The sequence below is a fragment of the Arvicanthis niloticus genome, chromosome 7 (assembly GCF_011762505.2).
Source record: "Arvicanthis niloticus isolate mArvNil1 chromosome 7, mArvNil1.pat.X, whole genome shotgun sequence".
In the NCBI taxonomy this organism is placed as follows: domain Eukaryota; kingdom Metazoa; phylum Chordata; class Mammalia; order Rodentia; family Muridae; genus Arvicanthis; species Arvicanthis niloticus.
This window is the reverse complement of record NC_047664.1, coordinates 35,582,342-35,711,473: the sequence shown is the minus strand read 5'-3', so window position 1 is coordinate 35,711,473 and position 129,132 is coordinate 35,582,342. Positions and strand designations below refer to the sequence as shown.

Below are 129,132 nucleotides of genomic sequence, written 5' to 3'. Positions count from 1 at the left end.
CCTGACTGTGGTCCCCTCCCTTCATTCTGCCTACCGTGACCTGCTGGTGTCCCTGCCACCTTCCTGCTGTTGGTGTCAAGGCCTCCCCAATTGTGTCCCCTTCCATCCAAGAAAGGGATTATTGTTTCATTTGAGCTTCCTTTTTCGTGCCACCTTGAAGCAGCAGGAATGGCTGCTGTGGACAGGAGAGGGCTGGGCAGTGTCGCATGTGTTCCCAGGAAGAGGACTCACAAGAGGCTAAAACAATTCGCCCAAGGAACATGAACTACTTAGAGGAAGTTATACTACCCAAGAACAGTACCACCTCAGCACTGTTAACCTCTTACTGCCCTTGGGGAGGGGAAGTCTCTTCTTGCTGCCTGCTTCCATGAGGTAATTAATGTTAGTGGATTCAACTTTGTGATGGTCTGTGTAATTAATCACAGCTACTCTGGGTTCAGCGCAGTAATGGTCAGTCATATCATGCCTGAACAGGGTTCCATAGTAACTCACCCCTTTCTTCAGCTCTTAAAAGTTCTCTCTGTCTCCTCTTTGGGGATGAGCACTGTGCTAGTAGGCGCAACAGTCGTCACTTATTCTCAGTACTTCTGCAATTATGAATCTCTATAGTAAGCACTGCTCACTGCTAAAAGAAGCTTCCCTAATCAAGGCCTACAGCGACAGTAATCTCAACAGCAGTAACATACCCACTAGGGGCTAGGACTTCACCAGCCACACATTTTTGTCTTCTAATAAATGAGGCTTCCTGCAGTGGAATCCAGAAAGCAATTGACTGAGCTCATAGCACGTGTACCACTCACTCAGCACATCTCGCTTAGCAGGCTGATGTTAACGTGCTGCCTGTATACATGGTTGAGACGCACGCACCATTGGCAGCAATTTGTCAGAAGCCTGCATAGCTCCTGGTGCTAAGAAAGCAGGAAGACCCTTCCAGACAGCTCTTGCCAGATGTTTCCATGCCCTACAGCATAGGATATGGCATCTTCAGCAATAAGGACTTACCATCCAGTTCTAATGTGCAATCAATAACAATGAGAATTGCTTTTGTGATTGGTAAGGCTTCAGGGATCTCCCTGGCCACCAACTTGTAGAAAGATAACATCCCTGGCCACTGGGACTTTCATCCAAAACCATTCTGAATGAGCCTTGTCCTGCCACATAGCACCTTCATCATTTAAACTCATATTATAGGGTTTTCTGTCACCTTCTTGGGTATTATCTGTGCCTTAGCCATAAAACTTCCAAGAAATGCAGCAGTGCCAAGACCCTACACCCTGGATAAGCTTATTTTTCATCCTAGCAAAGTTATTTCAGGTGTTTCTCTAAATTTGTAAGAGACTCAGAGGTTGCCATTATATAAGGAAAAAGTTTGAGGGCTAGAGGACAAGGCATTGGAATACTGATAGTTCTTTTCATACAATATATTCTGACCATGGTTTCCCCTCATCTCCCAGTCTCTCCCCACCCATCCATCTCCATGCAGTCTTTCTCTCTACAGAAAACAAGCACAGAAGAAGTACACACTCATGCAGAAAACAAATTAGAAATATGGGCTGGGTGGTGGTGGTGGTGATGGCACACACCTTTAATCCCAGCACTCAGGAGGCAGAGGCAGATGGATCTCTGGAGTTCAAGGCCAGCCCAGTCTACAAAGTGAGTTCCAGGGCAACCAGGGCTACAGAGGAACCCTGTCTTGAAAAACAAAATTTCAAAAATACCATTGACTTCATTTTCAGTTAGCTGTCTACTGCTAGATATAGGCCTGCCCTTAAGTGTGGTTTGTATACCCTGAGATGCCACTGGAGAAAACTAATTTTTTTTTCCTTTGCAAGCTATTGTCAAATGGAGATAGCTTCTTGATTAAGGATGGGAGATCATGGCCACTTCCTCCTCTGGCTTAGACCTGTGCAGGCCCTGTGCATGTTTCTACAGTCTGAGTTTATATATGTGTAACTACAGTTATGCATAGAAGGCATTGTTTCCTTGGTATCTTCCATCCCCACTGGCTCTTTTTTTTTTTTTTTTTTTTTTTTTTTTTTTTTTTTTTGAGACAGGGTTTCTCTGTGTATCTCTGGCTGTCCTGGAACTCACTCTGTAGACCAGGCTGGCCTCGAACTCAGAAATCCACCTGTCTCTGCCTCCCAAGTGCTGGGATTAAAGGCGTGCGCCACCACTGCCCGGCCCCCACTGGCTCTTAAATCTTTCCTGCCGCTTTTACAAAGTTCCTTGGGCCCTGAGCAGAGGGATTTGATGGAGACATCCTGCTTAGGACTGAGTGTTCCAAGGTCTCTCACTGTGCACAATGTCTAGCTGTGAGTTTCTGTATTTGTCCCCATCTGCTGCAGGAGGAAGCTTCTCTAATGGTGGCTGAGCAAAACACTGATCTATGACTATAGCAGAATGTGTTAGAAGTCATTTTATTGCTACATCTTTTAGCAGAACAGTAGTATTTGCTTCCCCCTAGGTCCTTGAGCTATCTAGTCCCAGCTTCTTGGCCACCCTGTCAGTGTCATGCATGGGTTTCATCTCATGGAATGAGCCCTAAATCCAATAGACAGTAGTAATTGGTTACTCCCACAGCTTTTGTGCATTTATTGTACCAGGATATCATATAAGCAGGTCACCATTATAGGCACAATAGTTTATAGCTGGGTTGGTGCTTACCTTTCTCTGATAGCATGCAGAGTACCTTCCAGCACCATGAACACTGGTTAGTAGGGGTGAAGACTCTAGTTAGGCACCAGCTCAACTTCCCTAAAACTAGACAGTGAGATAGCTAAGTGTTGTCTTCGACAGTGTGACCTTATCGTTGGTTTGTGGAGAGCGGCCAACAGCATTGGCCAAAGCCTGAGGTCGCTTGGGTTTCCATGTGGCCCCTTTTGTGGGGAGCCAACAGAAGGCGGCTATCATCCTTGCAGCCATCTTGAGCCATATACCCTGACAAGAGACTTGTTTTCAACAGCCTACAATAGCTGAGCACACTCTGATAACATCTTGTTTTAGATTCCCAGGATTTTCCCTTGGGTGTGTGAGACTTAAAGGTGTGAGACTTAAGGGCATGACTTGAAGGTGTGATTTAGAGACAAGACTTACAGGAGTGACTTAGAAGTGAGACATATAAAAAGGCGAGAGGCAGACAGAAGACAAGCGCTTGGAAAAGGAACTCGGAAGGAGTAACTTGGAACTGAGAAAGAGACTAGCAACCTGGAACTAGGGAGAAGGACTTGAGACTTATTACAGATGGAACTAGGATTAGGACTTGAGACTTGGTGCTAGGAACTAGGGACTGGGAACTAGGGACTTGGAGAGAAGAAGAGAGACTGAAGAATAAACGGGATTGAATCATACTCTGGTCTCCATTCTTTGCATCCGTCCTCACTCTCTCTCTTGCTGAACCCCAACCTGCAGACCGGAGCAGCTTGGGGCAGTATGGGCTCTAACAATTTAGCCCCCAAGGCTTTTGGCAGTGCGGGTTCCAACATTGATAGAGCGGTCGGCGACACCCTTTGACCAACAACTCAATCATACATAACCCATTCTGGCATTGGAGGCTTCATTTAGTGGCAAGACATGTCTGGTTTCCCCATTATTTTGTTTCCCCATTATTTGGTACTTTCAGTTAGGCTTCTATGTATGTATGTATGTATGTATGTATGTATGTATGTATGCATGTACATACATGTATAATCTGTAGTAGGTTTCTATGTACCATCTCAAGTGGCCCTTAGTTGCTTTATCTGTCCCTCCTTTATTCTCTCTTGTAACCCCTTCTTCCCCATTTAATGCTCCTGTTCTAGACCCCACCCCCATCTCTCCATAAGTATATATTCTATCTCCCCCCCTCCTTGGGAGATCCTTCCCTTCACCCTAGTCCTTTACCTGTAGACCTAACTTCTAAAGTTATACAGACTGTGGTATGCCTATTGAAGGCTTAAAAACTAACATCCACATATAAGCAAATATATACCATGTTTGTCTTTGCTTGGGATGATTTTTTTCTAGCTCCATTTACCTGCAAATTTCATTGGTTTAAACAGTTGGGTAATACTCCATTGTGTAAATGTACCACATTTTCCTGATTCATTCATCTATGATGAAAATCTGGGCTATTTCCAATTTCTGGCTATTATGAATAAATCAGCAATGAACATGGTTGAGCAAATGTGTCTGTAGTAGGATGTAGAGCTGTTTGGGTATACACCTAAATCTTGAGGTAGATCTATTCCCATCTTTCTGAGAAATCACTACACTGATTTCCACAGTGGCTGTACAAGTTTGTGTTCCCACTAACAGTAAACGAGTGTTCCCCTTACTCCACATCGTTGCCAGTATGAACTTTCAATTTGCTTTATTGATCTTGGTCATTCGGACTAGTGTTAAGGTGAAATATCAAAGTAGCTTTGATTGGCATTTTCTTGATGACTGAAGATGTCGAACATTTCTCTAAGTGTTTCTCAGCCATTTGTGTTTCAACTTTTGAGAATTCTGTTTAGCTCTGTACCCCATTTCTTAATTGGGTTTTCTTGATGTCGAGTTTTTTGTTGTTTTCTAGTTCTTTATGTATTGTAGATAATAGCTCTCTACAAGATATATAATTGGAAGAGATCTTTCCCACTCTGTAGCCTGCCACATTGTCCAAATAATGGTATCTTTTGCAGTACAGGAACTTTTCAGTTTCATGAGGTCCTGTTTATTGATTTATTGACAGGGTTTCTGTGTATATTCCTGGCTGTAACCAGACAGGAACTTTTCAGTTTCATTAGGTCCCATTGATTGACTGATTGATTGATTGATTGACAGGGTTTCTGTGTATATCTCTGGCTGTCACTGAACAGAAACTTTTCAGTTTCATGAGGTTCCATCCATCTATTATCTATCAGCAGGGTTCCTCTCTGTATCCCTGGCTGTCCTGGAACTCACTCTGTAGACCATGCTGGCCTTGAACTTGAAGACCAAAGGTGTGTGCTGCTACCACTGCTATCTCCAATCTTGATTTTTCTCAAATAAAAATTCTTTGCTTATTGATTTTTTTTAAATTGATTTTAGCTGAGTTTATTTCTTCCCATCTACTCCATTGGGGTGCCTTTCTTTTCCCCTAGAGCTTTCTGGTGTGCTGTTAGGTTGCTAGTATAAAATCTCTCCAATTTTTTATCAGCACTTAGTGCTAAGAACTTGCTTCTTAGAACCACCTTCAATGTGTCCCATAGGTTTGGGATGTTGTATTTTCATTTTCATTCAGTTCTAACGTTTTGTATTTCCTTTTAAATTTGTCTTGACCAATTCTGTATTCGGTAGTGAGTTGTTCAGTTTCCATGAATTTGTCATCTTTCTGTGGTTGATACTCAGCTTTACTCCTAGGTGGTCAGATAGGATGCAGACTGTTGTTTTAATTTCTTCTGTCTACTGAGGATTTCTCTGTGTCTAACTATGTGGTCATTTTTTGGAGAAAGTTCTGTGAGCTCTATTCTTTTTTTTGTTTGTTTGTTTGGGTGAAATTTTTTATATCTGGTAGATCCCTTTGGTTTATGACGTGTTTAGTTTTTACCTGGATGAGTAGAAGTCTCCCTATAGCACTGTGTGAGGGTCAGTATTGATTTAAGCCATAGTGTGTTTGATGAGCTAGCTTGGGTATGCTTGTGTTTGGTGCATAAATGTTTAGTATTGCAGTATCCTCTTGTTGGAGTTTTTCCTTTGATGAGTATGCCAGAATTATCTCTTCAGGTTAGTCTTGAAGTTATTTTGTCAGGTATTAAAATGGTTATACCTGCTTGCTTCTTGGGTCCATTTGCTTAGAATATCCTTTTTCATCCTTTTACCCTCAGGTAATATATACCTTGATATTAAGGTATGGATCCTGTTTTCATATCTAATGTGTCTTTTTATTGGGAAACTGAGACCACTAATACAGTTATCACTAAGCAGAGTTTATTGATTTTCGGCTGTTTTGTTGCTATTGTGTAGATTTATTTCTCCTCTCGTGATTTGCTGGCCTGTGATGATTTATTCCTTGTGTTTCCTTGGGTGTGGTTATCCCTCTTCAGATCGAAGTTTTTCCTTCTAGCACCTTCTGTTGATTTGGATTTGTAGACAGATTCTGCTTAAATTTAGTTTTATTGTAGAATATTTTGTGATTGAAAGTTTTGTTGGGTAAGTAGTCTTGGCTGACATCTGTGGTCTCAGTTTGTAGACATCGCTCAGGCTTTTCTGGCTTTACCGTCTCCATTGAGAAGTCAATGCTGTTTTCATAGGTCTACCTTTATACGCGTTTTCCCTTATAGCTCTTAATATTTTTCTGTGTTGCGATATTACTGTTTTGATTATTATGTGTCATGGAAATTTTCTTTTCTGGCTCTGTTTGGTGTTCTGTATGCTTCTTGATAGGCAACTCCTTTAGGTTGGTGACATTTTCTTCTATGATTTTCTATGATGTTTTCTGTCTCTTGACCTGGGTCTCTTCTCTTATATTCCTAGTATTTGTAAATTAGGTCTTTTCATAATGTCTCAGATTTTCTGGATATTTTGTACCTGGATATTTTTAGATTTAACTTTTTTTGACTGAGGTATCCATTTCTTCCATCTTGTCTTCAGAACCTGAGATTCTCTTTCATCCCCTGTATCCTGTTGGTAGGGCTTGCCTCTGAGGTGTCTGACTTCCAGTTTGAGCTCAGCTTGGCTTTTCATTGATGACTGTCTCCGCTTCTGCGTCGGTTCTCCCATTCCACTGTCTGTGGCTCACAGACTTTATTAAGGCATTTTAAGTCCTTGAACACCCTCATAATTGCCGTTTTGAAGTCGTTGTCTCTTATTCTTTAGCGTTATTGCATTTCTCAGGGCCTGTAGTAGGGTTGCTGTTAGCGTTATTGCATTTCTCAGGGCCTGTAGTAGGGTTGCTGGGTTCTGGTGGAGACTGTCAATGATTGTGTTTCGCACTGGTGTCCAGGAGTTTGCCTCCGGGCCGGGCTGACTGTGAGTCAGGTGTTAGTATCTGCTGTTGAACTATTGTGTGGGTGTTTCATCTCCCTTGGTTTCTGCTGCTTTCTCTGAATCTTAGAGGTGGGGTGGCTCTGGGTTGTCTTTCAGGAGTGTTTCTATGGGCTGGTGGGAAGTAGGGAAGCATAGAGGAGCCTGCTTCCCATGTCAGTATGATCTGTGAAACCTTTGCTCACACAGGGTGGCCAGGGTCTCTGACTGGGTCACCATCCGTCATAAGCAAGTGCTACTTGGTCTTGGGATTCACTAAGAGGCTACTTGGAGAAGGAAGGATCACTGTCCGGTGCATGTGAGACAATCCCATTGCTTAAGCATGGCAGCAGGGCTGGGATGGTTCCTTAGATCTTTATCATCCATATGATTCTTCATGAGCCTTCCCTGGCTCCTCATCCTGGGGTGTCCCTGGGGGTGCATATTTCTCTACCCCTCAGGGCTTTGCAGGCTCAGTTTATGTTTCTGGTTCTACCTAGGACCAAGAGCAAGGGAGGCTGTAGTTTCATTTTACCTCCAAGTGGCTGCTGCCACCTCAGTGGTCACAGCTAGCTACTGAAAGGGCCCTGGTGGGTTGTGGTGAACAGTCTCCAACCTGAGTATCCTTCCTTCCAAAACGGAAGTGTACACAGCTTCCTGTCTCGTCAGTTTTTCATCCTAGATATTCATGGAAAGCTCAGCTGGCAATAACTAAGTAAACCTAGTGGCTTATATGGGCCAGTCCTTCAGGGACTGATCTCCCTCCAGTACATACCTCAGACCATACACAGCCTTTGTCTTGAACCTTTTTCCATATCGATTACTCTGCATCCCCATATCCCGTGGCCTCATAAGGCAGACAGTAAGAGGTTCTCCCATTTCTTACCTTAAAAGTTCCCAGCAAGTGGAAGCAGGAGGATCTGGAGTTCTAGGCAAGCCTCAGCTACATAGCAAGTTGGAGGCCAACCTGGACTACCTGAAACCCTTTATCAGAAAAATAAACTGGGCTGGGAGAGATGGCTTAACAGTTAAGAACACTGGCTGTTCTTTCAGAAGAACCAGGTTTGATTCCCAGCATCCACAGAGCAGCTCACAACTGTAATTCCAGTCCCAGAAGCTATGATCTCCCTCTTCTGGTTTCTATGTGCACCAGGCAAGAATGAAATGCACAGATATACATGCAGACAAAGCATCCATACATAAAAAATACATTTTTAGAAAATTCAAAGTAAATAAAAACAGGTTAAAGAGATAGCTTAGTGGTTGAGACTGCTGCTATTTTTGCATAGGACTCAACTTTGTTTCTCAGCAGCTCACAGCTCCAGAGGACGTGGCACCTTCAGGACTCGGTGGGCCCCTGTATTCATGTGCATGTTCCTACACACCCTAATTTTTCCTTTTTTAAAATATTTATTCACTTTACATCCTAACCATTGCTCCTACTCCCAGTCCCTCTTCTACAATCCCTCCTCCCAGTCCCCTCCCCTTCTCTGAAAGGGTGGAGGCCGGCCCTCCTGGTTCCCACCACCCTGGCACATCAAGTCTCTTCAGGGCTAGGCCCATCCTCTCCCACTGAGGACAGACCAGGTAGTCCAGCTAGAAGAATGGATTCCACAGACAGGAAACAGCTTTGGGGACAATCCCTGCCCCAGTTGTTGAGCACCCACATGAGGACCAAGCTGCACATCTGCTACATAGGTGTGAGGGGCATGGTGCCAGGTCCAGCGTGTATGCTCTTTGGTTCAGGCTCTGAAGCCATCAAGGGTCCAGGTTAGTTGACTCTGTTGGTCCTCCTGTGGAGTTCCAATCCCCTTTGGGGCCCTCAATTAGCACCTAATTTTTTAAAAAGATTTAAATAAAAACAACTGGACTGGAGAGATAGAGATGGCTCAGTAGTTAAGAGCACTGACCCTCTTCCAGAGGTTCTGAGTTCAATTCCCAGCAACCACATGGTGGCTCACAACCATCTGTGATGAGATCCCATGCCCACTTCTGGTGTGTCTGAAGACAACTACCGTGTACTCAATTAAAGTAAGTGCATCTTTAAAAAAATAAATAAATAATAAAAACAACCAACAAAAACTTTGCAGCTCACAGAGTTCCAAGGCAACTTCACTTCTAGAGCGTATACTTTATAGCGCCTTCTTGAGGCTTCCAGCGACATACTGAATCATGGGATTATTACTTCTGGATTAAAAGCCAGCCCTAGTGAGACTCTGTCTATCCCACCTCTCCTCCGTCTGATTATTCCGGTGGATTCTGAGTTTTTGAATCTATGCTTTTAAGCACAGATTTAATTCAAGCCACAGCCTCCCTACATGCACACACCATAAGAACTGACAAACCCACACTCCCATCTCCTCTTGTCCCCTCCTCCTTTCCGGTTAATTTTGGTAGCCTTGTGAGGACAGCATTTTCATTGTCATTCGGCCCTCAACACAGGCAAGCCCTTTCTGAGCAGAGAGCTGAATCTCCACTGGGCGTCTTGTCAACCACTGCAAAGGCCACACAGGAGCCATTACAGCCTGGTTGCAGTCCCATCTCATATGTGTGACTTTCAACATCCCTGAATCAATGTGGCAGACCCCATCATGGAAGAGGTATACCAAACCAAAGAGGACAGCACCCTAGAGAGCTCCCTCCATGGACACTCTGTCTGAAAGTGCAGCAGCTTCAGTATCCCATATCACCCCAGCAGGGACAATGTAGCTACCTCTTCAAACTTATCTTTGGTCATGTTCCTGTTTAGTTAAGTGTCTTGTGGCTTCCTGGGAAAGTGTGAACAATAAGCATTCACCCTGATAGAGCACCAACAACAGAAATACAAAGATTTGCCAGGCGGTAGTGGCACACGCCTTTAATCCCAGCACTTGGGAGGCAGAGGCAGGCGGATTTCTGAGTTCGAGGCCAGCCTGGTCTACAGAGTGAGTTCCAGGACAGCCAGAGCTACACAGAGAAACCCTGTCTTGAAAAACAAAACAAAACAAAAACAAACAAACAAACAAAACAAAACAAAAAAAAAAAAACAAAAACAAAAACAAAAAAAAAAAAAAGAAAGAAAGAAATACAAAGATTCTCCCCAAGCCTAGTGTGGTGAAGCAATGGATTTTAGTAGGGTTCCTTACAGGCACAAGAACCATCTACAGGCAGCTACACACCAGCTCTGAGGAAGTCATCCCTCCCCCAACAAATGATAACCATCTCTACCATGCATATTGCTGGGCTCAGTTGTGAGCCCTCCACTCCTCCCACAGGGAAGTCTTATGAGGGTCTCCTGCAGGCAATCACACCTTCTGGACTTTAAGGGGACAGTACCTGAGAGAAGAGTTCCACAGCGCTGCCCACCACCAAGACCTGCCACGTGGTCCCAAACGTCACACTAGCCTGATTCCCTGGAGAGGACAGCCAGACCAGGTAGGGCTCAGAAGCTCTTCTGCCAAGGTTTACCTTCCAGCCCCAGAGGCTTTAGGCAAGTGCCCCATCAGCCTTGTCTCCTGCCCACTTCAGACACTGCTGCCCGCTGACCTAACTGCTGAAAAGGAGAGAAAGTGCTTCTCCATTGCTCCAGCTCAACCCTGAGATGTCAGCCGAGCTGCTCTAGAGATGCTCCAGCATCCAGAGGCAACCAAGGCTCTTGATTACACACGCACCTCAGTCTTAGTTGAAGGTCTGGGCATGGAAAGCCCCAGGTCTGAGTCTCTGACTTGCCAGGTAAAGTACCAGAGTGCTACCTGTTACCTTCTCCCCTGACCCAGCTTCCTGAGTGCACCCCTGGGGAGCAGCTTCAGAGACCCCACCCCTGCAGCCTGCATGCTTATGCTTCCTAGAGCCTTGAAGGCCTCTTTGTCTCCACCCCTTCTCTGCTGAAGCCAGTGGAGTGTAGACACAGGATGGCTGTCTCCATGGAGGACAGTGAACCAGAGAAAGGAACGCTGATGAGAAAGCTGGCCTGTTTGTTACCAGCCTCATCCTTGGGTTGCTCACCCGCATCAGTCTGCCTACACCTCAGGTGCGGGTAAGCCTTCCCACATTTCTACTCCACCCTCCCACCACACTCAGTAAGAATGGTGGCAGTGTGGGCGAGGAGAGGCCTGCAGGGAGCAGAGAAACACATGGACTATGAAAGCAGAGGGAGGGAATGCTAGGGCGGCAGGGATGGTGGCAGGGATGGTGGCAGGAGTAGTGGCAGGGATGGTGGCAGGGGTGGTGGCAGGGGTGGTGGCAGGGGTGGTGGCAGGGATGGTGGGGTAAAGGAGAGGGGCTGGAGAGAGGGCTCAGCAGTTGAGAGCACTTACTGCTCTTTCAGAGAAGCCAGGTTTGGTTCTCACCACCCACATACTGGCTCACAACCACCCATAACTCGAGTTTCAGGGGTCCAATGCCTCTTCTGACATATACAGGCTCGTGCACACAAGTGGTGCATATATATATATATATATATATATATATATATATATATTCAAGTGGTGCATATATATATATATATATTCAAAGACATAATAAATTTTAAGATGATAAAAAAGGGAAGGAGAAAGGGAGGTTAGAGAGAGGGTTAACCAAAACTAAGGCTGCATAAGGAAACCAGAAGAAAGACCAGGCCTGGTGGCACACCCTTTAATCCCAACACTTGGGAGGCAAAGGCAGGCAGGTTTGAGTTCAAGGCTATCCTGGTCTACATAGCAAGTTCCTGACCAGCCATAGCTACATAGTGAGAAGGAGAAGTGGGGGGGAGGAGGAAGAGGAGAGGAGAAGGGGAAGAAGGGAGAAGGAAGAAGGGGGAAGGAGAGGAGGACAATAATGAGGAAGAGGAACGAGAAGGCACTACCATATGGAAACCTATTGGATGAGCTAATTTTTTAAAGATGTATGTATGTATGTATGAATGTATGTATATGAGCACTCTGTAGCTGTCCTCAGACATACCAGAAGAGGGCATCAGGTCCCTTTGCAGATGGTCGTGAGCCACCATGTGGTTGCTGGGAATTGAACTCAGGACCTCAGGAAGAGCAGTCATCTGAGTTCTGAGCCATCTCTCCAGCCCCAGATAAGCTACTTTAACCCCCCCTCCATTGGCTGCCCTCCCCTCCCCCACTATTGGCTGCCCACCATACCCCCCCCTGCTGTTGGCCACCCACCCCATTGCTGAGGACAGCCCACGCCTTGGCTACAGGACACAGATACTGAACTGGAGCTGAGCTGGAAGCTTTCTCCTGCTGGAGAGCTTCTGCAGTGCCAGATTGTGTCATCCAGGGAGTCACCCATCTCTGTCACACTCTCTGCACTGTGCAGAAGCACCAGGATTGTTTCGGAGGTAACCAGTTGCTTTCAGTTTGATCAGAGATCTGCTCCACAGGTGGCGTTTGTATGTGGCACTGTGGACCTGGTCCAAATTTATGGCTGGAGAAGTATCCGCCTGGGCAGTGAGCCTACTACACTTGTGTTGCTAAGGGGGTCCACTGTGCAAACTAACACCTAAATACTTATGCTGTACCCACAGACATGGAGAGCTCTCAGCCTTGATCAGAGAAGCTTCTTTTTATAGCAAACAGCAACTAATGCAGACTCATGGCTGCTCGAGGTACTGAGAGTAAATGACTGTCTAGGACTCAGCCCTAACTGGGACATCTGTATTACCCACAAGGCTCGGGGAACATCAAAGAAGATGGAGCAGAAAGAATGGAGCGCTGGATGGTGAGGGCTGGAGAAATGGCTCAGGAGCTAAGAACACTTGGTGCTGCTTGTACTGGCTGGTTTTGTATGTCAACTTGACACAGGCTAGAGTCATCAGAGAGGAAGGAACCTCAGCTGAGGAAATGCCTCCATGAGATCCAGCTGTGAGGCATTTTCTCCATTAGACATCAATGGGGGAGGGCCCAGCCCATTGTGGGTGGTGCCATCACTGGGCTGGTGGTCCTGGGTTCTATAAGAAAGCAGGCTGAGCAAGCCAGTAAGCAGCTCCTTTCCATGGCTTCTGCATCAGCTCCTGCCTCCAGGTTCCTTCCCTGCTGGAGTTCCTGTCCTGACTTCAGCCAACCATGAATTATGATATGGAAGTGTAAGACACTGAGTAAAAACCTCCCCAACTTGCTCTTTGGCCATGGTGTTTCATCGAAGCAATAGAAACTGTGACCAAGACACTGCTCTTCCTAAGGACCTTAGTTCAGTTTCTAAAACCCTTGTGAAAAGATTCACAGTTCTCTGTAACTCCAGCCCCAGGGGCCTCTTCTGGACTCCCTGAGTACCGGCACTCAAATGCACATCGCACATACTGACACATACACACACAGTTTTAAAAACCTTTTTTAAAATGCTGGATGATAAAGATGAGAGCCAGAAAATTCTATGTTCTGGACATGACAGGACGCTACAGTCATAAACCCACTGCAGCTGAGATTGCCTACACTGTGTCTACACAAGACTGGGCCTGGGAACATCTGGTCAGGAACAAAGTAGGGGCTCACAGGGCCCTATGGTCCCCAGGGAGCTACAGGCTGTTAAGGGGGAGGGGCAGGCACCCCCTTCAGTACTGTATCAGGTGAGTTGCTCTCCACCCACACAGGTGACCTCCTTAATCACAAGACAGAAAGCCATGAAAGCTGGGGGGGTGGGGGGTATTAGATTGTATCATATGCGTGTAGTATACAATAATTAAAGAGAGCAGGGGCTGCAGGGGTGGCACGTGGGTTAGGAGCACTTCCTGCTCTGCTGGAAGACCACAGTTCGGTTAGAAGCACTCACAGGGTTTCTTACAATCATCTGTAACTCCAGTCCCAAGGGATTTACCAGCCTCTTCTGGCCTCCGCAGCACCACATACAGATGCTGGGCTAACAGATGCAAGCAAAAACACCCATACAATAAAATTAAAAAAAAAAATAATTGGAAAAATATTTAAAATAACCAAGAGAAGGAGGAGGAGGAAGAAGAGGGGGAAAGGCCTCAGCATATGTGGTATGGCAAAGGCGTAACACATTACAAGGAGAAACTGAGGCAGAGGACTCAGCCCTCCAAGCCTGTGATGGACATGAGCATTGTCTTATCCCTGCCCCAGGAAGCAGACGCCCACTGCTGTGTGAGGCCCTAGCTTCCTAGGAGATAAAATGTGGCTGTTATTTTTAGTTGTTTGTTTGACGGCTTGTTTGCTTTTTGAAACAGAGTTTCATTATGTAGCCCCTGCTAGCCTAGATCTGTAGCCCAGGCTGGCCTGGGATATGCAGCAGTCCTGAGTTTATAGCCTGTGCCACAATGCCCAGTAAGACTTGAGTTTCTTCCAGGAGTAGAATACTCATGTCTCCAAGCAAACCCTCAAGAACCCTCTAACAAGTGGCCACATCTGAGCACGCTAGCACCTTGTCACCACGATTTTCCTTCGGTTTCTCATGCTGGGATTTTAAGTCAGGGCCTCTTGTGTTAGGCTAGGCCCACACCTCTCCTCTGAGGAAATCATCTCTACTGTTACTAACTGGATAGTAATATCTGGAGCTCGTTCACTATGCATGCACGTTGACCCACCTCAGGATTTCAAGGCCAGTCCCTGTCTGTGGATGAACATGAGGGATGGGCTTGTCTTCTGAATCCCAGTGAAGCTGCAGCTGCAGCCTCTCCCTGTCACACACTCTTATGGCCACTGGGACAGTGCAGTTATGGCCTCTCACTCCAGGTGCCTGCAATAAAGGGAGGATGGGGTTTACATCTGAGCTTATGGTTGGGGGAGGCTAAACAGACTAGTGCACTGGGATGCACCGACCTGGGTTTCATACAGGTCTAAAAAAAAAAAAAAAAAAAAAAAAGAAAGATACTCTCTCCAATGGAAGGAGCCAATATGGTATACTAGATACCTAGTATCTAATATTTTCCTTTTTTTTTTTTTTTTTTTTTTTTTTTTTTTTATACAGGGTTTCTCTGTGTATCCCTGGCTGTCCTGGAACTCAAGTTGTAGACCAGGCTGGCCTCGAACTCAGAAATCTGCCTGTCTCTGCCTCCCAAGTGCTGGGTAATATTTTCCTTCCTTCCTTCCTTCCTTTCTTCCTTCCTTTCTTTCCTCCTTCCTTCCTTCTTTTGTTTTGTTTTTGTTTTGATACAGGGTCTCACTGTGTAGTCCTGGAACTCATTATGTAGACCAGGCTGTCCTGAAACTCAAGACCACACCTGGCTTTTTTTTTTTTTTTTTTTTTTTTTGAGAGAGAGAGTCTTACTGAGTATCCCTGGATATAGACCAGACTGACCTTGAACTCACAGAGATTGCCTGTCTTCCAAATGCTAGAATTAAAGGAATGCTCCACCACAAGGTTTAATTTTTCTGTTTTGCATACGAATGGTGTTGCTAAAGTTCCCTGGGCAAAGGAAAGAACATCTATTATCCTGTCTCCGAAGGTCCCAAGACAAACCAAGTGAGTCACAATTCCACCTAAATTCAATCTGGGTAACCAATAAATGCAATTACTGTGTTAATTTACAGAGCATAGGTGATGGATTACCTACAGGGGTGCAGGGTGCTCCTCCTCCAAAGCCACACTGCAGGTCTCTTTCCCACATTGCAGGCAAGGCTGCATCCCCTGATGCTCCCCCACCTATATACGCTAGCCCCTCCCCGTGCAATTAAGGAGATGCAAACAACTAATGGTCTACAGCAGCTGAATGCTCCTGCAGGTGCTAACCCTCCCTTCCCTCTGGGAGGGATGGAGACAGCACAGCTGGGATGATTCTTTCGCAAGGTCGCAGCTGACCTCCCCAGGTGGAGGTTGATTGGCTCAGGACAGTCATGTACAACAAATGTGCACTATTCCACGCTGTCCTAAACCTGGCTTCCCATTAGTGATACATTACAGAGGCTTCTCCAGATGGACAGCGAAGTACTCCACTCGAGAAGAGACCAGTTAGCACCAGTGTCACCAGTACAACTGTATTAGGATTTTCTAGAGAAACACTTGTTAGAATTAATACATATTAAAAGGATTTAGAGCCAGGCATGATGGCATATGCCTTAGTCCCAACACTTGGTAGTTCGAGGCCAGCCTGGTCTACAAGGGATTTAGGGATGGGACTGGAGAGATGGCTCGTGGTTAAGGGCACTGGCTGCTCTTCAGAGGATCCAGCTCACATCTATATGTAACTCCAGTTCTAGGGGACCTGACACCTTCACACCGACATGAATGCAGATAAAACACTAATGCACATAAAATCAAATTTAAAAAGTGATGTTAAAAAAAAAAGGATTTAAGGGCTGGAGAGATGGCTCAGTTAAGAGCATTGGCTGATCTTGCAGAGGACCTGAGTTTGGTTCCCAGCACCCACATGACAGCACGCAACAGTCTGTGAGTATAGTTCCAGGGGACCTGATGCCCTCCTGACCTCTGTGGCACCAGTCACTAATGTGGTGCACAGACGAAACACATAAACAATGCTGAGCAGCCCACCGTGGTGCTACAGGCCCAGAGAGTTCCTGGAGAGTCACTAGCTGCTCTTCAGTCCACCTCAGAAAGCCAGAAAAATGGGTTCTGACAGTGGCTGGCCGAGGGTGGCTGCCTCAGTGCTCACCAGCTAGAACCGAGCTAGGAGAAGGCAAGCAGGCAAAACTCCCATCCCAGCCTCTGTGTAGCTCAGCACTGCCGGGAGGTGCTGCCCACGTTTAGGGTAGACCGTCTCAATTCAGCCGCTTTAATCAAGAAAACCCTCACAGCTGTGCCCAGAGGCGTGCCTCTCAGTTGATTCCAGATCCAGTCAAACTGGCATCTCTGCAGAGAGCCCCCACAGGTAGATAAAACTCCGAGGAAAGGAACTGCTGGGCCTAAGGACTTTCCACATCCCCGCAACAGTGTATTACAAACTGGCAGGTGAAGAATGTCATCTTGCTGTGTTTTCATTTAATTACTTAAATTATTTAAATTAATTATTACATTTGTGTGTTGTGGCAGGAGCTGCTTCTCCTCATCCACACACACGGGAGGACTCAGGTCTTCAAGCTCAGAGCTCATGCCTTTACCTTTGACCTGAGCACCAGTCCCTCATCCACCCCACCCCAACCCTGGTCAGGGAGACAGGGTCTCATATAGTCAGTCTAGCATCAAAGTCACTATGTAGCTGAGGATATACCTGAACTTTTGATCCTCCTGCCTCCACATGCTGAGTACTAAGACTCTGGGTACATGCTACCAGAACCAGCAATACTGTGTTTAAAAACATTTTCAGACTTACTCATTTTACTTCATGTTACAAGTGTTTTGCTTGCATGGGTGTATGTGCACCATGTGGGTACTGTGGAGGCCGGAAGAGATTGCCGGGAGTTACAGATGGTTGTGAGGCACCGTGTGGGTGCTGGAAACTGAACCTGGATCCTCTGCGAGAGCACCAAGCACTCTTAACCCCTGAGCCTCAGCACTATATTTTAAACGGGCCTGTATTCCAGTGTTTCTGGGCAACTGCTCTTCTCCGGGAGCTATCTTTATACTTTTTACCTACTTTTCTTTATGTTATCGGTTACTTTCTAGTCATTTGTCTTCATTTCTCCTCATTTTGTAACTTCTTTCCTCTTCCATGTCAGTATGTGTTTTCTTTCTTCCTTTTTCTTTCTTTGTGTGCATGTGCCGGTGCAGTGCGCTTGCTCCGAAAGGCCAGGGGAAGGCGCTGGATTAGTTCACTGTAACTGGAGGTCCAGCTGCTCCTGAGCTGCCAGTGGGTGCTGGGAACGGTGTTTGAACGCTCTGCAAGAGCAGCCAGTGCCCTCAGGCATCTCCGGGGTTTTACGTAACTTTCCTGTATCTCTTTCTAGTATTTGTCTGCTGTGAGCCTTTGCATTTCACTCCGGCTCCATCTGGCTGTGTGTAGGAATGAAGAAGGAATCCAGCTTTCCCTCCTGCTCATGGCTCCCCAGGCGCCGCTACACCACATACTGAGAACCCATCCTTCCTCACAGATCTGACATGCGTTTTCATCCTGTATGAACTTCCGCATACACTCGGATGTCTCGGCACCAGGAAACTTCACCACTTGTCAGCATTCAGGAGGCGGAGCCAGGCAAATCTTTGAGTTCCAGATCAGCCTGGTCTACAGAGCCTGGTCCAGGACAGCCAGGGGCACACAGAGAAACCCTGTCTCAAAAAAAACAAACAAACAAACAAAACAAAAAAGCAACAACATTCAAACACATTAAAACCCCACACAGATACACAAAAATGGCACCCTCTATTGTCTTACATGAAGTTCAGAGTTAGTTAATGTTTTGAGGAATAAGTGTTTTTATCTGGATTTCATCAGCTGTATCTATTGTTTGGAGGCTTGGCTCCCTTCTAATGTCTAATGATCCCAATTAACACCAAGGGGCTGAGTGGTAGGGCCTTACCTAGCCTTGCAAGCCCCACCTCCCACCTCCCCCACCCGCACGCACTTAATCTTGGTTTTTGTTTTTTAGGCAAGGTCTCTGTAGACCAGGCTGACCAGGAACTCACAGAGATCCACCTTCCTCTGCCTCCCAAGAGCTGGGACTAAAGGAGTGTCCACCATGTTTGGTTGCACACATAATTTTTTTTTAATTAAATTATTTTTAAAAAGAACCACTTAGAAAATGGTAGAGGGATATCCAACGTCCTCCTCTGGATGACATCACGCACATGTAGGATGCCCACACAGCACACACGTGTGCACATACAGTACTAATACAACACATACACATAAATAGTGAGTAAATAAACAAATAAGTATAAATGTGCTTGGTAAAGGCCGGATGTAGTGCCACGTGCTGCTTACTCCAGTATTCAGATGGCAAGATGATCCCACAAGTTCAAGGCTAGCCTGGTCTACATAGTAAGTCCAAAGTTATACAATGAGACTGTCTCAAAAAGGGAGAAAAAAGTGCTTCTTAGACATGCTGACACATGCATTTAATTCCAGCTTCAGGAGGCTGAGACAAGAGGATCATGAGTTTGAGTTTGAGTTTGAGTTTGAGGGCTAGATGACAGTTGGGCTCAAATAAACCAACAAAATAACACATAAATAAAATACACTCATTCGTTTCCTCCAAACTGGGGATTAAACAGGAAACTTGTGTCTACCCTAATTCTCCTTCCTTCCTGTGTTCCTTCCCCTCCCCCTCCTTTCTGAGCCGGCTTTCTCCACAGAGCCAGGCTGGGCAGGAACTGGAATTCCTCTTCCTTCTGCTTCCTCAGTGCAGGGGTCATGCCCAGCTTCCTTCTGAGTTTTTCTTTCTCTTTCCAGATCTAGGGACACAGCAAGGCCCTTGCCAGGCAAGTGCTGTTGACCAAGCTGTCCCCCGAGCCGTCCGTCATTTTTATCAGTTTGGACTTAGGGATCAGTTTTGTTCTTGTTTTGGTTGTGTGTATGCATGTACATGTTCATGTGTGTGTGTGCACATGTGTGGGTGACCGTGCACTTTACTGACTCAGCCATCTTCTTGGTGGCCCTTGTTTTGTTGTTACTTTGGAGACAAGGTCTTACTACAGCTTCAATCTCATGGCCTGCCTCAGCCTGCTGTGTGTGGGGTTACAGCTCATCCCAGTCCCTATAACCTGAGCAAGTCTCGGCTATTGTGTCAGTGCTGAGGCTGGGCTGGCTCAAGCGTGTCCGTCCTACCGTCGTCCTTCTGACCAGACATCCTTGTGCTAATTTATTTGTTTTGGCATTTCCCTTTTGTCCTGGCTGCCTAGGCTATTCTGAGTTGTGTTTGTCCTGTCCCAACCTTACAGCTGGCCATTTCTCAAAGAGCCTGGTTCCTGTCATTGAACACAGAGTCCCAAACCAAGACCTAGATCTGAACGTGCTTGTTACTATTCAGGGGTCACTGGTCCTCACAGCCAACAGAGCAAGAACACGTGTGTTTGCCTGCTTACTATGTACACATGCATACCCACTGTCCTGTCCCCACATTTACATATAAAATGGAATTCTTTTCTCTGTACAGATTTTCTTTCCCAGGCCTCAATGTTTTCCTCTTTGTGTTATCCCTGTGAGGTCCAGACTATTATTTAATAACTCATTTTCTCATGTGTTTATTTTGAGGCGAGGCCTTGCTCTGTAGTCCTTCATCTTCTGGGGTCCCTGCTGCCCCCATCAGGCTGGTTACTGTCTCTTTTAGTGGAAACCAAGGCAATTCCCATAGATGACATAGCTCTGGTTCCAGCCTCCAAGGCCTCACTTCAGTGCCTGCTGACATGAAATTCCATTTTCCCTGCAGGAAGCTGACTGGCCACCACGGATATAGTTGTAATGATGACAACCTTGTGCTAGGTGTCTGAGCTGTAGAGGACTCCCATTTAGACCTCAGGGAGGTGACTAAGTGCTGGGACAACTGGTGTCATGATTACAGGTAGCACAGTGATGTGGCTTCAGGGAGCTCAGGGCAGAAAACCCTCTACAGCTGCCGCAGTGCTGAGCCCCAGGACTGCCAGACCAGCCAGGAAGAAGCTATGCTGGTGCAGGTCAGTAGGCTAGATCTGCAATATGTCATTTTATGAAGATGGAGAATGACCTTCACCTTGCTGCCTGAGAGGCAAGGGCAGGAAGAGCCTGCTCGGGAGCCTGAACGCTGCCTCTGGCCCACTCGTCTGGAGCTCAGGGCTCAGCTTAGGTGACATGACATAACAGTGTCCCAGACCCTTCTCCAGTCCCTTAGTTTCAGCTTACTAGGGCCTCCCTCTGTCCTTTGATGCTCCCCAACCTCCTGCTGGAAGCATCCTAGGACTCCAGCATGTCCTTCTGCTCCTTGAGTTTGTTTCCTCAAAGGGCCCTCGGCAGCAGTAGCCTGATGGACACTCAGACAAAATCATTGCATCTGCAGCATCCAGATGGGCAGGTGGCCCAGCTCTGGGCTCGACTACACCAGCCTGGATAAGTGGGAACTGCTGTTGGTAACTCTGGTGTGCAAGTTTCCCAGGAAAGTGCAGGGATCTGTGGAACCCTGGGGGAGTGGGGTGTCTCAGGGATGGCACCTTCCACAACATGTGAGAGCCAGGCATACAGTTGCACACATGTAATCCCAGCACTCCAAAGACTAGCACAGGAGGATTAAAACTTTGAGGCCAGCCAGGCATACAAAATGAGACTGTTCAAAAACAATGCAGAAGCTCAGAGTCGCAGTAGGGCCCAGAGATGCCTCACCTACGATGCTGCTTGCAACTCCCAAGAAAGCCCATGGGCACTCAGCTAAGAAAGGAAACCGCAGAGAACTCTGGAGCTGGGCCTAAGAGTGCAGGCAGCCCCAGTGAAAGACCAGCCAGGCAGGTGTCTGCCTTGCTTCCTGCTGTGAGATAAGAGGAAGGGGCTGAGTTTATCTACTCCCTTCTGTTTCTGGAAGTAAAAAGCAGCTCACAAACCTCAGAAGCCTGGGAAAGAAGTCATTCTAGAGGAAGCTCAGCAAGAGGAGGAAGGGAAAAAAAAAAAAAAAAAAAAAAAAAAGCCAGCTGTCGATACTCTTGAATTTAACGACCTAAAATATCCCCAGTGGCTTAAGGGGGTGAAATCAGACCAGGCCCTAAGTCCACCTTGGGGAGAGGAAGAGAACCCAGTGTTATGGAATACCCTCCAGCTGCGGTCACCTGTTCCCGGACGAAGGGTGCACCTCCTCCTTCCCCTTCACAGTCTAGTTTCTCCTGCATTTTCTTCCACTTAATTCCTAGTCAGGCAGACATATTGTCAATGCCTTTAGAGGCCTGGATCTAAGTATTTCCTAGAGCCGTCTCTCCTTTTTTTTTGTTTTGTTTTGTTTTGTTTCGTTTTTTTTCCGAGACAGGATTTCTCTGTGTAGTCCTGGCTGTCCTGGAACTCACTCTGTAGACCAGGCTGGCCTCGAACTCAGAAATCCACCTGCCTCTGCCTCCCAAGTGCTGGGATTAAAGGCGTGCACCACCACCGCCCGGCTAGCCTTCTCTCCTAAGGGAGAGGAGACATTTCTTCTTTTTCCTTTTGAATCTGTGTCAGCATTCTGGCCACCGTTAGACGTGTTAGTATTTGTTGAATAAGTGAGAGTCCTGTTCAATGCCAGGTGTCTGCATTCTCAGTACCTGGGTGGAGGGTGGAGGGTGGAGGCGGGGGTGGGGTGGGGAGGTGGGGGGGAGGTCCTCCAGTGTGTGGGGACTGGAGAGCGGATGGAGGCGGGGCAAACGCAGACTTTCCAAACTGTCAGAGGAGCTTCCAAACTTGTCCAGGGAGGAGGGCATGATGCACCTCTGTGACAGACTCTATGCAGTGACCCGTGGATCTGTTTCTTCACCTCCAACCTGTTGAGGCAGTGATTGGTGGCTGAGCTGCTGAGCAGATTTCTGTGCTGGGCCCAAACCCTTCTGTCTCCACCCCCACATCCCCTCCAGGCTGGTCCTTAGAAACAGTGTTCTTCTGACCATTTGTCCTTGTGGGTGTAATGAAAGTGGCCCGAAGGCCCGGACCAGAGTCCCACTGTCCTTCGCACTTTGAGATACCTCCCCCTGGCCTCAGTTTCCTCCTCCTTAAACCAAGAATACCCAGGTTAAGGCTGCTGCTCAAAGATGACGCAGGGGAAAGCCCAGAACAGGATTTGGTGCCTAGGGTCTCACGAAACAGGAGTAAGCCTTGACGCCGTCGGCCTTTTGTGGACACCGGGATGCAGACACAAAGCCCAATGCAACGATCGGCCCAAGGTCGTTCAGCCGAGGACTGGGTCTGACCCCAGGTGGCCTGATTCTAAGAGTCTGGGCTTGGTCAACAGCCAGGTTGCAGCCAGCGGTGTTGGAGGAGCAGGGAGGTGGTGTCCAGAGGCTTCTGTTTTGGAGCGGTTGAGGGGAGCAGGCTGCCACCTGGGGGACTAAGCTCTAGCAAGGCGACCCGCCCCGCAGTCACTGAGCCGCGACCCTCCCAGGGAGGGGCGGGGCAGGCAGTTACCTCATCGCCGCCTCCGGGAGGCTCAGCTCGCTTGCTCGCCCGCACGGCCGACTGGGGCGGCGGCTCCCGGCGCCGGAGAGAGAAGGGGACGGAGCTGCGGGCGGGGGCGGGTCTGCACCGAGCCGGGTGTGCTCTCCCAGCGGAGCTGCGGGTGCTTCTGCCGGCTCGATCCTCGGGCCGGGCCTCTTGTGGCTCAGGTGCTGTAGGCGGCGCGATGCGGGTATCCCGGGCCGAGCAAGAAAGGCGCAGTACGGGCTCATGAAGCTCCCCGGTGCCGGGCGCTGGAGCGCAGGTCAGCCATGGGCGGCAGTCTGAGGGTGGCTGTTCTGGGTGCTCCGGGAGTGGGCAAGACCGCCATCATCCGCCAGTTCTTGTTTGGTGACTATCCTGAGCGCCACCGACCCACGGACGGTCCCCGCCTCTACCGGCCCGCGGTGCTGCTCGACGGCGCGGTCTACGACCTGAGTATCCGCGATGGTGACGTCGCTGGACCCGGCTCGAGCCCCAGAAGTCTTGAGGTAGCGGTTCGAGGGGGCCAGGGGTGTGTGTACACTTGGTGCCCACGTGCGTGTCCACGTGTACTGACCTAGGGCGCCGGAGCGGGTTCTGGGATTGAAGAGGAGTGTGTGTTTAGGTATTTTGCATGTGAGCTTCCTGCGCTGGCCTGGGGGCGCCCTGTGGTTGTTTCTCGTCTTCCTTGCCTGCCTAGGCTGGTGTCTGGGTCAGTGTGGCACAGCACTGCCTGAGCCGCGCCGAACCGCGCCGCTGTGACAGACTGGAGCAGACACAGGAGTATCCTTTCTAGAGGGGGCCACTGCATCCCAGACTCCCAGTCTTTGGCGCTGGATGCCTTTCAAGGCTTCCCACGGGGGCTGGCATTTGAGAAGCACCTGGGAGGCTAAGCGAAGTTTTGGTAAAAGACTCTGTAAGACTTCTTGCAGGGGAAAGAGCAGCAGGAGCTTAGGCCAGAGGCTTCACCTGTACCGGGACAGTCAGTTACCATGTCAGCCGGTGGACGGCAGATCCCGGGGTCTGCGCCTGAAAGTTAGAGGCAATAGGAGCATGCGTTGGGAAGATAGTAGTTTGACGAGAGGCCCAGGAGGTAGGAGGTTTGTTAAGAACTGACAAGATCCAGGCGGGGCTGGAAAATCTGGCCTGTGGGAGGGTGCGTCCAGAGTGCTGTTGGGAGGTGATGGGGAATGAGGATGAATTGGAGGGTCTGCTGTAAACCCCAGCCTCTACCCCCAGGAGTGGCCGGACCCTAAAGACTGGAGCTTGCAGGACACGGACGCCTTTGTGCTGGTCTACGACATCTGCAGCCCCGACAGTTTCGATTATGTGAAGGCCCTGAGACAGCGCATAGCAGAAAACAGGTGAGGGCTTGCCTGGAGGTGGATGTCTTGATAGGAGGGCGGGTAGATATGGTCTGGGCACTTCTGGATCATAGCTTGTGCCCACCTTGAGGGTCTCTTGCTGTATGAGGTATGTATCACACCGGGGGGTGGGGGTGGGGCTCTGGCCGTAGAAGGAGACCCGCCTTCATTTGTATACATGGGGTGGGTTCTTCTGGCCTTGGAGTCTCCAGCACTGCTCCCATCTCCATCGGGCCTCCAGGCCGGCGGGTGCGCCAGAGGCACCCATCCTGGTGGTAGGCAACAAGCGGGACCGTCAGCGGCTGCGCTTCGGACCTCGTCGTGCACTGGCCACGCTAGTTCGCAGGGGCTGGCGCTGTGGCTACCTCGAGTGCTCAGCCAAATACAATTGGCACGTGCTGCGTCTCTTCCGAGAGCTTCTGCGTTGTGCTTTGGTGCGCACACGTCCTGCACATCCAGCTCTGCGCCTGCAGGGGGCGCTGCACCCAGCGCGCTGCAGCCTCATGTAATCAGATTGGACAGGGAAATCTCATGAAAGCAGGCTCCCACCCAGACTCCTGGCCATCGGGCTTTTCTCTGACCTTGATTGGACCCAGCCAACTCCCAATCATTGAACAAGATCAGTTTTATCTGAGACCTTATTGGGTCATAGTAACAGATGGAAAGGACTTGAATATGAATGTGATCAGAAGCATTCGTACAGCTTCTGATTCGTAGCGCTCGTACGGGACTACATAGATCCACCTGCCTCTACCTCTCCACCGCTGGACTGGCTACTGGAGACACCTTTAAAGTCATGCCTTACCAGGCAATAAAAACAAAAGCAAAAACCGTAAGTGCACAATTTAAGGGTTTCTTGTTCTGGAGTAGGCAGGTCAGAGCATTGAGGCCTGGCCTCTAGGCAGTTAACTCTAGAATCCCAACATATAATGAAGGCTCGGTCCCCCAAAACCAGGAGCTGGAGCAATACTTTACTGTCAAGAGGTTCTGCTTACTGGACCACAGGTCCTCTGGACACCGGGCTGGCCCGGTCTCCTCTAAGGCATTCAATAATATTAGTAATTAAATAGCAATGCTTATCCCCCAAACCGGAATGTACAACAGGTGTCCCATTGTGCCATGTGGTCCCGTGGGGTCTGGTCCCATGAGGTCTGGTGCTCAAGAGATGGAAGGGGGGTCCCTGATGCAAAGGGTGGGTTAAGGCCACAAAGAAAATGGAATGGGGTGTGGGTGCAGCTGAGCCGGTCCATCACATTGAGGAATCTGGCTCGGTCCTTGGGGTGACCGAATGCAGGGCATGCCAAGCCCCGAGGTCTGTAGGTCCCGATGGGCGGCGGGGTCCCCGAGGTGTGGGTATGCGTGAGGGTTTACGGTCTGGTTGTGTGTCCATCCGCCCCCTTGCCCAAGTCAGTGAGGGTTCTGGGCCAGCCAAAGAGCTCCTGGCTGTATCCAGTGGCCCTCCTACAGCAAGGCAGGGGCTGCCCTCATCGGAAGAGCTGGACAGAGCTTGGCTGCGGGGCCCAGGCAGCCCATTGGCTGTGCGGCCAGACTCCCCGGGTTGGCCACATTTGCCACCCAGGACACTGAGTGATGAAGATGAGGAACTGGATGAGCAGTAAGCGGAGTCCGGAGCTGGAGGATCAGGAGCAGATCCCATGGGGGTATGGCTGGCAGCAGCCTCCAAGGCGCGGGCATTGGCCAAGAATTCCTCTTCCAGGCGCCTGAACAGTTGCTGCTCCTGCTGTGGGTCAAGCTGCAGGGGTGTGCGGAAGATGCTGGCGGGTGTGGCAGCCAGCTCTGGGCCTGGGCTGGGGCCCCTGGAAGGCCGGGGTGCTGCAGGACTGCGAGCACGCGGAGTCTGAGGGGTACTCCTTCCAGAACCCCCTGGTCCCCCACCACCCTTGCCCCGGGCCACCCACGAGTGCTGGCCGTCTCGGTCCCTGCGCACCACCAGCACCGCCTGTTCGTCGCGGCTCTGGCTGCGGGTGCGCCGTGCTGGGCTGGAGGCCGGCAGCTGAGCGCCTCGGCCTCCTGGGGCCATGTGGGGCCGTCCCCGATCCAGCCGGTCTCGAGACTGGCTGCGAGGGGCGGCCGGCCGTCTCGGGGAGGCCGGAAGACCGGAGGTCGGCCGGTGGCTGGGCCGCTCCCTCCGGGAGCCAGTGGCTGAATCGTCGCTGCGGGAACCCATGGGGCCACTCTGGGCTGAGGAGGCTGAGGAGTCACTGTCCCCGGAGTAGCGGCGGGAGCGGGGAAGGGGGGGCAGCTGATCGCGGGGCCTGAGGTGGGGTGCGAGAGAGGTGTGTTATCACTGGCGCGGGTGGAGCGAGCTGGTGAGGCTTGGGCTCTGCCAGGGGACTTCCAGGCGCAAGTGAGCGTCCAGGCTGAGGCCACGACTTCCCGCCCTTGGCTTCCGAAGCCTGGGTTGGACCAGCCACCGCCCAGAACCCGCCCAGCTGTGTTGTTGGTTTGTCTGGGTTGCCATGGAGATGGAAAGCCAGTCCCGCCCCCACGCACGGGAACTTTTCCCAGGGTGTGAGTCATCGAGCCCAGGCAGACTCCCCACCCCCACCAGGCCTAGTAGCTCCTGAGGTGTTTCTCCAACGGCTCACCTGAGTGGGGTCTCAGGCCCCTCCTTTGTGCTTCGCAGGCTGATGGGGGTTACTTCAGGCCGGGAGCTGCGGCGCTCACTCCCAGGGACTGGGCTACCGGGGCGGGGGCTGGGGGTGGGTGATCCCCTCTGCGGGGAGAAAGTCCCGGCCCTCTGCTGGGGCAGACGGTGGGCTGTGGGAATGGATACAGCAAGTGAGGGGCAATACCTTAGAAACCGGACCCTCTCTGCTGCTGGCGGCCCACACTCCCACCAGGCACTTACTAGTGGAAGAGCAGCGGCAAGGGTCATGCTTGTCTAGGTAGTGCTCCAGTGTGTCCCAGCCGCCACCCACTCGCACCATCACATGGCTCCTCAGCACCTGCAGGCCGGAGACAGGGCAGGTCACTGTGGGCCTACTAGCCCATCCCCGAGGGGCTGGACTGGGCTTTTCCTCCCCCACTTACCCTCACAAAGATGAGCAAGCTGGAGTCTCCCACTCGGTACTTCCCCTCGGAGACCTTGATCATGGGAAACTGGTCTGGGCAGGTGCACCTGCCCAGGATCTCCCTTACCTGAAGTCAGAGAAGGCAAGGCTGAAGGTCAAGGATCAAGCCCTCCTGGGATTTAACAAGCAGTTGTGGGGCAGGAGGAAGTGCCTATTCCCTCCTACACAGGACCTTTAACCTGATCGCAGTGGAGGCTCAGAGCTCTGAGAGTCAACCCGAATGAAAGGAGAAGCCAAGGACTGTCTCCTAGAAGAAACATTCTGAAAGGCCTTAAGCCCACTAGAGCCCTGGAACCATCCATAACATCTTCACACTGGTGAGGTCCACAGCCTGGACAGGCAGGTCCAGGACGAGTGCAGGGGCCATACTCCCAGCTGAACATCTCAATCAGAGGGTACCATGTAGGACACACACACCAACAGGTACAATGTCCCCGCCCCCCCAGCACACTACTGCATACACGTCAATGGAGGCAGGAGATGCCAGGCTGGCTGTGGGAAGCCTACCCTCCTCCCTACCCACGGCGGCGAGGACCTTGGGAGATCCAGACCCAGGCTGGGGGCGGGTGGACACTGGGCCACCATTCTGCCCACAATCGTCAGGCGCCTGACTCCTGGGCAGGAACAGCATAGTCCTAAGCTCCTGATAAGAAAGAAACTCTTGGCCCAGTTGCGGGGGTGGCAGGGACACCTAGGTCTTGGGAGAGGCAGGGGGAGCTGGAGGCTCTGTCCCAAGAGCACTTCCTGTTCCCAGGAGCAGTGGTAGTGGGGCTAGGTTTTCTCTCTCAGGGCAGCAGGGTTGATGTCTTCCCAGACTCTCACTGTGTACCAGACTTCTTACCGAGGGCTTCCTACAAGTAGCTCAACCCGGGGTGGCGGCCATTCAGCCCCAGGTCTGAGGTTGCCAATGCATCTGTCTAGCACCTGTGTGCCAAAAGGTCCCCAAGGCACAGTCTTCCAGACGGAGGGATGCACTGAACTTTGTTGCTGCTCCTTTAATACTAAAAGCTGAGCTCATGCCAGAAGCTCGGGTCTTCTCTGCCTCAGACCCGCCTGAGCTGCATGGCCTCACTCAGCAGTCAACACTCCACGTGCGCTACCCTTTCTGTGGAGCAGGCTGCAGAGCGGGCTTAGGGTCAGGGTGGGTATTAGCTCTGCTGTCTGGCCCCCTGATGGGGGAGTGGGCAGGGGTCACCCAATGTGGTCATCAGAAGACTCACCAGCTCGTCAAGGTTTCGAAGGTCATTGGGCGTCATGCGGGGTGTGCGGGTGGGAGCCCCTGGTGCAGTAGCAATTTCAGTGACATCCTCTTCAGCAGCAGGGATGCTGGAGACCTGAGGGGTAGCCCGAAGCTCCCGCTCGATCTCCTGCTCAAACTGTACCAGCCTCGGGGCAAGCAGGCCGAGGCGAGCCCCGCGTCGGGCGACCTCCAGCAGGCACAGGACCACGCTCTTCTCGTTCTTGCGCAGCACCAGGTCCTCTGTCTCAAACATGAGCACTTCAGGTACGCCCAGCTCAGCCCTGCACCAGCCGATGAAAGAGGCCACGTTGTCTCGGGCCATGAAGGAGCCAGGCGCCACACTGTGTGCCTGGAAGGCCACACCTCGGGTTGGACGGGCAGCAGCCAGAGCCCGGGCAGCCTCGGTGACAGCGTTGGCATGTTGGCACAGGGTTGTGCCTGTGGCCAGCCCTGTGAGGAAGCCATCACCACTGCCGGGTAGACCTAGACTGTACAAAGCATTGAGCCAATCGGCCAGGTCTTCCTTCATGGCTTCCACGTAGGCCTCACTGGATCTGAAGGGTCGCACACTCTTGGCGGCTGAGCCTGCGATGCCCGCCACTGGGTCCGCCATGCCCAGGGCCGGTGGAGTCACTGTGGGGACATAGGTCAGGATCGCTGTGAAGACTCACTGTGGGGACACAGGTCAGGATTGCGGCGAAGACTCGCAAGGGTTCAGAAAAGTCCACCTCTACCATCCCGCCACTCGGGGAAACGCTAACTCTTAAGTGCAGGCTGTGAGCAAGCGGAGTACCTCATTGTTCTCACAGTGCCGTGACCTGCTTTAAAAGACCCAATAGCATTTACACCACCTTAGTGTTTATGTTTGCTGTCTGGCTGGTCGGGAGAGGGTGGCTGGGGACAGGCTGGCACCCACGAGGAAGACATGCCATTTAAAAACATGAAGACATGTGGGCAGGGAGGGACAGGAGGGGCCTCGCCCAGAACCACAGAGGGACTGTTTCCATTGCTCAGCCCATAACCTGCACGAAATCCCCGTCTTTCCTTCTCCCCGCCGCTAATGGCCGCGCCACTGGCTGAGCGGCGACCATATCTCCATTCTACAGATGAGGAAACTGAGGCGCAGTAAGGGCAAGCATTTGCTGAAGGTCGCAGAGCAGTGGGTGGAGGAATAGGGTCGCCCAGCCAGGCCGGGTTCCTACTGCGAAAAGCCGCGGAGCTGGTGCCTGTAAGGCCGGGACTCCGAATGGCCCCCGCGAGCCTCCGCAGTGCTCGCGGCCTGGTCCAGAGAGGGTGCGTGCCCAGTCAAGGTCACACAGCCCTGGGAAGCAGAGACCCCGCACCGCCCGGCCCACCTCCGGACACTCTGGCTAGGGGTCCTGGGGGTCCCCGCGCTCACCTGGCTCACCCCGCCGCCCCGGGGAGCATCGCCCCGGCGGGGCCGGAGCCGGGCCGCGCCGCCGCACACAGGCGCCGCCCGAGCTCGCTGCTTCCAGGCGTCCGCTCCGCCCCGCCCCCCTGGAATTTGGATCCGGCCAGGAAGGGGCGGGGCCGCGCTCTTAAAGGGGCCGTGCCTTTCTTAGGCCTCAGTCCCCAAGGCGTCGCCCCAACCCGCCACCCCGACCTATAACTCGATGTCTGGGTCTTCCCAGGAGGGGTTCAGACCCTTTCAGTTGTTCTTCCTCCGTGACAGTGGCCTTCCCGGAAGCGATAGGGGCTGGGGACTGCAGAGTCACCTCCGTCCCGGGTAGACCTCTGCAGGCCAGATAACTGGGTGCTCTTCCTGCAGGACCGCCCAGGGACAGTCGTTTAAGGTACAAGGACGTTGAGGCTCAGGGATAGGAAGGTGGCTGCGGGTTAGGTTAAAAGAGGGGGCGTGGCAGGGGCAACTGCACGCCTTGGAGGAGCGCGGAAGATCTGGGGAATCCTGCCCCCTACTGTCACCCGACCAGCCAAGAGAGGACGGAGATGCTGAAGACAGACTGGGATCTGTCGGGGTGTGTGTGGAAAGACTCAATTTTAACTCAGATCAAGGAAGGAGGCGACAAAGGAAGCTGGGAGAGATCTAGAGGGAAAGTTTTTCACACTGAGGAAGCCTATCTCAAAAAAAGAAGGAAAGAAAGGAAGAAGGAAAGAAAAGTGGGTAGGTTTGCAAGGCTGGAGTGGTAGAAACATTAAGGCCTTGTGGACTATACTTTTCAAAGATCGTGGGAGCTATAGAGAGGCTTGTTTCTTAATCATTATTAAATTATTATTGTTGGATTTTGTTGTGGTTTTGAGGCAGGATCTCACAATGTAGCCTTGGCTGACTGGAACTCCCTATGTAGACCAGGCTTGCCTCAAAAATCATAGAGATTTGCCTGTTTCTGCCTCCTCCTGAGTGCTGGGATTAAAGGCATGCTCCACCATGCCTTTACTTTGACAGAGTTCTGCTATGTAGCCTGGGCTGGCTTTGAACTCACCATCCCTCTCTGCTGGGATTACAGGCTTCTCTAAGGAGAAATTTAGAGCAGGAGAGGCTGACTTAACTGCCATAAGGGCCCCTGTAACTGCTGTTGTGAGTGGGGCAGGGGCAGAGAGCCCCTTGACTGAGGAAGTCAAGTGGTTTTGGAATGGTGAGAACGGATGCTGGATTTTGATTGCCTGTTGAGAACTGATGATGTATGTTAGTGAGGTGTGAGTATAGATGAGAGAGAAATCCCAGGTTTAGGGGTGAGCACTGTGGGCATGGAGTTACTAAATAACCCCCAGCAGGGAGTGAGGGCTTGGAGAATTGACTATGGAGACTGAATGCTAAGCGAAGGAGTTGAGAAATGACCTGTCCTGAAACAAGCAGTAATCACACTAAGCAATCATCTTCAAAATAATCCAACACACTGATTATTACATTTAGCAACTCTCTCTTTCTCTCTTTCTCTCTCCCTCTCCCTCTCTCTCTGTCTCTCTCTCCTGTGTGTGTGTGTGTCTATGCCAAGGTATGTAGGCAAGGCAGAATTTTAGGAGTTTGTTCTTTCACCATGTGGGATCCTGGGTATTGTAGTGTGGTGGCAAGTTCGCTTATCTTATGAGCCCTTTTGTCAGCCCCATCTGATAGTTTTGTAGATCTAGGGAAGCTGAGGACTGGGGAGGTTGAGGTACCATTGCCACCAGCAGCTCTGCAGGAATTTGACCCCTACCTATAGCCCCCTCTCTGTGCTTCAGGGTTCTGGACATAGAAAAGATAAGGTTGAATCCAGGGTTTGTTTGTCACTAGTGTTCTCTGATAAACTTTTCCTGGGAGAGATGCCATACACAAGTCTGTTCACTCCTGATAGGGAACCCACAACGGACCAAAGTACTGATACCACAAAGGTCCAATTTTTTTGGGGGGGGGTGGGTGGGGGGCTACTTACAGGAGTAGACATGTCTCAAACAGCAGCATCACCAAAGGCCCATCCGAGCATGAGTGACAGCTCCTAACGCTGGGAACCTGATCACAGCCTGCAGGCAGCTCAACAGGTTCATGAGTGTCCTTTCTAGGTGCCTCAGTTGGCCTAAATCTCTCTTCCAGGCAGTGTGACTGGTTTCTGTTTCTTCCAGGCAGCTGCTCTAGTCTCAAGAGTCTCCTTTCAAAACTTAGCTTGTCTGAGAGTTTTCTTTGCAGCTTGGCTCTGCTTTATCCTGGCAAGTTGGGGCCTAGTGAATCTGGTCTGTTCCAGGGACTTCTTGAAGCCATTTTGAGTTGTTTTTCTTTTTAAAGAGCTTCCATGCAGGATGGGGTGGAATGTTTCAATCTTGAAACTCTTACACAAAATCTAGGTACCATGCTTAAGCTCCCCAAGCCTCAGTGACTTCATTTGTAAAATGGGACTGTACGTATCACATAATTGTCAAATAGTACTATTAGTTCAACTCAGTGTGGCCTGGTGATGAACACATGTCTACACTCTTCTGAAGGGAAGAGCAACAAAGACAAGTCTTCTAGTCCCTTGATCTGGGGCCTGTTTGAGTCTTGTCCCATACTGTAGCCTCTAACATTGGGATTTCCTGGCATGGCAACAGTGATGCAGACCTCACTGATGTGACTAGAATCCTGGAGGACCATGACCAAGGTAGCCCAGGGCCACCATGTAACCTTGGGTTACTTGCAGATCAAGATAAATAGCAGAGACAACTATTTGTATGTGAGCTGAGCCAATCCAGGACCTAGCAAAAATGCACAAGTTTCAGACTGCTGTTAGCTGTGGACAGATGACTGGTATCATCCAGTGCCCTGCAAGAGAACAAAACAAAGAAAGCTCAACACAGTCCACTTGAGTGTTGCCCCTACAAAGCAGAATGAGATGGCTGCTGCCCTGGGCCCTGATTGTACTGAGGTAAAGAGGGGCACTAAGCCTCTTCCCACGTATGACGCCAGTTTTGTCAAGGCCTGTGCCCATGGAGCCACAAAGCTATGCTTTAGATTTGCTGTCTTGCTTTGCCTCCCTGGAGGCATCCACCAGCCTTAGGATGGATTCTACACTGCCTTGGTGGTCAGTACTGTTGCACTTTTAGCCAAGTGCTCCAGTTCTCAGTGTTTGGGAGTCTCACTGTGACCTTACTTTTGCAATCCTATTTGCAGCCTGGAAATCATGTGTATACCACCACACTTGAGTAAATGTGAAGTTCTTTGACCTCTCTCCAATTGGTGTTTGGAGTTAACATGTAAAGACATATGGCATAGCATCTGGTAAAAGCCTGGTGGCAGCCACTTTAGGCCCCACAACTGTGTATAGATGGCACTGTCCTATGGGGCTTGGTTGCAGTGATAAGAGTAGGGTGTGTGGGGAGACAATAGTTGAGATCAGAGGTATTGAGGGAGTTCACCCAAGCATGCTGGGGAACTACTGAAGTTCTTGTGCCCTATGTCCTTAAGGTGCTCTGGCCTCTGAAAACACGGCAAGGCTAGAAAAAGGGAGTTGAGTTCATTTATGGGTGGTCATAGTCTTGTAATGCCTAGGAATGGACAGACTAAAAACTAGGCTAGGGTGGGGTACTCACTTGCTGCAACAGAAGCCCTACTTCCTGTTAGACTGAAGCAGAGGCAGCTCTTGGAAGGTTATCAGCTGAGTTAAAAGCACAGGGTAGTAGTAACCCACTGTTAATCCCTCCACTCTGCGAGGCCAACTTGATCTACAGAGCAAGTTCCAGGACAACAGACTACATAGAAAAGCCCTCTTTTGTTTTGTTTTGTTTTTTCGAGACAGGCTCAAAAAAACAAACAGCTAGAAAAGCCCTCTTAAAAAAACAAGATAAGCTGGGCAGTGGTGGCACATGCCTTTAATCCCAGCAACTTGGGAGGCAGAGGCAGGCAGATTTCTGAGTTCAAGGCCAGCCTGGTCTACAGATCGAGCTAGCTCCAGGACAGCCAGGGCTACAGAGAAACCCTGTCTTGAAAAAACAAAAACCAACCAACCAACCAACCAAAAAACAACAAAAAACCCCCCAAAGATAAATAAAACACAGAATGGGAGATCAGCTGGGTAAGGAAGCCCTATTTTGATGTCAGGAAGGCAGCAGCAAAGAAGTAGGAATGACCATTTGGCATAGCAGAGGTCACAGTTGCATCTAGTGTCCCAAAGGTAAAGGATGATCCTGTGGATTCAGATAGTGGAAGTTGGAATCATGAAAGCTGCCTCAGAGAATCCCAGAAGTTCAGGAAGCAAATGACCCAGTAAAGCCAAGAGCTGGGGATGAGAGCACAGTTTCCAGGGGGCAACTCAGTGCCTAAGGTGGAAACACATGGCCAGTGTGCATCTTCAAGGGCATCACAAGTCCCTGCTCCCATCCAGTGAGGGCTGGAAAGAACTGGACATGAGATTGCAGAACAGAAGAGAAGGATGACAGTTTATAAACATTTGGAATTTTATTTAGAAAAAAAATCACAACCATGAACATTGTTACAATTAGAGGCCCTCTTGGTTCTCCACAATGATACTGAGCATGCTCACAAGGGGTTCCCATTGTTAAGTCTTAAAACAACCATCTTAAAAAGGAAAATAAACTAAAATTAAAAAAAAAAACCAATAAAACAAAAAAAAAAACTCAGCACACTACTATTTAACTTGTTTTAATGTTTCTTCACAAATGGTGAAAATACTAAAGTACAGACAAGGAATAATCATAATGTTGTCGCCAACATTATAAATATGGAATTATAAATTTAAAACATTTTCTGGTTTAAAAAATAAATCTGGTCGTCAATGCAGCTCTGCAGGTCTCTAGTAGGGCCGGTCTCTGCGTTCCTGACGGTGCTCGCCTCTGCAAAGCAAAGGGACCGTTTGGTCAGAATGAGAAAGGGCAAAAAACCCTGTCAGGGCCCCCAGGTGTCCCAGGACTCACTGCAGCAGAGGCTGGGAAGGGGCAGAGCTCTCCCACCACATACTTATCCATTTTCCCAGGTCCTCCACGTCCGCCTCTTCTTCCTCCCATCTGTTCCATTAAAGGTCCAGGAGGCCCCCCAGGACCACCTCGTCTTCCTCCACCAAAGCCACCTCGGTCCATGCCACGGCCACCTCGAAAGCCTCCTCTGTCTCCACCTCTGCCACCTCTGAACATTCCTCCAGGACCACCACGGTCCATGAGTCCTCCTCTTCCTCCTCGCATGCCACCAGGGCCACCTCTGCCACGATCACCACCTAAGGCAGGGACAAGAGTGACAGAGGAGTCAGAGGAGTAAAAGCCGAAACTCTGAGGACACGCTGTGGTAGATCTGCTAATCCTTCTCCTAGAGCAGACACTATTCAATCACCAGGAAGCTGAAAGCTCCAGAAAACCTGTACCTACCCGGAGGTGGAAAGGGTGGCGGGAGGAAGCCCTCAGGCTTAGGGGCCTTACACTGGTTGCATTCTGTTCTCCAAGCGAAGTTCTGGTTTCCACAGCCCCTGAATAAAGTTGTATCACAACAGAAATCACCAATAGAACTGAGAAAGGTGAAGAGATTCAAACCACACTCTGCACAATTATGGGGTTTCAGACATAAAGCACAAGGATCTGCAGACAATCAATCTCAGGTAGTACTGAACCTCTAGAAGCAACCAGAGTGCTGAGTCCTGCCTCAGCCCCACCCCCAGTCCTGTCCCAGAGTGGAAATAGGGTGTCATCACTAGCACTCTATCAATCTTCTTGGGGAAGTACATACGGATTGGGACACTGCCAATCTCCAGCTCTGTGCTGGACATTTCCTCCTCCAGAGGGGTTCCCTCTGGAGCCTCGGGGCCCTCTTGGAGGGAAGCCTCCTCTGTCTCCTCCACGGCCTCCCATGCGACCCATGGGTCCTCCAGGACCTCCTGGGCCACCAGGACCTGCAATAACAAACAGTCAATCACCTCTCTATAGCAACTTTGCTATGGCACACTCTCCCATAAGCTCACAGTGCTGTCCACGCATATTGTTCTTCCTGTGTCATTCCATGTAGCTCTAACTATGGCATTTTCACATATTGAAATTGACATCCAGGCAGATGTTCCCTGAATTTCCACTCCAAGCAGTTAACCCATACTATTAATGCAATGCTGTCTTTCAATGGTCTAGTATCAATTTTATATATCCTTTGTTTATTATTCAACTAAGTTTCTCAAGGGCAAATATTACTGGGAAAACCAAACCAAACCAACCCAACCCAACCCCACCCCACCCCACCCCATTTAACATAACACCAAAGTAGCTAAAACAAAGTGCCTAATACCTCCACGGAGTGGTGGTGGCATCCCTCTGCCCTCACGAGGTGGCATGCCACCCCGCATGCTGTTCATTGGAGGCTTCTTTCGGGCAAGAGAAACTTTAAGTTTGCTTCCTTGAAAATCTTTCCCTGGAAAAAGATTACAGAACGTCAGTGAGGCTCACACTCCACTCTTCCCTCCAAGCAGCTGCTCTTCAACAGACTCCACCTGACTGAACTTGACTCGTCCTGAAGCAGGAAACGTGCCCTCTCACGACCTTCAGGCTCTTTCCTGCTATGACTGGAAACCTATCACAGTTGGTAGGGCTTGCTAAACATGCCCAAAGGCTTGGGTTCAATCCCCATCACTCTGTAAAACTGGGCCTGGCAGCCAATTACCCTAGAAGCTAAAATCTCAACATCTGGGAGGCAGAGGTAGACTGGAAGATCCGGAAGCTCAAAGAAGGTTACTACTAGCTACATATGGAATTTGAGACCAGCCTGGACTATTTGAGATTCTGTCTCAAAACAAGCAGAAAGAAAATGAGACAAAAAAAAACAAAACAAAACGACACCCAACAACTTCACTGCTGAGGTCAGAGGAAAAAAAAAAACAACCGTAATTTATATTCCTGTAATTTTAGAATTCTGGCCGGGCCGTGGTGGCGCACGCCTTTAATCCCAGCACTTGGGAGGCAGAGGCAGGTGGATTTCTGAGTTCGAGGTCAGCCTGGTCTACAGAGTGAGTTCCAGGACAGCCAGGGCTACACAGAGAAACCCTGTCTCGAAAAACCAAAAAAACTGTCCTGACCCAGGGCGAGTGGCTGTGTGCTTTAACAACAAAAGGGCACACAGTGAGCAACTTCCTTCTGGAGTGTATCTTGCTGTTTCAGCTCTCAAACTCCCCCACCTTCATCAGGAAAAGGGATAGTACATGCCTCCTGTTTCTAGACTCCAGAGAAATGGTGTTTTAGCATGATTCTTTCTTGGAAGGTGACACCTGAAACTGCACTAAGTTCTTTCTTAAACGTATCTGAGCGAGCCAATTCCGGGTGACAAAGAACACATCCTACCATCAAACCATTCCACAGCAGCCTTGGCAGTTGGTGGATCTTCATAGGACACTGTGGCGTCACCTTTAGGTTTTCCTGTTTCCTTATCCAGGTAGATATGGATCATGGGTTGTCCAGTTCTCTTGTTCATCTACACATAAAGCAACAATTAAGATGTGACTCTAACATGTGATTAAGTTTACAGCAGTTCCCAAGTACCCCAACTGTCAAAAGGCAGTCAGTCACAGAGTGTGGTGGTCCATGCCTTTATCCCAATGCTTTAAAAGGGAGATCTATCCCTAGGCCAAGCAAGGCCAATACAGTGAGAATCCCCCAAATGGCAGTCTCATGCCACAGTTTATTAAAGGTCAAGTCTTCCTCAGGATATGATCAGAACTGTGAGTGACTTAGTTCCCTCAGCTTCTACAACAAATAGGTATTTAGGTAAACTTCACACCTCAGACATGTTCATTAAAGAATCAAAAGGAAGCCACGTAGGCCCCATTCCTGGTCTTGGTCCCAGCGCAGTAGTCCCACATTATGCACCCAAAGAGACACCCACGTCAAGGTAGGAGCCATAACTCTTCTAGACAAAGTCCCCCCAGGGATGCACTTGACTGCAAAAGCACATGTCTAGCATGACCAGGATCAGAGTCTGATCCCATCTCTCTAAAAACAGAATAGAAAAACAAAAACCCAAATCAAAACAAAACAAAAAGCCCCTTCCTTCCCTTCCTTCGGCTGTGAATACACTACACAAACTCTTGATTCCCTCCAAGAGTTGGAAAGATGGCTTGTTTGTAGTTGGCCTGAATTTAGAAACCACACTGTCCAACAAGCATGCACGTGGACAATGTCCACTCTGTACAGGCTTATGTGTGTATCTAGTCATAGTTGAGCGCTCTTTCTAGGGCTCAAAAGTATTGTAAAAAAGTGACCAAAATGCTCATAGCCATAAAATAATACTGTTGTTAAGCTTGGTGCAACACTTATCTTATTGAGCATTAAGACTTAAAAACAAAAAAACTATGGGACTGTTTAAGAACCTTCAGAGATCAAGATGCCTGATCCCCTGGAACTTGAGTCACCACTGTGGGCTACCATAAAGAGCAGCAAGTGCTCTTCACCACTGAGCCACCTCTCCAGCCCTACTACATGGAGGCAAGCTGGGCAGACTTGCTCATGCCTGGAATGCCAGCACTCAGAAGGGTGAGGTAGAAGATCATCACTGGTTCCAGGACTGACTGGGCCACAGGGAGTGAACTACCATCTCAAAAAACCTAAAATTATACATGTATCTATCAATCAATAGCATTAAAAAATTATGACAGGAAAGAATATGGCAATTTAGTCATACAAATAAGAAAATACCTTTTAAAAATATTTATGTATGTGGATGTTTTATCTGCAAGTACATATATTTGTACACAAGAGGGTCATCTGGTCCCATAAGACTACAATTACAGACAGTTGTGGAGCCACCAAAGGGTGCTGGGACTTGAACTCAGGACTAATGAAAGAACAGTGCTCAATGGATGAGCCAACATAACCGCCAAGAAAAATACCTTTTTAAGAAATACTTTTGTGTTTATGAATGCTTGTATGCATGTATGTGCACATGTATGCAATTATCAACAGAAGCCAGAGGAGGGCATCAGATTCCTCAGAAATGCAGTTGTAGAAAGTTGTACTGAGACCCGAACTTGGGTCCTTGAGAAGAGCAAGTGTTTTATAACTGTTGAACCATCTATCCGGCCCCATATGAATGAGGACATGCATCTTTAAAATCTCTATTAATTTTTTGTTAACAAGCATTCTGCCAACATGTGTGTCTAAACACCATTATGTGTTGGATCTCTTGGAACTTGAGTTACTGACAATTGTGAGCTGTCATGTAGTACTGGGAACTGAATCCAAGTCCTTTGAAAAAGCAACCAATGCCCTTAACGCCTATGCAACCTCTCCAGTCCCACAAATCTTTATTAAAAAACAGGTAAACAAAAAAGCACCTGATGGCAAATTCTGACTTAACCAGAGTATACTCCAAATTGATACTAGAATTGTATGTGCACGCATGAGTCTGTCTCTCTCTCTCTCATCTCACCTCTACGCACACACCCCAAAATGAAACAAAGTAAAAGCAAATGGCTGGGTGATGTTGGGACATATTTTTAATCCCAGCACTCAGAAGGTAGAGGCAAGGAGAATCTGAGTTTCAAGATAGTAGGGCCACAGAGAGAAATCCTGTCTTAAAAAACCAAGCAAGGGCTGGAGAAACAGATCAGAAGTTAAGAGTACTGGTTCCTTTTCCAGAGGTCTCAAGTTCAATTCCCAGCAACCACATGAAGGCTCATAACCATCTACAATGAGATCTGCAGCTCTCTTCTGATCTGCAGGCAGGCATGTAGGCAGAGCACTATATACAGAATAAATGACTTAAATCTGAATCCCCAGCAGGAAGGAAATGGTAACTCAAGCACAGAACCCAGAATTTGGATGTAGAAGCAGAAAGAGTAATTTTAGTTCAAGGCCATGATGAGAAGAGAGTAAATTTAAGGTCAGCCTACGTTACAAGGCCTTGCTAAAACACAAAGAAGCTAACAAAATGGCCCAGCAGATAAGGGTACATGTTGCCAAGCCTGCAACCTGAGTTCCAGCTCCAACATAGTGGAACTGAATGATTTGCAAGTTGTTCCTTGATGTCCATATATGCATGAAGATACACTTTTTCTAAATGTTGTAAACTGAACAAAAACAATCACCCGCCCCCTCCAAGGATTTCCCTGTGCGGCCCTGACTTGTCCTGGAACTTTCTTTTTATATAGACCAGGCTGCCCTCAACTCAGAGATCTACTTGCCTCTGTCTCCTGAGTACTGGGATTAAAGGCATGTACACCATACCCAGGCAATATCAGTTTTTTTTTTTTTTTTGGTTTTTCGAGACAGGGTTTCTCTGTGTAGCCCTGGCTGTCCTGGAACTCACTCGGTAGACCAGGCTGGCCTCGAACTCAGAAATCCACCTGCCTCTGCCTCCCAAGTGCTGGGATTAAAGGTATGCGCCACCACCGCCCGGCTCAACATCTTAAATATAAAATACAAGCATAGGAATTTGGGGTTTCTCTTTCCCCCAGAGTGGGTAAGGCTACAGAAAATCATTTAATAGCATATGGTGAATTGTGTGTATACACAAACAGGCAGAGAAAAATCTTATAGAACACTTGGTATTCTAGCAGAGGACTGAGGTCAGACTTTACAACAAGCTCCAGCTTCATGACATCTGACAGCCTTTTCTGGTCTTCTTGGGTACCTACACCCATGTGGTACAGAAATAAACTCAGAGACATCTAAACATAAGTCAACTGTACACCTTTAAGGCTTTAATATCAGAAAATATTATTTATTCTCAAATTGCATTATAGACTCTGTTAACCTGTATTGCAAAGGGTGGACAGGAGGTTTGCAAAGAGGCTTGGTCAGACACCTGCCACGTACACCAATGCATGGATCCCACTCTGGGGAAGACCAGATTCTCACAAGTTGCCCTCTGACCTCCAGAGATACTCTGAATCATGCCTGGACCCTTCTGTGGATCATGTACAGAACCTCCCACATGTTCACACAAACATATGGAATTAAAAAAATAATAATTATAAAGAGAAAAAGCAGAAGAACCAGACTTCCTGGGTATAGAGACTCAGGTAAAGTTTTCAACAAAATGTCACAACAGGCCTGTAAACAGGAAAAAAGAAAACAAGGCAACAACAGATATGTTATCAAACCAAGAATAGCCAGGTGTGGTACCAATATGCAGAAGCAGAACAAAGAAGCAGGTGATCTCTAAGTTCCAAGCCAGCTAGAGCTACATAATGAGACCCTTTCTCAAGCAAAACTCCTCAAGCTGCACTTCTTTCCCTTTTCATTCCCTCCCTCACTGTTGGCATCAAAGGCATACACCACCAACCCTGGCAAAGCCTCAGCCCTTATGCTGGGAAATAAATCTATAAGGATTTAAATGCCCCTCTCTCTACATTACATAATGTATTTTAGTGGCTTTGTAAGCATTTAAAACAAGTGATAATTTGGAAAAAAGTTTCCAAGTTATTAAGCATTCAGGGGAATATTAAAAAGACCAGTTTATTTATAAAGAGAATAGCAGACTTAGTAACAGAATCATCAGCTGCTTAGCAGTTTTCATCTACAAAAACTGGCTAAGGTTGGGTGTGGTAGAACGAGACTGTAAACTGAGCGTTTGGGAGCTCGAGTGTGTGTATGTGTATCAGGTAATCCTCTGCTTTACAGTGAGTCAAGCCAGAATGCATGAGATGTTGTCTCAAAAAATAAACAACAAAAACAACCCAACTAACAAAGGGGGAGTTATTTATTTTTGTAGCCTTAATACCCTTATGCATACTAGGCAAGTGCTCCATCACTGGGCTATCTATCTTCCAGCCCTCAAGACACAGGGTCTTGAGTTAGTGTTTTAAGGAGTAAACATAAGATGTCAACAAAGTAGTCAAGGCACAATTCTCAGCACCGTCCAAGCACCTCAAATATGTTCTGTGGGCTCAGTCTGTTAGATCACTTCATCATTACCACTCACCTTGACAACCCCACACTGCTTAAAGAAGTCTGCCAGATCATCCAGGGTCACATTGTCATTTAATCCTTGCACATAAATTGCACTGTTGTCAGAGTCTTCATCGGGATCTATAGGAAGGCCTTCCAGAGAAAATTGGATAAAACAGAATTACTGCCCTGAATTAATAGTGGCTTCTTCTTTGGAGATAGGCTGGCCTCAAACTCCTATTCCTCTTTTTCAACCTCACAGACGTATCCCATCAGGCCTAAATAATAATAGGGGCTTCTTAACCAACTGGACATTATCATCAAACAGTTCATCACAAAGGCAAGAGCACCAACCACCCATTAAACTGATACTAAGATGAAGCTTTTTGGTTACTTTAAAACAATTTAAAGGAAGTCCCAAAGTGTCTTTGCCAAAAATGGGTCAGTGTACTGGTAAGTCTGCTAAGCTGCTGAACTCCTGCTTCTATGGCATTTAGTCAAAACAGCACAGTGTAAAGTTCAAGAACTTGAAGTTACCTAGATCAAGATCTGGTCCTTCATCCATGGGTCCTGCCAACCAGGAAAGATCATATAAAATATTATTAGTGCAAGCCTTGCAAGCTACAAACCTTACAAACACACACAGCTATCTACTACACCACCATTTGATGGGGACTCATTAATTCAAAATGACCCGCACTGCTAAGATGGAGCAGTGGCCCTTTAGCGTTTGTGAAGTTTGCTAGGGTTTTTTTTTTTTTTTCCCTTTGCTCGTTTGTTTCTAAACCATTAACCAAATACACTTTCAATGCTTCATGTGCCAAATTAGTGTTAAATTAAATTCAAAACCTTTCCTCCACATAAACCAAATTAAAGCTGTACTCTCCCCCATATTATAGAAGCAGTTGCTCAATACTTGAAGTTACCCTTTGTTTTGTAACCATAGGTTAATTAACCTTATTACCCCTAAGACAATGCCGGCAGTACCCATTAGTCTCTTTTGTATAGATCATTTTTAAACCACTTATGAAACTAGTAAAAAATTATATAGTTTTCTAGAAAAACTGACTGCATTTTTTTTTTAAACACTATCCATGGTAATACTCAAAAACTTACCACCAGGCTTATTGAAGCCACCTCGCTCTCCAGCGCTGCTGGGGGGATAAACGAAGAAATGAAGGCCTTTCCCTTTAAAAGCCAGTACCGCTCTGAGCCTTGGCAGGGCTCGTGGGGAAGAAGGGCACTGGCTAAACACATCTCCAAACAATGCATCTCTCTCATCTTGTCACTATGCCTTTCTTCAGGGCAGCTTGCTCAAATTTCCTTAATATACAACCTTGCTTGTCTGATTGTACACACCAGTGTGGTTGGTTTCTTTCATGTCAGGGGCTGGTATTAATAGTGCAATACTTGGCAAATTAAGGAAGAAAAAAAAACAACCCCTAGATCCCAAACATCCACCCCAATCAGCTGAAACACCAGGTGAACTTGGTGTAGAAACGAGAAGGCAGAGACAATTGCTGTGATGAACTTTCCATGTTCATAAAGGTGCACCCTCAACCTCTCCCAAGGGAGAGCCAAATGAGGCCTTAGGCTTCCTAACAAGTCACTGTATAATAAAGCAGGAGACAACCACATTAAATGTCTATAACACGCATCAGAGGACGCATCCAGCCAATCTTCAGCATAAAGCCATACAGTCCAGGGCCCTAATGGATTTAATAGTTACTGTGAAAGCAGAATTTACAGTAAGTACCAAGGCTCAGCGGACTGGGGGTGCAACTTTATAGACATACCAGTTAAGACTACGGCAATATACATACTATACATAGAGGAGAGGGAATATATATTGTGGCCTTTTTTGAGGAGGGAGGGGGGGGAAGGCAGTATTTTCAAGTAGTAAATAAAGGCAGCTCCCCAGTAGGAAGACTTGAGGTTTCTTAACCAGTATTGCACCTTTAATACCTAAATATACATTTCAAGCTGTTGCATGCAGCTTTACTTCCTTTTTAAAAGTACACACCATAAAATGTTCTCTGTCTTTAAACACAAAGTTTACACTTTAATGTTACACAATTCTAGAGTATTATACCTCCTCTGGTTCATTACCAAACAACAAGTATGCAGTTACCAAAGTTACAGAAGGATTCCATTTATACAATGAATACATTTTGTTTAAAATATTCTATGTATATTTTTCCTCTCCATATGGACACCGTGTCTAGTCCCACTTTTCATTATGCTGCCGGCTGAGTACTGAGTACGGGTACTTTTTAAGTATTGAAGTGTATACAAGGCTCTCACTTTGTAACCTGTAGCATATAAATGCGACAAAGCATGTTAAAAAGTTTCCACGTTTAACAGCCAATGAAAAATATCAAAATACTGAGGCAATGAAAAAGGGCATGTTAACAACATTGAGCGCCTTACCTGTAGCAGACACTGAAAACCATCACCACACCACAATAAAAAAAGGGAAAGGGAACTGCCCAGTGTCCTGTCCTCACAGGATCCAACAGACTGCTTCACAGTTCTGTTAAAATCCTATGGGGTAGGCCATGGTCTCTTCTCTGGCTCCAGGAGAGACTTCTCATCCACAGAGATGGGCCCCTCTAATAGCAGTCTAACAAAGTCAGTAGAATCATCACTTCTGGAGTATTAAGACGAATAAACTTCAAATTGCTTTTGCAATTGGAAAACACTAAAAATCCTAGGTGATTTGAGACGTGATGATAGTCATTTCAAGTGTCTATGTCTATTTTAACACACCCATAAAGACGTGAAACCTTTATAATGGAATGATATTCTCCAAATCAGAAGACCAATTTTACATTGTCAAAAAATGATTCATAAAAATTTGTGTGTATTTTTTATAAAAAGATTTTTTCCAATAAAGATTTCACTGAAGACTTTATTAAAGTTATGCAGAATAAAAAACATTAATTCTCTTTCAATAGTACAGAAATTTACTAATAAATGAATTAATCAATTAAATCTGTTTTCAAGTTTGTTCTATAAAAAAGAATTGCTAGGTTTTCTTCAATAGTTAATCAAATTTATAGTCACTACAACATTCTGCATAACTTTGTTTTACTAGTTTATTCAGGGACAGAACACACACATTAACTACATCTGATTATGTTAACCACCTCATACTTCACCTTCATCAAAGTATAAACACCAGACAGGGAAGAGGGAGGGAAGGAGAGAGGGAGGGGAGGCAGAGGCAGCAGGGTCATGGTACTGATCTAAAACAGCTTTCTAAACCAGATTGTGCCATCAATCACAATGGTCAAACCAATTTAGACTTTTAAAATCTCCAATAGAGAGTGATGTTATATTCATATACATTACTCTGTAAGAAAATTATTAAGATTGTTCTCTGCTCCAACTTAACTACACATCAGGGCACCTCAGGCCGTGGTTTAAGGGTTATGGGGCCAGTCAATCTTCATCATGTTCAACAATTCTGGGTACAAACATTGGAAAACAGCTGCATTCTTTTTCTGCAGTACATACACCAGGTATTTCAAGACAACCGATCAGGACATTAGTTAGAACCTAGGGTTATTAGAAGGGTTGTGTGTGTTCCATCCCAAATCTATTACCCAAAGAGGCTCTCACCTCTGAAAACCATGAAGGGGACTGAAAGCTCTAGTTTCAAAGCCATTCTTTGTTCACCCCAGCCCAACAACAGTTACTGGCAGAGAAAAAAAGCAAACTGCCACTTAAATGACATTTCCATGTTTTAGCAGATAGCTTGACCTCAATAGATTGTCCATGGAAATGTGGAATAAATTTCTTATGTCTTTCAGTCCCTTCTTTCCATTGAAAATCCTATGGATGAAACAAAATTAGGTAAAAGGAGAAAAGGTTTTGCTCTTACCCCATTCCACCGCGTCCTCCTCCCCGCCCACCTCTGCTCATGCCTCCACGATCAAATCCCCCTCTTCCCCTGCCCCGGTTATCAGGGCCACTCAAGCTCCGGTTCTCTCCTGGTCCGGAAAATCCTCCAGACTCCTGCCCATAAACACCCATGCTACTGGGGTGGTCCTGTCGGAATGAACCTGAGGAAAGAGTCACATCTGTAAGCCATGGACCAGCATTTACACTACTGCCTGACATCCTTTCTCTTGGACTCATGGAACTCTCAACTACAAGCAACTACGTAAGTACTATGCTAAAAGTATTTCTATCAGAAGCTCTTTAATGACTATTGGTTCACCAAGACTAAAAACAGCCTTCTATGGCCAGGCTATAAAACCACTTTCAAAGGACTTTTCTTCTGGAAAAAATATATTTCTAAGTTTCTGTGCTTCAAATGTCTCCAAAAGCAGCTTCTCTGTACTACCTCAACACCAAAAGCAGAGCCAGGTTACCCAGGGCTGTGACATACAAGGGCTGAATTACAGTAAGTAGCCATTAGTCATCCCAGTCAAAAAAATAAAACAAAACAAACCCACCCCCCTTTTAGAGTCAGGATCTCACTGCAGACTCTGCGCTACCATGCCTGGCTGATGAAATCCAATTTTAAAAGTGCAACAACTGAGGCAGCAATTAAACAGTGAATGAGGTACTTTGGGTTTTGAGTTACTTTTCCAAACATAAGACAATAAGCACTGGGTGTGAGGGGCACGCTCATTATAGTAGTCTGTAAGCAGAACTTACTCCCTTTGCTTATGAATTTACACAATATCAAACATAGTTTTTACTTTTCTATCAAAATGCAGTAATCCTCTATAGCTACCTCCCCACTGTCTCTTAATGTTTAAGGCAGGTCTTAAAAGAATGCCAGCCCTACTCACTGCAGAGCCCCTACTCGCACATTCAGACTACCATGCAGGATGTTATAGCTCACCCTAGACTCCAGAAGCAAAGCATTCCCCATTCTCAGAAACTCCAAGCAAAACCATTCATACTTAGTTTTTCTCTCTTAGCAACTCACTCTGCTGCCCGTAGCTGCTGCTCTGTTGGCTATATTGACTTGGAGCCTGGCTGTAGGATCCAGTCTGAGGGGGGTAACTAGTGGGAGGCTGCTGCCCATAGCTGCTTTGTTGACCATAGCTACTCTGCTGTCCATAGCTGCTCGGCTGCCCATAGGTGTTCTGCTGAGAGTAACTGCTCTGATCGTAACTAGTCGGCTGTGAAGAGGAGTAGCTGAAAGAAAAAAACAAAATCTTCAGGAAGGAGAAAAAAAACATGTTATCTCTGTCAAGACCCCAAATACAAGACATTCACAGGCATCCTAACAATTACTTTCTTTTTACTTTCATTGAAAGGGTCTCACCGCCGGGCGGTGGTGGTGCACGCCTTTAATCCCAGCACTTGGGAGGCAGAGGCAGGCGGATTTCTGAGTTCGAGGCCAGCCTGGTCTACAGAGTGAGTTCCAGGACAGCCAAGGCTATACAGAGAAACCCTGTCTTGAAAAAACAAAAAAAAAAACAAAACAAAACAAACAACAACAACAAAAACAAAAAACAAAACAAAACAAACAAACAAAAACAAAAAACAAAAACAAAAACAAAAACAAAAACAAAAACAAAAACAAAAAAGAAAAAAAAAAAAAAGAAAAGAAAGGGTCTCACTACGTGTAGCCCAGGCTGACCTTCCACCTGCATACAACTCTTAGTTTCCTGTGTGCTGGATTACAGGTGTGCACCACTGTCTGGCTAAGGCAACATTTTTAGATTTTCAATAATAAAGCTTTAAATGTAAGAGAGAAAATGAAAATAACCCATGTGCACACTGAGTTGTGGTTCAGAGCTCCCATTTAAAATGTTTTTCAACTATATTTAAGACAAATACAACCCAGAAGGGCAGACTATGTGTATGCACTTAGAGATGACTAATGAAGTGAAAATACACTGAACGTGAGGAGGAAGAGGAGTCGGGTGATGTATCTAGTTCTCAGAATGCTCTACTTTCTGTTTGTAGTTCTGAGGCTCCAACTTAAGAGTCTCGCACACTAGGCAAGTGTTCTACTCCAGCCATCTAGTAAGTTGAGTGATTACTATTACTTTCTGAGGAATGCCTGCTTGGTAACAGAGTGTGACCATGAGAGTATTAAGTATGCCACTTCGAAAATCCCCATTTTTTTCAGACTCAAAATTGCTTTGCTATAGTTTCAACCTTTCTAACAATTTGATCCTTATAAATCTAGGATAAAGACAAGACTAGTAAGAGACCTCAGGGTGCCGTGTAAAAGGTGTTAGGTCTTTGTGAAACTACCCAGCAGGTAATCTATGTACCTCCATATACTACTAATAAACCTTAAAAGACTTGTAGCTGGGTGTAGTGGCAGGGCAAGGGTTTAATCCTAGTACTCTGTCTCCCAGGAGGTAGACAGATCTGAGTTCAAGGCCAGCCTGGTCTAGACTGAGTTTTAGGACAATCAGAACTACACAGAATAACCCTGGCTGGGAGGGATGGAGGGGAGTGTGGAGGAAGACAGGACTCTCAATGAACCATAAATATGTTCAACTAAACTAAGTATTTGTCACACCTCTCCACATTTGTCAAGGCTCAGTCTACGGGCTGGAGAGATGGCTCAGTGGTTAAGAGCACTGACTCTTCCAGAGGTCCTGGCTTCAATTCCCAGCAACCACATGGTGGCCCACAACCTGTATTCTCTCTTCTGGTGTGTCTGAAGACAGCTACAGTGCATTCATATAAATAAAATAATCTTAAAGAAAGATCCCACCTATGTGCACCAGTTCATCATGCCACAGCAACTGTTCCACCCAACAGGTATGGACCTGCTCTACAAGGGGGCAGTCATAAACCACGCCCACCTCTGTTCCTAGTTGTATGCAAGTGTCAACCTATGAAATGGATACTGTACTGGCTGGTTTATGTAACACAGCTGGAGTTATCAGAGAAAGGAGCCTCCCTTGAGGAAATGCCTCTATGAGATCCAGCTGTAAGGCATTTTCTTAATTAAGCTGAGCAAGCTAGGGGAAGCAAGCCAGTAAGCAGCACCCTTCCACAGCCTCTGCATCTGCTCCTGCCTCCAAGTTCCTGTCCTGACTTCCTTTGGTGATGACCAGCAATGTGGAAGTGGAAGCTGAATAAACCCTTTCCTCCCCAACTTGCTTTTTTTGGTCATGATGTTTGTGTGTGTGTGTGTGTGTGTGTGTGTGTGTGTGTGTGTGTGTGCAGGAATACAAACCCCTGACGAAGACAGATACAAACAGAACTATTTTATATTTTAGCCAATTAAACTAACCTTTTAAAACAGTTCTGTCAATTCATTTGAAACTTACTTCAAATGAGACACAAGTTAGAAAACTTGCAGTTTTCCTTAAAGAAACTAAAATTGGACATTGTAGCTACAATGGTTAAGGAAGAAAATGAAGGACAAAAAAACTTGAGGTGGAGTACTTCAGATGTAAAGTACCTTCCCAGCACTAAACAAGACCCCAGATTCCTTCCCCAGCACTGCAAACAGTAGTAGAAAGGCAGTCTTGTCCTTAACCCTACCCATGGTGCCCTTGTTTGAGAAGATAACTGCTATGGTTCTTTGTAGATGGTTCCACACATTTCCGTTTCTCATACTTTTAAGTTAATTATAAGACCAAAACTGAAGTTTTGGGGTCAGAATTTAGAAAACAGTCATTAGCTAAATCCCAGGCACTGCTATGGGAATCTAAGGCTGAGGTCTGAATAGTAACTTAGGTTTGTGGTCAACTATGGGCAAGGGAGTGAGAAAACAGATCTGACCAAAGAAAGCCAATTGTAGCAAGTCAACAGCCTGAAAAGACAACACCTGTCTTATTATCACTAACTCACCGGCCACACAGATGAGACTGACCTGGTAGGAGGGTAAGATGGAGGTGCGGTGACTGGCTGCATTGGGTAGCTCCCAGGTACCTGGGGATAACTGTAGTTACTCTGTCCATATCCTAGGCTGGGCTGGTTATAACCCCCTGTGCTAGATTGAGGTTGACTAGTCTCAGCAGGCTTGTTACCATCCTGTGGTCTAAAAGGAGAAATAAAATAGTAAGACTTAGTTTTAACAACCCACACAACCCCTAGTTAAAAACCCTACAGTTCTTTGAGCAACATGAAATGTTAAAAACCAAGCTTGAAAATAAAGTAAATGAAACCCAGTATCATCTATTAGTATTTGCTGGAAGAAAACACTAAGGGAGTTAGCAATTTTTTTTTTAAATTTGTTCTGTATTAACAACCATTAAGGGATTTCATCAGCTTGTGTTGCCAATATGAACAAGTACTGGAAGGAGGGAGGAAAAAACACTTTTTAAAAAAGCGAACTTCTGAAGACAAGAAATTTGGCAAAAACGCAAATTCAAGTTTAGAGTAATTTTAAGGTCACTGATTTATACATGTTGGTATCTGAGGGTTCACTCATTTATTAGGAACAGACAAGAAGACACACTGCCTATCTTGGCCTGCTGGAAATTAACTTAACCCTGCTATACAACAGTCTCCACAAGATGGGGATGTGGATGCTCCCACCCCATGCTCAGACTACCTAGCAAATACCCTCATTAAATGATAAAAATCCCAACTTCACAGAAATAACTCAGGAATCCCACTTCCTCGTGGCCCAAACAATTTAGAGGAAGGCAGTGGCAGAGTTAAGCTAGGACTACTTCAAGCAAAGCCCCAATCAGCAGGTGGACTTAAGCAGATGTAGAAATACTGTTTCTTCACCGAGATGAAACAGGTTATAAAATTATAACCGGTATAGTCAGCTCAGAAAACTAAGATGGAGGTAAAGGTGACATAAATCAGTGACTTATGAAAAGCCAACTTACACATGATGAAGATCTGTGGCTTAGATACACACCACTGCATGGGAGCATCACATGCAAGTCTGTATATCTAATAAAATTCTCCAGTACCTAACTCAACTAGAGTGGGGCCTTCTAGGCACCAGCCAGTTAAACAGAACTACTGTACAGGCTGTTTACTGGATAGTAACTACAAGTGGCTCTGATTACTCACTGCACTTTACAAGTAATTTGAGAGTGTTTGCCAGAGCTAATTTCTTACCTCTATAGCAGATAAAAAGTCTAGGTTACAAGGTGATCTCTGGTTTATTCCCTATAGTCTTCTTTCAAATCAGAATCCTGTGTTCCTTCAAGACTGTATGCAGAAGCCACCTAAGTGCATTGTCTAAAGTAAAGACCTGAAATCTTCTGTTAAGTAATAATATATGTCACTTATCAACTACCCAGTCACGGAGTAAGAACTTTATTGGACTTTTAATATTTACCACATAACTGGGTACCCAGCTATGAATTTATTTGTCTATGATTTTTGATTACCAAACCACTACATAATATTGAGAAAACCTTGCTAACTCCTTTAACTGAAGCAGTAACCCTTGACCTTCCCAAGTATGAAAATATCCTTTACTGACAAAATTGGGACATCCAGTACTTCTTGACTCAAGTGTAACTGTTATACCACCTACTATCAACTACCACATATTTCCTAAAGGAGAGTGGTTAACAATTTACAGGATCATTAAGCCAAAGATTAAGTACTCAAAAGTATAATTCTATTGGTAGTTAAACAATTCGGGAAAACATACACTCAGTTTTCTTGAGTTTAAAGAAGCAAAACAGCTTCCTCCTTCCCCAAAAAGTAGGTTCTGAAACCAAGCAAATGACATTCTTCATTTCTGGCCCTCGACAGCACCGTCTGCTCATCAGAACAGCTGTATGCTGTGCCTCAGCACTCTGGAAACACTGTGACAACAGTCACTACCTAGTGAATGTGAAGAGCTACGTAAGTCACAAATGGTCCAAATGTACAGAACTACCCTTTCCTTAAAAAAAAAAAAAAAAAAAAGGTTGATGCAGCAGAGGGATCAACAACTATGACCTTACCTTGTAGGTGCGGTGGCTGCTGGCTGCTGGCCATAGGCTGGGTAGGCAGGCTGGGTGCCATATGCAGACTGAGCTGCGTAAGAGGCCTGCGTTGTCGTGACTGTAGCAGTGGTGGTGTCATAAGCACCAGTGCCGTATCCTTGGACAGGCTGGCTGTATGCCTGGGGGGCAGTTGGAGTGGTATAACCTACAACAAAAGAGCACTGGATCAGATTCTCTCATCTCTCTGGCAGAGTGATACCTTTGCATTTATTAACAAAACAACTTGTAAACTGCCCAACTTTATAAGGCATCACAAAATTGAATTCCTATATTCTTCTTGCAGGAAAAGTAGCAACAAAGGAGTGTTTAAATTATCTTTATTACACTTATTTATTTATTTAGCATTAAGTGTGCGCATATGGGAGCTCATCATAGCATGTGTGTGGAAACATAGGGCAAGTTGTGGGAGTTGTTTCTCTTTCCACTACATGGGTTCTGGTTATCAAGTTTGGCAATCAAGTGCATTTATCTTCTGAGCCATCTCACTAACCCCAAAATATTTAAAGTCTAAAGCACTGTTTTTGTTTTCAAAATATACTCATGAAAAAGGTGAAGTGTTGCTCATTGTTGTTTTTGACATGGGTCTCATGTAGCCTAGGCTGGCCTCAATTCCTTAGGTAGTAGAAGATAACCTTCAACTTTTGATTCCTGCTTCAAGTCTCTAGCCTTGGGAATACTGACAGCACACCATACCTGTTTTGTGTGGTGCAGGACTCCATGAATGCTAGGCTAGGCAAGCACTCTATCAACTAAGCTATATTCCCTACCTCAAGAAAGAATATTCTATTTAAAAAGCAAAAATCACAGGGCTGGAGAGATGGCTCAGTGGTTAAGAGCATGGACTGCTTTTCTAGAGGTCCTGAGTTCAATTTTCAGCAACCACATGGTGGCTCACAACCATCTGTAAAGGGACTTGATGCCGTCTTCTGGTGTGTCTGAGGACAGTGACAGTGTACTCATATACATAAAATAAACAAATCTTTCAAAAACAAAGTTGCCACAGAAAACAGGTTTCTTTCTGCCCCGATGAATAAACTGAATAAAAGACAGACACATTTTCTTCCCAGCTAACTAAAAAATAAAACCTCTCAAAACAGGAAATAAAATGTTCCAGAAATGAAGGTAAAAGACAAAGTATGATAACTTTCCCCAGTACTGGGCTCTTTGCCTTTCTTACAATCAACAGGCACTGAAAAAGCTTAGCTCAGCTGGGCAGTGGTGGCACATGCCTTTAATCCCAGCACTTGGGAGGCAGAGGCAGGTGGATTTCTGAGTTCGAGGCCAGCCTGATCTACAGAGTGAGTTCCAGGACAGCCAGGGCTACACAGAGAGACCCTGTCTCCTGCAGACGCCAGGATTCAAAGACAAATCCAATTCTCACAAAATTTAAAAAGAATTTTCTGATCGGTTGTATGCCTGTGATCCCAACAATTAAAAAACAAACAAACAAACAAAAAACCCTAGGCTACATAGGAGAATCTTGTTTAAAAAAAAAAAAAAAAAAAAAAAGCAACATACAAAACCAAAAAGATCTCAGAGTTTGAGGCCAGTGTGGGTTACAGAGGTCCAGGACAGCTAAGGCTACACAGAGAAACCCTGTCTTATAAAAACTAAACACCCTCCCAACAAAAACCCACCCATCAATACCCCAAGCCCCCAACATTAACAAAAAAAAAAAAAAAAAAAAAAAAAAGGTTTAATATTTAAAACATATCTTGAATCAAGACTATTTAGTTTACATTCAGGACTAGTCAAACTTAAGTACCACAAAGAGAAAGAGAGACAGAGACAGATATATCGTTAAATTGCTCAGGCTTGCTTGCAATGCCTTCCACCTCTCAACTGTCAGATTTCTGGGATTACAGTCAGGTATCACCATGACCTGCCTCAACTTCTTTTTGTTTCTTTGATGCAGGGTCTGGATTGTCTGGAACTTGCTATGTAGCTCAAGCTGGCCTTGAACTCAGAGACCAGACTGCCTCTGCCTCCCAGTAGAGGATTAGGGCTTTGCCAGCATAGCCAGCTCAACCTCTTTTTGAATCTCAAGTACTTTTTGTAGCACTGACACAATCCTTTCTTCTCAAACATTCAAAGGAAATTCTAAAATATATACAAAGACAGCAGTTTCCCATCTAAACTGTTAAAAACCATTAAAAATATATTTCACAAAAGAGCCTTAAAAACAATTTTGAGTTGACATGCTCATCTTAAGTGGTGTTTCTGTTTTGTAGTGCTTGGTAGAGAACCCAGAACCTCCCATACATTCCAGGGAAGCATCCTGTCATTGAGCAACACCCTTAGCCCTAGCATTTAAAACTTTGTTGCAAAGTTCTAAAGGTAACCATACACATTCAACTACAGTTGAAGTTCCCAGAGGTTAAATAAAAACCAAACTGATGAAGACAGTAACTTGTATCTCTAAACTGCAGTAAGAGAGCCTGTTGTAACAATTCTATAGTCACAGATACTGGGCTACTTGGTAATCTTTTAATTAATCTGTAACACAAACACACATAAGCAGCCAAGCAAAATGAACAAGTATCAACAGAACAGCGACAAGAGACTAAGCACATCTATATAATTTCTTCAAAGGAAATGGTGGTAAGAAACATTGTACTAAGAAAGTTTGTGTATAGTGAACAGCAGAAATCACAGATTAAAAATTGTTTGAATCCTGTATGTGAGATATAGATACATAGTACCTGTCTTCTGAAGCTTCCTTTAGACTCCTAGGAAAGAACAGTGTATTTCTCCCCATTCCCTGATACTTATCCACTGACTTTTATGTGTAAAGGCAGGCAGCATGTGGTAAGAAAAACATGCTTGATCCCACTTCCTACCTATTGGCTCCTACGTAAGCCAAGGTTAATTCTATAGCTTAAAAGTAGTTGGCAGGAGTGAATGAATATGAGGGGCAACTTTGAATTACCCAGTGTGCTCAAACTCCTTATTACCATGCAACATAGCCAGACTCACCAAAGCCATCTCTTTTTTCTTTTTTTGCTTGCATGCAGTGTTCTATAATTTCTGGGCTTACAGGACTTTGACTTTCTCTCCCTCTCTTTTTTTGGAGGTTGGTGGATGGGTTTGAGACAGGGTTTTCTGTGTAGCCTTTACTGTCCTGGGACTCACTCTGAAGGCCATGGTGGCCTTGAACTCCAGATGTCCACTTCTGCCTGAGAGCTGGGATTAAAGGCATGTGTATCTAGACTGCTTACTTCTACTCTGCTTAAAAACTTTCTTAGGACTGTGTTAAACGGCTTAGGAATAGCAAAGGCTGCATCTAAGCCATTTTGTTCTCACATCTATGGTTTTTGTTCCGTTCTCCCCACACCTGCACTAGGTTAATAAACACTTCCATCTCTACACAGTAGCTAAATTAGCTAAGTTCCATGACAATAAATGTATTTTTTCCTATAACCAACATAATTTGGAGGAGTTCAGATAGTTGAAAGATGAAGTCTTTATATCTCTAAGACCTTCTTGTTGTATCACACAGCATTCCACAGGAAAAAAATTACCATTTTAAAAAACATATTACATAGAATGTATTCTTAGACCAGATTCTATTTTTAATGTCCTGGAATGCTATTTATGTTTAAAACACACTATGGATTAAAAAAAATTCAAAACTCTTAAAACAGAAAATGTATTAAAACAATCTGTAACACTTAAACAGAAAATAAAATGTGCCTGTGCTATAAACAGACAAACATATACATGCAGGATGGCAAGTCTGTTCCCTTAAATAAAACTAATCATGCAATCTAGCCTTCAGGGAGTAGGGAAAATCAGCTGGAGTAATACCTTTCAGAAGGCAAATAACTATTAAGGCTTGACAAAAGGAAAGTTCATAGTAAAACCTTCCCCAAATTATAAGGGCATGGATCTGCAAATGGCACCTGAAGCAGTTTTTTTCATTAGCACCTTTGTGTGTGATGTTAGAAAGTTCAGGGTTTAAACAAATGAAAACACCTCAGGGTTAACATTACAGGGTTAGACAAGATGGAAAGCATTTCCCATGCAAGAATGAGCAGGATAGTCAAACCTGTACTGGTCCCTTCTACTGTGGAAAGCACAAAACAAAAAGTAGAGGGCACACTATCAGATGAAGCAAACAGATGTGAAAACCACTTTGATTTTTAAGCAGCTCAGTCTAAGAAGGCTCATTCTTAGCACTAGTACAATCGTTTACATTAGTTCTATTTTGTGCATTACACACAGTGTATCAAAGTTTAGTTTCTTCCTCTATTAGAACTTATTCCACCCACATTCTATTGGATAGCACTCAAGGAAAATTAAGACCAAGGAAAAAAATACTTCCCAGAATAAAAGATCCCCAGATGTCAACATACAGACCAGAATATATACCTAAGAGCATAAATAACAGGCCTTTCAGCAAATCCCCTTGACATACCACCTTGTCTTTTGAAGGCTGGCCTTACCAGTGGGAGGCTGTCCATAAGAAGTTGCATATGCAGTCTGCCCGTAGGTGGCAGTGGTCTGAGCCTGGGTATAGCTGACATCAGTAGGCTGTCCATAGGTTCCATAGCTTTGTTGCCCATATGCCTGCTCCAAACAAATTCATGCAATAGCTTCATTTAAGAATCTTGTATTTTAGCCAAGTAATGACCCAATTTATTAGTTCATAAACTGGAGAATCAAAGTACAAAATACTGTTTTCTGGTATAAGAAAGAAATTACAAAAACAAAGGCATAAAAACAAAACAAATTATCTTAAAAACTGTCAATTTTATACAAGTTCATTCATATTTTGGTCAACCTAGAAACAAAAACATTCTTAAAACAATTAAGCAAAATCTCAGTTAACCATGTAACTGACAGCACAGAGGTATTATCCAGGATTCAGCCAGCATCTTGCTGGATATGTAAACCAGATTTTCAGTATGATATAAAAATAATAGCTATTAATTCTATTTCAAGAAAATAAATCAGAACAGCTAATGTTCTCTTAAAGCTTGTTAGTATAGCAAGATTATGGTTTTTAAACTTGGACATCAATATATAAATCAGATAAGGAACAAGCTGTTCTTTCAGATACTAACATGTTCATATTATAGATTTAAAAGTAAAACCTGCCAGAAGCATGATTTCCTCCCTGTCCTAGAATGTTTCCATAACAGTTAATATCTACTTTTTTACACGGATCACTCCAGAATTAGAGGTAATTCTTTTTTTTTCTTGAGACTTACCGTGTAGTCCCAGCCTACACCTTGCTTTGTAAACCAGGCTGGCCCAAATTCAGAGATCCATCTGCCTATGCCCCCTAGTGTTGGGATTAAAGGTGTGCTACACCACTAGGCCCAGCTAAGATAATTCTTGGTAATATAGGCAACTTCATCCTTGGCTTTTTGAGGAGGTGTTGGTGGCTGGAGCCAGTATATCACATGCTCTACCAAAAAACTATATTCCAACTCCTGGTCAATTTCTCCGCTCAAATATTTCTGCAGTGCTGGCACACACTGTACCCTAGCTCCAGGTTTTTAAGTGTTTAATTTGACCGGTGGAGGGATGGGACTGTACCATGGCATATGTATACAGGCCAGAGGACAAGACAATTTTTAGGAGCTAGGTCTTTCCCTTGACTCTATGTGGTACTTGGGGATCAAACTCAGGTTGTTAGGCTGGGTGGCAAGCACTTTCCCAAAGAGCCATCTGTAGCCCCTGGCCTGGGTTTTAAACATAGATTGACATATTGACAAGAGCTGAGGAACAGTATTTTCAAAGCTAACTCCACTAGTTAATGTGCAACCACTAGCAAGTTATACAATAGCCATGTGGTACCATTTTCTCATCTGCAATGATCCTAAGATGCTCTTTCTTTAAAAATTATGAGTAAATTAAGCATAAATATCCTTAAAATATGCACAAAGAGATACTTACTTTGAGCCTAGGAATTTTAAAAAGTCCATTTTCAGCTTTGTGAAACATTAAAACTTTTGAGTTTTAAAAGCTTAGCTTTTTAGCTTAGAGTGGTATTACCTCCACTCCACTCTGTATAACAATTTTTTAAAAAGATCTCTTAGCTACCATTTTAGCGTCCAGCTAAAACATCTCTACTGAAGATATAATTACACATCCTTGTCTTTGGGATTACCTGGGTGGTCTGTGCATATCCTTGAGTTGGCTGGGCGGTGTAAGCACTGTAGCTGCAAAAAGAATTAAACACAAGAATTGACTACAGAACATTTTGATTGTATTACTACATATCCAATTACAAAAAGGCTCATACTCTAAAACATTAACCATAAGACAAATTATTGATGCAGAAGGCTGACTTACCCCTGCTGGGCTGCAGCTTGGCTATAGGTACTGTAATCTAGAAGAAACAAGAAAAAATTTTTAGTCCAGACAAGAAAGGGGTAAGAGACAGACAGAAATCAAGCAGTAACAGTAAATTTTTTTTTTTTTTTTTGAGACAGGGTTTCTCTGTATAGCCTTGGCTGTCCTGGAACTCACACGGTAGACCAGGCTAGCCTCGAACTCAGAAATCCACTTGCCTCTGCCTCCCAAGTGCTGGGATCAAAGGCGTGCGCCACCACCACCCGTCAGTAATAGTAATTCTTAAACGTTTAGAGTGGACCTATATGCACAAACATCCCAGTTAGCAAGCACATCTCACCTCAACACCAAACCAATTACGTTAAGTCAGTTAACTATACAAAGTCTGAATATGGTGCTAGCTAATAGGTCAGGTACCCTACAACCATAAACCCATCTCAACCACCAGCTATCAATTCTAAGACACAATCATTATCTTAAGTCTAAACCAAGACCACAAAAACGGCATCAATCTTACTGTCAGATTTAAAAAGAGCCACAGAAAGTATTAAAATTTCTTTCTTTCTGCTTTTTGAGACAAGCTTTCTGTCTAGTCCCAGCTGTAGACCTTGGTGGCCTTGAGCTCAGGGATCCAGTTTCTGCTGCCCACTCAGGGATTAAAAGTTACCACCATGCCTGGCATTTTTATTGTTTTGAGACAGGGTCTCTCTATATAACTTCCAACTCAGATATCCACCTGCTTCTGCCTCCCCAGTGAAGGGATTACAGGAGCAAGCTACTATGTCCAGCACCTGTCAGCCTATCACTTTAGTAAGACCAATCAAAATTTCCTAGAACAGTTAACAAGTGAAATAGAAAACAGGACAGACATTAAACCTAAAAAGGGCCTGCTGTCAAAACCCCAGAGAAGCCAAGGTAAAGAATAGGAGTATATAAACCATAAGGAAGGACTATGTGCCCATTCCCCTCGACTATAACCTGACATGTATGGATGCCCTGCTTCCAACTCCAGCATAATATACACACAACTGACCAGGTTAATACACTTCCAAAAACCCACAAAGAGAAAAAAGCAATTAATAGGCCTAGGGGAAAAGTTGCTCTAAGGTTCACAACTGCCATTTCTTAAAATCTAAAATGATTTCAACAGCAGCAACAAAAATCACAATTTTTTTCCTCTGTAAATAAGTTTACCTATCTCTCTCTTTGCATATGAAACCTATATTATATCAAAAGGAACTAGCCTTGTGAGGTGTCATGTCATAACCCTTTCACCTCTGCACTAAAGCAGAAGCAGGTGGATCTCTCTGTGAGTTTGAAGTCAGCCTGGTCTACATAATGAGTTCCAGGACAGATGGGGCCATAAAAGACCCCGCTCAAAAACAAATAAAGAAAGGAACTAAATCTGATCTATGGATATGTCAAGTAATGAAAATAAATGCCTATGTTTTCAAAACATCATTGAATCAAAGCTACATAAGTTTTGGGCATTTTTTTTTTTTGAGGCAAAGGAATTTTTTAAAAAATAATTCTACCTAATCATTTCCTCTCTACAATAATACATATCTTGTTTGGTATTCAAAGACAGTACTGTCTGTCATTAAGACAGAACAAAAGGGTCCTTTCTTTTCCAATCAGAAAGTAGTCCCTCACCCAAAAGTAACAGCTGGCATCGTTCTTCATGGAGGGGTCGGTCTTCTTGCTCACTCCATCCAAAGCCAGCTTCACAATCTCCTGGCCTGACCAACAGTACCAAAAGTACTTTATTGAACTCATCTCTCTTCCTCCCTTCACCGTTTGGTTTTCTGAGACAGGGTTTTTGGGTGTAGCCCTCCCTGGCTGTCTTGGAACTCACTCTGTAGATGAGGCTGGCCTTGAAACACAGATTTACCCACCTTTGCCCCACAAGTGTTGGGACTAAAGGCCTGTACCACCTGGCCTGAACTCATCTCTTAAAACTGACTGACTGTCTTGTCTTTCAACCTTTCTGCACCGCATGGGACTACTTTCCTTCCTCTACACTCTTCAGAGCCCTGATTTGTCTAAGAGAGAGCACACATTTTAGGCAAAAAAGATACTTATGGGTTAAAATTCCATATTTCTGAACTTGAGAGCTAGAGAGAGAGAGAGAGAGAGAGAGAGAGAGAGAGACAGACAGAGACCCTCAAGTAAATTAAAAGGGATTACCACAATATCATCAGTAAACTGTCCAAAAGTTATCTACAATAAAAAAAATAATCTATAACAAAATCCTGAAGCATTTCTAATAATGTTACATTTTCTTTTGGGGTGGTGGTGGTAGGGGTTCTGAGACAGGATATAACTACTTAGCTGGCTGACCTTAACTAGTTATATAATATAGATCAGGCTAGCCTCAAACTTGCTATAGATCCCATATAGCTCTCCACAACCTAATTGTGTATCTCCATACTACTGGCTACCTTCCTTTTTTGTCTTTTTTTTTTTTTTTTCTTTTTTGAGACAGGGTCTCACTATGTAGCTCTGGCTGGCAGAAAACTCTACCCTCCCCAATATAAGATTAAACTATGGCTACTTGCCACATTCTTCATATGGGGGAAAAAGAACACCTGTAAACCATTTCCTTTCATGTAGCATTTGTAAAATATACCAACAAAGCATCTAAACCAAATACTGCAACCTACATTTTGTGGAGGTTTCTGTGTAAAAACGACTTTTTGAGTCACCAGCATTAAGTTCAATGTTTACAAAGACTTACACAAGAGTAGTTATGTAAAAATGGTAACAGCTAACCACCTCAGATGAGGGCACAACCAAAGGATTTAGTGGGGTGGTAAGGAAGAAGGAATCACCCCCCCCCCCCCCCATCTACCTGATAGAGCACACAAGTCTGTCTCAAACACGACACTGAAGCAATGGTCAGATTAACAATTTTGAAAAAATAAGTCTTTAAATGGCCAAATATGTAAAGACTTCACTTAAAAAAAAAAAAAAAGCAGGCTGAGGGGTTATGATGTAGGGGCATCCTAGAATGCTGGTAATGTTTTAATTTTTAGATACTGTAACTCTGCTTTACTGGACACACTCGGTAGTTACTATTCTACAAGATACAGATGAGGGAAACCATTATTCCCCTAAGGCAATGGCTTGCTTCAGGGCAGTCATTAGCCAAGCTGAAGAGATTTGAAGATTTAGGCTACATAATTCATTAAAGCCAGCAAGGGTAACTTTGTTGGGACCAAAAAAGTGTTGCTTGAAGGGCTGCCAGGAGGTGGTGGCGCAGGCCTTTAATCCCAGAACTTGGGAGGCAGAGGCAGGCGGATTTCTGAGTTCGAGGCCAGCCTGGTCTACAGAGTGAGTTCCAGGACAGCCAGGGCTACACAGAGAAACCCTGTTTCGAAAAACAAACAAACAAAAAAAGAACTGAAGAACTGAAGGGCTTAAGAAAAAAATTTTTTTTCTGAGACAGGATTTCTCTGTGTAGCCCTGGCTGTCCTGAAATGCATTATGTAGACCAGGCTGTCCTCGAAATCACAGAGACCACCTCCCAGCACTGAGACCAAAGGTGTGCGTCACCACTGCCTCCTTAAAAGGTCTAAAACTAAACTAAGTTTTTCAGGAAAAGAATACCAAGTCTTAAATAAAGTCCCCTCAGCAGTGCCAGGACTGTGGGTATTGTAGAGCACTCTTTTAAACTCCGATTTGGTTCACCGTGCTTATCAGCATTTGCTGACAACAAAGATGACTACAAAGTGGCAATGATCTTTCAAACAGAAAAATTGCAATTGTCTTCTTGGGCTTTAGAGGCTAAGAGAAGGGTAAAAGGACCACCAAAGAAACCATTTTCCACTAGGATATAGGCTGTAGTAGTATCTCCGTTTTCTCTTTGGGACACTTTGGGTAGCCTGGTCTGGTATCAAAAGCCACCTGTTTACTAACTACATCGTTTGCGTCGTCAAATTGTGATGCTGGAAAGCTTTCCTAAGCCAAATGAAGGACCCAGAGCTTTTCCTGTCTTCCCCCTTGCTTTCTCCTACTGCCTCCAAGGCCACATTATCAGACCCTAGATTCCTCTAGAAGCAAAAGCAAATACAAACAATAAACCCGCCACTGTGCCAGTAACTGTGTTCCAAACTGCAGATGAAGGCTAGGCTACACTTATTCGCTCGTTAAGGACTACAACATCCATCACATTCTGAAGTTCCCGCCGTGGACTTTCAAAGTCGGCTACGGGTCTCTTTCGCTGGCCTCAATAGGGCCAAGAAATAAATCAGCCTGCCAGCTTAATGAGCAGGCCTACAGAAACGCGGGGGCCGAGGCTTTCCTGCTTCTCCTGGATCAAAGATGCTAGAAACTTCTTTCTAGAAAGATTCTCCTCTCCAGATCCAGACGGACCTTGTTATACAACCGATCCCCCGCGCCGTTTGCTGAGAAAAGGACACTGGGAAGCCACTGCTTTTTGGGTAGGGAAGGAGGTGGAGTTAACACATGATAAAATCCAAGCCTCTGAGTGGGGAGAAGGAAGATTTGGGGAGCCAAACAGGTCTAGAAGACCGAGCAAGCCAGCGCCGGGCTTGAGCTGGGAGCCCTCCAGGGGGCAGCTTGGTAGCACCGGGCCCGGACAGGCCTGGAGGATAATGGGGCTCCTACTCAGAAGCCGGCGCCCCTCAGCTTACACACTCGCGACGCCTTATTGTTTGTTTTTCTCTGAGTTTCTATACAGTAAACACTTGCCCTCAGGCTAGCGATGGGAGGAGAGGCTACAGGGGAAACCGGCCACCGTTTCTCGAGCCGCCATCAGACACCTCGCTTCACGCGCCTTCGGGGTGATGGGCTCCAGGCCCAGCCGCGGTCCCCTTTGGGTCTCAGAGGCCGCAGGCCCCGCCCACGTGGCGGGAGACCGGGAGCACCCGCACCGACAACCGCCACACAAAGGAGGCCAAGACGGGCTCCGCACGCCCCAACTACCGCGAGGCCCTCGCGCGCAAGGCGGGCGCCGGAAGGTTCCAGAACCAGCCCGCCTGGTGGGGGGAGGGGAAGGGAACGCGGACCCCCGAGCTTATCGGGGCCGCGACGGGAACTCCAACCCCTTTCAGCAATTCCACTCAGTCATCCCTGCCACCCCCAGAGACGAGCGGCCCCCAGTTTGGGTGTCCCAGCTGTCGCCGGCACGACCGCGATTCCACTCCACTTACCCGTGGACGCCATTTTCTCTCCTTCCTCCTCGTTCTCTCAACGTCCGTCTCCCTCTCGCGTTCCCCCTAGGCGCCGCACTGCGCAGGCGCGAAACCCGCAACCTCGGACGCTACCATAGGGCCAGGCCACGGGGGTGGACGAAGAGGAATGAGCCGGTGCTATCCGGCTCTTCGCTCCCGAAACCGTTGACCCAATCCTCTCCAAAGAGCCGGACGTGACGCGTGGCCTAACAAGGCACCTCAGGGGCCAGCGCGCCAGTGAACGAGTGTCACCAGCAAACCCGAGGGATCCTGTGCACGAGGCTTGTTGGCTTGGAATGGTTACGCCCGCTGGCTCTAGGGACCGTCTCTGAAGAGTCTGCCCTGGAGGGAGACGGAGGCTGGCGGGAGGGCTGGGGGAAGGGATCCCGGCTCGGAACAACTGCTGACTAATCGGCAGGCGGGATCACGCGCCTGTGTGTGCGCGCAGCGGGTTTCGGGCACCTAAGTCTCGGCCCGGAGCCGGCGGCCAGACTACCGGGCGGGCCCCCCACCTCGGTTTTCCAGGGTGGGTGGGGGTGGGGAGGACGTGCTCCACAGGACCTTGGACGCGTGGCCTGAGCGGGCGGGGGAGGGGACTGAGGTCGGTCATCTTGGGAGCGACGCCGGGAATGCCGCGCCCGACCCCAATAACGGTCGGAGTTGAGAACCCCTATCATCATCCTTCAACCCGTACCCTTGTTTTAGCAGAAAACTCAGGCCCAAGAAATTGAGTACTTTCCCTAAAATTACAAAGCTGAATTCGACCCAGACCCCGGGACTCCCCTCTCTGTGCACCACCCGGAACCTTCTCTACTGTCCTTGACTTCCCATTCTGTCCTCCTGGCTTCCCAGTAAGGTAGGCAGGGTGTGATGTTGCATAGCTCTGAGAGGGCTCTGACAAGGGTTCCAGAAGGACACTGAGGCGGATTGATGGCGAGTGGGGTTTTTTTGGTTTTGTTTTGTTTTTTTAAACCACGGTGGACAGACCCAGACAAACATTAGCATGGCGGGCGAGGACTCTGAAGAAACCAGGGACCATGTGGGAGAAGTAGGCGTGTCACACCTTTCTGGGGATGGGCGTGGTTTCACCGCTGAAGCTTATGGCTGGCTGCAGGCAGAGAAGGGAGCCGGGAGCCAGATGTGTAGCCACCAGTTTCCCATTTGATGTAAAATTACTTTGTTCAGGTGAGAGATGCAGGCAACAGAGTCTGTTAACTAGCGACTCACTGTGTCTCCATAGAGGCCCGTCGGAATGTGACCGGGGGAAGGCTTGTATTGTGTTCTAGGAGGAGCAGCTGGATCCATTATTTGATTCTTACAAGTTCCATTTTATTAATTGAAGATATGGTTGGAGGAGTGTTACCACTTGCCTAGGATGTATGAGGCCCTAGTTTCCATTCCTATCGCCAAGAAAGAGAAGAGATTGGTCCAGAGGACTCGAGGCCCAGTTCTGTATGTCCATGGACCTGTCCCTTAGTGCCCAGGGATGGAATGGTTGTGAGAAGGTGCAAGAGGAAGCGTCATTTTAGGTGTCCCTGCCTCCAGGTAAGGGTGAAATCTGCGTGCTTTTCTGAACTTCAATCCAGTACCACAGGTAAAGGGTGGAGTTCACCCCAGCAGGACCTGGGGCTATGCTAATAGATCTTTCAAGGAACCCTAACCTTGAAGATGTGCAAGGACTAGTATCCTGGTGAGTCTGGAGACAAAGCATTTGAGGGGGGAAAGCCCAACTTTGCTTATTAGGATAAAATCCACAGTGGGGGAAGGGGACATTTGCAATTCAGGGTGAGTAGGACATGGCCTATTGAGGGATGAAGGAAAGGCCATTTCGGGCAGATGAGATTTTCACATTTGGCATATGCAAGGGAATGCCCTGGCAAGGAAGCTAAGTAGAATCACTTTCTGCCCTGAATCAGCTCAGTAGGAGACTCAGGACTGCCTGGGAATGGAATGGTAGCAGGGTCTGGAGGAAAGGCTGGATGAGGAGAGGACCAGAGGAGACAAGCTTTGCTGAATGGGCAGAGAACCACCATGGGGTCAGAGCTTGGACCAGCATCTATGCCTCCCATCAGTAATGAGGTGGTGCTTTGGGTTTGCTTGAGAAAGAGCTGGGGGGCCAAACCAGGTGCAATGGTGCAGATTTGTGACCCAGCACTTAATGCCTAGACAGAGACAGGAAAATCTCACATCCCAGGCTTGGGTTATGTGATGAGATTTGTTTAAAACAACAACAGAAAACTTTTAAAAAGAAAAAGTTGTGGTCTCCCCTCTATTCCTTTCTCTTACCATCTGTAAGGAAAATTTATCAGAATCAGCAGTTCACAGATTAGGAAACTTGCCCAGGGACACACAGCAGACACTGGAATATCCTTTGCAAAATGAGGCTAGGGCCAGGATTGGGGAGGTAATAGTGCCACAGTAGCAAATCACCTTGTAATGCTTGGGATATGGACGCCTGTAGCCCACTTTCAAGCCCACACTGCTTGTCCCATTAGTGGGTCTCAGCCCCCTGGTCAAGGACACCTGAGGCCATCAGGACTCCCTAAGGCTGGGAGCACTGAGAGGAGGCAGGAAGCCAGAGACTGCAGCTGGCCTTGACTTGGCCATTGCCAGAAGAATAGACCCATCTTTTTGGCAGTGAATGTCCCCAATTTAACATGTCTGGTCATGTGTCTTCCACTAAGACCTAAGGCCCACCAGACTCTGTTTTGTTTTTTTTTTCAAACTGTGTCTCATGTCACCCAGGCTGGTTTTTAACTCAATATATAGCCAAGAGCTCCTAAATTTTTCTTTTATTCTTTTTACAGCACTGGAAAGCAAATCCGGTGCCTATGTATGGCTAGGTAAGCATGCTACCACTGTCTGCATCTCTAAAGACCTTGTACTCCAGTTCCTTTTGTCTCCACCTCCTGAGTGCTAGGATCACAGGCATGCACTACCACACTGGCTCCATCAGGACTTTATGAATGGCCCTGGCCAGGCAGTGGTGGCGCACGCCTTTAATCCCAGCACTTGAGAGGCAGAGGCAGGCGTATTTCTGAGTTTGAGGCCAGCCTGGTCTACAGAGTGAGTTCCAGGACAGCCAGGGCTACACAGAGAAAATGAATGGCCCATCCCAGACATGTGAGCAGGTAGGATAGAAAGGTGGCTAATAAGAACACAGGTTGGGACTTGAGCCCACTATGGCCAAGCTATTGGACCTGCCTCTGCAGGTTCAGTTTCTGCCTCTGTAAAATGGGGTCATTGGGGGTTGGAGAGATGGCTCAGTGTTAAAAGCACTGACTGCTCCTCCAGAGGTCCTGAGTTCAATTCCCAGCAACCACATTGTAGCTCACAACCATCTGTAATAGGATCTGATGCTCTCTTCTGGTATGTCTGAAGACAGCTACAGTGTACTCATATACATGAAATAAATAAAGCAAAAACAAAAAAAAATGGGGTCATTAGTAAAGTAATTGAGAGGGAGTCAGATAAAAGCAGCAAAAGTAATTTGCTACTGTTTTTGTTTACCCCCAGCGTACAGCCTCAGGACCACCTTTGACCGCCATCAGCCAAACTATGCCTGCCTGGGAACCTCCTGGCTCACTGTCCCGGGCACTGCCCCTTGCTTCCTCAGTCCTGATGCTGCTGCTGAGCTGCCTGTGGTTACTGGGGGCTGGCCCCAGCCTCCGATTGGCTCCAGAGCTGCTAATGGAACCCTGGCAGGGTGAGGACTGGCTGCGTGAACCTTGAAGGAAGCTAGAGACTTACTCTAGGGCCTGGAAACAGTTAGTGGCATTAGTGTGAACCTTGTGGTGGTTATACAAGGATAGGGCAATGTCCCAGAGCAGGTGAGTGTTCAGACATGCCCAGCTCATCCAGTCAAGAAAGCGGGCAGATGATCCTGTAAGGTGTGAAGGGGAGATGGAAAATGAGGACTAAGGTTTTCAGCCAAACGCGTACTTCCTACAGATTGGCCTCCAGTTTACATTTTAGGAACCCAAATGTTCAGGGAGGTGTTGAGGTTTTTCTAAGATCATGGAGCTCTGTGGGAGTGGGTGGTTCTAGTAGGCAGGTTTTGTTAGAACTAGTGAACCAGATGTAGAAGACATTTGGTAAATGTGACAAGCGGCTTCAATGTGCCTGGGACATAGCAACACTCAGTAGTTGGTTGCTGTATGTTGGTTCGCTTTAATGTAACTAGAGAGTAGCTGTGGTGTTGAGAAGATGTTGGTGTCTTCCACTAGTGATTAGGTAATGACATTTGACATATTAGCTCCTGGGTAGGGAGGCTGCCATACCAGGTGGTCCTCGTAAAGGGCAATCCATCCCTCTGACCTGACCCTCTCGTTCCCAGTGCACCGGCTGCTGACCCATGCTCTGGGCCACACTGCACTGCCAGGTCTGCTCCTGAGCCTGCTGCTCCTGCCCACTCTGGGCTGGTGGCAGGAGTGCCATCTGGGTACTCTGCGCTTCCTGCACAACTCCACTATGCTTGCCCTGGCTACTGGGCTGCTGGCTGTGCTGCTGGCAGGCCTTGGCGTGTCCAGTGCAGCTGGAGGCTGTGGATATATGCCTGTCCATCTAGCCATGCTGGCAGGGCAGAGTTACTACCCTGGATGGCCTCAGAGGACAGTGCCACCATGGCTGCTACCATGGCTGCTGCTGGCCCTGACCCTGCTGCTCAGCTCTGAGCCACCCTTCCTGCAGCTCCTTTGTGGCCTTCTTGCTGGCCTAGCCTGTATCCTTTGCCTGAGCCCAGGGACCACATGAACCTGTAGCTGGGCCCCTTGGGTGCCTTGGAAAGAAATGACACAAGGGAAGTCATGTATGAGCAATGCCAGGTGACCAAATACCTGCTCCTGACACATCTTTTGAGCAATGCTCTGGACTGGGAACAGGGCTCATGGCCAAGTGGAGGTAGGTGTCCTTTATAGTCAAAGGACCCTAGGAGATGCTTGGGAGAGCTGAGGGGGCCCTAGAGGTCACTAACCTGGATCTGGTGTAAAGGCGGCATCAAAGCTACAATGAGCAGGCTGGGTATAGAGCATAACTGAGAGGAAGGCTCGGCGTGGGAGAGCCTGAAGCTCTCTGGGAACAGTGCCAACTTAGGCCAGTGGTACAGGTATCTTAAAATAAGCTTTGCTCCTAAGATAGTGCCATGGAAGAGAACAGGCCGACCCATACAGCCATTCAGGCAATCGTGGGATCATTTCAGAATGCAGACACCAGTCACTCAAGTCTGCTAACAGTAGGAGGATCTGTCTTCAGGCACACAGGACCTGGGAACAGGTTTATGAGGTGGCTGGGGAAAAGGTTCTTCCCTTCTGGCTGACTAGTTTCAGGCAGGGCATTTTGTCCTCGGCTTCAGCTGTTGATGCGAGTGAAAATGTGGTCCTGAGGGATGTATCAAGGTGAGACACATGGGAATGCCCACATAGTCCCTTTACCCTACTTCATTTTGTTTTTCCTTGACTAGCCGCCCTGCCCTGGGCAGGCAGATGCCGCTGGGGCCTTCCGGTGGCTGGAGCTCTCAGAGCAGAGACTGCAGGTGTTACAGGAAGGAGTCCTTTGCAGGACTCTGGCCCGGTGCTGGCCGTTGAGGCTCCTTCCCACCCCAGGCAGTCTGGGTGAACTGCCTGTCACTTACCCTGCTGGAGTGAGGTGAGGATGCTCCCAGGGGCTCAGCGTTGGATGGTGGACATTGTGATAGTGGCTGGCAGTCCAGGCCGTCCACCTCTTGTCTCTATAGGCCTGCCACCCCTAGACCTCCTTACCTGGCTTCCTCAAACTCTTGGCCTCACAGTGATGGCTCTGCTCAGCTCCCACCAGGCCTGGGGCCTGGACAGCTGCCTTGGACGAACTCAGAGAGGGACTTAGACTGGGCTGGGCCCAGCTTTGCTTCAGCAGCACCGATGTGGGCAGCCCTAGATGAGCAGATGCTACAGGAAGGAATCAAGGCCTCACTTCTTGATGTGTCAGTCCAGGGTTCCCAGAGCCCTCTGTGGTTGCCAAAGCCCTCTGTGTCTTCTCTAAGGTAAGACAGGGTGCGCAGGGGTGTGGCCTCCTGATGTGGGAGTCATGCTGCCCTGACATTTCTTCCTTGTTCCCACCTCACAGGCTGCAGCAGCTACAGCACATGGGCTTCCCCACTGAGCAGGCTGCAGTGGCCTTGGCAGCTACAGGGCGTGTAGAGGGGGCAGTGTCACTGCTGGTGGAAGGGCTAGTGGACACTGAGGCCCTAGTGACTGAGGGGAGGAGTGGCCCTGCTCACTGCAAAGGCACTGGGGCCTCATAGTCCAAGAAGAGAGTAGGCCCAGCCTGAGTCCTTGCCTTGTCTTCTGAGGACTTGGTGGGGTCTTGAAAGCATCCCTGGGGCAAGAGTAGGCCCCAGCATGTTTTCCTGGTACTTTGTAAGAATAAAAGCTGATTTGCTTTTCAACCTGGCCTCCTGAGTGTCACTTGTCATGTCTGGCTCCTCTGCGTTGGTGTCAGGGAAGATGAAGGAGTGAGCCAGCAGGGAATGTGTGGCTGATGAAAGAGGATGACTCCTGGTGTCCGGGACCACAGGGCTCCTGCCCCCATACCCTTGGCTTGGGTGGACCCTTCTGGCTGCCCTAGGCAGCACATAGGAGACCAAGCGGAGTAGGGTCAAGCAGGGATGTTTATTGTCCCATACATGGCAATCCATGGTATCTGCAGCAGACACTTGGAGTAGGAGTCCCTTCTACACATCCATTCCCACGTGGGACATGGGGAAAGTGGGGGCCTGGGGTAGAACTGATGTAAGCAGCACCAACCATTCAGTTAGAAATTAAGCAGCCTGGACTCAGATGGAAACTCAGCACCAGAAAGCGAGGGACACACAGGACTCCCCAAGGATTTACAGGAGGGAAACTGAGACTTCTGCCCCAATCCTTGCATATCTGCAGGGCAAGGCAGTCCCAGATCCCAACTTTAGGCAACCAAGATGACTGGAAGCCTTGTACCTCCATCCACCCCCTCCAAAGCCTCTTCACCCCATTTCACAGAGGGAACTGTGCCAGGTGCGAGTGAGGCCTGACTTTGAGGCCCAGTCCGTTTAGTCTGTCGTGAATAGGCTGCCATCACTGAGATCTGCCTGCCCCTAAGACCAAGATGGCACAGGGGTCCCTGAGGATATTAATAAATAGGAACTGGCAGTCCCTAGAGGCAGCTGGCTAGGTCCAGGCTGGGGGAAGAAGCCTGGTGTTGAACCCTGTAGAGCCACCACTACCCTCTCAGCTTCTCTCGTTGCGTCTCCTGGGGGTGATGATCTGGTAGTTGGTTGGGTGTCCTCCCCTCTTGCCTCGAAGGAGGCTGGGGGTACCTGTGCCATCAGGGCCTGCCCCGGATCCCAAGTCTGGTTCTGCCAGAGGGAATAAGGAGAGAGGCTGTGTCAGGGGGACATTCACAAGCGGAACCCACTCTTTGCCCTGGGAGGTAGCAGGCATCCCTAGACACGGAACTGTAGGAAATACGGGTATCTAAAGGCTGGTTAGTACCTGCCTGCAACCTCTTAGCCCCCAGCCCAGCAAGAGATTTGCCTGCCTGATGTCTGATTTGATTAACTGGGATGAGTAGACTCCCCACTTAACACTCCCTAGGGGTTTTTGTTGGTGGTGGTGGTGGTGGTTTTGTTTTTCCGAGACAGAGTTTCTCGTTCGACAGAACCCTGGCTGTCCTGGACTGATTTGTAGACAAGGCAGGCCTTGAACTCTGCTTCCCAAGTACTGGGATCTGTGTGACACTACATTTGGCAGTGATCAATTTTTTGAGGCTTATTTGGAGTAAAGATGAATTCTGGATCATCGGAATGAAATAACTAAGTAAACTGAGGCCAGGGAAGAGACTTTTCTTCTTTCCTTGGGTTAAGTCACCATTTTGGAGGAAAGGGCTCAGTAGTCAGGCTTTGGCGCTGAGCAGCCTCAGAAGGGGACCCTGTCAGGGCCCCAGTTGTCTGATTTCTAAAATTAAGGACATTTTCAGATAGACTCTGAGGGCCTAGACAGCACCGACAGAGACTGAAGTCGGTTCCAAAGGAGTTGTGGTGAGACCTTCCCTGTCTTGTGCATAAGCTGAATGCCAAGCATAAACATAGTGTACTTGCCTCCTGAGGAAACGAATATCCTCCAAACCCAAGAAGCTCTTTTGTCCAGGGAGCCTATGAGTTTCTGGTAGTACCCCGTAAAGCCGGGGAGAAGGTCAGGGTAGGCTATTTTCCCAGTTGGGGAGAGCCCCAGGATGGGTACTTGGCCAAGTGCCTCCCTGTTCCTAGGACGAGGACCACTTCTTACTGAAGGCGCTGCTTAGGGGTGGGCCACTAATGGGGCCTTGTACATTTTCCAGGGGCTATCAGAAGCACAGCCAGCTAAGGACGGGGTCACAGTGGCTCTCCCCAGCTCTCTGCCTCTCTGCTCTCTAGCTGCCCCTCCTACTGTTGCACTGATACAGAGAGGACACACCAGGAAAAGTACTGAGACTGGGGTTTGGTTCTGTTCCCAGTGGTCCCTCAGGCCGCTGCGAGGCAATGGGGATGGAGAATGGGTGCTAAGAGGCTTAGAGTAGAGCCTTGCTATGTCTCCATCAAGACCACAGTCTTCCTTCTTAAGACAGGGACAGGGCTGAGGTGGAAGGAAGTCTAGCATGTTTCTAAAGTTTAGAGAAGCCACATGGCTAATGGGTAGGAATTAGAAACAGTCTATGAGCACTTTTTTTTTTTTTTTTGACAAAGTTTTGTTCAGTACCCGAGGCTAGCCTCGAATTTGCTATCCTGTCTCAGCCCTCCAGTGCTGGGATCATAAGCATGTAGCCACCATTCCTGACTTGGACAGCACACAATCCAACCTCCAGGTCTTATTAGACTTCCTGTCAGAGTTGTCCCTCTCACCTCCATATGGCACAAGCAGGTATTTTCTATGACCCCACACAGGGTCCCCTCTTCTGAGAAGTCTCCAATGTCCAGCAAGAAGGGCCTACATCCTCAGGCACTCTTGAAGTCTCTACAGTGACTGACGGACAGTGGTCCAGCCCAGCACCCATCTGAGCCAAGCACTCAGTTGGTGTTTCCTGATTTTGATGAACAAAGGGTTGGTTTCAACCCTGCCCGATTTCTAAAACCGAGGACATTTTCAGAAAGAATACTTAGGGCCTCAGATTTTAGATTTATAAGAGGGGAGGGTGGACACACTATGGAAGCCTCTGGGCATTGCCGTGCATCTGGGCTGTGAGACAGGGCAGCAGCTGGAGGGGGCAAAGGATAGCTCTTTGGGATGGGAGCTCTCGGTGGGCAAACGAGGAGCAGCCCATTCCTGTGAATGGCTAGCCCCATCTCCCCACACAGGCTATGGGCTCATTAGCCCCACTTCAGAAGCCAGGAGTCGAACTTCCTTTCGACTGGCTGCCTGGACCTGCCTTCTAGAACATTCCCAGTCCAGTGCTGCTCAGCTTTAGTCTCCACCTCTCAGAAACTTTGAGGAAAACAACCCTGGAGACTTCTCAGAGAAGCCTTTGTTCTTCCTCTGCTTGTTCACTTACCATGATGCTTGCCCTTCTGGTCTTCACTGAGACATCACCTCCAGGAAGCCCTCCTGGACTGTTTCCTCATGAACTAGCTCCCTCCCTCATGGTGACGAACCCAGGAACTTGTACAAGTGAGGTAAAAGCTCTACCATGTGGCCATGTCCCTAGCAGGTCAGAGGCATAATTATACGCACTACTCTGTCACATCCCTTCTTAACTTTTGCTGCCAGCTATCCTCCCCATCCCCTGCCCTAAACTGCACGAGGGCAGGACTACATCTACGGGCTTTGTTGGAGCCTGTGCAGGTAGGTGACTGCCAGAACAGGAAAGCTAGTTCCTTGTGCCAGGCTCTATGTCCTTGATGAGTGGAAGGATGCAGTGTCTTCTGGCCCAGACCAAGCACCGGGAGGCATCTTCTTCACGCCCAAGCCTGTCCCAGGCCCATCCTGGGAGGGTTTGCCCTGCCTGCCCGCCCTGCCATTACCTGGCCACATGATGGCTTCCAGTAGTGTGACCCGTCTGGCCAGGAGCTCCAGCTGAGCCTGCTGCTGCAGGAAGCTCTGTAAGCTAGGAGCCTGATGGGAGATGGAGAAGAGCAGACGGTGCGAGTCTGGCCTCTAAGGGCTGGGCTGGGAGCCAGGGGGTGAAGGCAGCTATATGCTGATGGGCCTTGGGGCAGGAGTCTGGACCAGTGTCCACCAGACCCAGTGTCCCCTTGTGAGGTAAGGAGAAGGCTTGCCTAGCTCCTCAGGTAGCCAGGGTGGGAAATTGGAGGATGAGTGCCAGGGTAAGGATTGGGCTCTCTTGAGCCCTGACAGGAAACTTAGAACACACTAGGACCACAGTGGCAACTGCAGGAGAGATACCTGGGGCCAGGAAGGCAGGTCCTGTAAGAGTCTTGAGAACTTTATGGGGAAGCTGGTCAGAACGGGCAAGTGCTCTATTACCCAGAATCCTTTGGGTCCTGAGTCTGCCTCTGTCACTCACAGTTCCCTGCACTTTTGGAATCTAGCTGCATAACCTGTTTTCCTGTTTTGTCTAGAGATTGTCTCCATTGCCCATGACCTCTCTAGAGTTGAAGCCCAAGTAGAGGCTACATCCCTTATCTATAAACCTATGGGCTTGGGCTCTAAGTGTATGACCCCTGGCCCCAGTATGGCTAAAGTCTGGCTGTTACCCATAATCCCTTGCTGATTAGGCATTTGGTTTCTTCTTTCTTTCCTTCCTTCCTTTCTTTCTTTCTTTCTTTCTTTCTTTCTTTCTTTCTTTCTTTCTTTCATTGCGGTTTGTTTTTCAAGACAGGGTTTCTCTGTGTAGCCCTGGCTATCCTAAAACTCACTCTGTAGACCAGGATAGCCTCAAACTCACAGAGATCCTTCTGCCTCTGCCTCCTGAGTGCTGGGATCAAAGGTGTGAGCCACCATGTCCAGCTTTGGAGTCTGTTTTGGTTGCCTACAATTTTTTGCAAATCTCATCATCTGTTGTCTCTGAGCTCTGTTAAGTAACTACTTCACCCACAATGCCTAGAGGGAGGCACAAGGATGAGTCCAGGAGCAGGACCTTCCCCTGGGGAAGGGGATCAGTCATTCGGGTCCAGTAGCCTCTGCAGCCTATGCTTCTTCAGCCTCAGAACTGGACTCAGGCCAGTTCCACCCCAAGAAGGTTTTAGGGGAGACTGGTAAGCAGGGGCTGAGCTGGCTGGCCGTCTGTCTGTCTCTACTCACCATAGAGCCCAATCATTGTTTCCAAGATTAATACCCTCTCAGCTAAAATCTTCAAAGCCTCGCGTAGTTGGTGCAACCCCTCCCCCTGTGGAGGAAAGAGACAGATGCAGCCGTGACGGGGGGCAGGGAGGGGGACCCTGCAAAGCCTGCCAGTGGCCCATGCCCCACCCAGGACAAGCACCTGTAGCCCTGTACCACCTACCACAGCCCAGAACCCATGGACAGCCAAACAAGACCGAGGGGGACAGGATGGGGGCAAGGCAGGAGGAAGCAACCCCTGGACACCCTCTCAGGAAGTGCCATTTGATCCCAGTTGTGTGCAAATTGTGCCACTCTGGAGGACTCCGATCTGCTTTCTCCACAGAAAGCCATATTGTTCTCAAGGTCACATGGCACCAGCTTGACCTCTCACCCCCATCCCCACAGCCTCTGCACAGTGCTTGTCACATCCCTGGGCCATTTATACTCTGGGCTGGCGCTCTCTCTCTCTCTCTCTCTCTCTCTCTCTCTCTCTCTCTGGGCCATTTATACTCTGGGCTGGCTCTCTCTCTCTCTCTCTCTCTCTCTCTCTCTCTCTCTCTCTCTCTCTCTCTCCATTTTAAATTCTTTACATTTTTCTGTTTCTCTTTATTCATCTTCTTCAGGCTGACTCTTTGTTCTGACTGGTCCTGCTGGCCTCACCCTAACTCTGTCAGTGAAGGGAAGCCAGTTGCTAGTAATTCTGTTCATGCTAAAATGAGTGTTAAGTGAAAATCAAAATGTTTGAATGGCATTGTTGCTTAAAATGAGGCTACTCTAAGGCTTGAGCCCAGCCGCCTCCTTCAGGAAACCACTCACATCTCTGCCAAGACCATACCAGCTTCATACTCTGACCCACCGTGGTGAGCACGCTCAGCCCAGCTCCTCTCAGCGGCAGCTGAAGGCACCAGTGTACTCCCAGGGCTGTGGCGGTGGGTTCACCAAGCTCCTTTAAGGCCTCCCAGGCCTAAGGCTCTCCACTTTCCCCAAACGGAGGCTCATTTAGAGAGCTCTCTTGGACTTTCTCCCAGTTTGTCCTTTCTTTCCCCAAAACAAGGTCTTGCCCAACACACATCCCCTTCCTAAACAACTTCTAGATTGTTGGTATATTTTCCGACAGACACCAAGATGTTTGTGACAACTACCCCACATCTGACAGCATCTAGAAGTCTCTTGGCACTTAGTGTAGGGCAAGTGAAGGGATGCAAACACACATCTCCTTATGTGTGTGTGTGTGGTACACATACATGTGCAGTTATATATGCACATGAACACGTGTGTGTGTGTGTGTGTGTGTGTGTGTAGAAGCCTGATCATGCCATAGCATGCACATTGTGGCTACAACATGAGTGTGGACATCAGAGAACGAATTGAATGCACTGGCTCTTTCTTCACATCACGTGGGTTGGGTCCTAGAGCTTGAACTCACACTTGTGTCAAGTGCCTTCTCCCCCTGAGCCGCCTCCCAGGCCTCTCCACTGCTTTCTTACTTTTTGAGACAGAGTCTTAAGGTGTGCCCAACATGTACAGTTTCAGCTAGTCTGGCTGGCTATCGAGCCCCACTTGTCTCTAATCCTCGATGCTAGCATTGCAGGCATACATGCCATGCCTGACTTCTATGTAGGCGCTAGGGATCAGAACTCAGGGCCTCTTGTTTGTACAGAAAGTGCTCTTATCCACGGAGCCATCTCCCCCACCTCATTTGTGGTGTGTCATGTGTGTTGTGTATAGGTTTGTATATGTGTGCTCACATGTGTATGCATGCACACATGTACCTGGACCTGGTGTGTGGTATGTGGTGTATGTGTATGGGTGTGTATACGTGTGCTCACATGTGTATGCACGCACACATGTACATAGACCTGGAGGCTGGAAGTGACATCCGAGTTTTTCCTCCACCTTATTTCTTGAGGCACGGTCCCTCAATTGAACCCAGAGTTTGCTCTGGCAATCCCGTTTCTGCCCTCCAAGCTCTGGAATTTGGGATAGGCTGCCATGCCCACCCAAAATTTATGTGGATCCTGGAATGTAAACTCTGGTCCTCACCTCTGCTATCTCTCCAGCTCCTTCTCCCCATTTTTTTTTCTTTGAGATACAATGTGACCCAGGTTAGCCTCAACCTCACCATAGTTCTGCCTCAGACTCCCATGGGCTGGAATTCCAGACATGAGCCCCTAAACTTGGCCCACCATCCAACACTCTGAAGCAGTGGCTCTCCACAAGAATATCTAAACAACTGAGAGGACTCCCACCATACCAACCGAGTGTTCATCTCCCCGGGCTACTCCTTATGCTCCAGCTGTTCTATTAATATCATAAATAAAGATGGAGCTATTCTTGCTCCACTGAACTGCCACTTCAGCCTGGGGTACTGGGGTTACTACAGGTCACATGCCAAAGTAATCCCTCTTCTGGTGTCACGGGAACAGGTTGTGAAAATGGATGATCCCGGGGCTGGGGACGTGGTTCAGTGGGAAGAGCACTTGGTTAGTGAGAACAAGGGGCCTGAATTCAGAGCTTCAGAATTCATGTAAAAGCCACCCAAGCTCAGGGGTTGGTGGCACACACCTTTAATCTCAGCACTTGGAAGGCAGAGACAGGTGGATTTCTATGAGTTTGAGGCCAGCCTGATCTACAGAGAGAGTTTTAGGACAGCCAGAGAAACACAGAGAAGCTACATAGAGAAACCCCCTTTCAAAACAAACAAATAAAAACACAAAAACAAAAAACAAAACAAAAAAATACCTGTTGCAGGTAACCCTAGCACTGGGCAGGTATAGAAAAAGGCAAGATTTGTTGGCTGCTAGCCTAGCTGGAAGATGGTGAGCTCCCAGATTTAATAACAAGGGAACAACACATGCACACATAACCACACACATGCATACACACAGGTATAACACACACAGAGTGTGTGTGTGTGTGAGAGAGAGAGAGAGAGAGAGAGAGAGAGAAGAAAGAAAGAAGAGAGGAGAGAGAAGAGAGAAAAGAGAGTTAGTTTAAGGGCTAGAGAAATGGCTCAATGGCTGAAAGCACTTGCTGCTCTTACAAAGGGCCCAAGTTTGGGTCCCAGTACCCATTTTGGACAGCTCACAATCACCTGTAACTCCAGGTCTAGGGAGTCTGTCGCCCTCTCTTGGCCTCTTTAGGTACCAACACACATGTGATACACACTTTTACAGATATGCACATAATTAAAAAGAAGTCTTAAAACATTCTAAAAGATCAATCTTTAAAAACACTATGAAGCCATTCCCAGCATGGACAATGGGCCAATGAGGTACAACCAAAGGGCATCTGGTCCCAGCAAGCACTACTCAGAATGTTTAGCTTTGTCTCCTCGGGAAGAACAGGTGGAAGATCTAGGACATTCACAAGACCACCAGTGAGAGGAGCAGGAAGCACACTCTAGGCTAAGACACCAGAACTGCCACAAACTGCTGTGTGGGAACCTTGCTCAGATCTTGGCTAAGATTTTTATTTATTCTTATGTGTATTGCATCTGTGCTTGCATGTATGTTTGTGCACCATGTGTGAGCAGTGTCCACTGAGGCCAGAAGCCCTCTTGAGACTAGACTTACAGATCGCTGTGGGCTGCCACGTGAGTAACAGGAATCAAACTCACATCCTCAGTAAGCATCCTTAACCACTGAGCTATCTCTTTGTTTGTGTTTCTTGGGTATGGTAGTGAAGAGAATGCCTCGCACATGCCAGACAGCTTCTCTACCACTGAGATTTATCCCAGCTCCCTCCCTTTTTATTGACATTGAATATTATATATTCTCAGTATATTCTCTGACAAGAGCTCACTAACTTGTCCAGGCTGGCCTTGAACCTGTGATCCTTTTGTCTCAGCCTCCTGAGCAGCTGGGATTATGGGTTTATATACCAGCCCCAGCTCTGCCTTCACAGCCAAGGCAGCACCCAAGGTCCCCTGATTCCACTGACCACTGTCTACCTTGCTGCCGGTCTATGCTCCCACTTAAAGGTGCCTGGCCTCTGATTAGGATGTCCACAGCCTTCTAAAGTTCTTTTCTGTCTCCGATCCACTCTCCAAATTGGCGTTCAGAAACATCCTATGGGAACAAAACCCTGACCATACCATTCCTCACATTCTTTGTGTAGCCTTGGCTGTCCTGGAACTCACTCGGTAGACCAGGCTGGCCTCGAACTCAGAAATCCGCCTACCTCTGCCTCCCAAGTGCTGGGGTTAAAGGCGTGCGCCACCACTGCCCGGCCCCTCACATTCTTTAATTTAAAAAAAAATTCTTAAGTTTTTGAGATCCTTCAGTATCTCACTCTGAAGCCCAGGTCTGCTTTGAACTTGCAGCAATCTTTCTGCCTCAGGCATCTGCATGCTGGGATTCCAAGTGTGAGCCACCATTCCTGGTTCCCAGTTTAGCATTTCTTAAAATGACGCCCCAGGTCCACCAAATAGGAATTTCTTAATGTGGCCTTAGAATTTCTGAAAGCCTCTATCCTCTCTCACTTCTTGCCTGCCAAGCTGCTACCCTGAGTACTCGCTACTCCAGATATATCCCAGGCCCCCTTTTACATGCTGCCTGTTAGCATTCTGTCTAAACTCTACCCCTACAGTTACCTGGCAACAGCTAGGTAGGCCTAGCCCATTATAAAAGGGGCTGCTTGCCCCCTCCTCTCCCTCTTGATCTTTTGCTCTTGCTCTCTTGATCCCTCTGTCCCCTCACCCCTCCCCTTCCCTTCTCCCTCTCTCCATGTGGTCATGGCCGGCCTCGTCTCTTCTCTTCCTCCTCTTCCTCCTCTTCCTCCTCCTCCTCCTCCTCCTCCTCCTCCTCCTCCTCCTCCTCCTCCTCCTCTTCTTCTTCTTCTTCTTCTTCTTCTTCTTCTTCTTCTTCTCTCTCTCTCTCTTTCTCTCTCTCTGCCTCTACTACCCTCCTGGCTCCCCTCTCCATTCCCTGAATAAACTCTATTCAATATTATACCAGTGTGTGACTGGTCTCTCAGGGGGAAGAGATGCCTCAGCATGGGCCTGCTGAGATATCCCCTTCCTCCATACCTCTCCACACACCCACAGAACATATTCCCTTTATCTCTTTATAAACACATCACTGCCCCCACTTCTCTGTCTGAATACCATGACTGATTAGGTCTCTTTCATCACCAATATACTATTGGTACAGACACCCCCACCACACCTAAGTTCCTTTTGTCCTGTGGCTGCTGACCATAGTGTTTTACCTGATGGTGACTCCTCCTGGGGCCTGTGTCTGCAGACTGCCTCTCTGTACTGCCCAGCCCTGAGCCTGGCATACAGAGCTATGCTTAGGGAACTGTAGTGGATTCTCTAGCTCCTCTGTCTTAGCCTGTTTCACTTTGTGTCTCACTTTTAGTGCTACCAGTTTGCTCTGCAGAGCTCGTCCTTGGTTTCCTTGTCTAAAGAAGGGATGAAGGCTCGCTTCCCTCATAACTCAGGCCAGTCACTCAGCTCCTGCAGTACATGACTATGACCACGTGGTGACACTGCTGAGCTACAGCTAAACTTGGCAAGAGGCTCTGAAAGCTGCACTACCTCTCTACCTCTAGGGGGCACTGGTAGGTGAAATGTGTCTGCAAGATGTTCCCACTGTACCAGGATCCCTACCTATCTCTAACAGAGCTGGTCCCTCAGCCCAGAAGTTGCATGCATCTCCTACCCAGCGAACCCTCTCCCAGGCAGCAAGCAGGAGTAGAAGTGCAGGTAATGAAAGGAAGAAGGTGGGCAGTAGGGGTCCTGCTACCTCTTGGGAGTCCCTCCCATAGCTAGTCCTGGGTTCAAGGTCTGACCTGGGGTGGCCTCAGGCTCCCCATGCTGGATAAGAGATTCGTAGCCTAGATCTGTAGTGACCTGGTTTTTCCCATAACTTCTGGGATGTGTGAAAAACCCATTTTCTCATCCCAGGTCTCTGGGAGAGTGAGGGGCCTAGAGGAGGGAGAGAGCTGTTCACATGGGTCTCCCTGCACATAGCCGGGTCCACATTGACACTGTCAAAGGCCAGGAACCACATTGAGTGGACCGGTGAGGATGGGGGGAGGGGGTTGGGAAGCAAACATCTGGGAGAGGTAGCAGGGCCCCTGGAAGTCATGGGGTCACAGAGGTGGACTCGTGCAGGGTGAGGACTACCACGGCTGTATCCATCACTGGCTCCATGACCACAAACAGACAAGACAAGGTTGGAGGCTAATGCTGGCCACACCCTCACCCATGGTGCTCAGGAAGGGCAGAAGGGAAGCCATGATGCTAGCTTCTAAAGGGGACCCAGGCTGTCTGTCTTGTAGGGATGTTTACGCCCACCCTACCTATTTTCCAAGTGCTTCCCATGTTAGCAATGGTTGCCAAGTGTGGGCACCCAAGTCTTCAGGGCATGGTACGTTCTAGGCTTCCTTCTCTGTCTTTAAGCAGAGTAGATTCCTAGGCTCCAAACCTGTTCATTAGTTATTTCTATTGATCTTGACGGTTCCCAGTGAGGTCCTTGAAATCTTGAGATTTCTGCGTACATGGTTTCTAGGTCTCTCCTCCCATTTATTCAGTGTCAGCTCTGCATGTGACAGTTTCTAGGCCTTTCTATTGTTCAGCTTCCTTTGTATGGTAGTGTCTAGATCACTTTATTTCAGTCTCTATGGTTCTCTCTGCATATGACAGTTTCTAGGCTTCCCCAGTGGATCACTTATAGTATGTGATGGTACCTATTACAGATCTTTTGGGTAGAGCAGAGTTAGGTCTCCTGGCCTCATTAACCATGTAACATATACATAATGGTTTCAAGATTTCCCTTTCCAAGCTTCCTGGATTCCCTGTATGTCTGTTGGTTTCTAAGTTCCCAGTCCTTTATCCCATGAATCCCTTGTGTACCCTTTTTTTTGTCCCATGACTTGCCTAAGGTCCCCTTTCTGTTTTAGGTGGATGCTTTCTTCACATTTCCCGTTCTTTTGTGGTCAACAGGACAAAGTCAAAACCTTTGACAGGAGAGACCATGGAAGTGGAAAAGGGGTCTGCCCTGGGTCACCTAAACTGCCCAACAGCCTGGCGAGGCTACAGAGGGTAAGTGGGTGAAGACAGAGGCAGAGACAGAGAGAGCATGGGTGGGGTCTGCTGGAGGGGAGTGTTGGGAGGGTGTGGGGGCAGGGCTTCTGTAAGTATGTGAGTAGGACACCCTCATCCCAGGGTCTACTGGTGAGAGAATTCTTTACTGAGCAAGAAGGGCAGGGGAGGGCAGAGGGAGGCAGAAGGAGGGCAGGAAGAGGCAGGGCAGGGCAGAGGAGGCAGGTGGAGGCAGGGCAGGAGGAGGGGAGGGCAGGGCAGAGGAGGCAGGTGGAGGCAGGGCAGGAGGAGGGGAGGTGGGTGCAGGTCTGTAGCTTACCCAGTGGCTCTTCTCACCAGGGTCTCCTTTGGGGCCAGGTTCTCCCTGAAAGAAGTCAGAGACAGAAGTAAGGAAGGGAAGAGAAGGGAAGGGAAGGGGAGGGGAGGGGGAGGAGAGAAAGGGAGGAGAAGAGGAGAGGGGAGGAGAGGAGGGGAGGGAGGGAGGGGAGGGAAGGGAAGGGAAGGAGGGAAGGGAAGGAGGGAAGGAGGGAAGGGAAGAAGGGGGAAGGGAAGAAAGGGGAAGGGAAGAAGGGGGAAAGGAAGGGAAGGAGGAAAGGGAAGGGAAGGAGGAAAGGGAAGGAGGGAAGGGAGGGAAGAAGGGGGAAGGGAAGAAGGGGAAGGGAAGAAGGGGGAAGGGAAGAAGGGGGACGGGAAGAAGGGGGGAGGGAAGAAGGGGGAAGGGAAGAAGGGGGAAGGGAAGAAGGGGGAAGGGAAGAAGGGGAAGGGAAGAAGGGGGAAGGGAAGAAGGGGAAGGGAAGAAGGGGGAAGGGAAGAAGGGGAAGGGAAGAAGGGGGAAGGGAAAAAAGGAAGGGAAAAGGGAACAGAAAAAGGGAAGGGAGCAGGAGGTGGAAGAGGGGGCCTATGTGAGGGAGAAAGACTAACAGAGACCTGGGTGTGATGATGGTGTAGAATGATTGCCTCACACCTGTGAAACACTGAGTTCAGTCTGTGGGGAGGGCAGTGTGCAAGGAACCCAGGGAGAAGACAACAGTTGGTAGGATTGAGCATAGATTTCAAGAACTTCCTATCACAAAGGACAGAGAATTTGGAAATACCCAATGCTTTCTCATGAAACTGCAGAAAGACAGGCCTTTACAGAAAGAACACAGGCCAGGGCTACGGAGTTTTCTTAGAACCAAGAACAAAACCAAAATGGACTTTCTGTTATAAAGGTAAATGTCTGAAAGAATTGGGTGACCCATGCGTATGGTAGGTGTCCTGGGGCTCTCAGCACTTCTCAAGAAAATAACCAAATGGAGTTCCCCAGACTGTGCCCCTCTCATCCAATAAAGCATCTGAGAAAAAGCCGTGTGAAAAAAAAAAACAAGAAACAAGATGAGCACGCAAGAGAAAGACCAGTCAACAGAAACAGGCCCATTGCTAACGTGGTGTTGTAAGTAGGAGACAAGGTATTTAAAACATCCATGACAGGGGCTGGAGAGGTGGCTCGGTGCTTAAGAGCCCTGGGTGCTCCCATAGAGAACCCAGGTTCAATTCCCAGCACCCACATGGTAGATCACAACCATCTGTAACTCCAGTTAGGGGATCCGACACCATCTTCCAACCTCTGCAGGCATCAGGCATGCATGTACACGCAAGCAAAACACTTATACATAAAAAGAAATCTTAAAGAAATTAATAAAATATCTATGACAAATATTCTAGACCATGAAGATGGTTCAGCAAGCCTGGGGGTCACAGTGGTTTCTGGAACCCACATCGGGGGAAGAGAGCTAGGCTCTGTCCTGTCTTTCATTCATGCCCTACCATCAAATACATGCATATTAATAGTAAATAAAAATGTTAAACATTTTTTAAAGATTAAAAAAAATTAAGACTATGAACAGGAATATAGACTCCAATAGAGGCCCTGGAGCTGGAGTCGCAGGTGGTTGTGATCTACCATGTGTGCTGGGAACTGAACTTGAATTCTCAGAAAGAACAGTTATGCCCTTAACCACTGAGCCATCTCTTCAGCTCCCCCAAAAAATGTTTTAAAAGAATCAGTGGGTGTCGGTGGGGTGGTTGAGAGATGGCTCAATGGTTAAGAGCACTGCCTGCTCTTCCAGAGGTCCTGCATTCAATTCCCAGCACCCACATGGTGGCTCACAACCATCTGTAATGAGATCTGGTGCCCTCTTCTTGGCATGCAGGCATACATGCAGACAGAACACTATATATAATAAATGAATACATCTTTAAAAAAAAAAATTAGGCTAGACAGTCTTTGGTACATGCCTGTAATCCCAGCTTTGTGGAGGCTAAGGCACATGGGTTGCTTGGCATGAGTTCAAAGACAGCCTAAGTTAGATAGATAAGAATTCCAGGTCTATATAAACTATATAGTGAGATCCCGTCTCAAGAGAAAAATAAAATAAAAACAAACAAAACAAGGAATCATCTGGGACCGATATGCTATATGACAACATGGAGACTGTTAGGAGACATGCAAATTGTTTTTTAAAAAAATCAGATAGTGGGCTGGAGAGATGGCTCAGAGATTAAGAGCACTGTCTGCTCTTCCAGAGGTCCTGAGTTCAATTCACAGCAACCACATGGTGGCTCACAACCATCTGTAATGGGATTCTATGCCCTCTTCTGGTGTGTCTGAAGACAGCTGCAATGTACTCACATACATTAAATAAATAGATCTTTAAAAAAAAAAATCAAATAGAAATCCTGAAAATAAAATTTTGTTAGGCGCAGGGCCCCGTGATGGTTCAGCAGGTAGAGGGGCTTGCTGTTAACCCGAAACCTCAGTTCAAACTTCTGAACCCACATGATGCTTCCACTCATTCACAGATCAATTATTTCAAGATGTGCCCCGACCTCCACTTCTGCCACAGTGTGTATGTATGCACACATGTACAAATAAATAAAATGTAATAAAGATTTTACGTTTTTGTTAGGACTAACAGAATATTGTACAAAAAAAAAAAAAAAAAAAAAAAAAAAAAAAAAAAAAAAAAAAAAAAAAAAAAAAAAACCCAAACCCAAAACTAATTAATTTGAAAAAAAGCCAATTTAAACTGAAGCACAGAAGGGAAAAAAGGATGTTTTCAAAAACTGGTCTGGGGTGAACTGTTTGCTGGGTACATACTCCACAGGAATGAGCCTGGGGCTCCAGCCGGCACTGTGACTGCAGTTCTAGGCAAAGAAGACAGTGGACGAAGAATGTTTCCCATTGACCCACAGCTTTTCTTCAAGTTTGATTTCAAAACAAAATACACCTCTAGGACCCAAGTGTGGCACCAAGCTTAGACATGACCATGCCATCCTCTTAACATAAAAGTATGTGTGTGTTAGGGAGGACTGGTAATTTTTAAATCCATTTTTTTTTTTTTTGAGACAAGACTTCATTATGTAGTTCAAGCTGGCCTTGAATTTGTGAGCCTCCTGCCTCTGCTTTTTAAGAGCTGAGATTATGGGTATGTGCCACTGTTCCCAGCAGTCAGAAAGGTGAGTACACAGTTTAAGAGCAGAAACCCACAGAAAGCAGAACTGGGCAGGGGGACCTACATGTAACAGAAGCCTCCAGAGGCTCAGTGGGTCCCAATCAGAGTGCTCTGTGAGTTTCATGTCAAAGATTTATACCCAAGTCTTCCCAGTGAATATCAGAGAAGGAAAGGCAGAAAAAGAACCACTTGGAAATATGACAAAACATTCTGTTGCTGTGGATGCCGAGGCAGAAGGATTGCTGGAAGTTGGAGGCTTGCTTTCATGAGTACCAGACCAGCCATAGCTATATGCCAAATCCCAGTCTCAAAAATCAAACCAAACTTGGCTGAGCAGTAGTGGTACATGCCTTTAATTTCAGGATCTCTGAGTTTGAGGCCAACTTGGTCTACAGAATGAGTTCCAGAACAGCCAGGGATACACAGAGAGACCCTGTCTCAAAACAAAACTATAGATAAACACACAAACATGTTCACATTAAATAGAAAGACAAGATAAAAATAAAGCTTAAGGACTGGAGAGATAGCTCAGTGGTTAAGAGTTCTGATTGCTTACTCTTCCAGGGGTCCTGAGTTCAGTTCCCAGCAACCACATGGTGGCTCACAGCCATCTATAATGGGATCTGATACCCTCTTCTGGTGTGTCTGAAAGCAGCTACAGTGTACTCACATATATAAAATAAATAAATCTTTAAAAAAAAAAAAAAAAAAAAGCTTAAGAGGCCAGATGGGGGCTGGAGAGTTAGCTCAGCAGGGAAGGCACTTGCTGCTCTTAGGTTGGGTTCTCAGCACCCAAGTGGGGGCTCACAACCATTCACGATTCCAGTTTCAGGGGATCCAGTGCCCTCTTCTGACCTTCACAGGAACCAGATGAGGTGCACATACATACATGTAGATAAATCACTCATTCCCATAAAATGAAATACATCTAAAAACAAGAGTCTAGATCGATCAATAAAGTGCTTGCTGACTTCAGACTTCTAGCCCCCTCATAGAAAGTTGGGAATGGTACCAGCAACCTAGGAATGCAAAGATAGGACAATCTCCAAGGTTTGCTGAATAGGTGAGCTCTGAGTTTAGTGAGAGACATTGTCCCAAAAATGAATGAATGAATGAATAAGAATGAATGAATAAAATGGAGAGTAATAAAAGATACCTGATATTGACCTCTGACCTGCATGCATGTACACACACACATACTACATAGAGGTTAAAAGTTCAAAGATTACAAACCAAGGGGCTGGGCTGAGAGATGGCTCAGCAATTAAGGTTGCTTTGCAAAAGACCCTGGTTCAATTCCCAGAATCCACATGGTGGCTCACAACCATCTATAATGCCAGTGCCAAAGGATCTAATGCTTTCTTCTGACCTCCACAGGCACCAGGAAATTGGTGCGCAGATATGCATTCAGGAGAAAACATTCATACACTCGCATGTTAATTTAAAAAAAAAAAAAAACAAGTTTGTGCTACATGGCTATAATCCCAGCTACCTGGGAGACTGAGGCCAGAGAATCCTAAGTTTGTGACTCGACTCCCTCAGAAATGGACACATTGAGCAGGAGACAGGACCATTAAACACACACCTTAACAAACATCAGCGAGAAACCATACAAGGCGTGATCTCAGACAATCTTCTAGAACTATGAAAGAAATCAAATACAAAAAAGATACCTGGCAAAGTCTAAGACACCAGGAGATTAACCAAAACACTTCTACGAGTACACAGGTCAAAGAAGGAACCACAAGGGAAATGCAAAACGATTTTGAATCAAGTAGGAACAGAACTTATCAAAATTTGTGTAATACAGCAAAAGGAGTGCTCACGGGAATGGACAGCAGTGAGTGGGTGTGTAAACGAGAGATCAGAATAAATAACTGAACAGATGAAGCCTAGGGTGAGCAAGAGAGAAGAACCAGCCACATCTGTGCAGGTGCTGCACATGTGCTCACACCTCTGCTCGCCTGCCCGCCCGCCACACCCCCTCCCCCGACACACTTGGGAGGTAGAGGCAGGAAGGTCAGGAGCTCAAGGCCATCCTTGACCACAGTGGGACTACACAGCAAGCTCTGTCTCAACAAGCAGACGGGAGCACGTGATCAGAAAGCAGTGAAGCAGAAAAGGAAAAATTGGGAAAACCAACAAGAATCTACACTCTTTTTTTTTTTTTAAATCTACCAGTGTTTTGAAAAGATCAGTAAAAATAGCAGTTTTTAGTCAAGCCAAGATAAAAAAGAAAGATGATTGAAATGATTAATAGCAGAAATGAAAAATAGGTATCTCTAGAGATCCTATGGACATAGGAAAGGATCATACACATTATGAACAATATTATGCCCTTATGTTTTATGAGCCTCCCCCCCCCACCAAAAAACAAAAAGGAAAAAAAAAAAAGAAATTAAATCGGTAATAACCATTTAAAACAGAAAGCTTCGGGTATAGACAGAGTTGCTATTGAATTCTATCAAGAGTTTAAGAAGGAATTGTGGTAATTTCCTGATTCCTTTCAGAAGCATAGAGAATAATTCATAATTCATTTCTTTCCTGGAGTGCTGAGAGTTTAACCTGTAGGGATCATCTCTCGAGCACTGTGTAGGGATAATCACATGTCCAAAAAACAAAAACAAACAAAATCTGATGGCCAACAAACTGAGGCAGGATTAGAAGGTGGGATATCCAGCAGAGAGAGAGAGACAGAGACAGAGAGACACAGACAGAGACAGAGAGAGACAGAGACGGAGAGACAGAGGAAGAGGGAGAACTTTGGTCTTCAGGCAGGAAGATTAGCTGAGGAAATTGGACATATGAATGTGAATCAAGGTAACCAGCCGCATGGCTGACACAGAATGTTATAAACAGGAGAATTGAGCTAGCTGGGGTACAAGCCTAGCTTAAGAATTAGGCATTGATTCATAAATAAATAACATCCGAGCCGTGATTTAGGAAGTGGGTCATGGGTGGAAAAGCCAGTGGTTACATTAACCCAAGCCCTCGGGCATGCTAAGCTTGAACTGTAACACTGACCACCAGCCCAGGTCCCCAACATTATATGAGACCGCAGAGCTTTGGCTGCCTCTGTCTCTGCCTCTGAGTGTTGGGATCAAAGACAAAAGGTATCCGGGTGGATTTCTGTGAGTTAGGGGCCTGGTCTACATAGTTCTAGAACATCCATCCAAGGCTATACAGAGAAACCCTGTCTCAAAACAAAAAGGAAGAAAGAAAGACGGGGGGGGGGGGGTGCGGGGGGGGGAGGGAAAGGGAGAGAGGGAGGGAGGCAGGCAAGGATGGCCCTTCTTACCATTGGTTTTCAACACAGCACTTACGGGGAGTTCTAGCCAACACATTAAAATAAGAAGAAATACAAAGGATTTGGATTTGGCAAATGATTATTTTTGTACACAGCTTTGATTTATCTGTGTAGAAAATCTGAAATAACTATAATGTGATTTATCTTGTTTTTTTATTATCTTGTTTAAAGGATCCCCAGTTGCTAGCAACTGGCCTTTGAAAGTTCTTAGAACTGCTTGACCCTATGACCTTCTTTGGGAACAGGAGAGGATATAAAAAAGCCAGCAGAGAAACCAGATTGAATGGGAGATTGACAGGATTGGAGAAGAGAAGGCAGCTGGCGCAGAAAGAGACTCAGTAGGGCGAGGGCAGAGAAGACCACTGAGCCAGAGAAGATATTGTTAGGAGACAGGACAAGAACTCACAAAGTAGTGAAGACCAGCCTCAACTAACAAAAATGTTCCTGGAATTGATAAGTTATAATAGCAAGGAGATATGTTAATACATACAAGCTCATGCATGCCAGCAACCAACAACTGGGATTTGAAATTAAAAATATATATATTACTATTGCAGAGTGGTGGCTTTAGTCTCAACACTCGGGAGGCAAAGGCAGCAATGTCTCTGTTAGTTAAAAACTAGCCTGGTCTACACAGCAAGTTCTTGACATCCAGGGCTACATGGGAAGACCCTGTCTCAAAACAGCAGCAGCAACAACAAAATAATCAGAAGACCGCAACAGCACAGACACAATAAACAAAGGCAAAGGAACAATGAACAAATGAAAGTCAGCATCACCTGGGAACTGCAAAGTAAAATGGCAGTGAGTTCATCACAGCAAACATCCAATCTCAGCACTCAGGAGGCTGAGGAAGGAGAATATCTTAAGTTTGAGGACAGTCTGTACCAAACCAAACCAAACAAAACAAAACAAACAAACAAAAAAAACCAACCAACCAAACAAACAAACAAAAAAACCAAGCACCACCAACAGCAACAAAACACCTTTCCAATGAAACAGTACTGCACACCTATTACAGTGGCCAAAATATCCAATGGCAACACCAAGTGGTACCAAGTGGAGGTGAGGACTGGGGGAAGATGAAACTCACTCATGCTGTGAAGAGTTTGTGTGTTTCCAGTGAGAATGGCCCCCACAGGGTCACTAGTTACAGGAACTGTTTGGGAAGGATTGGGAGGTGTGGCCATTTTGGAGTAGATGTGGTCTTGTTGGAGGATGCGTGTCAGTGGGGTAGGCTTTGAGGTTTCAAACACCCACAGCAGGCCCAGTGTCTCTGTCTGCTGCCTGTGGATCAGGATGTAAAGCTCTCAGCTACTGTTCCAGCACCATGCCTGCCTGCTGCTATGTTCCCTGCTATGATGACAATGGATTAACTCTCTGAAACTGTAAGAAAGTCCTCAATTAAATGCTTTCTCTTTTAAATTGTCTTGGTCATGGTGTCTCCTCGAAGCAGTAGAACAAGACAGAAAGCAATTTGGTACAGCTACTTTGCAAGACACTTTGGTAGTTTTTCTGATCTTTTCAGCAGGGTCATGTGTATGTATCCCATGGGATACATCTGTCATGTATCCCATGACACCATGCTGGTGTCAAAATCACTTTGAGCTGGGAATGACCTTGAACTTTTGATTCTCCTGCCTCCACCTCCCCAGTGCAGGGATTACAGGTAGGCATTTCTATGCCTAATATATGTGTGTTGCCTGTGACTTGTCCCTCTGCTGCCTGTGAAGGTTGAAGAGACTTCCACAAAATCCCCATGTACATTGTTACTATGCCAATTATAGATGATCAGTAAAAATGATGAATGAAAACAAAACTTTACATATTCAGGAACCCAAAGTAGATTAGACACAGAGTATCATACCTAGTCACAACACAGCAATAGGTATTGACTAAGGCTAAAGAGAAAATCTTAAAAGCCAAAGAGCAACACACACACAGACACACAGACACACACACACACACACACACATGGGGGTGCAAAATAGTGACAATTTATTTCTGGTGAGAAACTATACAAGCAAGAAGGTCACAGAGCAGTATCTTTAAAGTAGTACAAAATGATAAAGTTGCCAACATATAAGTTTATATTTAACAAAATATCTTTAAACAACTAAGGTGTAATAAAGAGTATCTTAGCCAGGAGTAATGGTGGACACCTTTAATGTCAGTATTTGGAAGGCAGAGACAGGCAGATCTCTGTAAGTTTGAGGCCAGCCTGGTCTATATAGTGAGCTCCAGGACAGCCAGAGCTACATAGTGAGACCCTGTAAAATATCTTACTATTGATTGATTTAAAAAAAAAAAATCTTATTTAGCCTGGCGGTGGTGGTGCATGCCTTTAATCCCAGCACTTGGGAGGCAGAAGCAGGTGGATTTCTGAGTTCAAGGCCAGCCTGGTCTACTGAGTGAATTCCAGGACAGCCAAGGCTATACAGAGAAACCCTGTCTTGAAAAACCAAAAAAAGAAAAACCACAAAAAAACTTATTCTATGCTAATGAATGTTAATTTATGTTAGTATGTATGCAGTGCCCATAGAGACTAGAAAGAAGGCACTGGATTCCCTAGAACTGGAGTTACAGATGGTTGTGAGCCACCATGTGGTGCTAGGAACCAAGTCCAGAGCCCATACAAGAGAAGCCAGTGCTCTTAACTGCTGAGACATTTCCCCAATCCTGGGTTTTTTATTTGTTTTAAGACAAGGTTTGTAGCCTATGCTGGCCTGGAACTTACTGAATAGCCCAAGCTGGTCTCAAACTCTTGAACCTTCTGCCTCATAGCCTCTCATGTGTTGGGAATGTAGGTAGGTGTGTGTTAGCAAACTGAGTCTGCTTGCCTGCTTGCCTGCTTGCCCGCTTGCTTGATTACAGAGCTGTGGATTGAACTCAGGGCATCACAGATGCTAGACAAGAGCTCTAACCCTGAGCAATACAACCATCCCCTAAACATAGTTTCAAATAAACTATCCTGAGACTCGTACTATGGGAAAAGCTAAACGATGGTCTTTAAGCTAAAAAGAAATAATATCGGACAGTATATTGGTTAGGGTTTGGTTTTTTGGTTTTTTTGTTTTGTTTTGTTTTTCGGTTTTTCGAAACAGGGTTTCTCTGTAGCCCTGGCTGTCCTGGAACTCACTCTGTAGACCAGGCTGGCCTCGAACTCAGAAATCCGCCTGCCTCTGCCTCCCAAGTGCTGGGATTAAAGGCATGCTCCACTACTGCCTGGCTTGGTTAGTTTTTATTGTCAATGTGGCACACAGTTAGAAGCACCTGAGAAGACAGACCCTCAGCTGAGGAACTGCCTCCATCAGATTGGCCTGTGGCATGTATGAGGCAGGGCAGGGGGAGCAGTTTGGTTGCTGATTGCTATAGGAGGGCCCAGCCCACAGTGGGCAGAGCCTCCCCTAAGCAGGTGCTCTGGGTTAAATAAGAAAGCTGGCTTGAGTGTGAACATGTCCCAGAGAAACAAAACCAGTGAGTTGTATTCCTCTGTGGTCTCTGCGTTCCCGAGTGACGGACTGTAACCTCTAAGCCAAACAGACCTTTCCTTTCGCAGGCTGATTTTGATTACAAAGTGTTCGCAGCAGCAGAGTGATAGCCAGGACAGACAGAAATCTGGATCTTCAGAAATGTATAGTATGAGAAATGACATGTATGTGAGCAGATTTAAAAGGCTACAGTTATCCCCCTGCATTGGTGTGAAATCCATTGTCCTGTTGGTACTGAAATCCACAGAGGTTCAAATCCCTCCATAAAAGGCTTAGTCTTTGTATATGACTTGTAATGTATACAGAAGACTCCATCTGCCTCTAGATTCTTTATAATACTAATGTAAAGGCTCTGTACCAGTTACTTCTGTACAGCTTGAGAACTAATACTAAGACCTGGGCCTCAGCCGGGTGGTGGTGGCACATGCCCGGGTGACAGCTCTGTTGAGTGCTAATAGGTTTTAAAATTCACTGTACCTTTATTTACTTGCTCTGCTTTTGATGAAGGCTCACACTATGTTGCCCAGGCTGATCACTCATTTTTTAACTTACTCAGGCCAGTCTAAACATGAAGGAACAATCCATCCTCAACTTCCCAAGTCCTGGAATCACAGCCATGAGCCACTGTGTCATTTTAGGTGTTATTAATTTTGCCCACGAAAAGGGAGGCATTCTAAGCAGTGGTGGTGCACGCCTTTAATCCCAGAACTCTGCAGGCAGAGGCAGATGGATCTCTGTGAATTGGAGGCCAGCCTGGTCTTATAAAGTGAGTTCTAGGACATCCTGGGCTATATAGAGAAACTCTGCCTCAAAACAAAACAAAACAAAAACAAAGAAGAAAGAAACAAACAAAAGACCTGGGCCTGATGGCACAGGTGTATAATCCCTGCTACTCAAGCGGCTGAAGCAGGAAGGTCATGACCGTGGGTTGCCTGAGCACCTTAGTCAGATCCAGGGAGGGGCTGGAGAGACTGGCTGCTCTTCCAGAGGATCCAAGCTCAGTTCGAAGTACCCGTGTTTGGTGGCTCACACTGACTGTAACTCCATCTCCAGGACATATATGACGTCCTCTTCTGGCTTCCAAGCCCCCCTTCCCCCACATACACATGGTATACACTCACATACATATACACAAAAATAAAATTAAATCTTAATAAAAAAAAATATGGCTAGGGATGTAGCTCACTGGCAAGAGTCTTTGTTTAGCATGTACAAGGCTCTGGATTTGATCTCCAATAACCAGAAAAAAACAAATCATGATTTTAAAAAATCAGTACATGGTCAATATGGAGTACAGGGTGTCTGTCTGTCTTTTTCTTTCATAATATTTTTAAACCATAGTTTTCCTTCTCATTTTTCTTTGTTTCTTTGTTTTTTTCTTTGTTTCCTCCCTCTCTCTCTCTCTCTCTCTCTCTCTCTCTCTTTCTCTCTCTCTCTCCTTTTCAAACAAGTGTTTCTTTGTGTAGCCCTGGCTGTGTTGGAACTCACTCTGTAGACCAGGCTGGCCTCGAACTCATAGCTCCACCTGCCTCTGCCTTTCAAATTCTGGGATTAAAGTCTGTGCTCAAACCCGGTTCAAACCAGAGTTTTTCAAATCACAGCTACAGAATGTGCAGTGTTTAAATATGTATCTTTTTTTTTTTTAAAGCCAACTGACTTTAAAGTGATGACGATGATGATGGAGATGATGGTGGTGGTGATGATGGAGATGGTGATGGTGATGGTGGTACTGGCTGGAGGACGCAGTTTAATAATAGATCACTTGCTAATGCATGCTGTTCAGTGCCCTGGACTCAATTCTCAGCACTGTCAAAAAAGTGCCATCGGGCTTATAACAATAGTAGAAGTAGAATGCAGAGCAGAGGTAGCACAAGAGGATGAAACCAAACAACACGCATTTAACACACACACACACACACACACACGCACACGAGTCTGCAGCGTGCACTCAGAGTTGGTATACATATGAAGTGTTCTGTTAACTCATGTAAAACGTGAGGAGGGAAGCACAGTGCTGTCCTTAGCAACAGTGAAAAAAAAAAAAACAACATAAACGAGGATTTCTAAAAAGCTGTTAGTGGGTGCAGTGGGCCCCAAAGTACTCAGAAGCAGAGGGGCGACTAACTGCCAATGGCAAGAAAAGGAACTGGAAAAGACTGGATAAACTGACACCGACTGCAGAAGGCTGGCGCAAACAGAATCCTGCTGATACTTATGCAAATAGACGAAAATATCAATGAGCTGAAGGAACTCAGAAAAATGCAGGATCCGTGTTATAGACAAGAGACGTACTTTAAGTACACGGGCACCACCATGCATAGACAGCTGCGTCACAACGCTGGGGTGGCTACTTCAATAGCAAGCAACGCAGACCTCAAGATGAGTATTCTAGAGATATAAACATTAATCCCACAGAGGCAAAGGCAACAGTGAAACCCTAAACATGTACCTGCTTAACAACAAAGACTCAAAACACAGACAGCAAAAATCGGCTACATTAGAAAGACTGGCAATTCTACATCCAGAGATGGAGAATGAGAAAGAAAACTACAGAGTCACAGATACAGATACAGATACAGATACAGATACAGATACAGATACAGATACAGATACAGATACAGATACAGATACAGAGCCACAGGCAGACAGACTGACAGAAGGGATGGACAAAGGCTCCCAGCAATGTGGAGCAACGACAGAGGGAGCTGTCTGGAATCACACATGAAGGGTGGGGTGTTCCAGATTCAGGAACATGGGCTGCTGAGGTCTTGGAGGGGTGGGTATGGGGGGTGGTGCATCACTTACCGGAAACCCCATAAAACCCTGGGGGCCAGGTTCCCCAGGTAGCCCCTGTGTCAGAGGAGGGAAAAGAATTGAGTCAGCTGGTGAGAGCTGTCTATTATCCAGGACCCCTGGACTCCCCAGAATCCCCTGCAAGGTGGTCTGTGTACTCACTCTGTCTCCCTTCTCTCCCGGGTGACCAGAGGTTCCTTTGGGTCCAGAAGGGCCTGGGGTTCCCTGAACAATAAGACAAAAGCTCAGCCTTGTGCAGCGGTAGGCAGGACAGGGTAGTCAGGGGATGGGGACCGAGGAAGCATGCCCAGCACACAGCATGCAGGTCAAGCTGTTAAAGTGTCCGGAGTCAGACGTCCTCACCCTGTGTGCTGGCGGCAGCCTGAAGAATCCCCCCCTTTACTTGGCCTCAAGGGGTAATAACACTTCTTGTTGGATGAACTGAGTTAAGAAGATTTATGGGGAGTACTTTGCATATCAAAGTACTGACTAAACGCCTGGCTGAGCAGATGGGTGAATAGAGTTAGCATGGGTGGAGGAACTTGGATAATGACTTACCATGTGTCCAGGACTCCCAGGGGCACCCGCGGGGCCAGGAAGACCAGGAGGACCTGAATAAAACAGGACCACAAGGCTAAGAAGTTTCCCATTAACTGTCTCCTAATAGCTCAGTCCCCCTCTCCCCCCAATTCCCACCCCCATGGTTGCTTCCTACCATCGATTCCCTTATCCCAGACCTGGACTCAACTTACCCATGGGCCCTGGGGGGCCTGGAGGACCTGGGGGCCCAGTGGGTCCTTGGGGCCAGTGGCTGCCTGTCTCAGTGAAGGTATTAGACAGCAGTGGATCACCTGGGAGGTGAAAGATAGTGAGTGTGTCGAGCTGGGAGAGTGGGGCAGTCGGTCATCACCTGCTACCTCTGCCATGTGTCTCTGACAGCCCTGCAGGGACAGCCTGCCGCACAGACAGAGCCACCAGCACATGGTGCCAGATACAGAGAGGAAGGAAGTTAGAACTGCATTCTAACTCTGACACAGTCTAGCTGGTTGCACCCAGAATGGCTCCCTCCTCTGCTGACCCTGCTCTGTGACATGCTGAGAGGGATAATAGTGAGAGCCATCTTTTACCAACTGTCTGTCTAACATGTCTAGGCTTCTCTGCACTGAGAATCATCGGGCCCAAGAAGCCGGCACTGTTGCCATCCGCACAATAGCAACAAGGACAATAAGGCTTGGTGTAAAAATAAAATAAGTAAAATAAAATAAAGAATGGTGTAGGAATAAATGATGTCATGAGAGAATGAATGAAGGACCGGGACCCAGCTATTCACCAAACATCAGAATCGGATGGGGTTGAAACTCTAGCAGCATGTGGGCTTCCTGAGGGAGATGCTTGGGATCCACTCGGTGCTTCTTAGCTGGGGGAAGGAACTGGAGCCACACTAAGCCGCAGGGCCAGGGCTGTGGCCTTGGGAGCTCTGAGCTCAGTTTTGAGGTTAAGTCTCCAGCTTCCCAGCACTCTGAGGGTTGGACTGCAGCCAGCTCTGAGGCTTGGGGCGGACCTAATGCCAGGTGGTTCTGAGCTTGTGGGTCTGAAGCCACGCCCCCTCTCCCCAGTGTGTGGGTGAGGCACGTGACCTTCCTCTCCAGCCTCAGGGTCCTTCCTCTGTGAACGGAGAGTGGCGGCACCTGCCGAACAGCTGGGTGACAACTGGGCAAGCTGAGCGCACACCTGACACCTGACAGATGGCTTCATTCGCTCCGCCTCAAACCACTGGGACTCGAGGGGGACTTACCATGCAGGGAAACCTGGGCATGGGGTGGACCGACAGGGGCTGGAGGCCCTGGGGGCCCAGGTGGACCTGGAGGGCCTGGAGGTCCCATCTTTCCAGGGATACCTGCAGCTCCCGTCTGGCCAGGACGTCCTGGGGGTCCCTGTGGGCCTGCAATAAGAACAGGGACGGGACTGGTGGGCATAGGGGAGGTGGGCACAAAGGCTCTGAAATGCACAGGCCTGTCCTCTTGGCCATTTGCGACAGGGAAGAACACAGCATTGTGCCCTCCATCTCTCCCAAGCTGTTCTGACTTCCTTCTAGAGGGCTCCCAGACCTCCTGGTTCTTCCACAGAACTCTGGTCAGAGGGGTTAGGCATCCATGTTTCTTGTCTGCCTAGCTATCCCCCATCTTGAAGGCAGACTAGCTTCACCCCATGCAGTGCCTAGCTCAAGGTCTGCTGAGAGAAGTACATGAGTCAAGTGAGATGTTCTGATAGCCCAGGTAGGAAGAGGCACACGGGAGGGCTGGTGAGCAGAGAGGCCAGGTGTGTGGACGGGCCTGTCCACCTTGACTATGCCAACTTGGGGAAGGCATCCTCTGAGTCCCTAGGCAGGAGGGATGCCTACAGAAGCTGGAGAGAGCCAGTTAGGGTATGTGTGTGCATGCCCTTAATCCTACCACTTGGGAAGCTGAGAAAGGTAGATCTCTATGAGTTCAAGGCCAGCCTGTTCTACATAGCAAGCTCCAGGCCAGCCAAGGCTACATAGTGAGACCCTGTCTCAAACAAAACAATCAAGTGATATAATACAGAAAAGAAGCTTAGGGGGCAGCCCTGTGGGGACTCACCTGGTGGGCCTCTGATCCTCACTGGGATCTGGCTGACAGCGTCTCCCTTGGGGCCAGTGGGCCCAGGAAGCTCCAAAGGATCAACTCTGTCTGCAGAGTAAAGAAGATGAACTTGGTCTCTATGGGTTTCATTTGATCCCCATCCTGTTCTGGTTCCTCAGCCCACACTCTCTTGAAGTAGCTGTGCACCCCCTCACATTCCCACTAGCTCCTAGCAAACCCCGAGTGAGGGGTTAGGCAGGAGTCAGCATCCCCGCTGGGCTTGGGAGGGAAGATCCCAGAGTCCCCTCCTTGAACTAGAACTGCTGGATTCCCTCCAGTTGAGTCCACTAGAGAGCTGGGAAGACCAAGGCCTCCCCTGAGGGGTCAGGTGGGGCATTTCTTCCAACTAAAGTATCTCATGGTATGTACCCTTACCCTGCAGGCTTCCATCTCCAGGGCTGCCTTGGGTAGCTGGGGAGCCCCAGAGCAGGGCAGAGTCCTCAGGGGTAGCTGGGACTGAGGACACTGTCTGCTCTGTGACACTCAGCACCGCCACCTGTGGAGGAAGAGAAAGACAGAGATGGGGCAGACACCAGGAGCTCTCTAGGGACAGTCCAGCCAGGAGGAGTCAGCAGAATCCAGCTGTGAGTGGAGACCTGAGCTTATAGGGACCCAGAATGTTATCAGAAGTGACCTTTTTAAGACAGACAGTTCATAATATGCACCGTGGAACGGTCAGCCATTCTGCACTGCCGATGCCATCAAAGCTGAGCTCTGTGATCATGGGATCTGCTGGCCACAACTGTATGCTGCTGCTGGCAAAGTTCCATGGGGTGGGAGGGTGGGCAGGGCTGGGAGAAGCTGTGTGTGTGTGTGTATCTCTATTGTGTTTCCAAGTGTGTCTGTGTGTGTATGTATATGTGCCTATGTGTGTGTGTGTATGTAATCTGTGTCTGTACGTCTATGTGTGTGTGTCTATGTATGCATCTCTGTGTTTGCGAGTGTGTCTGTGTGTCTATGTATGTGAGTGTGTGTCTATATAATGTGTGTCTGTGCATCTATATGGGTGTCTATGTGTGTGTGTTTACGTGAATGTGAGTCTATGTGTGTTCAAGTGTAAGTGTGTGTCTATGTGTGTCCGTGTATGAGTGTGTGTGTGTCAGAGTGTTTGAGTGTGTCTATGTGTGTGTATATGTGTGTACACACTGAAGATTGAACACACTGCTTCCTGTATACCAAATTTAAGTGCTATACCACTGAGAATTTACAGAGAAAACTGAAAGAGTCTGACACCTACATCCACACAGGACCAAGGACAAAGAAGATTCTGCAAGTACTTTGAGCTCCGACCAATGGTCAGGAAAAGGAAATAAGGCCACCGATGGTGGTCTGTCCTCACAGCAGATGGTTTGTAATTATATAACCGCTCCTTCGGGGATCTGGCCTCCAGATTTCCCCATGACAGTTAACACTTTACTAAACTTCCTCACATCTGATCAGGACAAGTTCCCAGAGGAAGGAATAGCAGGGCAAAGAGACAGTGTATATCCATGCATGTTCAGAAAACATGGAGAAAAAAAGAGATTAAAAGAGACTCACTTAGGGGCAGTTAGAGATAGATGGGCCTGCAGGCAAAAGCTTCTACAGGCGAGACTAACAACTTGAGTTCAATTCCTGGAACCCACACAGTAAAAGAGATGAACACCCCAAATTGTCCTTTAACCTCCACACATACACTGTACTCTCACATGCCACCAAACACAAATAAATAGGCATGATTATTTTTAAAAAGGGTGACATCTCATGGCTGTAATCCCAGTTACTCAGGATGTTGAGACAGGAGGATCTAGAGTACAAGACTAGCCTGGACTACACAGAAATACAACATTTAAAAAGAAAAGAAAAGAGAAAGGACAGTTTTATACTCAGTTGGTGAAGGGCTTGATCCTAGTGCCACAGAAACCAGATGCGGTGCTATCCACTGTAATCCTAGCAAGAAGCTGGTGCGGGCAGAAAGGCATCCTCAGATATGCAGCCAGTTTGAAGCCAGCCTGAGATACATGAGACCCTCTCAAAAAACAGGGGGCAGTGAGATGACTCAGTGGGCAGAGATCCTGCCACTGAATGCGATGGCTTGAGCTTGATTCCCAGGACCCACGCGTTGGATAGGGAGAGGCCTTCCGTGTACAATAGACAAACAAAGCCTTTAAAACGATAGGTGGGTCTCAGTTGGGGACAGTCTGGTCTATATAGTGAGTCTATATAGTGAGTTTCAGGCTAGCCTGGGCTACATGATGAGACCCTGCCTCAAAAACTGCCAGTTTCCTCTCTGAGGCACAGGTAGTCTCTGTAACTGGTTTTCTGGATTTCTGAGTTTTTTCTGATTCTACATTCAGAATCTTGTATACTGTCATATTTTGTAATTTTAAAAACCTTTTTGCCTTGAGATAACTTGAGATGTGTAATGGGCGTTTTCGTTTTCAAACTAGAAGATGGAATGGAGGGGCAGGATAAAGACAAAGGGAGGAGGCGGGCGGGGTCTGCCTTTGCTCTTGGGGATATGTTACAGCGGATCTCTCTGAGACTGGGCCTCATGGGAGGGGCTTTATGGCCTCCTGCAGGATGGTGTACCAGGCTGTAGGACTGTGTATCAGCTTCATGGGGAAGACACCTGAGGAGCAGAGGGCAGGGATCTGGATGGACAGCAAGAGGGGACAGCAAGCAGTCTGCCCTACCCATGAGTTGCCCTGTGGGTGGAAGTTCAGAGGATGGACATGGAGAGGGGTTACAGGAAGGAGTGGGGGAGGCTCAGGGCAAGGAGGGGCTGCTCACCCACCTTGGCCTCCAGCGCCTTCAGCCTCTCTGTCAGCTCAGATACTTTGCTGCAGTTGAGACAACCTGTGGACAGCGGGAGGCTGGGCTAAGGCCAGGGATCCTAGGTCCCCTGATAATCCTCAGCCCTGGGGACAGGCAGGTACCTGAAAACCCTAAGCTATGGGAACAGTGTGGGGCCGAGGTGCAGAGTCTGCAGCCCCAGATGCACAGTACACCCAGGGTCCCCTTCTTCCAGCACAGACCCTAGGGCCCTGGTCCTATCAGTCTCAGCATCTAAATGATCCCAATCCCAGAGGCTATAGACAGAAAGTCCTGTTGTTTCTACTGGGTAGGGGTCAGGCCTGAGCCTACCATCTCTGGAGCACAATAGACTACAGTTTGGATGCTACAGGCCTCGCAGGTCACATTGGCTGTGTCAGGGAGGCACTGTTCCAGCTTCTCTGCCATTTATGGGACCTGTACAAACTGTCTGTTCTGGCCCTCACTGTAACTGTGTGTTACACAAATGCCACATGGGAGGCACCTAAGTTTGTGACGAGGTACAGCAAGGGCCCAACATATTAACCCACTCAGCTCAGATGACCCAGGCCCAGTGCTGTCCAGTCTGGGCTATGGCACCTTGGGCAGGGACAGGCTCCACGTGACCCCTTGGTTTCCTGCTGTTGAATAAGCTCAACAAGGTCTTCTGGGAGTTATGGGCAGCTGTGAGGTTTGAAAGCATCCAGCTTGGGCCTCAGGCACACCAGAAAGGCAGAGCGTTAGCACAGAGAAGAGACTGGGAAGTTGGATCTGTAACTACCAAAATCCAGTTGTCTTGGGGTGCTGGCCCAATTCAGAGTCCCTTCTAGGTACTGTCTCTGCCTCCGGGCTCTCTGTCCAGGGATGAGGCACGGTAGTAGCATTACCTTGACCCTCTACTGCTGGACCCAACTGGCTTCCAGGGACAATTGCCACACTGCCCTAGGTCTACCCTCGATCTCTTCCAGCCCAGAGGTTCCCAAGGGGGCTGCTACAGGACGCACCTGAGAAGGCTGTAGGCCTCACTCCCATCCGCCGCATGCTGCTGCCTGACCACGTGGGCTCCAGGAAGCCAGGGGAGCCTGCAATGGAGGGACAATGGGCTAGGATTCTGCTGACCTGAGTTAGCCTTGCCTCCTTAGGCAGTTCTTTGTGCTGCTGTTACCCCAGGATGGACTTCTGCTCCTCTTAATACAGAGAGAGGGCACTGGGAGGTTACACAGCAACAGGAGGCAGGGAAAAGGCCGCTTGCTTGCTGGGTGGCCATCTGTGGGGGCCACACAGAAGGCTGAAGGTTTCCCCAGTGACCCCACATGGTGACAGAGCTAAGAGTTTAGAGCTAACAGACAAGGGCAGCTCCCAGCTCCTCGACTTACTGATCTGTGTGATCTGTCTTCTCTGGACCTGCCTATTGTCCCATCGGTAAAACAGCACAGCAAGGCCTCTCTCTGTTCATCTTTGGCAAGGCCAGGAGAGGGTGATGTGTGCAAAGGGTTTACTGTGCATATTCAGGGCTCAGGTACACAGCAGATGCCCAGTAATGACACTGTGCTGGTTGCCATGCTTACTCTTCATAGCCCACTTGTTAAGAAAAGGCCAAAGTGACGTTACATTTTTAAATGAAAGCCAGAGGGAGGCTGGCTGCCTGTTCCAGGAGCCTACCCGATCCGCACCCAGCCTGCCTGGTCTGGTTTCAAGGGCCTGGTTTTCCACACAGCTGGAGGGACTGGCTAGCCAAGCCGAGGGTGGATGGCGCAGCTGGAAGGGCTCTCCAGCCAACAGTGGTAACTGCCCTCCCAGCCCCCTGTGTCTGCCTTTTAAGGCCATGAAGTGTCATCCATGGGGGAGACAAGACCCAAATAAGGCACCAGCCTGGCTGCTTGGACATGGGCTGTGGGCTGAGGCAGGGAGTGAGAGGCGCCGGCAATCCAACCCAGACGGGTCTCTCTGGCCAGCCCCCAGCAGGGAGGCTGCCTGGCCCTGCTCTGGGTCCCGATGTACACATGGATTTTTGCTCAGGCTGGGGCGACTTACCTAAGAGTTCTAGAGGCCTGCAACTTGCTCAGGTACAGGATATAAGAATGGGGGGTTTGCAGCCCTGGAAAGGGGCAACGATGGGGGCTGCCTATGGAGGGAGATTCCACTGTGGAGCAGGCCTTGTGCCCAGTGGGATCTGTGGCCCAGCACTGCTCTTTAAGAGACAGCCGTTGCAGCTAACTGTGTTCAGTGAGTGCACACACACACACCCATGCATGTGCGCGCACACACACACACACACACACACACACACACACACACTGATTTTGAACATCCCAAGCATTCCCCACGTATGTCTTGTTTTGTTTTTGCCACTGTGAACTGGGACTACACAGTTCTAACAGACGGGGAGACGGTGCCCTCCCCTGGTCCCAGGAACAGCCACATGGATGAGGGACTAGAACCCTCCCTGCTTTCCTCCTTGGGAAACCGAGGCAGAGGAATGAAGTGCCTCCCAAATGTCCTGATTACAGGTGTGTACCACCATGTCTAGTTTTATTTCTTTATTTTAGAGAAAGTTCTCCCTGTGTAGCCCAGGCTGGCCCCAAACTTTTAATTCTCCTGCCCCAGCCTCCTTAGTGTTAGGGTTAGCAGTGTGTACCACCATAGCTAGCTTCTTTTTCCTTCTCCCCTTACAGCACTTTCTGTGTGCGAATACCATCGAAGATGAACTGATTAGGGCAGTTCCCAGATGACTGGCAATTGTCTGTCCCTTGTCTTCAGCTCCTGCCCCACCAGAACAAGGACCTTGACCATCCTGTACTTGCCAAGGAAAGTCCTGCAGGCACCTCTATGAAATGTTAGTTGTGAACATTCACACGTCAGGTTAGCAAACCATACACTCCCCGGAAACACACTAGCCGGCCAAACCATGCAGGTGACAGACACAGCAGCCCTGAGGCAGAGCACACAGATGCTCTCACAGTACACAGGAACCATGCAGGTGACAGACACAGCAGCCCTGAGGCAGAGCACACAGATGTTCTCACAGTACACAGGAACCATGCAGGTGACAGACACAGCTGCCCTGAGGCAGAGCAGGAAATCATTGTCCCAAGGATTTGGCTTGGGATATTTAGCTTATGCAGGCCAGCCTAGCTGATGGCTGAGCTCCGGGGGCCAGCTGGAGGCCCTGTCTCAAAAGAAAAGTAGGGAGAGTGGGGGAGACACCTAATATCAAGCTCCAGCTCCATAAGCACACACCTGTGCTTGCCCACACACGTGTACACACACATATCTACACACGTGTCACACATACCCATGCACATACACCCATGCGCACACCCATGCACCTGAACATACACACATGTAAAACACACATGGGCACATACACATGGCATACATGCATGTACACACATGTGTACATATATACACATACCTGGAGCAGCAGTACAGACAGAGGAGCTCAACGTGATTGTGAGTTTCAATTAGAAAAGAAAGCTTAGTTGGATACAGTGGTGCACACCTGCAAGTCTAGCATTTGGGAGGCTGAGGCAGGAGAACCAGGAGTTCCAGGCCAGCCTGGTCTGCATAGAGATATCCCGTCTCAAAACTGTTTAAGTGAGGACAGAGAGAAGGCTCAGTTGCTGAAAGTGACCACTATTCTTTCAGAGGACTCCAGTTTGGTTCCCAGCAGCCATATTGTTTGGCTCACAACCCCCTCTAACTCCAGCTTCACTGGATACCTTCATACCCCAGCTCAGAGAAAGCTGGGGAGGGGGGGGGAGGAGGGGAGGGGGAGAGGGAGGAGGAGGGAGGAGGGGGAGGGAGAGAGGGAGAGGGAGGTTGATTATAAAATTTGATTTGGGGGCTGGAGAGATGGCTCAGCAGTTAAGAGCACTGACTGCTCTTCCAAAGGTCCTGAGTTCATTTCCCAGCAACCACATGGTGGCTCACAACCATTTTTGATGGGATCTGATGCTCTCTTCTGGTGTGTCTGAAGACAGCTACAGTGTACTCATATAAATAAAATGTTTAAAAAAATAAAGTAAGATTTGATTTAAAAATATCTTTGGGAGCTGGAGAGATGGCTCTGGCTAAGATCACTTATTTCTCTCCCCACCACCCCAGACAGGCCCCAGACAGGGTTTCTCTGTGTAGCGCTGGCTGTCCTAGAACTCTCTCTCTGTAGACCAGGCTGGCCTGGAACTCTCAGCGATCTGCCTGCCCTGTGTGGGGAGTGTGGGTGTTAAGGGTGTGTACTGTCACTGCCTGGCTTAAGAGCACTTGTCTCACAGAGGCCTTGGGCTCGGTCCCAGCACCCACATGGTGGCTCACAACCGCTGTAACTCCAGTCCCAGGGGATCTGATGTACATACACACATGCAGGCAAAACTCTCATAAAAGAAAGTAAATCTAAAAGAAAACCGTGTAGGGCTAGGGCGGGGTCAGCTCGGCGTTAGACGTCTGGCCCAGCACAGGCAAGGCCCTGGGTCCTATCCCTAGTAGCAAAGCAGACAAAAAAGAAAAGGCAAGTTTAAAAAAACAATAAAACTCAAAAAGGACCAAAAATATTGAGCTTACATTCAGGGTTCAGAGAAATCAGCCAAACCTCCCAAGCTCTGATAAACAGACAAAAACCCTCATTGGTGTTTGGCTAGAGACTCTAAAGCAGGCTCACAGTTGAGGCCTCCCTGCCCTGAAAACCCCCTCTAAACCCCACGTTTTATCCCAGGAGACCTCTGAACCATGGATCCCCCTGACTCTGGGGCACCTCCACTACCTTGAGGTCCCCAACTATCTGCATGTGTACATTGCCAACCTAATTCCTACAGTTATGGTTCCTATGTCACTTTTGGAAGTCCTCCTAGTCAGCCCAGGTCTCCCACTAGTGCCAAAGTTCCACTGAAGTGCTCATAGCTTAGTGTGCTCCTTTAAGGCCGGTGGTGCACTCTGCAGTCCCTAGCCCTGTGTCCCATTCCTGTTCCAAGTAATCTTCCACATGCCAGGGCACAGAAGAACTGAGGCCCAGAAAGGAAGGTTCTGCTCAGTTCCTACAGCAGGATGAGCGGGCTGGGTTCTGAGCCTGCCCCGAACTGAGAAAGAGGATGGAAGAAGTTTGTGGGTGGGGGGTCTCTGGGCTCTCTCAACCCTGTAACTTTTCTTTTCTGCCAAAGAGCAGAGCCCGAGGAGGGGCTTCCTTGTTCACATCTGACCATCCAGGCCCACCTGGGTTGGTGACCACACAGATCGCGCGACCATAGCCTTCCTAGCTGGGTCATGTCTCCTGTGTGAATTTACTTTGCAAATGTAAATATTTGCTGATGACCAGCCGGTGGCCTAAGCCAGGGCTTAGGGTCAGAGCTGGGGCTCTCAGCTCTAAGAACCCGCCAGCCCAACTGGGCGGCCTCTGAGAAGGCTCGCTATGTGCCTGCCTGGCCTGTTCAGGGCGGACAAGTTTCACTCAGATTTTTATACACTCACTTTATGTCAGGCCCCTTCCGGGCACTGAAGGAGTCAACGCTGCCAGAGAGGGGCCAGCTTAGTCAGTGTCCCCTAGAGGCACCAAGGTAGCCACAGAGACAAGATAGCCACTGTCAAGGGCACAGAGTGCAGGGAGAAGGCAGTGTGAGCACAGAGTATGTGTGATGTGAATCTGGGAGTTCTAGGAACGTAGGAGGACAGTACCCTGGTGGAGCAGCCAGAAGTGGGGGGGGGGGGGGTTTGGCTGAGTCTTCCAGACAGCAATGGGAGTGATGGGTGGTGGCCATGGGTGGGATGGCACAATATTTAGCCCTCAGGACTCAACCTATAAAGCTAAGCACAGGTTTGGCATTGTACCTGGCACCTGGCTGGCACAAGACAGACATGTGTGGGATGTGCCCAGCCCCGGAAGTGGAGAAGCTGAGGGGCCCTGGAAGGGCATGGCCATAACCTGCCTCACTTCTGCCCCGAGGCTTTGGGGCTAAGTAAACGTCCATCTCCGGTTCCCCACCACGGAGAACAAGGGTTGTGGGGGTTCCAGATAGGGAAAGGACAGACATATTGGAAGACAGTGAACCAATGAAGGGAAGCAGAGGCCTCATGTTCTCCAGGGAAGTCATGAACAGAGGAGGGTGAGCCCCAGCTTCTCCAATTTTCCATCTGGGGGTGCTCATAGCACCCCACCTGTCTGAGCATGCTCCCTGGGACATCTCCAACTATGCTGCTGCAGAGCAGAAAACCCACTCCAGAGCCAGTTTGACCCGGCTTGAGTGGGCCCACAGCTTTCCCCTATCTGAGCCTCGCTGTGACACCGCAGAGGACAGTGGTGGCTTCCCTGCCCCCTTGTCACTGTCATTGCAGGAAGGGCTGAGGCAGGATGCCACTGGAGAGAACCCAGCTACAGTACTTACATGGCCACATTCTCTGAGGACCTTAGCTTTATCATCTGGACTATAGGACTGGTGCACAGTAGGACTGCAGGCAGCCCTTCGGCAGAGTGATGGGGTGAGCTGTGGGGACCAATTACAGCTGCTCCACCCTCTGCACAGGTTCAGGCGTTGGCCCAAAGGATGTGACCACTATACTCTTCCTCCCCTTCAGCCAGGGCCCTGGCACTGGTCCAGCTCTCTGCCTGCCCTGCCGGTGTAGCAGGTTTTGACCTTGGATGTTTCTCTCCACTGTTTCCACAAGGTATGCCTGGGCCAAGTCATTTTTAGCCATACTGCTTCCTCCCAAAGCATGGAAGGACCAAAGGATAGGTGAATCTCAACTCTAGCTCTTTTATGCTGTGTGAGCCCAGGCTGGTCCCTTCGCCTCTCTGAGCCTCGCAGTCCTCATCTGTAACATGGGACCTTCACTGGTAGCCATGAACAGTGACTGAGACTGTCCTCACTCACTGTCCCAGCAGGAATGTCCCCATTCCACATGCACAGAAACCAGCCCAGCCCACCAGAGGTACAGCCACTCGCTGAGCATCTGACTGAGAACCCGGGCTCCAGCATGGAACCCCCAGTGCAGGTGAGAGACTTGTCTGGAGCATGTGAAAGATGCCAGGCACAACTGCCCACTATCTTTAAAATCTAGAATGGTAGTGCTTGCCTTCCTCTGTGGCTGCTCCAGTCCTTGCTGCTGGTGGTGATGGAGCTCTGGGGCCCAGGGTCATGTCACAGTCATGTGACAGCTGTGAGAGCTGCCAACATCAGGGGAAGCAGCTGGGGGAGGAAGGGCAGAGACCAGGATGGGCTGGGACTGTCCCCTGCCTCCCAACCCCCCTTCCCAGAACAGTTTTCCAGAATATTTGGGCTGGACATCTACACTCCTTAGCTCCGGCCTCGTAGCTGGGAACAGCCCCTCTGCCCCATCTACCACCATGCAGCCGGACACAGCACCTAATTCCAGTCCAGGGAAGCAGACTCCATTCTCAGACTCAACAGTCTCACGGGTGGGGACCCTGAGGTTCAGATGGAGAGCCCAGACTGCTATAAGAGCATTTGACAGTCTCGTGACCTTTACTAAAGACTCTCACACACCCTGGTTTGGTTTGGTTTGGTTTGGTTTGGTTTGGTTTGGTTTGGTTTGGAGATATGGTCTCACTGTGTAGCTCTGGCTGTTCTGGAACTCACTGTGTAGACCAGGCTGGCCTTGAACTCACACAAATCTGCCTGCCTCTGTCTCCTAAATGCTGGTATTAAAGGTGTGTACCACCATGCCCTGCCCCACTGCACACAGAGAGACACACAGACACACAGACACACACACACACAGACACACACACACACACACACACACACACACACACACACACACACTGTGTTTAGGCACACTGCTTAAACTGCCATCCTGCAGGCCATGGCTCTTGTACAATGCTTGGGGAGTTCTGAGCTGAGGTTCCACAGCTAGTGGGTGGTGAAGCTAGCCTGCCTAGGAAGCTCTGGGCACCCTGTCCCCAGGCTGGGACCTGAAGGCCCCACAGAGGGAGTGGTAGACCTTGAGAGTGGCCTGGCACACAGCCTCCAGCAGCTGCCCACACATGTCCTCTCCCCTCACCTGCTCACCAGGCCCCAGGGATACAGTAGCCATTGTCTGATAAGGCCTCACCTGATCTCCCACACCCTGAGATTTGCCCACAGTACCCCCATGGTCTCCTTGGCAGCTGCCCCTAGCAGCCAGCTTTCCTTTTTACCCTTGGGGTACCTTCCTGCTTCCCTTCTACTGGTGGTGGTGGGGCACTGGTCCAGGCTTCTAGTCTCCCACACTGACTGCATAGTTCCTTCTGTGGGGAGTTTCATCTAGAGCGTGGCCACTCCATTCCCCTCCAACTCCACTGGAGACCCATGTCTCAGAACTGTGAAATCCTCTCCTATCTTGTTTTTCCATCAGTTTGGGCCCAGTATTATCCCTATTTTCAGCTCAATGTTAGCGATGGAACCCGGAGCTTTGTATGCCTTGGCAAGTACTCTTATCAACTCGCAATGGACTGTGGACCTTTAACCCCACCTCTCTGACCTCAGTTTCTCCATCGTGAGTTGGCAGGAGGCAGGGCTTCACTCAGCTCCTCACTCCCCTGATGCAGAGCCCCATGTATGCGCCCCTGTTTCTGGAATACGGACATAATGGTGTGCTGTGGGGCCTTCTCTAAAGCCAGGTTCTCAGGCTGATTCCGGGCTGCTCTCCCTGGCACGGCTCTCCCTGGGAGTGAAGTACCTGACCCTTTCACCTCTGCTGCTGTGGACTCAGCCAGGCAGTGAAGCAGCCCAAACCCCAGCAGCACAAGAGACAGGAAGGTCCAGGGAAAGCTGCAGGCTCCAGTACTGAGCCACCCCACACTAGCAGGTAGATGGGGAATGTGTAAAAGGGTACCTCTGGACGGGACATGGATGAGTGTACCCCAAAGACTCCAGACCACAGAACCAAGCACACAGGATTTGAGTTCCAACTCTGCCATTTGCTCTGGGTGCCCATTAACTTGTTGGGCCTTAGTCTCTTGTGCTGCGGGGCATGGAGCACTGTCCCCCTTTCCTAGAAGGCTCAAGTAGCTCTTGGCCTCCAGATGCCATGGGCTATGCTATCCTGTGGGAACATCTGGATGGATTTCTCTAGTGCATCGTTGGAGTGTTCAACATTCCCACAGGCTGAGATGCTGAAACTATAGTCCTCAGGGTGGCACTGTTGGTGTACCCTTTAAGAGGTGGGGCCTATGGGCTGGATGTAGCTGAGTTGCTAGAGTGTTTGTCCAACATGCATGAAGCACCTGGCATGGTAGCACAAACTTATAATCCCAGCACTGAGAGATGGAGGAAAGAGGAACAGAAGTTTGAGGATACACAGAAAGTACAAGACTAACCTGGGCTACAAGAAACTTTTTTTTTTTTAAATGGAGGTGAGGCCGAACAGGGGACTTCTAGGCCACCGAGAATGTGCACTCACAGTGGCACAGGCACCCACACCCTCTCCTTCTACATTAGCCATGCTTGATTTTATTATTATTATTATTATTATTATTATTATTATTATTATTATTCCTGCTTGATGCGCCTCGCCCACAGGCCTGAAACCCTAAGACTAAGATAAACCAGATGATGTACCAGAATAAACCTTTTTGCTCTGTAAATGCATTGCCTGAAGTATCCTGTCACAGTGATGGAAAACTGGCTAGTACAAGTTAGAAAAAACAGCTTGGGATGGCATGACTTAAAAGGAGGTGGCACAACAGATATGAGAATCTCCTGGGCCCCAAAGAGGCAGCAGTCACCATAAAGAGGGCCTAAGATAGTCGTAGGCATGGTAGGCACTTCACAATCTGTCCCAGGTCCCAGGTCCTACCTTCCTCACAGGTCACCCCTGAATGTCCAGGGCAGCACCTCCATTCTCGGGCAGTCACCGTCTTGTACATCACTTTGTACATGGGTCTCACCACGGTTCTGTAGCTGAAAGAAAAGCCAGGTACCCTGGCTCAGACAGGGTCTGCCTTCCCCACTGCAGGAAAAGTGCCAGACAAAGCCAGAGCTTCCCAGACCCTCTTTGACCTCCATTCTTGGATTTAGCTCTTTACTAAACACCATGGCCATGAGAGTCTGGATCTCCACTGCTGGCTGGGCTAGCCTGCCCTAACTATGCTGCTCAGAGCTCTAGTATGAGCCTTCCATGCAGAGGACCTGAAGTTTCCTCTCTAAACAAAGCCGCCTTTGTCCTACCCTGAGGCCCCCAGCCTTCCTGGGGACCCCATGCAATCACCCAGGCCTTCGTCCATGCTGGGCCCTAACCTGGAGAGCCAGTGTTCCGTCCCCACCACAATTCCGCTCACCTGTTCCCAGGGCAGCCCATGGGCCACGGGCAGTTCTGTAGCACTCGTTGGAGGTAGGTACCATTCTGCACATGGCAGGAGACGGTCCGGGTCACCACGTAGGAGCACCAGTTCCTGAGACAAACCCACAGAAGGGAAGCTCAACGGGCAGGTCCAGGACCCCAAGAGGATGGGTGGAGGGAACCATGTGTTCTCCAGAGTCCTCAGTCTCCAGGCAAAGAGACCACCGGGCTCTCTGTGCCTTTTAGGTGGTGGCTTTACAGAGCCTGCAGTTCACGGGTGAACTCCATGGCCCTAGATGGGGTGGTCATGCTGGGGGCTCCCAGGGGGCCTCAGAGAACGAGCTGCAGGAACAGGGTGGTGCAGGGTATAGTCGCTGGGGCTCTGCCTCCTCTGTGTCTGCTCTCCAACCTTGAGCTACTGTTCTGCCTGTTGACACATGCCTTTTCAAAGTTATAGAATCTTCACCTATTTCTTAGGAGAAACATTTCAGTCATGGATTAAGAAGCAAGCTGTGGGGTCCACTAGAACTGAGCCATGACTGGCAGCTACCCACAGAGACCACTGTAGCCTCCCTCAGTCTTCCCCATGTGAGAAGTGGGACTTACATCGGGATGCAAGAACATAAATGAAGGAACTGCAGAAGACCAGGCACAGCTCTGCTGCAGCAAGTGTCCCAAGCAGGCTGTCATGAGTGTCTGAGGTGGACAGCGGTGTCTGTCTGGATGCCAGAGGTGGCAGTTTGACAAGGATCATTTATCCTATGGTCATCCACACCTATCTACGCATGCGCGGAAGCAGAGCGCATGCGCTGAAGCAGAGCGCTTGTTTGTCTCTTTCTCTCTACTTTATTTTTGGTTGTTGTTCATTTAAGACAGAATCTCTTTAAGGATCCCAAGCTGGTCCCAATGATCTTCCTACCTCTGCCTCCTAACTCTGGGACCACACGCATGCACCATTCCACAAGCTCTCGCCCTTTCTGGAAGGGCTCTTGTTCTGTAGCTTCTGACTGTGTATGACAGCCGGTTCGCACGTTAGCCTGTGGGGGGGTCTAGCCTTCTGTCAGGGACTTATAGCTGTTCAGGCTAGTCCCAGGATTGTTCTACTACCAGCACTGGGACAATACTCACCTTTCCCTGGGTCAGAAAGTGCCCCTGCCAAGCCTTCCTCCCCCTCTCCATCAGCTTCCCCTTCCCCTGGCCTTTTCCTCACCTTGGCTGGATCTATCAAGGCCCAGAGAGATGAGGGGGACCTCCTTAGCCTCACACACTGAGGCTTTCTCTTCCTGGGGGTGGGGGGCTACTGGGCTGATGCAGGGAGGGGGACAGGGACATTCCAGGTGTTCAGCAGCCCAGCCGGAGGTCAGGAGCCCAGGGTAATTTGCTGGGACACAGGAAGGGGGAGATGGTGTCAGGTGGCCTTTCTCAGCAGGGGCTCTTTGTGGCCTAGAGCCCAAGGTCAGCAGGTTCCCAGGCTGGGACCTTCACAGAGCCACGGACCATGTCTCAACCAGCACGGGGAGGAGATGGAGCTAATGCCTCTGGAGCAGAGTCAAAGGCCAGCCTGGCTATCCGTATTCTTGGGCTCAGCTCGGGCTCTGTGCCCCAGCATGGTGACATGCTGTCTTCTCTTCCTGGGGCCTCAGTTTCCCCTCTAAAATGAAGGGATGTCTTTCTAGCTTATTAGAGAACTGCTGAGCTGATTCTCCAACCCAAATAAGACTGGTCAAAGAAAACACAACTCAATAGTTATAAATATAAGCTGCACGCCTAGACTGGGCAGAGTCACCACTACACTACTCTGTTCCCCAGCTATGAGACCCTTATAACTGGGTTTTCCAGTGCTGCTCCTCCACTGTCCTTTTTCCTCCATCTTACCTCTCCCTCCCCCCCCCCCACCAACCTTTATTTCTCCACCTCCCCTTCTACTGTCCAATCACTGGCTCTAGCCTTTATTTTACAAATTAAGGTAGGCAGAAGGCTCACTAGAAATCATCTGTGTACGATTCACTCCTCCTTTGCAGCCCCTCCCAGGAAAATGGAATTAGCATCAAAATACAAGGCCAGGGCTATCCACTACAGAGAACCATTTAGTAAGTGCCCAATGTGTGCAATCTGGCATCCAGACGTGTTGGTCATCTGTGCTTAGGGCTATCCCACAGAGGGGACATCAGAATCGGTGAGGTAGGGCCTGACCTCTCTCATATCCACAGAGGGGGACAAGGAGCACAAACCAGCTGCCTAATTCTGAGATAAGGGGAGGGGGGATGGGCTGCTAACCACAGCAGGTCCTGAGGGAGTGAGGGAGCAAGGGAGGAGCATGGCTGGCTCCATCCATGGCAGTCCCTAGCCAAGCTGATGCCACTTGCAGTTCCTGCACTCTGGAGGCTGAGTCTCTTTGGCCTAGCCCAGGAGACTCCCACCTCAGCAAAACAAAAAAGAATGTCTGACGGCTCAGCTGTAAATGCCTGAGGATTGAAGCTGAATCCCTGGAACCTGCATAAGGGTGGGAGAGAAAACCAATTCCCCAAAGTTGTCCTTTGACTTCCACACTAGTATGACCCATAACACCAACACACACACACACACACACACACACACACACACACACACACACAAGTGTGGGTGCGCAAGAGAGAGAGAGAGAGAGACAGACAGACAGACAGACAGACAGACTATGTGATATAGCTGGTTTTTTTTTTTTTTTTTTTTTTTTTTTTTTTTTTTTTTTTGAGACATAGTCTCTTAGCTGCCCTGGGACTCAATATGTAGAACAGGCTGGTCTCAAACTTGCAGAGATTCACCTACCTCTGCCTCCAGTGTGCCAGGATAAAGGTGTGAATCACCAAACCCAGACACATACAATAATTGTAGAGATTTAAAAAAAAAAAAAAAAAAAAAAGATAAAGAAAAAAACAAGTCTTCTCTGTGTAGAGACTCAGATCCCTAGAGCTGGCCTGGAGGCTGTTGGGTTGTGTTCTGAAAGTAGGAACACAAGCACTTCCCTCCAAGTGTGTAAAACTTAACATCCAGTTCAGGGGTACGGGGACGCCAACGCTTGGCTGGTCCAGGGCTCCCGAGTGAAGGAAGGGAGAGAGGATCATCTGGGTAGAGTTTGGAAGCCCAAGGCTCAGGGACCCCTGAGGACAGGATGAGCATCGGCTGTGGTATGTAAGCTCGCACATACAGCTTGGGGGTGTTTCTGTACACACACAGGGAGAAGCACTTTCGAGGGCATGTGCACCTACAAATGCTTGAAAATGTGTAGACAAGGACATGCACGGACCCACAAAGCACACGGATTTGTACACAAAGATCAAGGTCCACACAAGAGAACATTTTCCAGTAGAAAAGCCTGCCCACCATGCAAATGTAACACACACACACACACACACACACACACACACACACACACACACACTGTGGACAGACAGAGGTCATGTCCTGTGCATATTTCCACAGGCGCACACAGTGTCGTATGGTCTCACCATGCACATATGCGCGTTCATACACAAACTGGCAGAGGCAGGCCCAGCAGGGCTCACATGCGCTAGAGTCTGTGCACGCTCATCCATGATTCACATGCATGTGAACACCCCTCCCCCAGCTCTGGACCAGGCTCGGGGCAGTGTCCTTTTCCCTAGAGGGAGACCTTCTTCCCCCTTAATTAGAGGTCTCATGCTAGTCTTAGTTACTTGCTACATGGTGAACTCGGCCTTAATCCCAAGGAAGGACATTTGGAGCCAGTAGCTGGCCAGATATTTTATAGAGGAGGAGACACTCACCAGGTGGAGTTCAAGGTCAGCACCTGGTGGTCAAACTCACAGGCCACAGCATAAGCCTGAGGCCCACCCTTGCCCACTTTCAGGAAGATCAAGAGGGTTTTCTTGTTGTTTTACATTTAATTTACATATGTGCACATACGTGCTTGTGCATATGAATGTATGCATCACTATGGATGAGTGTGCATATATGTCTATGTGTTTGCATGTGCATTTGTGTATGTATGTATTTATGTGTATGCATGTGGGTATATGCATTTGTGTGTGTGCATGTTACATGTATGTGTGTGTGTGAACACACACACTCGCACATGCCTAAATATGTGCATGGAGGTCAGAGGCCAACTTGTGGAAGTCAGTTTGTTCTTTTTAATGTGGGTCCTGGGGATTGAACTCAGTTTGTCAGGTTTGGTGGCAAGCACCTGCTGAGCCATCTCAGTGGTCCCTGCAAGTGCTTTTTTTTTTTTTTTTTTTTTTTTTTTTTTTTTTTTTTTTTTTTTTTTTTCATCTATCTATCACGGGTGGTCACTGCTGGCCATGGAATTCAGTCTACCACAGCCCCGAATTGTCCCCAGCCCCTTCCGTCCTTCACACTGCTCACACCTCTTGAGCTCTCATGAGGCCATACTGCCCCTCCTCCCACTTTGATCTTCAGAATCTATTTTCAGAGCTCCACCCCCTCATTCTGGCAATTCCTATTCCTCCTTTGAGTCTTAACCTCAAGGTCCACACAGGTACAGTAGCTCTGAGCCATATTCTCTCCCATGAGTGTGGGGAAGAGGGCAAACCAAGGACCAAGTCTGTACAGAAGTCAGCCTGGGCCTGCTCAGGGTGTTTATTAATTGACTGCATGACTGAACACGGTGGGCTGGGCAGAGAAGTCAAGACCCAAGATTTTCAGAGCAACACCCCTACCATCCCTGAGGTCTTCCTTCCCTGAGATGTGGTCAGTGATAAGGTACCTGAGAGCCAGGTGAGGTCGAGCTGGGAGGTAGGGCCTGGTCAGGGCAGGGAGGAGACAACACAACCCTCCCTGGTCCCCCACCTCGGCCCACTCAGCACCCCCAGAGCCTCCAGAGGCCACTGAGAGGGGAAAAAACAGGCCAGACCAGCTCAGCCTGGCACCAGCCACCCTCTCTAGTGGACCTACACACCGCCCTCCCCTCCCCGCAGCGAGGGGCCCAGGGGACTTTGTCTCCACAGGGCCCAGGGCTGCGATCCGGAACAGTGATAGGAACTAATTGCAGGAGGCAGCCAAGCGGGCCAGGGGCCAAGGGCCATTATAAAAAGGAGAGCAAAGAACTGAGGCTGAGGTGGGGGTGGGATGCCGAGAGCCAGAACCCGGACCGCACCAGGATGTGGCTCCAGTCCTGGGACAGTTCCCCTGAACATGGCCTTGACTGGCTCTGACCTTGCTCTGCCCATCTGCAAATGGGGAGAGCAGACTGGCTTCCACGCAAAGTGTGCAGCTCCCTCCGACCATCCATTCTTCCTGGCCTGGGTGCCACAGTCAGCCATGGCAGATGACAGCCCAGCTGGACGGGGACAGGGTCTTCCCTAGAGACCTAGGACACCAGCATCATATCTTCACGAGGTTCCATGAGTTTTACACAGCGGGAAACTGAGGGTCTGAGGGGAGGCACCTGTCTGTGGTTAGCCATGTGGGCATAGGGCTGGGATTTGTGAATGCTGGACCATTCAAAGAAACAGGATTGAGGCGGGGAGGGATGTCACAGGGGCAGGAAGCGGTTCTACTACAGGGACAGTAGTGGCCAAGTGATCCAAGGTGGCTCTGCACAGCCCCTGGGCACCCTAGATGTAGGGGCTCAAAGCCTCACCACATTCCTGGGGTTGGGGTGGCCCCTTGGATGCCTTCCCGGGCCTCCCCCTCCTCAGGCACAAAGCCTCTTTTCTGCCTTCAGTCCCTCAGCTGCCAAGGGGTGCCCGGGGCGCCTGGCTGGGAGTGGAGGGAGGGCTGACGGGTGCAACATCCCCATGCTGTCTCCAAGATGCTGGGACAGGGCCATGAGGGGAGGTCCTGACAGCCAAGGACCACAGACAACTCTAGTTTTGGGCCCCTACCCTACTTTAAGGTGGGAACAGTATGGCTCTGTGTGCGTGACCTGTGTTGGTCTTCACTCTCAGAACAGACCTTCAGATACAGGGTAAGCAAAAGAGAAACTGAGGCTCATGGCCACGAGTCTCTGTGTCTATAAAAATGGGTATGAGTGGACTGCTGAAGAAGGGCTTTGTGACACAGACTGCTGGGACAGCAGTCCATAAAGAGGGACAGACCCAGATACCAGCCCACAGGCAAAGTCCCCACACAGGAATCCGGGGACACGGAGTGGTCTTGGGCTGCCTAGAGACGGGTATCTCACCCATCACCCCAAGTCTGACCCCGGGAAACCCAAATTCCTAATCCCTCTTATGTAGGGGCTTATTCTATGAAGTGGGACAGGTAATCCCCTATTCTGAGCCTTTGTTTCTTTCTCTATAAAACAGTCAGCATGAGAGAAGGAGCCGTGGATGGCAGCTGGGAAGGTTCTAGAAGCAATGGATGCAGGAAAAGTGCCAACCCACACCAGCTGTGGTTGGCACACTGTAGGGGTGCTGTGGCATCTGCCACACGGCTGTCCCCATCTCAGACAGCTAACTGCTCCTCTGGCCTCTGCTGCCTCAGCCACTTCTACCCCTAGACCGTCACCTGCTTCTGCTAGCTCCCAGGGGGATTGCTGGCCTCTGACCACTGAGAAAGGGAAACTTCTAAAAAAGAAAGAAGTGAGGCCGCAGGGGGGTGGGGCCCTCACTGGCCTTTGAATGGACTGAAAGGCCTAAGAGGCCTGGCTAGTCCACATTGTCTGTCCTGGAGACAGGGGCAGAGGCTGCACGCAGAGCAGGGGCCAGGGCAGGTTCAGACTCTGCCATCAAGACCAGAAAGGGAGAGCTGAATCCCACTTCTTCCATGAATACCCACCATGAGCCATCATTTGTCTCAGTATGCCCCTCTATTGAATGGGGACAAGTTTCCCTACATCCTTCAGTCCTGAAGGGCACTGTCTAGAAAGGGCTCCACAGCACCCGATCCTGGGAAATACTCCACAAAAGCCGGAGAGAGTCATATGCTGTTGGGAGGTCCAGCCAAATGCCAGGTCCCAGGGGGCCTCTGACACTGACCCACTGTGCAGACTCCACCCCAGTCCTTCCTCTGAGCGAAATAAATAGCCGGGACATTAAAAAAAGGCAGTAACGGGGAAAAGGGAGAGGAATTCTGAAGGGCTGCCTAAGGGGTGACCCTGACATTTTACATGTACATGAAGGAGAGTGGGGCTTGGGACAGACTCATAGAAGTCCTGGGGGGCTCTGTTACATTCCATGGGTCCACCTTCTGGGGCCTCATGGGTCTCAGGAGTAGGGGAGGTTGTCTGTTCTTTCACACAGAGGTAGGTGAGCCGGCTCTCTCCAGAGCACGGCATGCCAAGTCCCGGCTCCTACTGGTTGTGGTATAGAGATGAGAGATGGAGCCCCTGCTCCAGTCCCGGACTGCCTCCGATGTCCCTGCTCCAGTCCCGGGATTGCATGGAGCTGGGGTCTAGTTCCCACTCCCAGTCCCAGGGTTGCACGGAGCTGAGGTCCGGTCTCTGTCCCAGTTGCGGGGTTGCACGAAGCTGGGGTAGGGTCTCTGTCCCAGTCCCAGGGTTGCACGGAGCTGGGATCGGGTCTCTGTCCCAATCGCGGGATCGTACGGAGCTGGGGTCAGGTCCCTGTCCCAGTCTCGGGGTTGCACGGAGCAGGGGTCCGGTTTCCTCACCCCAGTGCTGGGATTGCACAGAGCTAGGGGAGACTTACCTGCGACCCGAGAACCGGGCGCCCGGGACGCTCCACGCGGCGCCGCCTCCCGGGAGCAGGAGCCCGAGGCAGAGCAGCGTCCAGGCCCGCGGGCCGCCCATGCTGTCGTCCCCGCCGCAGCCGCGGGCGCGCAGAGCCGGTTCCGGGCGGAGCAGGGCGGGGGCGCTCGGCTTCGCCCGCCCCTCGCCCCCCGCCCCCGCCAACCCGGAAGCCGTCCGCGCCCCCGCCAGGACGCCCTCCAGGTGCCCACCTGAACCGCAGACTGGGAAACTGAGGCCCTGGCCGCTCCCGCCCCCTCACCCCCCGCAACGCTGCCAGGACACGAACCCACCACTCTTGAGCGATCGCCTCTGCAAGCACACACTCTGACATCTTTGTGGAACCGGGCTCCCGAAACACACGGGATCCTCCCATCGACCCAACACAAGCTTCCTGCGCGAGCTGTGCCATTGTCCCAGGCATCTCACCCCCTACATCCTGCCCTGGTTGGAGCTTTCATCACTCCCTGCTGGGCTGGCCAAGTTGCCCATTTTACGGATGAGAAACCCGAGGCCCAGGTACTCCTCGGGCGTCCCCTAAGTGCAGTGACCAGGCACCCTTATACCTGTTTTACAGGAAGACACTAAGGCTCAGAGCACCCTAGACCCACAATCCCCTCATCTCAATGTTTGGGCCTCTTACACACAAGTGTAGACAGCATTTTGGTATGGGCCTCAGTTTCCCATTCCCTAAGGTAAGGACTGACTGAGAACCGAGGGCCTGAGTAGGACTCAAACATGTTCCACGAGGCAAAGCAGGTGTGAGGAGTTCGCCTATGCAGGGCTATGCGTGATAGACTATGAGTGTGCATGGAGTATGCGTGCATGCATGGCGCTGTATACATGTGTGTACTGGCTCTGCGTGTACACGATGTGTCTGTGAGCGTGGGCAGTATTTGCTTATGTCCGTCATATTTGAATGAACAATGTATGTGTTTGTGTGGCGAGCGTGATTATGCGTGTATGAGATGCTTGTGTGCATGCATATCACATTTGTGTAATATGTGCATGTTATGATGTATGTGTGAATATGTAGTATGATTGGTTGTCTTTCTTTCTTTAGTTGAGCTCTCTCTAGATAGTCCTGGCTTGGTCTGGAACTCATGATGTATATCAGGCTAGTTTTCACCGCACAGATGGCTATCTGTCTGCCTCTGCCTCGTGAGTGCTGGTTCGACACTGTGCCCAGCTCTAGTAAGTATTTTTGATAATAATGAGTGCTACCCCAGAGCAGAGGCATCATTAAGGGAGGTCACGGAAGAGTGTCTACTATTTGCCCAGGAGTGAGCAGCCTAGGCCAGGGAATCTTTGGGGCCCAGCTCAGCTGTGCTAGGGGGCCATTCATGTGGTTGCTTGCCCATCTCTGTGAGGAAACAAAAACAGTCTGATTCCTGGGGATTGCTTATCTTGGACCCATGGGTAGGAGCAAGTCCTGGCTAGAGTCAGGCCTAGGGCATACCCAGAGTCCTTTGTAGAGGAAGACAGACCCCAGCCCTGTCTCCAAGAGGCCAGGTAGTAGGTGCTGTTTGAACCCTGCCTCTTGACTGTTCTGCCCACTCTGGCTTATGCAAGTCCTCCCTGTGTCAGAGCCTCAGCTTCTTGTTTGGTCCTTGTAGGTCTTTGGGCAGACTTATAATGTCCCGGACGATCATGGCTCCAAATCGCCCAACTCCTTCCAAGGGCATGGCCACGGGCCTAACTTGGCCCCATAGCGGTGCCTGCCTTCCCTCACTGAGATTGTTGGCACTTGATGTGTGCTGTCTTTTGACACTAAATCAATCAGTCCCTTGACTCCCTGGCTATGCCTTGGGGTTTTTTGTCTTGTTTTGTACAGTATTGGGAAATGAACCTATGACCTGGCCTATACCTCCAAACTTAGCCCTGTTTTTCTCCAGGCAGATCAGCCATCTTGAGTCTGCCCTTAAATGCTCATTCTACTGATGGCCCCAGGTCTGTGTGAGACCCCAGGAACTCCATGACCCCAGGGGCACTGCACAGAGCATGCTGCAGTGCATGCAATCAGCCAGGAGGAAGGCCAGCACCTCTGTTAGCTGTACACCCGCAACACGCCTGAAGTTAGGAAGCCCAGATTCCTTACAGGATCACCACATGCACAGACATTCCCTGCAGCTCTAGATGACCACTTTCCCTTTCAGAAAAAGCTCTTATCATTATTTTTCCACGGTGAAGAGCCTGACTGAAGAGGCTGGAAACCCACAGTCTGGAATATTGATTTATAACACAACCAGGCTGTTCTGTGCCTGCTGAGAGCTGTGTGACCAGAGACAGGGCCCTTCCCCTCTTCTGCAAAGGTGAGACAGCCTCCATTTCCCTGAGGTGGTCTTAGGGGTCAGAAAGTGATGTGTTGGTGAACAGTGGGCTCTCACTCCAGAGGTTCAGAAAGGCAGGATGTGTCTCAGGGATGGGCTTTGAGTTTACTGGAGCTTTCTATATCCACTGAGCTGGGGGGAGAGCCATCACTGTCTTGAGAGAGTTTTAGGGCTTGTCCCTGTGGCTGGAGCTCCCCCCCAGGAACCTGGTCTCCTTGCTTGCCAAAACCAGAACACAACTGACAGCTTTGACAGTAGCTTTTTCTGTCCCCCAGCCCTCCAGGCTGACCGCAGGCTAGACTCTGCCACCAGGGAGGCAGCAGTTTGCCCCAGGTGTGAGGCTCTGGGCTGCTGGACAGTGGTAGGTAGCCCCGTGCTACCAATCAGAGAGTATTCTCTCCTCTAGTCAAGTCCCACAGGAGGGTTCCTTGGGGTGAGGGAACTTGGCACAAACTTGGGCTTCCATCTGGAGGCTGAAGAGGACAGAGCACACGTGGACAGGCAGGGAGCTGGGTCCACACACTGAGGGACCACAAGAGACACACACACAGGAACCTCTTAGAGCTGGCCGTGGAGTGTGGGGAACAGCCACCCACCCAGCCTTGTCCAAACAGGAAATGCTTTTGTCCCAAACAAACCTGGGGCATGGCCTCTTTCCCCTGGGAACTCCATCTGGACCTCAGCTCGGGACTGCCCTCCTCCCAGTGTGTCCCATGAGACAGCCTCCTAGCTCAGGATGCCTGAAGTGCCTGTCCCCAGCAACAGGTCAAGACTCAGCCCTGGCTGATCTGACCCATGCCCATAGCCCCAGGCGTTCTATCATCAAAGGCTACTCAGATAAAGTGCCTTCTAGACCCCCCCAGGCTGGGGGAAGTGCCAGCTCACACCTTTGGTCAGGGAGGGCTGGCTGTGTCCTGGGGTGGGCAGAGGAGCCCACCCGCTGCCCTGCCCATCATTTGTGCTCAGTGAGCTAGCTGCTCTTACCCAGCGGAGACTGGCAGGCAGGGGAAGGAAACTGTCAGGAAATCATAAATCAGAACTGAGGAGGCTTCCCACCCTCCTCTGGACTCCTCCAGAGAAGCAGCCTGGGGCTTCTGGGGTGAGAAAATAAAAGTCACAAGAAATCCTTGTGCGATAGGGCACCAAGATGGGAGGTGGGGGCTCTCGGTCATCTACAGAGCCTTTTCCAGCCTCAGTTTCTCCATCTGGAAGATGGGGGTAACAGGACTTGGAACTTCTTGTGACTGATTTTTCTTAACTATGAAGGGATGGATTTAGGAGAGGTCTTCTTAACAATCTCTCCCCCCCAACACACACACACACCCTGCCCGTGTCTTTCTGTCTGGCTTGAGTCCTCCATAGGTCTTCCTCCCTGCCTCCCTGCCTCCCTGCCTCCCTGCCTCCCTGCCTCCCTGCCTCCCTGCCTCCCTGCCTCCCTGCCTCCCTGCCTCCCTGCCTCCCTGCCTCCCTGCCTCCCTGCCTCCCTGCCTCCCTGGGGTTCTTCACTCTGTTTCTCTTTTTACCTGACTCTGCCTGCGAGAGTGGACTAAGGAGGTCTCATTATGTAATTTTTTTGAGCAGAGAGGAGCTTTTTGTGTGCCCATACTGCGACATGAGCACGTATTTGTAATAATAGTAATTAATCAAATGAGTACTGATATATTTAATGATATTTAAAGTTGGGACGAAGGGGCATTAACTGAGATTCCATCTGGTTTAAATCCCAAGTTGATGCTGGCAGGGTTAGTCAGAGGCTGAGCAGGGGCCTAGAAATGTGTTCTGCAGTGTGGAAAGGTCCAATGAGGTCAGGACCCCTCCTGCTGGATGCAGCTCAAATGGAGGCCATGGCTCCCCGAAGTTAGCTGGATATGGGAGAGCAAAGGGCAGATGAGGCGATGCTAATAGCAGACGGCCCTGAACTGCTGGTTGCCATGCTGGTCCTAAGTGGCACTTTGGGGCCCTGAGGCCTTCACCCCACCCTCCCCAGGGGGGAGGGGTAGGTGGGCATGAATGATGGTTCTCATCACTGGAAGTAGCAGGAAGTAACAGGGAGACTGGGAGGAGGAAGAGGAAGAGGAGAGTGTAACTCTCACTTGGGAGATGGAGGTGGGAGGATCAAGGGTTCAAGGTTAGCCTGGGCTACATGAGACGCCACCTCAGTCCCTATATACACACTGGGAAAAAAGGGAGAAAAGGAAGAAAGCCAGAGAGCAGAGATGGCAATGAAACAGCCAGAAATATGCAGAAAGGAAGCGGGGAACAGGAAAAGAGACAGACACACAGGAAGAGAGGACCCCAGATTGTTGGTGTCAGCTCTCATGGGAAGCCTGGGAGGCAGGGCCAGGGTGTTCGCTCATCTGTCTGCACTATACAGCTTTTGGCTTCCCTTGACCCCTCCCAGACTCCCTGGGTAGGAGTCTGCCCCTCTCTGGCAGTGGCTCTGGCTACCTGGGGCTGGTCCGTGTCATCTCAAGGGGTCACTTAGGTAGACAAGCCACAAGAGACATGGATCCTAGCCCAGGGCTTGACCTAGGGAGGCTGAGGCAGAGGGACAGCTGAATGGGCGGTGTCCAGACCTTGTCTCTCCCCCTCCTCTCCAGCGGGCGGGGCTGGCTCTGAGTTCTTTCTCTAGTGTCCTCTGGTCTGGTGTAGTTGGCCTGCACCCTGTGGTCAAGGCCTTGGTCTCTGTGACTTCTCACCTTGTCTCTGACCTTCCAGTTTCTGGGATCCCTCTAAAGGGATAGGAAGAGGCAGATGGATCTCTGAGGGTACCAGAGCAATCAGGTTTACAGATGAGATGCTGTCAAAATAATAAATAAATAAATCTTCTTCTCCACATGTAAAAAGCTCCTGTCAACCAATAATATTTGATTGATGATGCAACAGACACACAGACTGAAGTTGTGAGCAGATGGTGATTTCAGAATGAGGAGGAATTCAAATTTATGCAGAAGGAAGACAGTAGGACAAACTGGGGAGGTCTAGAAGCAACGAAGAAAGCAGGCTGCACAGCGGGACCCCACCTCCAACAACCACAGAAATGGGAGCCACAGGCAGATAGATTCTTGCAAAACTGATGCCAGGGTCTTAGTTATTTTTTAAAAGAGTGATGGCAAGGATTTGGGGACAAGTCACCTTCGTGGGTGTTCCTTTTGGAGCATATCAATGCATACTAAAGATGTTACCTGCACACCCACGACCCAGCCATTTCACAGAGAGAAGTTTCTCACAGCTGGATTTGCAAAGAAGACAAGGAACTGGCTGTAGCAACAGAAGTCTGGGGACATCCCAAATGCCCAACCCAAGAGGCTGGCAACTGGGGCACTCTCTGGGAATACTATATCACCATGAAAAAGATCAAGGAGTGCCTAGCATGATGCCACCCTCCTGTAATCCCAGCTGCTTTGGAAGCAGAGGCAGAAATTTAGCAAGACTGTCTAGACCAAAAGGTAAAGCTGGTAAGGGGGCATAGGTCTTTGTTTCCCGACCCTGGGAAGTAGAAACAGGAGGGTTGTTTTGAGTTTAAAATCAGCCAGCAGGAGGCCCAGGTTCTACCCCAGCATCACAACAAAAGAAGAGGTGAGCAGAGAGTGAGCAGAAGAGGTGAGCAGAGAGCAGAGAGGTTATTGCTGGAGAGCACCGAGGGACTGCCGGCTCGGCTCCTAGGGAGGGTCAACCTGCACATGCGCAGAGGGGGAGTCAGTCACGAGGGGATTACTGCAGAGTGCAGAAGATGCAGAGGTACAGACAGGAAACATCCCACCCTGGAGGCAGGCCTGGGAAGGTCTGCCAGCTTTCTCTTGGGGGCAGGGGCTGGGAATTATGCAGCACAGCCTCCGAGGTGTGAAATGCAAGGCACGAGGTTAGCCACAGCTCTGGATGGGGCACTGGTCTTGTGATCAAAGGTCCCAAAATCTCTCATCCCCTGTGAGGGAGTCAGGGCACTAACACAGTGGAGATGGTGCTGCAGGTCTGGTGGGGCTGGTTTAGGCAATTCCATGCTGACAAGTGTCAGCAAACATAACTCCTGCCTCAGCAAGGCACAGCAAGCCCCCTACCTGCGGATCACCCCCACTGCGTCTATCTCTACAGATAAAACAATGTTACTGTCAAAGGCAGGTGGCTTGTACTGACAGCATCCGGCCTTAACTCCCCACGGAGTGCTGACCTGCTCACAGGTGCTTAGATGCTCCTGAGCCAAACCTTCAGGACTTGGGAGGCTCGAGACACAAGATCAGGAGTGTAAGATCAGGTACACAGTGAGACCTGGTCCCCAAATACCAGAGGCAGAGAGCGTAGCTGGGAGAGAGCAAGGGCAAAGTCCTGCTTCCACCCAGTACTCAAAAGGAAAGTGCAGGACTCCCTGAGTGTGGCGTGTGTGTGTGTGTGTGTGTGTGTGTGTGTGTGTGTGTGTGTAGTACATGTCCATGGTTGCCTGTGTGCCACAGCGCATGTGTGGAGGTCAGAGTCAGTCCTTGCCCTCTGTCTTGTGAGGTAGGTCACTCTGTTTCTGTCCTGCCATGCACTCCAACTCCAAGCTAGCTTCCAGCCATGCTCCTATCTCCTCCCCTCAGCTCACCACTGAATCCAAACTGTTTTGTGTGTGTGTGTGTATGTTTTTTTAATTTTTATCTATTTATTATATGTAAGTACACTGTAGCTATCTTCAGACACCCATAAGAAGGCATCAGATTTCATTACAGATGGTTGTGAGCCACCATGTGGTTGCTGGGATTTGAACTCATGACCTCCGGAAGAGCAGTCAGTGCTCTTAACCACTGAGCCATCTCACCAGCCAATTTTGTGTTTTAATTATGTCTTTTATTTCTTGGCCTCATGATGCAGTCCTGTGCTGGCACAAGCACATACGTGTGTGTGTGTGTGTGTGTGTGTGAGAGAGAGAGAGAGAGAGAGAGAGAGAGAGCGCCTATTTGGAAGCAGGGAGGAGAGGGACAGTGGACGACAGAAAGGACGTGTCCCCAAGAGCCAGGGAGGGAGGAAAAGGAAGAGAGTGGGTAGAAGTCATGGGAAGAGGTGAGGAGACAGATGGAGTATGGAGACAGAGACAGAGAGACAGACATGAAGGACACAGGAGAGAGATGAAGACTGAGCATCAAGACCAGAGGAGGATAGAACATTGGAGACAGGAGAGCCAAAGCAGGGCAGTTGGCCTCCGAGGTACAGGCTGGAGCCCTTATCTGGTAGGGTTGCTTGATCACAGCCCTGGGAGGAGGGATTTGGTGCTGGAGAGGGAGGCCAGGGAATACTGGGTCACAGGCTAGCTGATAGTAGCTGTGCCAGGCTAGGTACTAGCTGGGCAGGTAGCCAGGTCAGTCTCAGCCTGGATTTAGCCCCAAGACCCTGCACTGTGCCCATCCCTGCCCCCTTTCCCATCAGCAACGTCTCGTTACTTTTTTTTGTTTGTTTGTTTTTTCGAGACAGGGTTTCTCTGTATAGCCCTGGCTGTCCTGGAACTCACTCTGTAGACCAGGCTGGCCTCAAACTCAGAAATCCGCCTGTCTCTGCCTCCCAAGTGCTGGGATTAAAGGCGTGCGCCACCACCGCCCGGCTACATCTAGTTACTTATCTGAGCAGCTTGTAGCCAGTCCTGGTGGAATGTTCCCAGGCACAGCTGACCTGCCATGGATGGCTCCAGCAAGAAAGGTAGCTTGTAACTAGGGAGGAACCAGCATAAATGACAGCCTGGGATCCTCTTGGTTAAAGAGAAAGGTTTTGTTTTACCTGTGGGGTTTTTTTTTTTTTTTTTCCTGTGTGGCCTGTGTCAAAGTGCTTTCCCTCTCTGTGCCTCAATGGTTTTTACTTGTTTACAAGGAACGTTTAAATAAGGCACATAGGTCTCCTCTAGGGGCAAGATGCTCAGGAAATACTACCCACATGGAGCTCAAAGTGTGTTGCATGTAGTGTATAGCGTGAGAAACACACATAAAAAGGCCAGCCCTTGTGGGTAGTGTTGGGAAGAACACTGAGCAGGAGTCTGAGGTCCTAGCCAGTTTTCTGAAGCACATCTACTGGTCAGTCAGTATTTTCTAGCCAAAGTAAGGAAAACTCATGTAGCCTAGGCTGGCCTGAAACTCACTATCCTGCCTCAACTCCCAGAGCACTGGAACTAGAGACACAAACGACCACACCGGCGGCACTCACAAACCAGGCTGGGAAGCGAGCTCTCTGCCTGCAATTAGCAAACCCTGCCACTAGGTGGAGCCTTGGCTTGCTCATGCCCAGGCAGAACCGTTAGCCGTCGGCTCTGCTCCACCCGCTGACCCATTCCTGGAAAACGCCTTTGAGAACAGAGCAACCATCTTTAGAGAGTCCGGAGGTGTCCTCTGACTAATCAGCAATTTCTGTTGTTGGTGAAGGAGTGGGACGAGGGCTCCTGCATGCCAGGCAGCACACAGGAGAGCTTCCTGTACATGGGGAGATTTCCTGTTTAATACGATTTTCTAGAATGAGCAGAGCTCCTTTTAAAATGCTGGAGAATCCGTACTGGAAAGGTCTGTTTAGAGCAGAAACTTGGAGGCTGGAGAGGGGACTCAGCTGCTAACAGTGCTTGCTCTCCCAGAGGGAGGTTTGATTCCCAGCACCCACGTGGGGGCGCACAACCACTTCCAACTCCAGTTCCAGGGGAATCTTCTGCCCTCTTCTGGCCTTAGCGGGCACTGCATGCATGTGGTACACAGATATATGTAAGTCAAACAAACAAAAACCACTGAAACAAAACAAAACCCTTTTAAGCACATAAAAAAAATTGTAAAGAGTATTTCTCTGGGAACGAAGCACACAGTTTAGTGGGTGTTTATGCAGCAGGAGACTTAAGAAAGTAAATCTTTCGATGAGGGCTTTCTTTCAGATCAGGAATGGAGCAGAATTTTGGGTTTCTCAGTTTGGTTGGTTTTAACATATATGTATATGTATATGTATATGTATATGTATATGTATATGTATATGTATATGTATATGTATACACATATATATGTATATATGAATGACAGGGCTTCACTATGTAGCCCTGGCTGGCCTAGACATCACTATGTAGACCAGGCCTTCCAGATAGCTGAGGCGGTGTCTGCCACCACACCTGGCACAGTGTCAGAGAGAAGCCTTTATTGGGTGGTTCGGCTTGAACCCAGGGCCTTGTGCATGATAGGCCCAGTGCAGCGCTCTCTGGGCCTTCTTGTTCCTCCCCTCAGGACTAATCACCCCCACCCCCTTGCTCCAGCTTGCTTCCTGACCAACCTGTTCTGAGGAAAGTCCTCAGGAATAAGACACCCTCTTGGCTGCATTCTGCTGACCTTCACGAAATCACTTTTCTTCCACAGTCATCCTTCAGCGGCTACTTGAAACCTTGGTAAAACATGATGTCAATGTAATGTCACTGGAGCAGTTTTTACAAATACAAGAAAATGAATATCCAGCAACCCATCCATCCTGCCTTAAAACTGCCTCAGGGCTTGGCTTGAGGACCTTCATCCCCGCCCAAAACAGTGAAAAGTTTCCTTCTTCTGGTTTCTGTTTGTTCTGTGAAATCAAAGCTGGTTCTATTTCTAATCTGTGCTGAATGATACCCTTCATAGTCACACGCAGAATCAGACCCAGGCCTCCTCTGCACAGGGCAGGGGTTGCCACAGTTTTTGTGCTAGTGGCTGCCTCACACTCTGTCAGTTAATGTGAAGAAGGAACCTCTGAGGGGGAGGGCCCCGAAGTTCCCACGGACATTATGGCTGTGCCAATATTTTATTTCTGATTTGTTATTTGTGATATGACTTACACTATAATTAAGAATTTAAGTTTAGACTGAAGGTGTAGTTCAGCGATACCATGCATAAACCCAAGGGTTCGATCCCCTGTATTGATTTTAAAAACATTTCTTTTTTAAAATTAAAAATAGACTCATCTCTCTCAGGTGCATGCTCAAGATACAGGCTCACAAAATAGGAAAAACCCCAAACATAGCAAAACTGTGGGAAAAGCAGGTACTAGTCACACAATTCAACCAGAAAAAGAAATTGAAGCGGTGGTGCCACATGCCCTGGATCCCAACACTCAGGAGGCAGAGGCAGGCTGATCTCTGAGTTTGAGGCCAGCCTGGTCTACAGAAGGAGTTCCAAGGCAGCCAGAACCATACAGAGAAACCATCTCTGGATAAAGCAAACCAAACAAACACATAAACAATATCCAGCTGGCACCTGCTACAACATGGATTCCATTTGCAGAAGTGGAAAGTGAAACAAGTGGGGCATGGGAGACTGGGCCGGGAGGGTCTGGGAGGGGCGTCTGGGCCGTTTCTTGGGGTCCTGGGAGTCACTGTGAGTCAGTTGTCCTGTCTGTCAGGGTTGGAAGTCTGGAAACCAGTGGAAGATGACCCACCCAGTGGCCCAGTGGATGACGGTGCTTGGGTGGGGGAGGTGTGGTGGGTGGGACAGAGCTCCCTAAGACACTGTGACTGTGACTTTATTCTGGTAAAGGGTCTTAACAGATATAACTAAGATTTGAAGATGGGGTAATGACACTGTGTGTGTCCTTATAAGAGATACACAAGCCAGACATGACGGTGCATAGCTGTGAACCAGCCCAAAGGAGGCTGAGGCAGAAAGTCGGGAGTGGGCTATATAGCAAGGCCTAGATGACTGGGACCTGAGAAGAGTCGAGCAAGAGTTTACGGAATGAAACCACAGAGCAGGAACACTTGGAGCTAGAAGAAACTTCTAGAAGCTCAGAAGAATTCTCCCTCATGGCTTTCAGAGGGAAAGCTGTCACTCCTAATTTCATG

At 48.5% G+C, this 129,132-nt stretch overlaps 5 protein-coding genes across 28 annotated transcripts; 2 read left to right on the top strand and 3 right to left on the bottom strand.

Annotated features, from left to right (window-relative positions):
• Positions 1-22,874: 22,874 nt before the first annotated feature.
• Rasl10a (RAS like family 10 member A) lies at positions 22,875-25,027 on the top strand. 2 transcript variants are annotated; one of them, XM_034509218.2, is made up of 3 exons: positions 22,875-23,340; positions 24,071-24,195; positions 24,437-25,027. In XM_034509218.2, the coding sequence occupies exons 1-3, from the start codon at positions 23,122-23,124 to the stop codon at positions 24,702-24,704; spliced, it is 612 nt and encodes a 203-aa protein (XP_034365109.1). In that variant the 5' UTR covers positions 22,875-23,121; the 3' UTR covers positions 24,705-25,027. The 2 variants fall into 2 exon arrangements, with proteins under 2 accessions (XP_034365109.1, XP_034365110.1); XM_034509219.2 differs by having other exon boundaries at positions 24,348-24,608.
• A 1-nt stretch (position 25,028) lies between these two features.
• Positions 25,029-30,077, bottom strand: Gas2l1 (growth arrest specific 2 like 1). Of its 2 annotated transcripts, none has more exons than XM_076938202.1 (6): positions 29,930-30,077; positions 28,511-29,163; positions 27,250-27,357; positions 27,068-27,164; positions 26,810-26,976; positions 25,029-26,476 (listed from the first exon to the last, which is right to left on the bottom strand). In XM_076938202.1, exons 2-6 carry the CDS (start codon positions 29,141-29,143, stop codon positions 25,445-25,447), a joined length of 2,037 nt encoding a protein of 678 aa, XP_076794317.1. In that variant the 5' UTR covers positions 29,144-29,163; positions 29,930-30,077; the 3' UTR covers positions 25,029-25,444. The 2 variants fall into 2 exon arrangements, with proteins under 2 accessions (XP_076794317.1, XP_076794316.1); XM_076938201.1 differs by having other exon boundaries at positions 28,511-29,200; positions 29,930-30,068.
• Positions 30,078-34,389: 4,312 nt separating this feature from the next.
• Ewsr1 (EWS RNA binding protein 1) lies at positions 34,390-63,318 on the bottom strand. Of its 12 annotated transcripts, none has more exons than XM_076938189.1 (18): positions 63,206-63,318; positions 58,032-58,068; positions 57,847-57,898; positions 56,174-56,300; positions 55,777-55,794; positions 51,687-51,873; positions 49,637-49,804; positions 46,772-46,983; positions 45,713-45,893; positions 42,943-42,980; positions 42,364-42,396; positions 41,861-41,979; positions 37,282-37,411; positions 36,236-36,358; positions 35,690-35,852; positions 35,335-35,432; positions 34,934-35,186; positions 34,390-34,809 (listed from the first exon to the last, which is right to left on the bottom strand). In XM_076938189.1, exons 1-18 carry the CDS (start codon positions 63,216-63,218, stop codon positions 34,770-34,772), a joined length of 1,992 nt encoding a protein of 663 aa, XP_076794304.1. In that variant the 5' UTR covers positions 63,219-63,318; the 3' UTR covers positions 34,390-34,769. The 12 variants fall into 12 exon arrangements, with proteins under 12 accessions (XP_076794304.1, XP_076794305.1, XP_034364525.1 ...); XM_076938190.1 differs by having other exon boundaries at positions 42,943-42,977; XM_034508634.2 differs by having other exon boundaries at positions 56,174-56,297; positions 63,206-63,308.
• Positions 63,319-63,368: 50 nt separating this feature from the next.
• On the top strand, positions 63,369-69,647 carry Rhbdd3 (rhomboid domain containing 3). 8 transcript variants are annotated; one of them, XM_076938198.1, is made up of 9 exons: positions 63,369-63,507; positions 63,935-64,082; positions 64,569-64,771; positions 66,034-66,069; positions 66,743-66,932; positions 67,563-67,946; positions 68,707-68,869; positions 68,958-69,242; positions 69,326-69,647. In XM_076938198.1, exons 5-9 carry the CDS (start codon positions 66,785-66,787, stop codon positions 69,501-69,503), a joined length of 1,158 nt encoding a protein of 385 aa, XP_076794313.1. In that variant the 5' UTR covers positions 63,369-63,507; positions 63,935-64,082; positions 64,569-64,771; positions 66,034-66,069; positions 66,743-66,784; the 3' UTR covers positions 69,504-69,647. The 8 variants fall into 8 exon arrangements, with proteins under 8 accessions (XP_076794313.1, XP_076794312.1, XP_034364531.1 ...); XM_076938197.1 differs by lacking the exon at positions 66,034-66,069; XM_034508640.2 differs by lacking the exons at positions 63,369-63,507; positions 66,034-66,069 and adding an exon at positions 63,602-63,752.
• A 204-nt stretch (positions 69,648-69,851) lies between these two features.
• Emid1 (EMI domain containing 1) lies at positions 69,852-118,102 on the bottom strand. 4 transcript variants are annotated; one of them, XR_013111774.1, is made up of 16 exons: positions 117,977-118,102; positions 110,347-110,460; positions 109,866-109,969; positions 101,087-101,164; positions 100,066-100,127; positions 97,665-97,785; positions 97,248-97,337; positions 96,422-96,568; positions 95,379-95,477; positions 95,185-95,237; positions 94,789-94,851; positions 94,639-94,683; positions 81,861-81,905; positions 74,470-74,554; positions 73,230-73,320; positions 70,570-70,592 (listed from the first exon to the last, which is right to left on the bottom strand). XR_013111774.1 is itself a non-coding variant. In XM_034508756.2 (15 exons), exons 1-15 carry the CDS (start codon positions 118,075-118,077, stop codon positions 70,465-70,467), a joined length of 1,335 nt encoding a protein of 444 aa, XP_034364647.1. In that variant the 5' UTR covers positions 118,078-118,102; the 3' UTR covers positions 70,312-70,464. The 4 variants fall into 4 exon arrangements, 3 of the variants coding, with proteins under 3 accessions (XP_034364644.1, XP_034364647.1, XP_034364643.1); XM_034508756.2 differs by lacking the exon at positions 73,230-73,320 and having other exon boundaries at positions 70,312-70,592; XM_034508752.2 differs by lacking the exon at positions 74,470-74,554 and having other exon boundaries at positions 70,312-70,592.
• Positions 118,103-129,132: the final 11,030 nt, after the last annotated feature.

Excerpts from the sequence above, each read along its gene's own strand:
- Rasl10a (XM_034509218.2), top strand. The coding sequence starts at position 23,122 with ATGGGCGGCAGTCTGAGGGTGGCTGTTCTGGGTGCTCCGGGAGTGGGC. Across the intron at positions 23,341-24,070 it reads CGAGCCCCAGAAGTCTTGAG|GAGTGGCCGGACCCTAAAGA; the intron begins GTAGCGGTTCGA and ends CTCTACCCCCAG. Across the intron at positions 24,196-24,436 it reads CAGCGCATAGCAGAAAACAG|GCCGGCGGGTGCGCCAGAGG; the intron begins GTGAGGGCTTGC and ends TCGGGCCTCCAG.
- Gas2l1 (XM_076938202.1), bottom strand. The coding sequence starts at position 29,143 with ATGGCGGACCCAGTGGCGGGCATCGCAGGCTCAGCCGCCAAGAGTGTG. Across the intron at positions 27,358-28,510 it reads TTCGAAACCTTGACGAGCTG|GTAAGGGAGATCCTGGGCAG; the intron begins GTGAGTCTTCTG and ends CTCTGACTTCAG. Across the intron at positions 26,477-26,809 it reads AGGAGGGGCCTGAGACCCCA|CTCAGGCCCCGCGATCAGCT; the intron begins CTCAGGTGAGCC and ends CTCGCACCCCAC.
- Ewsr1 (XM_076938189.1), bottom strand. Across the intron at positions 42,981-45,712 it reads GGAGGACGCGGTGGAATGGG|CAGCGCTGGAGAGCGAGGTG; the intron begins GTAAGAGCAAAA and ends TTATCCCCCCAG. Across the intron at positions 36,359-37,281 it reads TGCTGTGGAATGGTTTGATG|GGAAAGATTTTCAAGGAAGC; the intron begins GTAGGATGTGTT and ends ATCTTTTTCCAG.
- Rhbdd3 (XM_076938197.1), top strand. The coding sequence starts at position 64,718 with ATGGTTGTGAGAAGGTGCAAGAGGAAGCGTCATTTTAGGTGTCCCTGC. Across the intron at positions 66,933-67,562 it reads GCTAATGGAACCCTGGCAGG|TGCACCGGCTGCTGACCCAT; the intron begins GTGAGGACTGGC and ends TCTCGTTCCCAG. Across the intron at positions 67,947-68,706 it reads CCTTCTTGCTGGCCTAGCCT|ATGCCGCTGGGGCCTTCCGG; the intron begins GTATCCTTTGCC and ends CTGGGCAGGCAG.
- Emid1 (XM_034508753.2), bottom strand. The coding sequence starts at position 118,077 with ATGGGCGGCCCGCGGGCCTGGACGCTGCTCTGCCTCGGGCTCCTGCTC. Across the intron at positions 94,852-95,184 it reads CTGGGAGTCCTGGACACATG|GGAACCCCAGGCCCTTCTGG; the intron begins GTAAGTCATTAT and ends CTTATTGTTCAG. Across the intron at positions 94,684-94,788 it reads CGGGAGAGAAGGGAGACAGA|GGGCTACCTGGGGAACCTGG; the intron begins GTGAGTACACAG and ends CCTCTGACACAG.